This window comes from Indicator indicator, chromosome Z (assembly GCF_027791375.1).
Source record: "Indicator indicator isolate 239-I01 chromosome Z, UM_Iind_1.1, whole genome shotgun sequence".
Classification (NCBI taxonomy): Eukaryota; Metazoa; Chordata; class Aves; order Piciformes; family Indicatoridae; genus Indicator; species Indicator indicator.
The window spans coordinates 81,865,670-82,007,276 of NC_072053.1; the positions used below are offsets into that span (position 1 = coordinate 81,865,670).

The 141,607-nt window shown below is 45.6% G+C and overlaps 5 protein-coding genes across 8 annotated transcripts in view; 2 read left to right on the top strand and 3 right to left on the bottom strand.

Moving 5' to 3' along the window:
• Positions 1 to 11,011: 11,011 nt before the first annotated feature.
• Positions 11,012 to 18,482, top strand: XPA (XPA, DNA damage recognition and repair factor). Its single transcript, XM_054397646.1, has 6 exons — positions 11,012 to 11,177; positions 11,621 to 11,737; positions 14,154 to 14,259; positions 15,891 to 16,056; positions 16,711 to 16,828; positions 18,315 to 18,482. The coding sequence occupies exons 1-6, from the start codon at positions 11,012 to 11,014 to the stop codon at positions 18,461 to 18,463; spliced, it is 822 nt and encodes a 273-aa protein (XP_054253621.1). The 3' UTR covers positions 18,464 to 18,482.
• A 4,547-nt stretch (positions 18,483 to 23,029) lies between these two features.
• On the bottom strand, positions 23,030 to 56,265 carry NCBP1 (nuclear cap binding protein subunit 1). Of its 4 annotated transcripts, none has more exons than XM_054397513.1 (23): positions 56,232 to 56,265; positions 55,918 to 56,003; positions 55,023 to 55,123; positions 53,668 to 53,824; positions 51,706 to 51,813; positions 49,531 to 49,652; positions 48,986 to 49,055; positions 47,225 to 47,440; positions 46,125 to 46,222; positions 44,831 to 44,894; positions 41,035 to 41,145; positions 39,739 to 39,803; positions 38,978 to 39,040; positions 37,781 to 37,855; positions 35,833 to 35,936; positions 34,872 to 34,994; positions 33,507 to 33,609; positions 32,202 to 32,295; positions 28,258 to 28,361; positions 27,507 to 27,621; positions 24,990 to 25,133; positions 24,213 to 24,326; positions 23,030 to 23,161 (listed from the first exon to the last, which is right to left on the bottom strand). In XM_054397513.1, the coding sequence occupies exons 1-23, from the start codon at positions 56,263 to 56,265 to the stop codon at positions 23,048 to 23,050; spliced, it is 2,385 nt and encodes a 794-aa protein (XP_054253488.1). In that variant the 3' UTR covers positions 23,030 to 23,047. The 4 variants fall into 4 exon arrangements, with proteins under 4 accessions (XP_054253488.1, XP_054253487.1, XP_054253486.1 ...); XM_054397512.1 differs by having other exon boundaries at positions 55,918 to 56,006; XM_054397511.1 differs by having other exon boundaries at positions 55,918 to 56,006; positions 56,226 to 56,265.
• Positions 56,266 to 56,582: 317 nt separating this feature from the next.
• Positions 56,583 to 71,753, top strand: TSTD2 (thiosulfate sulfurtransferase like domain containing 2). Its single transcript, XM_054397927.1, has 9 exons — positions 56,583 to 56,687; positions 56,899 to 57,221; positions 60,075 to 60,183; positions 64,159 to 64,284; positions 66,081 to 66,186; positions 68,038 to 68,156; positions 68,775 to 68,933; positions 70,075 to 70,213; positions 71,494 to 71,753. The coding sequence occupies exons 1-9, from the start codon at positions 56,583 to 56,585 to the stop codon at positions 71,751 to 71,753; spliced, it is 1,446 nt and encodes a 481-aa protein (XP_054253902.1).
• A 4,888-nt stretch (positions 71,754 to 76,641) lies between these two features.
• TMOD1 (tropomodulin 1) lies at positions 76,642 to 100,462 on the bottom strand. Its single transcript, XM_054397477.1, has 9 exons — positions 100,343 to 100,462; positions 97,992 to 98,148; positions 92,212 to 92,331; positions 88,994 to 89,083; positions 88,370 to 88,500; positions 86,675 to 86,782; positions 83,901 to 84,044; positions 82,381 to 82,525; positions 76,642 to 76,706 (listed from the first exon to the last, which is right to left on the bottom strand). Exons 1-9 carry the CDS (start codon positions 100,460 to 100,462, stop codon positions 76,642 to 76,644), a joined length of 1,080 nt encoding a protein of 359 aa, XP_054253452.1.
• A 20,319-nt stretch (positions 100,463 to 120,781) lies between these two features.
• TDRD7 (tudor domain containing 7) overlaps positions 120,782 to 141,607 on the bottom strand; it is a 52,562-nt gene continuing 31,736 nt past the window's right edge. Inside the window, exons 8-17 of the mRNA XM_054398265.1 lie at positions 139,096 to 139,282; positions 135,887 to 135,998; positions 133,538 to 133,740; positions 133,266 to 133,400; positions 130,128 to 130,211; positions 129,856 to 129,990; positions 128,946 to 129,056; positions 124,071 to 124,561; positions 123,569 to 123,729; positions 120,782 to 121,155 (exon numbers count right to left, since the gene is read on the bottom strand). Coding sequence (XP_054254240.1) covers positions 120,935 to 121,155; positions 123,569 to 123,729; positions 124,071 to 124,561; positions 128,946 to 129,056; positions 129,856 to 129,990; positions 130,128 to 130,211; positions 133,266 to 133,400; positions 133,538 to 133,740; positions 135,887 to 135,998; positions 139,096 to 139,282 — 1,840 coding nt within the window. The 3' untranslated portion in view covers positions 120,782 to 120,934. The remainder of the gene's footprint in view (positions 121,156 to 123,568; positions 123,730 to 124,070; positions 124,562 to 128,945; positions 129,057 to 129,855; positions 129,991 to 130,127; positions 130,212 to 133,265; positions 133,401 to 133,537; positions 133,741 to 135,886; positions 135,999 to 139,095; positions 139,283 to 141,607) is intronic.

Genomic DNA, 141,607 nt, shown 5'->3' on the forward strand with positions numbered 1-141,607 from the left:
TGGCATTGAGGGATATGCTTTCGTGTTGACCCTCCAGTGCTGGGTGAAAGGTTGGACTGGATGACCTTGGAGGTCTCTTCTAACAGGATGCTTTCTGTGATTTCTGTGAAATTGTTATGGTCACTGCTTTCTGGACAGGCAAAGACAAATTTTCCTCTAGAAAAAAAAATACCCAACACAAAACTAAGAAAACAAAATCAACTAACTGAAGGGATTTAGGTAACAAGTGAAGACCCTGATCAGAAACTCTTTTCTAGTCATGCTGAGAGGATGCTTTCAGATCATGTTCAAGATTCCAGCATTGTGGATGGCATAGTCTCTCAGACTGGGCCTGCATTCTTAGGTGGATTAAGCCTTATGCTGGCTTCATATTTCTCTCACAGGTAGGATGGCATGAACTTAAGATGCATGGTCCAGTCATTTACATCAATTCCACATCTTCCTCCTGTGCTTCAACACACCAAAGGCATCAGGTTCCTGGTGGCCTGTGTCCTGAAGAGCAGGACAGGGACCAGGAGGTGCATGTGGCCAGCACTGTGAAACAAATTTCCCATCATGTGTTTGTGGCTAAGATTAGGAAAACAAATTCTGGGGAAAGATCTGATCAAACCTTTACAGTGAGGGTAATGAGGAACAGGTTGCCCAGGGAGGTCAAGGACATCCTCCCCCTGGAGGCCATAGAATCACAAAATTGTTAGGGCTGGAAGGGACCTCAAGGATCTTCCAGTTCCAACCCCCCTGCCATGGGCAGGGACACCTCACACTACAGCAGGTTGCTCACAGCCACCTCCAGCCTGGCTGCAAAAACCTCCAGGGATGAGGCTTCCACCACCTCCCTGGGCAACCTCTGCCAGTCTCTCACCACCCTTATGCTGAAGAACTTCCTAACATCCAACCTGAATCTCCCCATTTCTATTTTTTTTCCATTCCCCCCAGTCCTGTCACTCCCTGACACCCTAAAAAGTCCCTCCCCAGCTTTCTTGTAGCCCTTTCAGATCCTGGAAGGCCACAAGAAGGTCTCCTGGGAGTCTTCTCCTCTCCAGACTGAACAGCTCCAACTCTCTCAGTCTGTCTCCATAGGAGAGGTGTTCAAGGCCAGCTTGGATGAGGTGTTGAACAATTTGGTCTAGTAGAAGGTGTCCCATTACAGGGAGGGTTGGAACTAGATGATCTTTAAGGTCCCTTCCAGCCCAAATCATTCTATGATTCTATGAAACCTGTGGACAATGACACCAAAACTTTTGGCTGAAGAGACACATACCTTGCTCAAATCCTGGTAACTGGGGTGTGATTTTCTTGCTATGGAAGACTTTGTCAGCTATTCTATTGTGTGGGTTTTTCTGTCCCAGCTACTCTGCACATGGAAACAAGTCAGGCTGACTTGGAAGTAATCATAAAAAGAATCTCTTTATGGTATGGCTTAAAAACAAACAAACAAACAAACTGAAAAGCTGTAATGCATTGAATGACACAAACCAGAAATCTGATAAATTTCTGTTTAAGTGGTGAGGTTCCCTATCTTTTTTAAATACTTCAGGAAGAATTTCACATTCCCCTTCAGAATGCTCAGTCTTTCACCATCCATACAACCAGATGTCAAGTCTCAGAGATTAGGATAATAGATGATTGTCTCTGTTCAGCCAGTTGTTCTGTCACTCAATGACACCCCACATACTTCTCACCCTCAGGAAGCAGAATCTGGGAGGGGAAAGGAGACCCATGGGTTGAAATGGAAAAATAGAAACAGAGTTAGTATTATAATAACAATGCTAACAATAATACTAACAATACTAACAATAATACTAACAATAACAGCAATAATACTAACAATACTAGCAATAATGCTAACAATACTAACAATAATAGCAATAATACTAACAATAACAGCAATAATACTAACAATACTAGCAATAATACTAACAATATTAACAATAATACTAACAATACTAAGAATAATACTAACAATAACAGCAATAATACTAACAATAATAACAATAATACTAACACTAATAACAATAATACTGACAATACTAACAATAATAGCAATAATACTAACAATGCTAACAATAGTACTAACAACAACAACCATAATACTAACAATTACAACAATAATACTAACAATAACAATAATAGCAATAATACTAACCATACTAACAATAATACTAACAATAACAGAAATAATACTAACAATAATGGCAATAATAGTAACAATACTAATGAAACTACTAACAATAACAGCAATAATACCAACCATAACAACAATAATACTAACAATAATGACAACAGTACTAACAGTAATAGCAATAATACTAATAATACTAACAATAATGCTAACAATACTAACAATAATACAATACTAGCAATAATACTAACAACAACAATAGTAGTAATAGTAATAAAGAAGCAGCTATAGCTATAAATATACTAGTACTAATAATAATAACTTCACTAATACCAACATTAACAGAAAGTAAAGAAGGTTATACTCAGCCCAGGGAGTGGCTGTGAGCTGCACACTCCCAGCAATGAACACCAGATGTCAGGGATGCTGAGCACCACAGCACCAAGGCATTCACTGCCTTGGGAGCAGAATCGTGGGTGAGACCCTCCAGGGAAGGTGGCCTTCAGGAGAAGAGATCCACCCCAGCAAGCTTTCCAGCTTATATGTGATGGTGGCCAACTTGGATCAGCTGCCCTGGCTAACTCAAAACTCCGCAAGACCTTGATCACCTTGGAGACCCACACACCACAGCTGGCCAGAAGCAAACCCAAAGTGTTTTATCAGCCTTCTGCTCACTGAATCAACCTTCTCCTCACAGAATTTTTCTCCTTTTCTAAGGAGAAAAATGATTCTGTGATTCTATGCCAGTGAAACCAGGACAACAATGTATGGATGTTCTGTCTCAGAAATGCCTCTTAATAGAAAGAAAAAATGACTGAAGCATTAGGCAAAGCCTCTTAATGCTTCTAAGTTGCCCAAAAAAAAAGATTCTCACATGGATTTGCGGTGGGTTGAAATTACCCCCCAACTAATTTACTAATTTGGAGAAAATTACCCCCCAAAATAAAATTGCTGGACCAGCTCAGTGGGATGGAAGCAAATGAATCTTTATTTACAAGCAAAACTACAATCTAGAAATATGAGAAGCAATGAATAGACAAAATTTACATACATTTACAATTTATAAACAACACAAGAACCCCCCTGGACAAAACCAGGGGGCTACCAACAGCTTTCCCCTCTCTCCCCAGCCCTGGGATATGGGAAAGAGAAAGAGGAGAAAAGCAGAGAGTAGCTTGTTAATATTTAGCCACAACAAAGAAATGCAGTCAAGGTCAGCAAGCCAGCAGAAGCAACCAGCTAGAGTCTGCTAGAGTGAAGAAACCAAGAAAAAGTTAGTTTATACAACTAACTTTGTGTTAGTTATCAGACCAATGGCATTATTTAGACCTTACCATTATTTTCCCTTTTCCATCCAATGCTAAATTATTTACATTCTACCACTTTTCTACTCAAGATCTGTGGAAAATTTCCTAGGCATCAGCATAAAACTGCCACAGGATGGAATGCCTGGCCAGATAGGGTTATTGAGAGGGGAGAACAATCTACCAACACACACATCCTTTTTATGTGACATGTGAATGCCACTACACATGACAAGCCTTCCACGTTTGGGAACCTGAAGAGTTCAATTTCAGAACAGGTCTTCAAAACCATTTCTGCAACAACTTCCCTATCAGACATCAGTGGGGCAAGAAAAACTTCCCAATACCCTACCTTTGGAAAAAAAAAAAAATCACAGAATCACAGAATGGAAGGGACCTCCAAAGCTCATCCAGTCCAACCCCTCTGCAGTCAGCAGGGACATCCTCAGCTAGATCAGGCTGCCCAGAGCCCTGTCCAGCCTCACCTTGAATATCTCCAGGGATGGGATCCCAACCACCTCCCTGGGCAACCTGTTCCAGTGTTCCTAACATCCAATCTAAATCTGCTCTTCTCTAGTTTGAAGCCATTGTCCCTGGTCCTATCACTACAGGCCTCTGTAAACAGTCTCTCTGCAGTCTTCTTGTAGGCTCCCTTCAGGTACTGGAAGACTGCTATTAGGTTTCCTGCAATGTTTTTACTCTTTGTATTGAAAATTCCAAACAGTCAGAGAGTCTGTGTTACAGAACATGTTTGATGTTTCACCACAGTTTCCCACTCTTCATGATCATGGAAGAGAAAGATGATGTCCCTATGGTAAAGCAGTGAAAGAAGATCTTGCCTTCTGGAGTGCCAATCAACAACAAAAGTGCACAGTCAGCTTTGTGGTAAACTCTGAAACAGTAAAAAGCAGCATTTTTGTACCATGTCTTGACATCTTCCTGTTCACAGATGTGAAACCTGTGTTTTTGACTGGTTTTAAAAGCAGACATATTAAAGTCCCGTTCAGCAGCAGAAGAAATAAAATAGGAAAGCCATGTACAATGCTAGCACATAAAAGATATTTACATGGTAATTTCACATTCTGTCATCTCCTGTAATGAGAAAATAATAACAAACTTGCATTAAGATCTCCTGTCAGGGAACAATGTCAATTTTTGTCTTTAAACATTAGCACTTCATTTCTTGCCTACCTGTTCTTTTCAGACCTGTTGCTCAAGCATTCCACACTTCACGTGTTTCCTCCATTATCTCTCTGTTCAGCCCTGATTATATACATCAAGTGGGAGATGATAAATGGAGCATGAAGACAGCTCACAGGACTACCAGGTATCCCCTCCTACAGGTAGTCAGCAAATGAGAAAATCTCACTGAGAGATGGCAAAGTTGATTTCCCCTGCATGCCCCGTTCTGTCCAACAGGATGATTCATGGCGTATCTCTGGGCCATGAGCTATGGCATAGGTGAGCTCAGAAAGAGAACACACAAATCCAACAACCTCCTTTAGCTTTTGATAGACCACATGCTGCTTTTTTTTTTTTTTTCACACCAAGAAGCCAGAAATACTTGGCCACTTATTTATTTGTTTAAGGTGTCCTGGTTTGAGCTAGGACAGAAACGATTCTTTGCTCAGTGATTGCAATTTTTAGCTCTCTCTCTTCTAAGTACCTGCACTTATTGAATTTAATGTCTTTTTTTTTTTTTTTTTTTTTTTTTGCAGACAATGATGTTTAGAGTTACTGCCAAGAGTTGGGTTGCAAAAAGGCTCTTGCTTATACTTGCTCTGTGAAGACCAAGGTCACTGCTAAATCATCCTGTGTACCACACTAATTGAAAGTATTGTGAGCAAAAAAAAAAAAGAAGGTCACACTTTCAGGGAGAAGCAGACAGGACAGGTGACCCAAACCTGACCAACAGAAGATTCCATTCTATATATACCACATTCAGGATGAAGCTGGGGGATCACAAAGACCAAACCCTCTTCTTCAATGGCCAGCCTCTGTGGAAGACTGTCATTTCTTCTGCCTTCCAAACACATGAGTTCCTGAATGCAGTTCCTAAATCCAGCTCCTCAATCCAGTTCCTGTCAGCTGCTGAGCTCAGTCTGGAGAAGTTCAATCTTGGGTTTGCATGTATTTTTATGTATTTCATATGTGAAATCATTTTCCTGTTAGTGTTTTCTATATAATTATTATATTGATATATACAGAATTATTATCTACATAATAATTCTTCTGGTTTTATTACATTTTCTTCTGGTATTATTACATTTTCTTTTTACCATTGCTGTTTCATTAAAGCTGGTTTACTTCCCCCCCCCCCCCCCCCTAAATCTCTCTCCCTTAATCACTTTTTCTTCTTCTAGGAAGGGAAAGGAATTGATAGAGTCTGTCATCCATTCAGTGGTCAGCCCAGCCTTAACCTTTGACATAAGAAATGGGTGCATCAAACTAAAACCCTGATGGAAATTTAACTGTAAAAGGCATGGTGGGTGTTTTCCTTTGCTTTACATCCCTAGGAATGCAACTGAACTGCTCTCTTCCATAAACACATTTGAAATAATTGGATAAAATCCAAATACCTTAGTCATCCTAAGAGGCAGCAGCCATTAGCCTGTGTGTATTAGCTGGTCCGGCACTGGCTACAGAATTCCAGTGTGGCTAAAACTGATCCTGCCACATGAGGGAGAGGGGAGAAGGAGAGGGGAGAGGAAAGAAGGGAGAAGGGAGAGGGGGGAGGGAGAAGCAGTAAAGGGATTTTTCTCCATAGCCACTCTTTTCAAAAGACAACCCCATGGAAGAGTAAGCCTTTGTTAGATCTGTGAGGGGACTGGAGCATCTCTCTTGTGCTGAGAGGGATGGGGCTCCTTAGCCTGGAAAAGAGAAGACTGATTCGGGATCTAATCAATTCATATAAATATCTGAAGTGTGGAGGTCGATGGGGCTGAGCTTTTTTCAGTGGTGGCCATTGATAGGACAAGAGGCAACGGGTACAAACTTGAACACAGGAGGATTCATGTGACCATAAGGAAAAACTTCCTTCCTGTGAGGGGGCTGGAGCAATGGAGCAGGCTGGCCAGAGAGATTGTGGAGTTTCCTCCTCTGGAGACTTTCAAAACCCACTTGGGCGTGTTCCTGTGTAACTTGATCTAGGCATACCTGCATAAGCAGAGGGGTTGGACCGGATCTCCATATCTGGATCTCCAGAGCTCCCTTCCAACCTTAACTGTGCTGTGATTTTTTGATTCTGTTTCTCGTGGAACAAATCTCTTTACTGCAGGAGGACAAAAGATGGTTTGGTTGTAGGTGTGCAAACTACAATGCAGCTGTATACAGATTGCTGTTCAGACTTTGTAGGCACAGAGAAATGAGGGAAAACAGAAATATACAGCACAGCAACTGATCTGTAAACAAATCTTGGTGTAGATAAACACTAAATCTGGCTTGAAAGACCCCATCACGCAGGCTTACCTGTGACTCCAGGTGTTTAAGTATCATCTGCAGCATGATTCTCTGTAAACACAGAGGAAGAGGTGTACTGCCTTAGATTAAGAACTTGTTCAGCCCAATGTCCTGTTTCCACTACAGGACAGCACCAAGGGAAAAGAAAAGCAAGGTAAATAGACAATACCTCCCACAGCCTCCAACTGCTTTCAGTTCTGGGCATTTCCTGAGCCCAAAAGAGTGTTTATTCATTAACTCTCAACACAGCCCTCTTCCAAATAGTTGGCCAATCTCCCCTGCATCCCAGAGTAACACTCTGTACCCAGGGTGCCATTGAGAAAGGCACTGCAACACATCCAGCCCATGTCACTTAGGATGTGACAGGCCTTGGGTGTATCCTCCTCGAGTAACTTCTTTTTGAGTAAAAACTGCAAGCCTGCTGCATTGTTCCTTTCAGGAGACATGAAGTCAGACAGCTGAACATCCTTATTATCCTTTTCCAGTTCCAGTATTTCCTTTCTAAGAAGCAGGAAAGGAAACACAACCAGGCACAATGCTCATGGTGTGAGCTCACCACAGATCTGTGGAGAGTCATAAATATGTTCCCTGTTTTGTTCTCCATCCCTCTCTTTAAAACAAGCCTTGTTTGTCCAAACACCAAGCTGGTGTTTGTGTAAGCTACAGATATGCCAAGCCTTGCTCCTGAGGGGGAAGTGACCAATTCAGATATCACTATCATTTATGTAACATAAATTACCTTGCATGTATCTACCCTCTGTACTTTATCTACTTGTTTTTACTGCCTAATCACCCACAGTTCTTTACAGACGATCCTCACCCCTGCCAATTAGGAAAAAAAAAAAAAAGAAAAGCTTTGTACAGTCAGCAAACATTTCCCATCTTGCTGCTTACCCTTTTCTCCAAGGGAGGGATGAGTTGCCAAGCACTGCTTAGCTGCCTCCTTGCACTCAGCTGCTCTGATGCTCTTCTCCATGGCTATGAAGTACTGCGTGTCGCCACTTGCCAGTTAACCACAGCCACTTTTTAAAAACGTGGCTAACAGCAGCCAAATAATACCAAGGACTTGCTTGGCATGAAGCACCTGAAAAACAAAAGAAGCCATTAGGATTATTCACTTACGTGCACCTATCAGCCGTGTGTGTTTAATATTAATTGTGGGTATTATCACATGACCAGAGAAGAGCATATGGAGATGGTTTGTGACCCCGTGCTAATGCATAACTATTAATTTTATGGCCTCTCCAATCATCAAGAAAATCTAGGGCACTGTATTTGATTAATTCTGGTTGGAAGCAGAGCTGGGGGAGAATATTCTGCTGCTTTTGCCCAGCCAGACTGACCCTGAAAAACTGAAAAACAAACAACCAACCCTCTAGTATAAGTTTCCAGACCAGTTTCAATTATTAAAGCACCAGCTGCATTGCTGTGGATAGTTGCAGCTCAGAGCCAATTTTGCCAGAGTGCCTTGCCTCTAAATTTTCTTTTGTTTGCATCTTCTGATTTCTTTTTAATCCTGATTTGTTCGGTTGCAAAACAACAAAGTCCTGCCCTTCGAACACTTTACGCAGGATCCCAAACTTCTATTTAACATGGTTTTGGTTTTGATTTGTGAATGATACTGAAATTACCACCACCATCCTCCCCACCACCCAAAAAAAAGAAAAAAAGAAAATTTAAAAAAAAAATCAAAAGTTCACCTTTTTGTAAATTTCTAGGCCTAGAGAATCAAGGGAAAAAAGACGACAGAACAAAATAAGGAATCCAAACATAAGTGTGTGTGCTTTTCAAGCAAACAATTCCATTTCCTAATCACGTAGCAAACACTTTGCTACTTGCTTCAGACAACTTTTATTTTACTTACTTCCAAAGTATTCACCAATCCCCCTGCAACTCCAGCGCCAGTGAGCACAAAGGAGAGGGCAAGGAGGCTGGAGAAACGTGTGCTCACACAGTTCCATTCCATAAGACGCTTCCTGCAATCCAGGGTTATAATTTATGTTTTTCATCTACTAAAAGCCTTGTGTTCTAGGCTCTTCTCTGACTGTGAAAGGTGTTTGGATACGTTCACCGTGGCACTCCTCCAACTTTATGCAAACACTGAAAAGCAACCTCGCTTGAAAGTGGACAGTTTAGTACGGCTTGGGTTATTGCTTTTTAAGGAAGAGGGTTCTGCAATCTGTGACAAGTATTTTAATCGATGGGAGGAACTATCTACCGCTCACGCAAATGTTTGAACCACTTAAAACGTCTTCATCTGCGTTTAAATATACATATTTTTTAAAAAAATTCCCAGAAGCAGATTTTTTTTTTTGTAGCGTCCACAGCACACTCTGCTGGCTGTTGTTTAAAGTTAATGCCAAACGTGGTCGACAGACTAAAAAAGAAAAAGGATTTTTTTTTTTTTTGACGCAGCAGAAACCTGCAGTTGATGCAGGTAATTACTGTGGGTACTTAGGACGATAACGGAGAGGCATTAGGGATATGTTCTGATGACAGCAAAGAAGGGTTGGCAGGAAACTAATTTAATGTGAGAGACTTTTTTTTTGGGGGGGGGTGGGGGGAGGGGGGCGGGGAGGAAGATTCCTCTCTGTGCTGTGAGGTCACACTAATTCGGTATGGAGGTAGGGAGCAGGCGTCTGTACCCACGTCTTCATTTCCGTGGCTTCAAGGACAGGGCAGGCTCTGCCTAACGGAGGACAAGGAAGGATCACTTGGCTATTCGGTATTAAGCTGGCTTTATATGAAAGTGGCTTAGAGCCACATTTGCATGACAAAGCCATTTACGCAGTAGCTCATCAATAAGGAAGGCTCCAGGCTCCATTTATTTCTCTTTTGCACTTGCCCGCGTGAATCCAACACTACCATTAAGGGTAGCAATAGGGATTTTGGTTAAGAAAAGCTCTCGGTCCTCGCACCGAGCATGGTTCAGATCATCCGGGGTTGCAGAAACCCACGGTACCAGTAATAGCCACGGTCCTAAGTACAGGAGTACTCAGAGTGTACTAGGTACAGGCATGGTGCTAATACGGGCATACTACTAGCACATGGCACGGTGATAAAACAGGCATGGTACTAATGCAAGCACGATACCAGTGGAAAACTGGTGCCGGTACGGCCATGATACCACTACAGCCACGGTACCACTTCAGTTTCTTCAGGGAAGAAAACGTGGCCGAAGCGGTTTTGGCAGACCTGTGGTGGGGGACGGCGGGCTACACCCCCCCGCCCCCGGCCGCCTCTGGCGATAGCAGGCCGGCTTCCCGCAGAGCAGCACAGCCATTCTGGTTTCGGGGAGCAGCCCTGAGGCCGAACACCCCCACCTGTGGCTGCCGGTTCCCGCCCTAAGCCGGGGTTGGTGGGCATTGCCGCCATCTCCGTATTGTGAGCCCAAAGGCGGCGAGAGTTCGACAGGGCCGCGGCGGGCCCGCCGCATGCCCGCACTCGGCTAGGGCAGACCTAAGCCCGCGCTGCGTGGCGGGGACAAAAGGGGCATTGGCCGGGTGACGCTGTGAAGGAATTCCTGCCGTACCGGGTGAGGAGGGAGGTGGTGTACTGTGTAGGGCTGGGTGGCGGGGTTTTTTGTGTGTGTGTGTTGTATTTTAACGAGGGTTGCTCAACGGCGAGGCGGGAGCTCGCTGCAGAAAGCGCTCGAAACAGCACACGCGGCCCAGCGCGGAAATCGCAGGGTCATCGGCTCCCCTCCCCCCACCCCGCCTCACCGAGCCCAACGCCACAGCTCTCTGTGCCCCCCCAACCCCACCCCTTACAAACCCCGGTCCCCGTCGTGTCCCCCGCACCCCTCGACGTCTCTAGTCCCCCTATCCCATGGCCAACCGCCACGCAGGCCCCAACCCCCGCCCCACCAGACCCCCCCAGCCCCCCACGACTTCCCGGCACCCCCCACGCAGCGGCGGTGGGGCGGAGCCCGCCGTGGCGGTGCGGGGAGGCGAAGTGACACTTGTGCGCCGGCGCGGGGGGCCTCGCCCCTTTCGCCCCCTCCCCCGCTTCCCTCTCTGCGCCGGCGCAGTGCGGCGGCGGCTCGGCGAGGGGAAGGGCGAGTCGCCGCTGCTGGAGCAGGGGGGCGATCCGCGGGGCTCCGCGCGGCTCAGCCGTCGCCGCCGCTATGGCGGCTCCAGCCTTAACGGAAGAGGCAGAAGAGGCACCTCCGATCGCAAAGGGCGAGCGCCCGCCCCTCTCGACGGCGGCGCTGGCGAAGATCGAGCGGAACCGGCAGCGGGCGCTGGCACTGCGGCAGGCGCGGCTGGCGGCTCGGCCCTACCCTGCCGCAGGTCGGATGGCGGCGGCGGTGGAGGCGGCTCCCCGCGCCCTTTTTTCTTTCTTTTTCGGTGGTGGGGAGGTGGGGGGGGACACAGATGGGAAGCGGGGATGAGATGGGGGGTGATAAATTTAGCCGTCGCGCCGCCGTTGGGCGCGTAAGCGGCGGGGGCGGCGGAGAGAGGGAGCGGGAAAGGACGAAGCGGGGGGGGAAGGGAATAAGGCGGGGGGGGAGGGGGGGAGGGAGGAAAGCCGCCGCCGCGGCGCGCGAGGCCCCCCCTCCTCCTCCTCCCCACACGTGGGGGGGGGAGGGGGACCTCGTGCGCGCGCGTCGCGGCTTAGTGCCTACGCCCTCTAGCGGTGTCGGCGTTGGCGGCGGCGGCGGCAGCAGCAGCGATGGCGGCTCCTCCCGCCGCGGCCCTTTAACGGCGGCATCTGGGTTTGTCTTTAACTGCAGGCGTCGTGCGGGTGAGGGCTCCCCCCAAGGTCGTGGATACGGGAGGGGGTTTCTTCCTGGAGGAGGAAGAAGAGGAGGAGGAAGAGCTGGGTGCTGAGAAAATCGTTCATCCACCCGGTAAAAAAAAAAAAAAAAACAACCTGCAAAAACCTCCTATCGCCCCCCCCCCTCCTCCCCCCCCCCAAAAAAAAACAACCTCAAAAATGCGGCTGAAAAAAAAAAGATTCTCGAGGGATGGGTAAAGGGAAGAGGTGGTCGGGGCGGCGGGAGGAGGCGGTGCCGTGTGCGTGGAGCGGCGGGGGAGGGCAGGAAGGCGCGGGGGCGACAGTGAGCACAGCAGGGCGGGCTGGGCGCCCCTTTTTTTTTTTCCCGGGCTTTTTTTTTTTTTTTTTCTTTTTAAATTCTCCTCCCTTTCTTCCTCCATCTTTTTTTTTTTTCCCCTCCCCTCCCTCGTGGTTATTTTTTCTTTTCCTCCTTCCCTTCTCTCTCATCTTCCTCTTCACGCGTTCCTCTCTGGATGCTCCTCATTTCTATCGCGACCGATCCTTCCAGCACTTCAGCAGACAGCAAAATACCGGGTAATTAACCAAAAAAAGAGAAAAATTTAAAAAGAAAAAGGAAGAATTTTAAGCCGTGGAAGTGGGACACAGCCAGTGCCCTTGGGTATAGCAGCATGGGTTATTTTTTTTCTTTCTTCCCTTTTTTTTTTTCCCATTTATTTCTTTCTTTCTAAAAACGTTATTTTCTGCTATTTCTTTCGGGATTTAATTTTTTTCTTTTTTAAAGATGGATGTAAGATGTAAATTTAACGCGGGTTCGTTTTTCAAATGTGAATTTCGAGCTTTTTGTGCCCAAATCCGAGCGCGGCTGCGTCGTTACCAAAAAGCTTTTAAGTTGCCGATCGGGTATTTTAAAGCATTATCTGCTGGGGGATTTCGACATTTTAGCTTCGCGATATTTCTGCCTTTTCACCAGCGCCCCACACCCTCCTCCCTAAAAAAGCAAATGGAGGAGTTAAGGCTCCCAAAATAGACTCACTTTCTTCTGCGGGGTTGCCTTTGTCTTGCTTTGTTCCGCTCTGAATCAGCAAGCAGGGCAGTTGGTGCAGTGTCTCTTTGTTAGAAATCGCCAGATTTCATTAGCGTAAACGACAGGCAGCATTTTTTTTCTTGTTTTTTTTTTTTTTTTCCTTTTTTTTTCCCCCCCTTTTTTTTTTTTAATTTTGTTAAATAAGCCAAGCAGGATCGGGAATGCCTTTGCTCTGAAGGGTGTGTAGCGGGGGTTGGGGGGTTTATTTTTTGCTGTGTAATTCATAATGTCATTGTCTTAATAAAACTGCCTCTGCGTTCGGGCGTGATGCTTTAAATGATGAAACGTGATGTAAGAGCATGACTATGTGAAGTATGGAGCATCCTGCTGTCGCTAGCTGGGAAAATGTCGCCTTTTTTTTTTTTCTTCTCTTTTTTTATTTTTTTTCCCCTCCTTGATCGAGCCTGCCGTAAATGCAAACGCTATTAAAAATGTCTGGTGCTGTATGCCAAGCATTAAATCTTTCCTTTCAGGTATTGTTAATAATCTGCAGCCTTGCCTGCCTTTTTCACCTCTTGAGACTGTATGAAAAATGTTGATTTGGTTTTTTCCTTACTATTTTATTTTAATTCATTTTCTGTGCCAGTACTGCCATGTTAGGTGTTGGAGGAGCCGTTCCTCCTCGCTGCGGTTGCCTCGCTCGGTGTTTCTAGGTGGCCCACGGAGCATAAAACAGATGGCGATGTCGCCGGAGGGGATCTACCCGCCGAGGATGAGGCCAGGACTGATGGCCGGCAACTAAAATGAGTCTGGGCTTGGAGCAGTGCTGAGAGGGCTTGGGGAGAGGATTGTAGTGGAGCTCCATCCCCATTCCACTCCTAGCAGCTCTCTGGCCATCCACCTCCATGTTTGCCGGCCAGAAGAGACGAGGCCCTTGCCAGCCGCCCCAGGCCTCCATCGTGCTCGTCTAGGGAGAGGCAGGCGTGGCTTGAGCTAGCGAGAAAACTGGAGCAGTCCTGAGAAGTCTTTTCAGCTGCCAGTGCAGCTCCTGTATCACTTCCTGCTCAAGCCACCATCTTCGGACCTCATCCCCTTCTCCTCTTCCTGCCATTCCTGCCGGCAGAACCTCTGTTGAGAGGGCTGGAGTGGAGGAAGTGGGAGGAGGGGATAGGAAGCACGTTATATAGGGAAAGGAGGGAAATTTTTTTGTGCTTTTCTTTTCTTTCCTTTTTTTTTTTTTTTTTAAACTGTCTAAATGGAAACCGTGTCTGATTGTTGAAACTCAATACTTGAACAAAAAAATTTATCGTTGCATTATAAACGGGTTTGGATTTGTACTGTATCCTGGAAAACTTCATTAGAGGAGTTGAACTAGTCTGTAATGAATGCTATAATGTGAATTTTAGTAAAGTTGCCTTCAATACCAGTTCCAGATTCTTGTGTTTAACGTGGTAGTTCCTTAAAGAAAAAGAAATACATACATATATAATTTTTTTCCCACTAGCACCTGTACTAGAATTTGACTATCTCATCTGTGGAGACTGTGGCAAAGAATTCATGGACTCCTACCTAATGCAGCACTTTGATTGGGCAACATGTGATAATTGCAGGTATTGCCAATAATCAGGAGAGGGAAGCTTTCAGTAAAAGGTTGCTGATTATCATTTATTTAATTGCCATCATTCTCTTCCATTAAAAAGGCTGTCGGCAATGAGACAATTTTTCAGTAACAATATTGACTGAGAAAGTAAATTGGAAGGTGCTACTCTTGGTGATTTCCCTTACGGAATGAGAACCAGGAGCAGTGTCTCATGAACCTGTCTTGGGGTAGGGGATGGCAGTGGATCTTTACATAACATGGTGGAGACGTCATTGTCTTTGAGAGCAGTTGGTGTGTGAGCCTGGAAATGCCTGGTTGCAGAGCAGAGCTGTTGCTAAAGCGGCTAGAACACAGTATCTGCTCTTGGAGGCAGCGCGGGGATTAGCAGAGCATTTGCTGTCCCGATGGATTAACCCAAGGGAAGTTGGTACTTTGGTCGGCACTGGTGGGCCTGGTGGGGGAGGGAAGAATGGTGTGGTGTGGGGGCCAGAGGGCAGAGCCCCCCGTACCCCCATCATGGGTGGTTATTGGTTGACCTGCAAGGTAAGCAGGAGTTTGACCTTGAGCAGGAGGCAATCTCCACTCTTATCTCGAACAGAGAAAAATGCTCCAAAAGCCATCGAGATAACCAGGGCAATGGAACAGCCACGTGTGAGTGCAGGAATGAATGGGCGGATGGCGGGGGGGAAGAAAAGGCAAGCCCAGGATTGGAGCTCGGAGTTTGCTCGGAGCTTCTTCCCTTAACTGCAGGGAGCGGTCAGGGGTGAGCACATGGTGTGGGCAGTCCACAGCCGTCAAGAGACAAAAGTGCTGTCTCTGGGAGACGGGATGGGTGGAAAAGGATGTCGAGAGGGCTGGGAGTGGTTTTCCTTCGACCGAGGAGCTATTGCAGCTGAACGTTGAAGAGATGCCGTGGTGCATTAGCCTCTGCTGTGGACTTTGAGTTGTAGACAAAGCTGCGCTTGCTTGATGGCTGTTGTTAGCACTTATTGTTGGGCAGATTGTTCCGGCTCAGGCCATGCCGGTTGTACTTTGGTCAGGATTGCGTAAATGTAGGGCTGGTTTCTTTTTTCCCTTCATTAACTCGTGGTTGCGCGGTTTTTTCCCTTGTCTGCCTGGTAAAAGAGTCTTTTAAGGTCTTTATTTTACATCTGCCCTACTGCTTTGCACTGAGAAAGGAGTACTCTGTGTTGCTAATCTCGTTCGGGGATCTAGAAGCATATGGAGTGTATATTCTCAGGTGATCCGACCTGTCTCACATTACACATTCTTTCTCCCCTGGCCATGTGTGGGGCTCCTACTTTTGTCCTCTTGAATTGCGTCTGGGTTAGGTGGATGCCTAAAAAATTATTCATACTCCTTTTAAGTTTTCAGTTAACGCCCTACTGTAAGAGTAAAAGCCCTTCCAGAAAAACAGGCTCCTCAGCCTGCGTTTTGCTCAAACGGGAGAGTTTTAAAACTTAAATTCAGGAAGCCTGTCCTGGATTTTGGCTAGACTCTCTGAATCCAAAGTTGTTTGCATATGCAAAGAAAGTTAAGGGCTGCCTGAATTTCAGGAATGTTGGGGGTGATGGGGGCTTAGATGCTGTTAATGTGTGGTTTTCAGATAGAGCTTTCTCACCCTTCTTTTACATCTTTCAGAGATCCTGAAGATAAGCATAAGCTTATAACAAGGACAGAAGCAAAGGAAGAATATCTCCTTAAAGATTGTGACTTAGACAAGAGGGAGCCAGTGCTCAAATTTATCGTGAAGAAAAACCCTCACAATTCACGATGGGGTGACATGAAGCTTTATTTAAAACTGCAGGTATAGAAACCGTTGGAGTATTTAAGATTTCTTCTTACTTTTTGGTAGTCAAAATGGTGTCACTTTGGGCTCTGACTTCTGAATGGTTTTGTCAGAGCCAAGCAGATTATCCGTGGCTCCTGAAAAATTTCTTCATAGTTAATGTAAAGAGCTGAGGTCGAAATTATTAGAAATTTTTGAGAACAGTTTAAAGATCTTGGTGGACCTTAGAGGTCTGGACACTTAGAGGTCACAATGTGGCTGGTCACTCAGTGCTAGCACTGAAAAGCACAGGGCAGCTGCTGCTGTTTTATGGCCCTTTGTAGCTGCGGCCTTATGAGACACAGCCTTAGGAGCTCTGCCTCCAGAGGCAGCAGGCAAGGCAAGTCGGTTTTCCAGGCCTCTGGTCAATTTTTGCTTGCTGCTTTTAGTGGAATAGGCACAGAACTGCAGCTGGGTTTCACTTTTTTTTTTTTTTTCCCTAAGTTACATCTAGCTGATAATTAAAAATGTTACCTCTTGCTGCAGAAGGAATTCCACAGATGGGAGACAAGAGGCAAAACTGTGTTGGCTTCTGTATGTGTAGGGAAAGAAAATAAATTTGTGAGTTGGAATAGTTTACTTTTATCATTTCAGCGGGGGGAAAAACCAAACACATTTATGTCCATGCTGTAGGTAATCAAGCGTTCCCTTGAAGTCTGGGGTAGTGAGGAATCCTTGCAAGAAGCAAAGGAACTGCGTCGTGACAGCAGAGAGAAGATGAAACAGAAGAAGTTTGACAAGAAAGTTAAAGGTAAAAGGGTTAAACTTAAAATACTGAGAAGTTTGACGAGAAAGTTAAAAGGCAAAGGGTTAAACTCACATAGTGCAGTACCTACAGCAAAGTGCAGTTCTGTTTGGATTTCTTTCTGCATCTGATTAAGGCGTTTAGAAAACCTTCCATGTGGCAAAATGGAGGTTTTTCAAGGGCTGTGTGGGAAAGCTGGGAGCAGCCTGGTCTGACCTCATAACCTGAATGAGTCTCTTGTCCTATGAACATGAAGTTACAGGAATCACCTAGGATGGTTCATTTTGGTGTTTTTGACTCAAAATGTGCCATAAATTGTTCCTTGTACTGGCTTGAGGCAAACACGGATTGATGTGATTTTGAATCCTGCTATACATGTGCCTTTTCCCACTGTTCAGACTATTCCCAGCTACTCCTTTACCAGACCCTCATGGTATCCTCTGCCACTATTTTACATGATCCTGACAACTTTCATCCTGATAAATTCACATGGAGGAGAATATTCAAGGCAGCGTAGAAGGGCCTGCCTTGATCCCTGGTCCACAGAAGGGCTGGCAGCAGGCTGCAGTCCAAGGTGCCAGGGTTCAGCACGAGTACAGGCCTTAACATGACACAGTTTGCAGGCTGAATGGCCCTGGCTGCAAAAAATGTGACTCTCTTCTGGCTGTGGGGAATGCTTTGCCACCCACTTGCAACATCCGGATAATATCTTGGGCTGGGCTGCCAGCCTGGTCTCTTCTTGAAATCCCGCTGACTTCACTGCGGCTGCTGCAGAGGCAGCTCACGTTATTGGGCAAAAAAACTCGCAGAATGCCAAGTCATTTGGGAGGCTTACTGTGACCTGAATGAGAAGTACTCCTTCTTGGTCATGTGAAACAATGAGGTGGTTCACAAAAAAAAAAACCAAAAAAAAACAAAAAAAAAAACAAAAAAAACCCCCAAAACTCAAACCACCTTCTCCTCTGCCTTCTACCTGCCCTCCCCCGCCCCCCCCCCACCCTTTTTTTTTTTTTTTGATACCTTTGAATGGCTTTGAGTAACAAAAATCCCCCAACAAAACAACACACACAAAAATAAAACCCCAAACCACAAGGTGGTGGGCAATGTGCTTGGTCCAGATGGAAAATCCTCTGCTGTGAGATTCCCTGTCAGTGTGTGTAGCTCCTTACCCTTCAGAACACGCAAACAAGGTGAAGATTGCAAGGCAAGTCCAAGCTTGTTCTTGCAGCAGCAGGCTTCTCACCAAAAATTTAGGGAAGCCAGGTCGTCATCTGTAACCCTTGGGAAGGTGCTTAGCTTGAGATTTAATTTTCCCCCCTATATATCTATCTCTAATTTATATGAAAGTTATTTATAAAAATATATTAAAAATTACTTACTAAAAATTATATATGTGTGTATATATGTATATATGTGTGTGTGTGTATACTAAAAATTAAGCTTTTATTTAAGAATTACTAAAATCTCGATATTTTCTTGTATTTCTCATCAGAACTGCGGCGTGCTGTGAGGAGTAGCTTGTGGAAGAAACAAACTAATATCCATGAACATGAGTATGGACCAGAAGAAAACATTGATGAAGATACATATAAAAAGACATGTACTGTATGTGGCCATGAATTAACTTATGAGAAGATGTAATCTTTCTTTTTCATTCTCCTTTCCCCCCCACACTTTTTTTTTTTTTTTACTTTAATTATCTTAATGGTATTTTGTATTAAAGCCAAATAAATGCTAATTATGAAGAAGCAGTTGCCAGATTCTAAGAGTGATGTTCCTCAAATGTAAGAAGCTCTGCAGAGAAGAGGAAGTTTTGCTTTTAAGCAAGGTCTCAGGGCAGATAGATGGCACCCAACGGTTCAATTAACTGATAACCTGTAGGACAAAAGATAAATTGGTATCACTCTGCTTCGGCTGCTGATTAAATTAAGGTTAACTTCACACTACTTGTCTGCTAGAGGAGGAAGGCTCCTCCTTTTGTCCTCTTATCTGGTTTCCAGTTACTGTGACTGGCCAGAGGGCAGAGCTAGCTGATGTAAATCCATGTATGCAGACCCTTCCGTGAAGCAGGTTCTGCTTTACTTTGGCAATTCAATTCCATTAAAGGAAAATTCTCTCAAAAGGGAAGCCACAAGCTCTTGGGGAGGGTTTGACACATCTCCACAGGGGAGATTCCTCTGCTGCTTTTTTTTTTTTTAACCAAATTTTGGACCTGAGACCAAGCTGGCTGTGGTCTTTGTCAGAAATTTGTAAATGAAAAGCACAAAGAGCTGTCCTGAGGAGAGGGGGAGGAAGATGCATTCCAAGGGAGATAGCTCTTAAGTGCGCCCAAATGGTTCCTTTCAGCCGAGGGTGGATTTCCTTTCAAGTGTAGATTTCTCCCAATGCAAATCTTCCAGACCTTACAGCTGTTGTGGAACGCTGTTGGAAGTGGCCGAAGTGAAGGAACACCCTGGGAGAAGCACCTCTGCTTTTGTTTACCATTGCAACTAGGGGCAGATGTCCCTGCACTCTCTGGGGTCTTCACTGGGGAGCCTGGGCCATTGGCTGTGGGGGACTTGAGTGTCAGGAGAGAAGTCCTCTGGGGAGGGCATATGATTCCACTAATAGATCTGCACTTTTTCAGTGCTCTCCTGTGGTCTGCAGCCCAGGGGAACCTTCCCATCAGACTCAAGGGGCTCAGAGAACTGTGAGGCCTGTGAAAGCAGCACGCAGGGTTGGCTGCAGGGCAGGAGGCAGGTCCTGGCAGAGCTTTTAGAGGTAGTCCTCCAGGCCATGGTTCCATGACTCAGTGGTGTCTTGGGTCCCAGAACTCTCAGGGCAGCTGAGTGGTGTGCGGTGTTTGCTGAGTCACTTCCCTGTAGGCAGGCTGCAGCAATCACCCCATGGCAAGTGCCACTGGCCCGCCCTGGCCTCGCCTGCAGTGGCACCACCCAGAAGACAGGAGGTGGCAACAGAGAATTTCCACATCAGCACCCGCTTGGCTCATGGCAGGAGGCCAGCTTGCCTCACTTGGCTGCGTGGGTTGGGGAAGCTTGTTCCACCAGCCAGTAGCAGCAGGTAGCGAAGGCTCCTGTGTCAGGATACGTGCAGCAGCACAGGGTAACAGAACCACTCTAAAAACAGCTGCTTCACACCAGCAGAGCCCTACCGTGCCCACCAGAGAAGTGGGTCCACATCAGCCTCATGAGGTTCACCAAGGCCAAGTGCAAACTCCTGCACATGGGTCAGGGCAAGCCCCAGTATCAATGCAGGCTGGAAGATGAAAGGGTGGAGAGCAGCCTTCTGGAGAAGGCCTTGGGGGTGCTGGTGGGTGCAAAGCTGGAAACTAGCACTGAGTGCTGCCAGCCGAGAGCCAGCCCTGTCCTGGGCTGATCCCCAGCAGGGGCAGGGAGGGGATTCTGCCCCTCTGCTGTGCTCTGCTGAGACTTCCCCTGCAGTGCTGGGGCAGCTCTGGAGTGCTCAGCACAGTAGAGCTGGGGACCTGTTGGAAAGTAGGCAGAGCAATGCTGGGGAGGCTGAAAGGCCTCTCTTGTGAGGCCAGGCTGAGAGAGTTGGGTTTATTCAGCCTGGAGAAGGCTCCAGGGAGACGTTCTGGTGGCCTTTCAGTACTTAGAAGGGCCTCTAAAAAAGCTGGGGACAGACTTGTGACAGGACAAGGGGTGATGGTTTGCACTAAAAGGGCTAGAGAGATGGAAGAATTTTTTTACACTGGGGGTGGTGAGACCCTGGGCCCAGCTTGCCCAGAGAGGTGGTAGATACCCGATCCCTGGAACCATTTCAGGTCAGGTTGTCTTGGGGCTCTGAGGACATCTGCTCTAGTTGCAGATGTCCCTGCTGACTACAGGGGGGTTGGACTACAGGACTTTCAAAGGTCCCTTCCAACTCAAAGCATTCTATGACTGCTTTGCAACAATGTCTGCAAACACAGGTACGACAAACACTCCCAGTAGCAACCTGCTTCACCTTCATTTATTTTTGTCTTTAATTGTGCATTTTTTTTCCCAACCACACCACATTTCTACAGCATCTTTAATCTATCCAACACCTCATGCTTCAGCCATTCCAAGTTTCTCCAGCTAAAGCCACCAGGTATCGCTATGCAAGCATCTCCCTCTCCTCCCTACAGATCCAGCCAGCTTCCCAGTCAGGTCAGGTGTAACACTGCTGGACCTACAAAGAGGGGAAGGTTGTCCAACAAACTCAAGCAATGCAATCCAAAGCCCTTGCTCACCACAGAAGTCAAATTAGTTTTGAAAGACATTGCTTTTTTTGTTATTGTGTTTGGTTTTTTGTTTGTTTTTTGTTTAAAAAAGAAAATTGCAGGATTACGCTCAGGCATTTGCAGCTGGATCCCCAACACCTGTAATTTGTCAAGGCTCAGAGGAAGTTACAGGTTTGCAGGTTTTGAGCTGTGTTATCAGTTTTACAGAAGTCACATTTATAGATGAGACACACACTCCCCTCCCCCCCATCCCTACCATTAGTTAATAACCAGAACTCTGATATTGAGCTGAGACAGTGAGGAAAAAAACCCAAACTACTATTAATTAAAACCTCTAACAGTATTAAACAGTATTTCTTAGGAAAAGAAAAATATAACAAACCAACAACCAACCAACCCTAAAACACAAACACAACTATTGGATTACTCAATAACAAAGAAAGATCTGAAGCAGAAGTCTGTGCATGACTGACAAAACCCTTGCATAAAGCAAATGTACAACAATTAAAGAGTATCCCCTGGAAGAACAGAGCAAGGGGGAAGGGGTCAATCAAATCAGAAAGGGCAAGCAGGGAAAGCAGAAGGGACAGAGGTAAGTCTAGGAGGATATATGGGATTGGGACAGGGCCACACACAAACTTCGGTCTACAAAGTAGGAAGTTCTGGTTTTCACCCTCCTGGCTTGATCAGGAGGTCGATTGGTCAGCAAATGGATGAAATGCATCACCAGGCATAGTACTTGGAAAAGAGAAAAATTGGTACAAGAACAAAATTACTCAAAGCTCATCATGTTTCTAAGCGTGAACTGAATAGCAGTGGGCATGAAATCATTTGAACATTCATCTGCAGAGGTGAGGGACCACAAACAGCTGGGAAATACACCACACACTGAGGGACCTGAGCACCTAAGGCAGTGTCCTTGCCACTCATTGCTGCTCACCCTAGCACAGACCACTCTGGTTTGGCCTTTCTGTAGGTGTTAATTGCATAACTCTAAACTAAGGCTACTCTATGTTCAGGTGTTTCTCCTGGCCTGCATCTCCTGTGAGACTGAATCTAGCGTTAAAATGCTTCCTGAAGTCACCGGAGCCAAGTGCTGCTGTCACATTTTGAAAGCAAGGGAAGGGCAGCAGATGCAGCCACCACAAAGCAGTTGCTATTAAGCCAGGTGAGGTGAGGGCACTTGGTTCAATCCACTTGGTTTCAGAAGCTGTCCATGAAGTTCTTCTACTGATTGTTTATAGCTACTGTAATAAAACACTAGACAAATACATTTAAAACAAAACAAAACAAAACAACCCAATTGTGACCTTCTCCACTGTGGAAATCTAGCTGGCTTGGGTAATAAATCCAATATGCTTCTACACTGCTCTGAAAGCTTCACTCAAAGTGTTTCACATGCCCAAAATTAAAGACATTTGTCCTGTACCATACTAGAGAACTTACCACAGGGCTCACTGAGAAGGCGCATTCCCCTTCACACTCACAAAACACTGAGAACTGCTTCTCCTTTCTGCAGTTCTTAGGATTTAAGGGCCAGGCAGAGGTAACAAATTCAAATGTTTGGGGTTTTTTGTATGTTTGTTTGGGGTTTTGGGGATTTTCTTTCTTTCTATTTTTTTTTTCTTTTTTTCCTGATTTCTATTTTTATATAAACAAGAAGGGAGAAACAACAACAACAAAATATTACCATGAAGTTAAAAGTCAAACCAGATCAAAAAGACATGAAGAATAATTGTTTTTTTCTTTTTTTTTTTTTTTTTTACTTCACATCTACCCCCTATCAGTCATATCTTGTAAGGCTTATACGATGCTTACACAGTTTGCTGTGGGTTTTAGAGCACTGCATTGTTTTATAGAGGAGCACAACAAAGCCAGTTTTCTTAAGTCAAAAAACTTCTTCTATCCCCATTTAAAAAAAAAAAAATAAAGAAAAATTAATTCATTTTTCTTTCAATTCATTAAAGTCCTGCAGGCAAGACTGTGCCCATCAACAATCCTCAAGCCTGCAGAGCACAGAACTGCTGAAACACAGCCAGTATGTGGTGGTCCAGTTCAGCTGTAAACAGGAGGTTCTCCAGGGTCACCATGTACTGCTGGATTATCTGGTGATGCTGGGGGATGAAAAACAGCAACAAAACAGAAACCTTTACTGCTTTCATTCATATAAAAGGACAGAAAGACAATTCTCAAGACATAAGCATCACAGGTCAAATGTTTCCATCAAAACTGTCCCATGTGCACAGCACAGAAGCCACTGACAAGTGTAGTGCAGAGCCACTGCTGACTGCTAGGAGAAGACATGCGCTGAAACCCTGTCTTGAGAAGCACTGTGCTTCCTGTAGCTCTTCACTTCTGGGCTCTGAATTGTCCACAAGGCACCACACAACTGCAGAGATATCCCAGGAGAATCGTGGTATTTGTTTGCCTCTGAAGCCTGTTACGCCACCATGGATCACTGAAACAGGCTGCCCAGAGAGGTTTGTGAAGTCTCCTGTCTCTGGGGGCATTCAAAACCTGCCTGGAGATGTTCCTGGTGACTTACTCTAGGTGATCCTGCTTTAGCAGGGGGGGGCTGGACTAGATGGTCCTCAGAGGTGCCTTCCATGGTGTGATTCTGTGAATAGTTCTCACTCTCATTCTCACAACACATCTTCTGCCTGCACAGGTATAATTTTCTATTGTCCTTACTTTCAGCCAGCCACCTGTGCTTGTTATCTCATTTCATACAGAGCCAAGTACCCAAAAAATATGTTTAATAGATACTTATGCATCTTACTAAAAGGAATTCTGCACTGTTTTGACCCTTTTGTGGGTTAAAAAGGGTTAAAAACCCTTAGAAGCATAGAAGAGAATCACAGAATAGACATCCAATTGAGTATTTTTATTCACTCAAACCTTCTCCTTCATATAAACACAGGAGGAGCTCAGCAATATCTGTGATCACACCTCGGTGTCTTTCTGCAATGCGTTCACAGCGTGGGAGTTAATCACGGACCAGTTATTCCACCCCAGAACCAGAGCTACCACCTAGCCCCACAGCAGCCTTCAGAGAAAATGTGCTGCTGCCACCTACTGCCGTTCTGATGGAGTGTTCACTTCTCCAGCCACAAAACTCGTCTGGCCGGCACGACCCTGCCCCACAGCCCTCCCGCACCAACATACCTGCAGGAAGATCTGCTGCAACCTCTCTATGCAGCTCTTGTACCAAGGTGTGAATACATCAATCCCACTGGTCTCGCAGCGCACTAAGTGCTCAGTTAACAGCATTATGAAACGCTGCAGGAGAGGGGGAAAAAAGCCCACAACAATACTTAAGTCTCCTCAGAAAGCAGGGTCCTAACCTCAGGTAAGATCTGGGGTGGGAGACAGAAGCTTTGAATTGATTGCAGCGACAGGACACAAAGGAATGGATTGAAGCTTGAGGAGGACAGATTTGGACTGGAGATTAGGAAGAAATTCTTTACAGTGAAGGTGGTGAGACACTGTAACAGGTTGCACAGGGAGATTGCAGATGCCCCTTCCCTGAGAGGTGTTCAAGGCTAGGTTGGATGAGGCCTTGAGCAACCTGATCTAGTGGAAGGTGTCCCTGCCCATGACAGGAGTGCTGGAACTAGACGATCTTCAAGGTGCCTTCCAACCCAAACCATTCCATGAATCTATGAATTATTGTGCTTGGCAAACACTGAATTTAGTAAGCAAATAAATTCCGGTTGTTCAGGAAACTGTCTGCTACTAGCAGAACTCTGCTCTTCAGCACTTGAAACTGAGCTGGTCAAGCTCCAGAGCAATCTTTGACTCCAACTAATCTGTAGCAAATCTGCCAACCCCTTCCAATATTCTTAGCCCAAGTAGGTGCCTGAGAAACAAGTTGCACTGAAAATTCATAAATGAAGCAACTGTAAAACCTTCCAAGCGAGAAGAGACTTTGCCCATCCTTACCTGGAATATAACAAGGAAGAGATTCTTCTGCTCACTCTGGGCTGTTTCCACCTTCTCCTGCAAGCGCTCTATCTGCTCTTCCAGGGGTCCATCCTCCCTGTCACTGCTTCGGTCATCGTCATCATCATCGTCGTCACTGTCTCGCTGCAAGTGACAATGACACAGGAGTAACTAGCCAGCAACCTGGATACATGTGGATACTGGTAAAGCCCTCCAGTTCCACATGCCTGCAGAGCAACTGAAGAGCAGCAGCTGCAGCTGCTCTGGAACTCGGCAAGTACTGCATTTTGAAGGAGGTTTACTTTGATACTAAAGCAGGAAAAGAAATTTTGAAGGAAAAAAACGCCAAAATGGGAAAGCCCTGAAAAAAAGTTACAAAGATTTCAGAGCAACTTTAAAGATTTACCAGTCCTTTACCTAGTGGAAATACAGTAAAAGGTAATAGCAGTGCTGGCTTCATCACCACCAGATAATGAACGGCTTTTTTAAAAGAAAATTTTAAAAAACATAGATTCTGTAAACGGTGTCTGCTGCAGCAGGGCAGGTAATCCATTCCATGAGCAGTTCTGGAATCTCAGGGCTCCAAGAAACAAAGCACTTTGAGAACTCAGAACTCAGACGAGTCTGGCTGGTTGGCAGTAAAGGAAGACTGGAGACTGCAGTGTGTGGTGTTGAAGTGGGGACTTCCTGAACTCATGATCAAAAGGGATGCTAGAAAGGATCTGCATGGACACCAAACTGCTAACTAGGAGCATGGAATCTTCTCAGTGCCTCAAACCCAAAGCAAACCAACAACCAAACCCTCAAAATACACCAAAGTACCAGACATAGAAGCTCAGCTAACAAAGTCTGACAGAGGAATACAAGGAATATAGGAAGAAAGACAGAATCTATGGGTGGTGGTTATATTCAAAACTTCTCCAGTCTCATTGGAGTGTTTCTGTGCAAAAATACCCACAAATTAACAGCTCAAAACTTCAAGGATTTGTAAAAGGAGCACGTGCCACTTGTGACCAATACAGGTCACAACATGTGTAACACATGGCCCTGCTGCAAAGCAAATTCAGCTCACCATCAGAAACCAAAATCACTTGCCAGAGCAAGTGAGAATTTAATTTTATTCTTGCTAAGGGAATTTGCTTTTTTCTCCCATCTACAGAGCTCTTCTGGCCTCAAGACACCAAAGGACCAACAGGACCTAAGGGAAAGCAAACAAGCCTTGGACACTTCAGCAGTAAGGCAACTCACTTCATGCTGGGGTCATCAAAACTCCACATCTTATCCCCTCTAAAAGGGATGGTCATGCAGCTGAGCAACAGCTTGCAGACCTACTCACTGTTGCATACAAATGCTTCTTTCTGGCACAATACTCATTTAAAGCACTCAGTAAGGCAATGAAAACAATGGTATGTTTGTTTAGAGACTCCAGAGAAGCTCTTTGCTTCACACAAGGATCAATGACTGCATCTAGACCTTCAATAGTCACAGGAATTTCTTAACTGCTGATCAATGCAGATTGAGGATGCAAGCAACTAGGATGGGTGTTGCTGGGAGAGATGAATGGGCTGGGATGAAGCCACGCTGGCAAGCTGTGTGTTATTAGTGATCTCGCAACAGAAACTTCTGGAAAAATGACTGACTGGTGCAGGTTTCTTCAAAACAGCCTCCATGCCACGTGCCAAATTCTGATACCAACTTTGCCCAAAGCTTTGGAGCTAGCTAAAGGTTTTATGTAGGTAATCATACTCACAGACTGCACAAAGAAAAATCTCTCTTACTCTCTGAAAGTCTCAACATATTCATAAACTGACTCCTTTCTATCACAATTAAGTATTGCATTCAGCCAAGCTTCCTTGGGCCTCATCTTTTGCAGCTGCCACAGAAGACTCTCTCCTGTCTCATTTTACTGCCCCACTTGGGACCACAGAGCACAACAGCAGCTGCTTGCTCATCAGTTTGTTGTATACAGTAATCCAGATCATGCAAAGGTGTTCAGTAAAGCTGGAAGAAGGAAGTGAGAGATGCCAGTGTCAGAATCCATCAGCACCCATCAGAAGAATGGTAACAGCCAACTTTCCCATGGCACATAGCTGTTTCCATGCACTTCTGCATGGAAGCCACAAGAGTACTCATTAACAGAACTTACTATAAATGATTTGTAACTGCTCCCATTGTTATCTAATAAAGGTAATGGGAATACAGATTAGAAGGCAAGTGGAAGACATGCTTGTTTTGAAGAGAAGCTTGTGAGAGAGGGCTTGAACAGAGCAGAGGTGTTATGAATTCCCTAATCTTTTAACTGAATTCTTAGGTTCTAGCTACCAACAAAAGGGAAGATGGAGAACATGCATCCATTTTTTTGATGTCTTGGTGATGCAGATGATGACAGACATGCTTCCTCATAAACATAATTATTCAGTCTTTTCCAAAACCAACTGAATGTCACAATTTGACAGCGTGCAAGTTTTGGTATAACTTTGCTTCGAGTAATACAAAATTACCACAGAAATTACTCACCCTTTTGTGCTGCCTGGCCAGTCTTGCCTTAGTCTCCTCCAGCTCTTTATGAATCTTCAGAACATGCTTATTCATCTTACGAATTGTGGAATGTAAGATCTCCCAGATATAAAACCTAGGAAAGGCACCAAGTTCAAAACAATAGCTTACACAGCACCCCCAGATAGAAAACTAGAGGTAGTGTCTGTATCTGGGGTTAAAAATTAAAGCTTAGTATCATGTAAGACATCTACTGGAGGGAACAACACTCAGTGTGTAGGAAAGCACACCTGTAATGTAAGAAAGCTTAACTAGCATTTATTTCCTATTTTTTTTGCAATCATCTTTCAAACCAGCATTGTATTATGTACCCATACTGCAAGACTATCAACAACAGACTGAATTCTCACACTAAACACATCACCTGTTCTCAGTAAGTGATGTATCAATGGCAGTACAAGACACACACCTCAGCCAAAGTCCGAGCTCCACAAAGCCAGCAGCTTTGACTAGAAATGTTTCCAGTCTCGTTCTGCTTTGGCTGATTAGAGGTCACTTTCAAAAATGACTTGCTAGCAGCATTCTTGCACTGTCACATACACATTCATACCCCAACTCAGAAGGAAAATGCTGAAGTATGTATTTTGTACAATGAGAAAACCATCAACTGCACTACCCCCCCCCTCACTACTCAATTATCTCAGATTAGAACTATGCCACTTAAAACAGTAATTCAGAGGCAAAAAACCAACCCAAGACAAATTCTTGTTACCTAGTAAAATCGTGGGCAAGTTCGGAGGAGAAGATCCAGTTTGCTACAGCAGCGCAGTCAACGATTTGTGTCCGAATCATCTTGTCCACAAGCACAGCAATCATCTGTGTTTTGTGGGAGACATTGAACAGAGGATGTGTGAAGTATTGCAGCCTCAGATAAAAGCAGAGATGGCTGAGATGGTTTGATGCAACTCCACATTAGTGACATTACTGGGTCATCTCAAATACTTTAGGAAGCTGGACAGTTCTAGCCTAAATCTGCTCTGAATAGGGGATCTGATCAATTACATAAAGCTACTCTGATTTTGTTTCACAACTTTTTCTACTTCTTGTATCAATCTTTAGCACACACACTTCCATACAAAAGCAACAAATACAAGCACCCCAGATCAGCAATAGTGTGGCCAGCAGGAGAAGGAAAGTGATCATGCCCCTGGACTCAGCATTGGTGAGGCCACACCTCAAATACTGGCTTCACCTTTAGGTCTCTCACTACAAGGAGGACATGGAGGTGCTGAAGCAGATCAAGAGAAGGGCAACAAAGCTGGTGAAGGGTCTGGAGAACAGGTCTGGTGAGGAGCAGCTGAGGGAGCTGGGATCGACCAGTTTGGAGAAGTAAAGGCTGAGGGGAGACCTCAATGCTCTCTACAACTCCCTGACAGGAGTGAGGTGAGGGTTGGTCTCTTCTCTCTAGTATCAGATGACAGAACAAGAGAAAATGGCCTGAAACGGTGCCAGGGGAGGTGTAGGTTGGAGATTAGGAAAAAATTCTTTGCTGCAAAGGTGGTCAGGGATTGGAACAGGCTGCCCAGAGAGGTGGTGGAGTCACTGTCCTGATGGTGTTCAAGAAACTGTGGACATGGCACTTTAGGACATGGTTTGTTGGCCGTGCTGGGGCCATGGTGGTGTTGGGTTGATGGTTGAACTCAACAATCTTAGAGGTCATTTCCAACCAAAACAATTATGTGATTCTCAAAGCAAGGCCTTAGAGACAAAATTCTTGTCTTTGACATCAAAGCATGTGCCAGACAACCATAATGAAGGAGCTACTGTGAGCTGGCTCTCCTTCAGCTGCAGGTTTTCAAACATGACAGTTAGCTTCTCCCTACAGGACCTGAAAGAGGACAGAGTCAGTGCTGCACAGGCAGTGGAAGTGCTCCACTTGCTGCAGGCACTGCTGTGGTTCTAGAGGGGGCTGCAGGCAACTGCAGAGAGGAGTTACTGACTAAAGCAGTTGCAAGCTGCTCAGAAAAAAGGCTTATCTTAGTTACTCATGTGATCGAAAGCCACAGTATTTAAGAACCACAGCCTGCACTGTATTTATGCTTACAGCCACCCTTTGTCAAATAAGGAAGTGTAACAAAGCTCCTTTTAAGGAAGAAAAATTAAAATAACTGAATGAATCATATAGAAGACTCAGCAATTGACTTTCAAGTTCCAGGATAGCATCCTATGCTCTATCTGTCCTTTGGTATTCTCAGGAAGAATTTCTGATTACCTAACCTGATCTTCCAATAAACACAGACCGAGAACTTAGGGAAAACTTCTCATCTCAATGTTAAGGTTTCTCTTCCTGAAGTCACCACCACAACCTTACCTACAGGTCCAGGGATTGCTGATTGCTATTGCTAAGTCACCCTCTGCAGCACAAGTCACTCATTAGCACAATATGCCTTGTGAATACTGCTGATAGCATGAATGAAATCAAAGGATGTTCCTATAGACACAGGAGTAGGGTGAGCAGCATGAAAACAAGACCCTGGACAAGTGCTCTGCTCTCCAGGGATCATTTCTTCTGTGTGCCCAGGAGGCTGTGGACTCAGGATACAGAAAAAGTGCATGACCAGAAGCAAAAAGATTGAACTGTAATAAATGCAAGAGAGGAAAACCTAAGTTCCATGATCAAGTAGGACAGCAGACCTTCCTATCTCCTGCATGTGATATTTTTAAAAGCCACCTTGATTTATTTGTAAAAATCTGACATGATTTTTAGTCTGGGTTTGAAACCTCCATCTCGAGTTTGGTCAAGCAGCAACACAAAGGAAGAAAGAGGAAGAGGTCCCCTTCAGTATCTTTATTAATAATGTGGATGAGGGCATTGAGGGCACCCTCAGTAAGTTTCAGATGACACCAAGCTGGGTGTCTGTGTTGATCTGCTAGAGGGTAAGGAGGCCTTGCAGCAGGATCTGGACAGGTTAGACCAAAGGGCCAAGGCTAATTGTATGAAGTTCAACAAGGCCAAGTGCCAGGTCCTGCACCAGGGTCACAACAACCCCACGGGGAGCTACAGACTTGGGGAGGTGTGGTTTAGTGTTGACCCCTCAGTGCTGGGTCGAGGGCTGGACTGGATGATCTTGCTGGTGTCTTCCAATCAGATACATTCTGCAATTCTGTAATATTAGGTTGTAGCAATGCAATTTATTCTGATCCAGTTAAACAGCAGTAAGAAGTAGGTCAGGCTGTAACTGTTACATCTTCAAGGTCAGTAATTTGGAAGGGAAGTTTAATATATTTTTAAAAAAAATCTTTTTTTTTTTACGTTTTTACTGTACTTAGTGTAGAAGTCACATCTTGCAAAGGTGCCTTCTGGGTGCAGGTTTTCCCTAGAGAATGGACCACAGGTCAAAGAATGGTGAGGACTGGCTGGAAGTGACCTCTAGAGATCCCACATAAAGCAGAGTCATGCACAGCAGCTTGCCCAGGATCACAATGTCCAGGTGGGTTTGGAATCTCTCCAGGAGACTCCACAACCTCTCTGGGCAGCCTGCTCCAGGGCTCCAGCACCCTCACAGCAAAGAAGTTTTTCTTTGCGTTGAGATGGAACCTTCCAGGTTCCAGTTTGTGCCAGCTGCCCCTTGTCCTGACACTGGGCACTACTGAAAAGATTCTGGTGCCATCCTCTTGCTGCCACCCTTTAGAAATTTATAAATGATATTATAAGGAATTATAAAATTCCTTCCCAGTCTTCTCCAGGCTAAACAGCCTCAGGTCTCTCAGCCTCTTCTCACAGAGATGCTCCAGGCCCCTCAGCATCTTTGTAGCCCCTGCTGGACTCTTTCTAGTAGTTCCCTGTCTCTCTTGAGCTGGGGAGCCCCTTGGTCTCAGTGGCACCACTTCTCAAAGCTTGGCCTTTGCAGCTGTGAGGTACAGTCCCCTTTCAAGCACAACAAAGTGCAACACGACCATGCCAGTAAGTAACATGTGAAATAACTAATGCAGGCAAATCCAGGTTGAGTTCCTTATCGATTTCTATTTATAGAAGAATGACAGCTGAGGGAGAAAACAACTGCTGTGAGCAAACAGAACAGCTTAAAACAACTGAGGCATTTTACATGGGTCTTTTGGGGTGTTATTTCCTCTGGCTCAAGAATGAACGTGGCATCATCAGATTGATCAGTTTTGTTCTGAATAGCCACTAACTGCAGCTCTCCTTGCTCTGCCCACACACAACTGTGACTCCAGCATGAGCTCAGTGGAATAAATGTATGGCTTTCACTAGCCATGAAAAAAAAAAAAACAAACCAACAAAATCCCTTAAAACCACACAGATTTCTACATTGCTAAGATTGTGGCCTGCTTTTGATAGGAGATCTGCATCTATACTTCAATTTGCACACCTACAGTGCTTTGCAATTTTAAACAGAAACATCATTTTAGCCAACATTATTCTCTTCCATGGCAAACAGCATAGTATGAGTGAGTCAGAATGACAAGCTTTTGCCCTCCCACCATAAGTTCTGATGAAGACCTGGCCTCACAGATGGTATATATTTTGTGTCTAGCCTTCATTATAAGCATTAGTAAAATGTAAGTCCTTCAAATAAGATGGCAATAGACAAAATATTTTTAAAGGCTACAAAGCAAACTGCAATACTTTTTTATTATATATGGCCTCTCTATGAGTTGAAACTCACAAGGATGCTCCATGTTGCAACCTCTTACCTGTGGGTGATTCTTCCAAACCTCATACACAACCCTCAGGACATGGAGTTTCCCCTCATCACTTTCAGCAAGCGTTTTGAAGACTTCATGAAACCTTTTAACAGATGTAAGTAGTCAGTGGAGGGGATGGGATTGGGTCAAAAGAGCAACAGATACAAGGCAACTGGTTTAGATTGTCCAAAAGAAAAAATAGTGACTGTCTGCAGCAATCCTCCAATGACTATTCCCTGGAAAGTATAACCATTCTGAGCTAAAACAGGCTACAAAAGCAACTTAAATCTTAGTGGTGAACCTAGTCCCTGAAGCTGGGACTACGTTTCTCATGCTCATAAAATCCAGGGGCAACTGCATTCTTCCTATGCATATCTATACACAGCTGGAGCCTTGGACCTTCCTTTCTTATCCAATCTGCCCCTTTTTGAGGGAAATGCTGCTAAAAGCCTCAATTTCAGTAGTTATGCTGCCTGCTACACAGCACTCAAAACTCAGCTTGTTGTAATTTAACTATAAAGCATGGCTGCCATACCTGGTGTGCAGCAGTGAAAATGCCACAGCTCTAAGTATTCATGTCACCCTGCCTCTTGTACTACTGATGGCAGGTTACTACCTACAGCTTCTTATCAACATTGCCTCTGTCAGGCTCTCAGGGACATGTTTTTCTAACAGCTTTGTATGTCTCGAAGGACAGACAGAAAAACAGCTCATTAAGATGCACTTAAGAGGAACTCCAAAACATACAGGATTTAAACATTAGTTATTTTATCTCATTTTGCTTAAAAAAAAAAAGTGCAGTAAATTCATTAGAAGTTAAAGCACATCTTTAAGGGATGTACTCTAAAATATTTTAGAATGGATGTTATTCTGCTTTGGTAGATAGAAGTTTACAGAAGACTGCTTTGAAGTTTCTTTTTTTCCCCCCTTTATTTATTTTTTTACACAAACGTAGGTGTCCTAAAATTATGCTCACAGTACAGGATATTGGTGGGAGGAGCTACCCAGTCAGCCAAACATAAGGAGAAACTCTTATTCCTCACCATAATCAGCAAATTAGTAACTATAAAATGGAATAATGTTCCTGTCTCGTGTTTGGACCTACATCACATGGCTGAAATGTACACTCTTAATTCCACTCACACATATAATCCAGGATTTACACACTATCAGCGTGGTTGTTCTCCCAATCATACTGCATTTTGGAGCACCTAAGACATTGCTGAAGCTTGCAGTCCAGTCATTGTATCATGCATTTCACTGCCAGAAGTAAACAGTTCTGTAAGCCCCAAAATAATGCACATATACACTTACTTTGCCAGGGCACTGAAGGAGTGGCTGAAAGACTTGGCAGCTAGATGGAGCAGAGTCTGAACAAAGACTTCTATTTTCAGAGGGTTGAAGGTAAATCCTTCATCTGCAAGTTATTTAAAGTTGAAGCTGTAAGTACTTCAAGTGAAGCACGTAAGCTATGCACAGAACTGCAGAGATAACTTACGGGTTTAACTCGTTTCACAAAAAAAAGGTTCATCAACGGGGTTTTTAAAGGATCAGCAGGGACCTAGTATAGAATCTCCAAAATATGCAGGTCTTCAGGACCCAAGTTTGCCACAGAGAAAATGTGCAGAAAGAATTCCAGGTCAGTGAAGAAGCTATCAGAGAGACAGACAGCCTATCAACACGAAACAGCACTGACGGACAGCAGCAGAGAAAGGGCCAAAGGAAACACGCAGTTAAGCATCAAGCTGAAGGCCTGGCAGGCCATAAAGAGAGTGGATGAGGTGAGGGGAAGGTAAGGATGATTAAGATACAGAGGTTGGCTATTTATGACACAAGAGAAGGGTCCAGCAAGCATGCATAGCAAAAATAGATTCTAGGGGTGAATGGTGCCATGTCCCCTCCTCTAGTTGCAGTTACCTGCAGCTGAGACAGGCGGGGAGGAGGGCACTCATTAGTGGGTGATGCCTAAAGCAGACTAAGAAACATGACAGTGGATAACAACAACAAAATAATTTAAAAGACATCCCAGAGCGTTGCTGCTCTCTGCTTGCATAACAGAACACCTGCAAGTGTTACAGAAATACTCAACCCACTTCTCAATCCACTGTATCCCACTGTGTCTCACTCCCTAAATGACACAGGCTTTAGGAATCAATGCTGTCTGTGGCTGCAAAGCTGAAAAGAACATGAATGGAGTCCCATCACTGAGTTTGCATCTAGAAGATACAAACTAGATGATCTTGGAGGCCTTTTCCAACCTTAGTGACGTTATGAAGACTACATCCAGCAGGCTTGGCTATCTTATCTGCCACGGGACTGCACCAAGGGGAGGGAAGCACTCAAGGCAAGGCACAAGCACTGAATCTCGGGGGTGAGTATTAACAGCAGGAACTGCCTTCTCTTGCTGAAGGCGAAAGAAATGTTGAATTCTTTTATTCTACTTGTATCAACAACCACAAAACACAACTCAAGCACCAGGTTACTTCTGTTAAGAAGAACAGGCCTGCTTCTACATGCAAGACATTTACAAAAAAACCCAGCCTAACAATGGCGTATTATTTCCATTTAGTGGTAAACGTTGAAACCAGCTTTTACAACAAAAAGCATACATTTCTGTTAACCACCACACTCATCCAAAGGATGGCAGATTGGGGTACACACAGAAGAAACATGTCTTACCATCATCATCATCCTGGTTTGGATTAGGCACGTCTTTTAAAATGCTGAAGATTTCATCATTACTGGCCTTATTTTTAATTGCAATTGTTAAACAGAGTGCCACAGTATATCCAGGAAGAGACCCTAAACAAAAGCAGAGAGGTAAAAAATACACAAGCAAGTAAGCACTTCTAATACCAGTTTGCCTCTTAAGACAAATAAGTACACTTCCCAGCTACTCCTAAAACTAGCTGTTTCCAGTATCACTGTTCCATAAATCTGCTCAGGCTGTTCCCTGGTCTTCACCTTAAATTCAAAACTTTCAAGCAGAACCTTGAGAGCTGAGGACAGGTAATCACTTTCCTGTCTAAAGTTCTGCTTAAGCTTCCAACAGTTTCCTACAAATACAATACTTCCTTGTTTTTCCTCACTGTGTCTTTGATGATGGCACTTTTATGCTTAAGATTGCCTTTACACTGAGTAGTAAAAGGAACAACAAGGTATCCCTCCACCTCAGTCTCTACATCATCTGCTGCCTCTGTATGCTTCATTAAACCATTTTTACTGGTAAACTCTTCTACTGTTTCACAAAGTTCAAAAAATAAACTCACATTATCACTTCATATGCTGACTTGTGTATAATATTGTGCCCAAACAGGGGAAAGAGATGAATTTTCCAATTTTAGGCTTCTGGGAAACAATGCTGCACAACACCATAACCACCTCAGCATGAGTAACTTCGTGTATCTGGATTTTCTTATCTTCATAAAGTAACAAAAAGGATTATGCTACAGAGATCCAGGCTTAAGTATATTAATCGCTCCTGTGAAGCATGTTTACCCAAAATGAAGAAAATCATATGTATTTATTTCAGCTGTGTTCTCCTTTATGAAGACAACTCATATTACAGTCAATCTAGAATGTTCCCTTGCTCTAAAATACTATTTTCTTCACTTGGGCCTTCAGTAACTGCAATACTTACTGTTACTTTCATCTCCATACTTGTAAATGCACACTGGATTAGCAGGACTGAGGACAGAAAAACTTGCAGGAACAATGTCTATTATCCGTTGATGGTAGGAGAGTCTGGAAATAAGAAGCAGTAGAATTAAAATGGGAATAACACTATAACATAACAGTTTTCCTGTATTTTGACTTTCATAGAATGGCTTAGGTTGATTATCTACTTTATTACATTAGAGATCATCTACTGCAACCTCCCTGCTATGGGTAGGGATGCCTCTAAACTAGACTCAGCTTCTCAAGGCCTCATCCAACCTGGCCTTGAACACCCCCAGAGCATCCACAACCTCCCTGGGCAGCCTATTCCAGAGTCTCACCACCCTTGTACTGAAGAACTTCTTCCTAAAATCCGGTCTTAGCTTACTCTCCCTCAGCTTAAAACCATTCCACATTGTCCTATCTCTAGACACCCTCATGAAAAGTTCCTCTGTAGCCTTCCAGTAGGATTCTTTCAGGTATTGGAAGGCAGCTCTAAGGTTTCCCTGGAGTCTTCTCTTCTCTAGGCTGAACAATCCCAGTTCCCTCAGCCTGTTCTCATAGCAGAAGTGCTCCAGCCCTTGGATCATCTTTGTGGCCCTTTTCTGGGCTTGCTCCAACAGCTCTGTGTCCTTCTTATGCTGGGGACACCAGAAATGGACACTGTAGTTGAGGTGGGGTCTCACAGAAGCAGAGTAAAGGGGTAGAATGACCTGCTTTGACCTGCAGGCCACACTCCTCTTGATGCAGCCCAGCACATGATTTGCCTTCTAGGCTGCATGAGGGCACTGCTGGCTCATGGCAAACTTCTCATTAATCAATAGACCTGAGTCTTTTTTCAGAGCTACTCTGAACCCCTTCTGCACCCAGACTTTCACAGAACAAAAATCATGACATTTATACAAACAGAAAGGTACCGAGTAGTGAGAGCTAAGTAAACCAAACCTGCTAGTAGATGATTTCTATTTGAAGTTCATGATGCTAGAGTTTCATTTTCACACAATTAATTTACCTTGTGGACAGATTCAGAAGCTGCCTGTTAGGATGTCTTATGCAAAAGCCTAAGATGGGCTACAGGAAACCAGTAAGATGTTGGCATTCAAAGCAGGGAAAAACCCATTAAACTGGACATTTTCATTTTACTTTCCAGTTTATTTCACTCCCACATAGGCTTAATTTTGCTAGGAGTTTTCAGTGAAACGGAAGAGTGCCACAGAAAAATTCCATTTGTTTTGTTGCACAATACTTTCACACTTCCTATATGGAATTAACACAAAACCAGATGGAAGTGTTAAGGTAGGATGCTGAATATCAAAGGCTCACTCTTGGAGCATTTTGCTTTTTCACTTTCCTATATTTTCTCTCTCTCAATTGTACTGATTGTGTTGTGTACTCTTTTTTTTTTCCTTTGCTTTTTTGGAGAGCTGCTTGCTTGCTTTCAGGTCAATGAACATCAGAGGCACCTAGAATAATCAAGGTGAGGTGCTTAGTTTTCAGTATACCTAATGATCAGTTCCCTCCATTTCTCTGCTGAATGCTTCCCAGGAATACTGCCTGAACTCTGTTTCTCTCCATGCCTGTGGTGAAGCATGTCTTTTTATAACTAAAGGTGTGCACACCCAAGGTAGTCAGCTCACCAACACCTGCTCCACTTGTTTCTAACTACAGGTGTGCATACCCGGGGTAGTTAGCTCACCATCTGCTCCACTTTTTATTCCCTCTCTCTAAAGTAGTGTCTTAAGTGTCCTACAGCATGTAAACAGACTAAAATACCAACATACAGACTCATCATCTCTCAACTGAAGCTGACTTGTGAGAACAGATGTGCCTAAGACAAGAGTCGAGATAAAAGAAATCTGATGGGATCCAGCAGATCCAGAGGCAAAGATCAAACTTCACCTGGCACGAAGCTAACAAAAGACCTTACTTACCGCATGCACTTCTCCAGAACTTCTCTCACAAATTTGGGTTTGGGCTTTTCAAGGTCCTGAGTAAGACAATCTGACCTATGGAAAGGACAGAATGCAATAGCTTTCAGCAGAAGAATTTATGCTTTATAGTCTCCTTTTGGCTTGGTCTAAATAGGTACAAAACAATCACAGCCCAAGGACAGCTGGAGTGCCTGACACTTAGTTTTACAGTGTAAGCAATTTTAAGACAATGAGGTAAGTTTATCGCCATTTCCTTACTGGCCCATCAGTATTCTTGGAATCTGTGTCTGACAAATTTTCAAGTAGCTTCCCTTCCCCCATCAGATTAAAAATAATTTGTGCTTAGAGTTAGCTAGTTGTCCCTTTCCTTAGGAAAGGAGCCTTGTGTGATTTCATAGACTGTTTCCCATCACAGGAATTTTTGAGCTTTTGGATGATTTTAAGTGCATTTCACATAAAGAAGAGGCTCATATACAGTCATATGTGAGAGCTGTGAAAAAAGGCATCTTCTGAGAGAGACACAGAGAAGCATTTGCCATCAAGCAACATCCAGGAAAAGAGAATCATCTCTTTGAAGATTGCTGCCTGGTCAGTCAACTTGGATCTATACTAGGATAGCCATCAAGCACTTAACTCCGTATGAGGACAACACAAGAAACTTAAGTAAAGCCCCAAGAATACAATTCAAAAAGGTTTGTACCCCTCTCCACAAAGACACTTGAGAAGATCAGCAGATACGGCAGCAGGCTGTGGAAGTTACTGTAGGGGGGCATTTAACCCCAACATGATCCTCCTTGCTATAATAAAGCATTTAGGGTAGGGCAGACAGCAAGATCACAGACTAAATACAGGATACAAAGAGTCAGGGCAAACCATCAAAAGTAAAGAAGGGAGTCATTTTGGAAAACTTGCCAGCAACTGACTGAGGACACAAAGAAATCATGTTTCTCCTCCTGTTTAGGGAATGCTGACACTGTCTTGAGAGATTTATCACAAAGTTCACCAAGGACAATACAGTGACTAAAGAGATTACCAAAATAATCCACCACTGGGTGGTGGTGAACAGATTAAGAAATATCTCAGAAGGGCTGGTGGAAAGCAATTAACAGGGACACTGTGTTGTCACGTTTCCTGGATTAGTTCGGGATCTTAAGGTTTTTGCAACATCAGGTTCAAATCAAAAGAAGAGAAACTTACCAATCTTCCCAGCTCCAACGGAACTGGAAGTTGCTCAAGTGGTGAGAAAACCAGTTAATAAATCTTTATTAGAAGGAAAAAGAGAGTTCCATTAAGTATCAGAATTGCAGGAAAATGAGATTCTCTCAAAAATTCATTCTACTTTTCCAAAGAAAGCCTAAACTCCAAAGCTGTTACAGCATTAAATAGGCATTTATACTGAGAGATTCAAAAGACTGACTTCAGAGTCATAAAAAAGCTTTTACAGACAAATAGTCTGCCATGTTCTGCTGTTTCATAGAAAAAGATGAGCCATTAAACTAACAATGAAAATTTAAACTTACTGTGCATATGCAACTTCCACATTTTTGATGAGCAATTTCAGCTCTCCTACACAATGCTGACTTTACTCAAAGGGCGAAAGCACTACCACTTTCCTCCTGTGTGGCACTCATGCCATTAACCACCTCCAGCCAGGTCCAGACCACCAGGGAGCAGGTGCAGTACTAGAAAAAAGTACCATGCAACTACCAACAGCTTTGAACACGGAATATCTGCCACCAGTATTAACTCTCCTATATAGAGAAGCAGACTTGTGACCTCTGAGAAAGTGTCTCTGAAGGAAAGGCAAGCAGTCCTCCACCTTCTCGGACTGCTCAAAGCCAGAGCCCAGAAAACAATTTGAATAGCACTATGATGTTCCAACAAGGATTTCTGACTGCTCTTTTGACAGCCTCTTTAAAACTTAGTGGTGGTTTCCATCGTCCCCAAAGCAGATTTACCTGTCCACACATGTTGTATTCATTGTATCCAAACGCATGTAGAGCATTTCTGTGGCTTGTGCAAGCTGGAAGTTTCTTATTAAGGCTTACAGAAAATCACTAGGCAAGTCAGATGTTATTCCGTTCAGGTTTTTTAATAGAATGTCATCGACCTTTTGTACTGAAAGCTCCCTGGATCTACTCCAAAATCAGATAAATCACAGTAAATCTATAGGGGGAAAAAAATGAAGCATATTGTGAGTTCTGTCCTCTAATCCCAGCCTGATTTTCTTCCATTATTGCAATGAGATTGCTGGCTTCTTCCATGAAAAGCCATTATTTGCATCATGTGACAAGACTGATTTAAGCAGACACCAAGCTCCTCATGGAGTACTGCTGTAATCTCACCAGTCTGGCTTCATGGGGTGCTGTTGATGCTTATCCATAAACAATCTCTGATCCTCAATGAGAAACTATGTGTACATTGATTTTACCCCACAAAGCCTTCACTCTTCTTACTCTGTCCCTATTAACTCTGACAAATTCCTGCATTGACATCCACTGAATTTGAGAGATAGAGTTGGCTCTGATCATTGAGATGATCTGATTTGCAAACAGTTTTTGGTGTGATGAAGTAGAGTGAAAGCTTGGGCACGAAATTACCAGTGGATTTGTTAACCACCCTCCATTCTGTCTTGTAGACTGATCTAAAACAATAACCTAACATGATCTAAAATGGCAGCAAATTAGGGGCAATGAAACAGCTAGCATTAGCTGGGAGTCAGGCCTCCTTCCTGAACATTTAACCATTTTGTCAAACTTTTTGAATGCTCCTAGTGGGAGCATTCTGTGGGAAATCAGGAACTCCCAACTCTCTTGAATCATCTGCTACACTTCCTACTGAAGGGAAGAAGAAAAAAAAAAGTTCAGGCACTCACACAATTGTTAGAACAAAAAAATCAAGTCTGTCACTTCCTCTCCTTCTCAGCCTTTAACATGTCTGTGACCATGCCACACATTGTCTAGAGCTAAACAGGCTGCACTGAGTGTTTTATTTTATCCCCTCACCAAGGCAGCACTTCTTGGGAAGCTTAGAGAAAGTACCAGAACATTCTCCAGAAAGCTGAAGAGCCTTGTCTACTTGGTATATCTAGACCTGTGCTAAGTGGTCTCTTCTACTCTTTCCTGTGAGTCTTACAGGCAATGTTTCATGCAGCTGCTGTAGAATATTGTACCTACTGCTATCCCATCATTTACAGAACAAACAAAAGGAGGACTCCATTGTATGAATGCTGTCCAGCAGCACAGAAAGGATACAACTTGTGGTAATGAGCCAGGCTGAAGTTTGCACAGTTCAATCAGCAGTGTTGTGTACATGACTTCAATGTGTGGAGGAGATGGAAGCTGAAACAGTTCTGCAAATATCACCTGCAGGAGAGGAAGGCACAGAATCAGAGCAGAGTCCACTGTGGCCTGCACAACCCTCAGTATCAGAATAGTGGTCATCCATCTCAAACAATTACATATCCAAAACCCCCCATATTAATCTGTCAAATGCATGCTCCAGAAAAATAAAATCCTATAAAGGTAGTGGTAACCCTACACTGTATTAACACAGGGCTCTCTAATTTCCCTCACCACTTCATACTGCCAGTGCTATACATCTACTATATCTAACAAAGACACCACATAACTGTCCATCTCTTCTTTTCTCCTATGCAAAAACTTCACATAAACAAAGCCACAGGTTCCAACTGAAAATAACAACAACCCAAAAAGAGTACTGTTTGGCACAGGATCCTTCTAAGAAAACTCAAAACCAGCCCTGCAGCTGAGATTTTATTTTCAGGTTTGCCTATCATAACAGCATGTCAGCCTCTGAGAGCTACAAAAACATCATCACTCTACAACATCAATCTCTCGAGTTTATGTTTAGTTCACGTGCCATTCTCAACTAGATTTAAATCACATCAAAGGCAGCTTAGGTTCATTATGGCTGGTCAATTTCCTCTTGAAATTTCTGAATGAACAAGGAAGAATTGAAGCTTAACTGAGTAAGCTTTAGAAAAATCTTACAAGTATAAGAAATCAACATCCATTTATAGACTCCACAAAGAGCACATGAAAACACATTGTCTAGAATTTGTTATTTTAAGGAAGGACTTAAAAGCATGAAGTGGCTATAAGGAGATGGAGAACCTTTCTGTGACAGAATAATTTGGACATACTGTTAAGGCAAATACGGCAAAAAGGTCAAGGAAATCCTCTCAAGTAGAAAACTGCTGCTCTACTTGACACAGAAAATCACAATGGGATGATCAGTCATTATCTGAGATACTGCATAAAAATGCATTTGTGATATCCACCACACATTCATTATCAAATGCTCAGATTAAGTGTTTCAAACTGACAAACCATGTTTTGTGAAAATAACCAGGCCACATGAAAGATTAGGACACTGATGATCTGAATGCTTAAACTCTGTCAAGCCCAGGCTGTGCCAAAAGGAACACAAGTGGGTACAGCAATCTGACAAACAAATGACGCTCCACAGACATTATCTGACCACAGCCACCAGAGACATCCACACAGACATCTTTGAGAAGCTACTGAGAGAAAGGCACCACATTTCAGTGTTTCACACAAGATACCAGGTAGGAAGGAACATTTTGTTCTTGGCGTGACAGCCTGTGACGTGGAGCCTCCAGGGTCCCAGAAGCAGGCATACTTAACAGAATAACAGAATCATTTCGGTTGGAAAAAACCTTTAAGATCATTGACTCCAACCATTATCTAACTCTGCCAAGTCTGGTGCTAAACCATGTCCCTGAGCACAATGCCCCTACCCCTCTGAAACACCTCCAGGGATGGGGATTCAACTACCTCCTTGGGGAGCCTGTTCCAGTGTTTTGAGAACCCTTTCATTGAAGACGTTTCTCCTCATGTCCAAGGTAAACCTCCCCTGGTGCAACTTGTAACCATTTCCTCTCATGGTGGGAAAAGAGACCAACCCTCATCTTGCTACAACTCCCCTTCAGGCAGCTGTCAAGAGTGAGAGGATCTCTCCTCTGCCTCCTTTTCTCCAGACTAAACAATCACAGTTCCCTCACCTGCTCCTTGTAAGACCTGTTCTTCAGCCCCTTCACCAGCTTCACTGCCCTCCTCTGGACATGCTCCAGCACGTCAATGTTTATCTTGCACTTAGGGCCCATAAAGGGAACACAGTACTCAAGAGGTGGCCTCACCACTGCTGAGTACTGGGGGAACGTTGTTTTCCTGGTCCTGCTTGTCACACTATTGCTGATCCAGGTTACCAGGAGGCTGGTGACCTTCTTGGCCACCCGGGTACACTGCAGGGTCACGTTCAGCCAGCTGCCAAACAACACCCCCAGATCTTTTTCTACTGGGCAGCTTTCCAACCACAAAGGAAGCCTACTTGGGAAGGTTACATTAAACTGTTTGACTGTTATGTTCTCACTTAAATAACACTTTTATTTGTTAGACAGTATTACTTCTTAAATTCAGTGACTTACTGAAATAGTGAAATTTCACTATTAAAACCATGTATGTTACCAACTTGACTGTTAAGAGAGATCCTAGAAGAGAGGATCATCAAGCGGAATGAACAGAAGCCTGGAAAAAAAAGCATTCTAAGCCTTAACAGCTCTGGTGGTTCACTGAAAGTAAGCAGTCATAAACAAGCAATTAAGTTAATATTCTAAAATAACTCATAATTGCAAGAAAAAGGAAATTATTACATTAATAGTTAAGGAATTTGTACACCAGTCTTGCACTTTTCTTTCCAGTAATTCCATCTATTTCACATCCTACAAGCTTCTGAATCAAACACTGTCCAGGGCCTTTAGGTAACTTATTTCATCAGGAATTGCAGTAACTCTTTGTTGGCATTAATGTACAGCTGAGCACAAAGCACACAACCAAGCACAGGACCTGAAGATACTGAAGATAAGGCTACTGAAAGGTACTTCGATATCAAAGGCAGAAAGTTGTTAATTTTAATATTCTTCTCTTCTAAATTCAGAGTACAAAAAGAACAAGCTGACCAAAACCAATGTAAACTTTCAAGCATTCAGAATATTTGGCATTTTGGTGTCAAGAGAAATTCTCAGTCCCACTTTCATTAAGATAAATCTTCTACATAAGATTACTTCTTGTTGTAATTAACCTAGAAATTGCTACTTACAGCTACTTCTTCATAAAGCCTTTATATGACAACTTGCTATTATTACTGAAATCTCTTAATCCACTTCAACTTTTGATGGAAAATAATGAAGTTTTATACAGCTCTGCATCTTGAAAACAGACCTTAGAAAGAAGGCATTAAAAGAAAACCCACATTCTTCATTTGATATATTTACTTGAAAATCTCTAATACGGAGGATGCTCTGGAGAAAACACAGTTATTCCATTTTAAGTTCTCTTCGGGGCCAGTTGAACAAAATAATTTAGAAGATACAAATATAAATCATACAGAATGGCTGAATCTGATTTGAGATAACCCAGAAAAAAGCCCCTTGCATAAAGCAGTCTCACCTAGACCAGGTTACTCAGGTGTCCTGTTAAGTTTTGAACTTCCTCAAAGACAGAGAATCCACTTCTCTTGGCAAACACTTCCAGTATTTGATAACCCTCACAGTTAAAAAAAACCAACAAACCAAAAGCATGCAACCAAACAAAACAATCCAAAAGATATTTTTTATGCTTAAATGGAGTTTCTTGCATTCCAGTTTGTGTCTATTTCCTTTTGTATTTCAAACTTTTATTCTAAACTAAAAGTGACTCAAGTGTAGCCATCAGAAGTATCATATGTAAGACTTCAAGAGTCTGAGAAATTCCACAACCTGGTTTACCAGTGCACTAAGAAATGTCAACAGTTGACCAAAGCTCCCCTGCACCAAGTCCAAATGACAACAAAAAAACATAAAACTAACACTCAGATATATACAACCTGCTCATTTAAAACCCATGGGCTGAATTCAACAATGTTTTGGCTGACTCTCATACCAAACTGTAATTTAAGGGACCTATCCTGGAACTAACTGGGACATGTTACTCATGAAGCTACAAAAGATGTTATCTATAAATTCCATACCTCTACTATGTGGTAGTTCAAAGGGATCTTGTTATTTCCTGGATAGCTCAACAGCTGTGCAGCACTGCAAAACCACAGATTTAATTAATAAGATAAAGCAGCAAATGTGATGTAAAGATCAAATAAAGTTACAGAAAAAATTCTGGACAAGAGTTCACACAAAAGCAGCACAAACAAGTTAACAATCCTTTTCCAAAATCTGTTCTTCAATCTACAGAATGCTTAAAACAGAAACAGCACAGCAACACACCAGCATTTTCCAAACCGTGACTGTAATGATGTATTTCATCTCAACGTAGTTGCATCACTTGAACACTAATGCTACACAAAGTAGTTTTGCATAAATAGTCACAGTGATTTGCAATTCTGGTGTGCATATATATTTGAAAAGAAAAAACAAAAACAAACAACAGATGTTCAGAATGACTTGAAAGCACAATTAAGCTAATGGATTATGTAAGAAATTCTCAGGCTTCATCTTTTAATCAGCTTATTACCACCTATCATTATTACAGGGCAAACGACTGCTATTTCCTTATTTTACTTCTACCTCTCTGGCAAATTTGCATCTCCCTCTAGTCTTTTACTTTCCTCTGAGTACTAACAAAGACTACCCCAGTAACCTCAACAACCCTTAATTTCTAGTTTCTGATGATTCAAAGAGCTGTAGCAAAAAATATCTTTACCACATGCCATTACTAAAAACATTGTTTCTGCCCATTCCTTCCCTAGTATACGAAGTGTGGTGATTTTCATTCGACACAACACAGCCAACCACCTGTTGTGAACCATCTGAGTTATCGACTACCCACACCAGATATTGCTGTGGCAGAAATGAAGTGCCCTGTTTACTGGCACAGATGAATTCAAATTAATGAAACCTGCTGGCCCTGAAAGGACTCCCCAAAGCGAGCTCAATTATCTCTGTCATGTAATCCCAAAGAGAAGAATGCAACAAGGAGTAGGAAGCTGAAGTGTGGCTCATGAATACCAGCGTGCAGTCAGATGCAGATGAACCAACTCAAGGTTCACCATATCCCAAAAACAACTGCCTCAAAATTCCAGGACTCTCCAGAGTGTGTCTGCCTGTACTCTCAAGGAACTCCCACTGTCCCTCTGGATCATGCACACTCTCCGTTATCTGCGTATCAGAGACTCGCAGTGTTCCAGGCAACAGCTCTAAGTTTTGCCAAATGCACTAGGAAATGTTTAATCTTGAGTTCTTGTCTAACCAGAGTAGGACTCTGAACATCCCTGACGGCACCAAAGCCCCATAGTGCTAAGATCTTCCTACCAAGTCTTTCTCTCTTTCCAGTGGGATTTGATGATGCAGTGAAGGTTCTCTTCTATCACAAATCTTTCAACAGAGTGGCTGCCAGGCATGACAGGTCCCTGGGAAGAAAGAATGGAGACTCATGAAAGATGACTACTCGTGCAGCGGTACTACAGGTAGTAAGATACTCTACACAGATTTACAGCTGGAAAAAAAACAGTCCTAATTCCACATCAAAGGTTTCAGCTGCTCCTTATCCTTCAGAACTGAGAAGCTGCTGAGGCACAGTTCCACATAAACCTCAGACTGATGTTTAACATAAAATGAATACCAGACTCCTTAAAAAAAGGAATGGGAACAAAACCAGAGAATGTGGTTATACATCTGCTTCCTTTTTCACTTTGTGGAGCCATCATGCAGGCCATCAGCATGTGGCCTGGAAGAAAAAACAAAACCACAGTTGAGATGGAACATGGTAAAGAAATAAATCCAGGGATGGCCAGGATAGTGTGGAGAGAACATACAGTCATGGTCTTGTCTGTTGCAAAACTCGGAGGCCAATAAGTGAAGAGAAAGCAGCAGATTTAAAGGAAAGTGAGGTTAAAAAGCATTCAGGGAATGCAGTACACATTCTTTTCCTCCTCCTCCACTTCTGTCTGTACATCTGCTGGTGGCCACTGCTGGCGGTAGATTCTTGAGATAGATGGGTCTTTGACAGACACCAATTAAGCATTCATTTGTTTCACAACAAGCATCAGTAAAATGTAACAGATGAGTAAGCAACAGTATTTAAACATCACAATAAATAAATCACAATCTAGTCCAGAAAAAGACTTAACTTCATGGCAGGAAAGCCCAAGCCTATGAATGCAGTTTTACTAGAAACACTAGAGAATTCAGTCAACACTGTCCTTACAAATGGAAGCATCACAACATCTCACTAACAGATTTCCTTTGTACAGTGATGTGGTCACTTAATTTCTGCAGAAGTTCTAACGCAGAACTGCTGCTGTTCTCCAAACCACTTGCTATCCTGGGAGAGGGGAGATCACATTTTAACCAATATTGCCCAGGAACCTAGATGTGAAATCTGCTCACCATCCACTGCAGCAATCACATACCTCAGGGTCATCTGTGTAGTCAAACATCCTAAAAATAACCCTTGGCATTGGATACACAGAATCTTCAGTATGAGGTGGTGGAGTGAAGGGAGGCAGATTGTGTTGCAGGGCTTCACAAAGAATGCTGTCAAAAGCCAGGTAGGGCCTCAAGATGTGTCGCTCTTGCCAACGGTCTTTCTTCAGCTTCTGAATCTGAGACCAAAGGCAGTCTAAATACTGAAGGAAAAAGGTGAGAAACAGATGGGCTAAATCTTGTAGCAAAGCTGGCAGCTCCCTGAACTATCAGAAAAGCATTTCTTAAATTTGGGATTCCTTTCAGAAAAAAAAAACACAGTTTCTCAAACTGCTGATTCACTAAACCAAGACATAATTGAAGAACTCTAAATGCCAGATATAGTCCTAATTCCACACAACATTGTGTCACGAATTTCACTGCTGGCAGATGTTTAGCCACCAACAGGCAGCTCAGGAGTTCAAGTATGATGGCCATCCTTTGCATCTCCCAGTGAATCAACAGCAGTGAACTTTATTTCGGCGACTGGTCATTGGTGGTGACATAGTATTAACCTTAAAACTGAAAGGATGCTCCTCAGAACTGCCATGCTGTGCCCAGAGCAATCAAAAAAACTACTGCATTTTCAAAACAAATACAACGGTATCAGATATTAAATACCCTTTCTGTTGTTTTCAACAGCTTTGTGAGTCCCAGCATTCTCCCAGAGATGACACAGACACATATGCAACTGGCAGTAGCCTTGCTCTTTTTAATCACTCTCTTGCTAAAAGCAGCCCAACAACTCTGAAGGCCTATGGTCTTACTGAATGCAGTTACAAGTTCTAATGGCTGCAGGAAATGTCTTTACATGGAAGTATTTGTATGTACTGAAATGATCACACTACAAAATGGGAACAGAAATAGCAACAGCCAGCACCTGAAATGAACTTTGGTGATAGTCTGGGCAACACATGGCCTGAAATGCACTCTGCTAATCTCTTCTCTACTGAACTAAATAAGGTAATTCAGGCAATGAGCAGACAGAATACCCACACTGGCAAACCAGTCATAATCAGAGAGCCTATCTCTCCAAATTATGTTAAACAAGTCAATTGTTAGGATTGTGATTTAATTAGAACAGTGAATAAAATGTAAGAGTGCCCTGTTCCAAAACTTCCAGAAAATTAATTTAGATCACAATTTCCAACTAAATTTGTCTTCAAACTTGTGGGAAAGAAAAAAATCCAGGGGCACCTGAAAAGGCAAATTCTACTCCAAATTTACCAGATGCCACCTTTCCCCTCCAGTATTTTTTGGCTTAATTGTAAAAGACATCAGAGTAACTGCTGCACACAGTTTCTACATATGTTTAGAACCCAGACTGCAAAGCCACTACAAAGGTTTCTTTCTTCACAAGAAAAATATTAAGGTGTAACGTTACGTTCTGCTTCTCACCAATGTCCCTTTATCAAGAAGCCCAAAACTACTCCAAAACAAATACTACAATTTACAATAATTTCTCACTTCACAGCATTTCCTTAGGAGCTTGTCAGTAAAAAACAAAACACTGTCCTGCTCACCCCATAAAATCTTATATTTATGTCCAGGACTTATGGGAGAATTCCTCAATAAGAACTTGCTAGATTGATTCATAAGCGGGGGACAACTCAAAGCATGGATACTTTTAAAGGTGCCTCTTCATTTTATGATAAAAGAACGCCTTGATAAAAACTGCATTGAAAGAATGCAGTGTAAAGTCCACTCACCTCTTCTTGTGGATGTGGTTTATCAGCAGTCCAGACTTGTAGCATGGGGACATGAATCTTCTGGCGGCGCCTGTTTGCACAAGGAAAAAAAAAAAAAAAAACAAAAACAGCCTATAAAAGACTACTTTAGGGCAGTAATTTTTCTTATTTTGAGCGTACTATTTGGTCTCTTCAGCTGATGAAGTCCACGGTACAGAAAAAAACAGGTTAGTGACTACTTAAAATACCTCTACTATCTTATCTTGACAGTAACATTAACTTGAAGCACCTAGACAGAAAGCAGTCACACCACAGAGCACCACTGTAACATCCCATCAGCGCTTAACAACTGCAGCTGCTCCAGCCTGAGCAGAACAAGACGTTCAACATATCTTAGAACTGGGCAACAGAACTTTTCAAACTCAAAAATTTCCCCATCTATTCTATTTTCATTTTTTTACCCCCAAAGAATGGTTCAGATCTGACTTTAGAAGTGAGCGATAATTAGTGCTAATGATCCACACCTAAACAGATGCCAACAGCAGTACTGTTAATGGATTACTTACTTCAAATAACTTTCTGTCTGTGACAACAGACGATCCATTTCAGCATCCTTCTTCTCATATAGCTCCTTTCCAACCCAAGGCAAAGATGACAGAAATGCAAAGACATACCAGTCACATCGTACCTGCAGGAAAAAACATACTGAAACCTAAGCATACAAGGAAATTCCGAAATATCTTGCACACACATCCATTTTAATTTAAATGAAAACACTAGCAAAACTAGCATTTTGGAAGGATGTAAAGACAGCAGTTGAAGACAGGATTAGCAAGCAATGAAAAATCCCCAAACATTCTTGCCTGAAATGTATCAGTTTTCACTAGGGTCAATGTGTCTTCACTGGGTTAAGAACTGGCTGGATGGCCAAGCCCAAGGAGTGGTGGGGTGAATGGAATTAAATCCAGCTGGCAGGTGGTCACAAGCAGTGTTCCCCAGGGCTCAGTACTGCAGATAGTTCTATTTAATGTCTTTATCAATGATTTGGAAAAGGGGATTGTGAGGCACCTTTACTAAGACTGCAGATGGCACCAAGTTGGGTAGAGTGTTCACAGAATCACAGGATGTTAGTTTGGAAGGGACCTCAAGAGATCGAGCCCAACCCCCTTGCCAAAGCAGGATCACCCAGGGGAGTCTGCACAGGAATGCATCCAGATGGGTTTGGAAAGTCTCTAGAGAAGGAGACTCCACAACCTCCCTGAGCAGCCTGTTCCAGGGCTCCGTCACCCTCACTGTAAACAAGTTTTTCCTCATGTTGAGGTGAAACCTTCTATGTTCAACTTTGTATCCATTGGTCCTTGTCTTATTACTGTGCACCACTGAAAAGAGATTGGCCCCCTCCACTTGACACCCACCCCTCAGATATTTATAGACATTGATCAGATCCCCTCTCAGTCTTCTCAAAATTAAACAGCCCCAGGGCTCTCAGTCTCTCTTCACAGGGGAGATGCTCAAGTCCCCTAATCATCCTTGTGGCTCTCTGTTGGACTCTCTCCTCTGCTTGAGGGCTAGAAGGCTCTACAGAAGGATCTGGACAGCTGGATTGATGGGCCAAGACTAATGGGATGAGGTTCAAGCAGGTCAAATGACTGGGTCCTGCACTTTGGTCACAACAACCTCATGCAACACTACATGCTTGGGGCAGAGTGACTGGAAAGCTTCCTGACAGAAAAGGACCTGGGGCCATTGGTCAACAGCAGCTGAATATAAGCCAGCAATGTGCCTATGCGGCCAAGAAGACCAACAGCATCCTGTCCTGTATCAGGAATAGTGTGACCAGCAGGACCAGAGAGGTGTTTGTACCCCTGTACTCAGCACTGATGAGGCCACAGCTCAAATACTGGGTTCAGTTTTGGGCCCTTCACTACAATGACATTGCAGTGCTGGAGCAGGTCCAGAGAAAGGCAATGAAGCTGGTGAAGCTTATGAAGCACAGGTCTTGTGAGAAGCAGCTGAAAAAACTGGGGTTGCACGGTCTGGAGTAAAAAGAGGCCAAGGAAAGACCTTCTCACTATTTACAACTGCCTGAAAGTTGGTTGTAGCAACGTGGGGCTCAGTTTCTTCTCCCAAGAGTGACAGGACAAGAGGAAATGGCCTGAAGTTGCACCAGAGGAGATTTAGGTTGGATCTTAGGAAAAATTCCTTCACTAAAAGGCTTGCCAAGGCGAGGAGCAGGCTGTCTGGGGAAGCGGTGGAGTCACCATCCCAGGAAGGATTTAAAGGCTGTGTAGATACGGTGCTGACAGACATGGTCTGGTGGTGACCTGGCAGTGCTAGGTTAATGGTTGGAACTTGACAACCTTGAAGTTCTTTTTCAGCGCAAACAATTCTTCGATTTTTTAATGTGAATCCTGAGAAGCAGACTTTAAAAATTATATAATTCTCAGAGTCTTTCTGCAGATTATCAATACAGCAAAACAAGCCAGGCACTATGCATTTGCCAAAGTAAAATAAAATGAATTAGCTTTAGATATTTCACTATAAAGTGGAATTATATTTCTGCTGTGTGCATGTATTTTCTAATTGCAACAGGCTCCTTTCACTCATGCTGAGGAAACTGCACACAGCAGTCCTTTTAGTTTGCTCTCTCTAAAACTTCTTGGGTTCTACGTATAACTATCAAAATAATGGTACAGAAAAATGGTGAAAACAGCAGAGGTGCCCACAGATCTTTTGCTTACTTGGGGTACATCTTCCTCCTGTGTCACACTCACAAAGTTCTCAAACATAGCTACCATTGAAGGTGCAGCTATCACATGACAATTCACAAGGTCGGACAGAAAACGAACCTAAAAGAGACCAAAAAAAATATCATGTTAAGTGAATGCTTTTTCAACTGACCACACAAGAAAGAAAAAGCTTCACTTAATTAAAGAAACCATCAATGAAAGTCAAATTTTCATTCAGTAGCACAAAAGGAGAAATACTGCTCACTGTACAGAAACATATTTCAACCCTGGAAAACAAGTACTGCGCTAATATATCTCTCATCATCTTGCCTGCAGTCTGCTTCACTGCAATAACACTGCAAGGAAGGGTGGGAAACACCAGTATGCATCCAAAGACACACAAACTGGAGTTACAGGAAAAAAAAAAGAAACAGCTGGTGCTTCTATCTAGTCTGAATGGTATCAGACCACTAAAATATAAAAATGGAACAATATAAAAATGGAAAAAAACCTTCAGAAAAGCTGGAGTGTATTGCTTCTGAGTTCAGAAATACATCAGGAAACAGCAGTGCTGAATCAGTAGGCCATTATACATGATTAATTCTATAATTATTTACACATAAATACAGAAAATTACACAGAGAGAGCTATGGAAAAACTGCTGCCACTTTCAGGCTTCAGAACTCTGACAGATTGATGGCATGCTGGGAATCAAATGGCCCTGTTTGCCTGGGAAACAAAAAAAAAAATCTCCATGGCAGGAATAGATCCCTGATTTGGCTGCACTCCAGTAAGAAATCCAGACTGACAGAAATCGGAATTTTAGCAGAAAACACCTCAGGCAGAGCATTGCTCCTTTTTTTTTCCCCCAGAAAAGTCCTTCAGACTTAAGGCGTTAGTAGGAGCTGATCTTTCCGAGTATCAACACAATCGTAACAGACAATATAGTCCAAAATCTAGCAACAAAAATCTCACCTATTTTTGCTTAAGGGCTCATTTATTAATTAAGGGAACAGTCAGAGAAAGTAGTAAAAAAAAAAAAAATCAACACAGGTATTCTGATTAGTACACAGAACAACTGGAAACAAGTACCACACTCCTACTTCCCACTCACTGCTCTGAAGAGTCTTTCATAAAGCTGAGGGAGGATTTCCTCTGCCTCTCCCTTCAGTGTTAATCTCCCAAGTCATCTGTGTATGAGTGTGATCAGGAAAGGTGAAGATCAAGCCAAGGGACAGCACATTCACAGTAGTAACGGGGATTTTATTAAGAAGTGTCCCACAGCTGAACAGCAGTCTCTTAACACAGATACACTGTAGCATTACAATCTTAATTTCTTCCAGGCGGGTTCAAAAGAAGTTGAGGAGATTGGCTTTTAAATGAGACACTGCTTAAAATCTCTAACTGCAAGAAGAGCTAAGCAAGTGGTTTCAAAGGCAGACAGCACTTAAAACTGCCTGTTTGATCTCAGCAGAATGAAAGCACAGACCTGATAACAGCCATCAAATACAGCTTTTGAGAACCAGACTGTTCATTTTCTTTTCATTTTTCACCATGACAGCTACAAGATCACACACCTCTGAACACCAAGGAAACGCATGACTTTTCTTCTAGGGTTTTTTTAATAACAATAATTTCTAAAATTTATGTTTAGTATTTATTTTTAATTTTTTTTTTGTCTGTAGACTGGGTGGTGGGGAACACCACTCTTCACTGCAAATTAATTTGTCACTGGCAAAATAGACAGCTGGAAGCCAATTTTGCAACTGTAATATGTTTTTTCACCCCAAGGAGGGAAACCCTTCTTACAGAAGAGGCATTTCCTCTTGGTATATCTACAGTGCATTGAACATTGAGGCCAGAGAGACTGTAATACACACTGAAAGGACCAGTTCTTCTAGAACAAAAAGGTGAAAGGAAGAGGAGAGAAAAAGGAGGAGGAATAATGCAAAAATCAAACAAAACCACACTTACTAAATGCACGGCCTCGTTATACATATTGACTTTCAGACATTCTTTAAGCTGGCGAATCATGGCTTCTACAAACTCCCCACCAAAATTGTAGTTCCTGGCATTCAGCAGCCCAACCAGTGTGGTATAAACAGTAAGCTTTTCTGGTAACAGACGTGCACTGAGACACAGAAAAAGAAGCACCATGTTAATTGTTTATTCATCATCTGCCAACTGGAAACTGCACAGCATCTTAGAATCTGCTTATTGTAAGTTAAACTTGGTCACAAGGAAATGAAAAAAAAAGTGTTAGTGTGATCTTGCAGCTCTACCCCCTGGTTAATGTTTTACAGACAATTTGGTTTTTTTTTTTTTTTAACTACAGATGTTCAGAAAGGTAAGTGCTGCTTCCAGGTATGTTTAAGGTATATGCTTGTTATTTATTTCTAAATGAGTATTCCAGAAGGTGGACCAACTACTAAGCGCTAGAACTTACACAAGGACATAAGACATTGGATTAAGTGCTTAATTTAGAAATACTCATACAGCACCAGCAAGATTGCTCAAGAGATATACACTTTTTACACTATTAATTTTGATTCAAAGTTTCTGAAGTCAAGGTGACTGATTTTAAGCACAGCTCCTACGACCCATTTCTAATGGGCATAAACTAACCCTATGCTTGCAGAAGCGTCTTACTACAGAAAGTAACGAGTATCATTTGCTTTACATAGTAACAAACACTGCAACAATAGATACAAAGCAGCCATGAGCCTGGTGCATAGGCTGCAAATTAACACTCCTTCCATGCCTGTCTTACAGGCTCCTGCAGACTCTGCACAACCCCTCCCTCAGACACCACTCAGCAGCCCTAAACACAGGGCACCTCTGCTCCTGCTCTTTTACTAGCGAGAGGAAGGAGAGCTGCCAGCCGCCACAGAGTCTGCTTTCAGCTCTGTTCCCACCTTCTCTCCTCCAGAGAAGAGGCTCATGAAGACACAGATATCTCATTGCCAGAGAAGAGGACAAGCAATGAGAAAGCAGTAGTAATAGTATGTAAAATAGTAAGAACAGATAAATAGCTTTGGTGCTCCTCAGCATTTCATTGGGAAACAGGATATTGCTCAGCATGTGTTCTCACTGCCACTGTAAGGTACCTGCTCTGAGCATCTGCACACATTTCAAGTTAAAGAGGCATTTTCTTTGATTTACACCTACCAGAAAATAAGGTTATCCCTTTATTTTTTTCTTGCAGTAAAACAACCTCTACAAAAAGAGCACTCAGGAACTAAAACCATTCTTGGCATTTAAATTACCTTAAAGACTTATGCACAGAGAAGACAGCACCTCCCAGATTCCCAGACCTCCCGCATACGTACACAGTACATAGTATTCTTAGTATCTTGCTTTTGTAATTTGGCAGATCAGCTTCCAAAACACCAGCTAGGCCCTCCAAGTTGCTCTCCAAAGATGAATTGCTCTAAAATAAAACATATTAAACAGAAAGTTTTGTCATCAGGCAACACAAACCATCTCCTGATTTTCACATGGAAAGCAAGGAAGTTGGGTGAGAGCATCCCTTTTATGTCACCTCTTTTTTTGGAGCAACGTTTCAGTTCCCTTAGCAGTAAAGAAGTGCTCTCGCTTGCCTGAAAGAAGGAGCAGTTACTCCTCAGAAGCGCTGGACCTGATCATCCACCTCTCCCACCAACAACTCCAGTGCTCCCTTGGGATGCAAGATCTCACACTGCCTCAGGGGCATCCTGGTAAGCTGACTGAGCCTTGATTACTGATACAGCATAAACCACAACATCTTCATGCCCTGTTTTCTACCATATTGTTTTTGTCCTTGTCCTTTTATATCCCACTCCCTCATTCCCTAGCTCTTCTGTCAGTCTCAGAACCTGCCAGCAATTGGAACTTGTGCCTCAGGTGGAGCAGGTTAGCTCCTCTGCATCCCCAGTAGACTGGAACCACCAACAACATCCACAGGCACACGGTGATAACCAGACGCTGGCTGTTTATCATCGCTTGAAAGAAACAATACCAATGTTTAAGCGAATGCTCATGTAAGTACCTGGCTTTGTGAAATTGACAACTTTCCAACTATCTTATTTAAAAAACTTTTTAAAAATCGGGGGGTGGCTACTACAGACGAACCCCTAACAGCTAACACACAGAAAAAGGTGGGGTGGGGAAAATGAACGAATCAACAACGCACTTTTAACTTCCCGAGCTGCTGCTCGGGCCTCGGCCTGGCAGCGGCCCACCTACCTTCTCTCCCACCCTGCAGATCAGCGACTCGAGCCTCTCCTCGATCTCCGACGGCTCGGACGTCCTTCGTCTCTTGTGGGGCTGCCCTGCTCCAACACACCGACCACACCGTTACCTCCAGAGTCACCCACACAGAGGTTCCCCCTTGCCCCCGCCGCCAACCAAGCCGGCCCTCCACCCGCGCCCCAAACCTCCTTCCCGCCGCGCCGCGCTCCGGCCCAGCCTGCAGATCACGACTATGTGTATGTGTGTGTATGTGTGTGTCTGTGCGTGTGAGGCGGGCGTGCGGCGGGAGGGCCGTGGCGGGCACTCACCATCGCTGTCGTCGCTGTGTCGCCGCCGCGACATGGCGGGAGGCGCTGAGGGAAGCAGGGACGCCTCGCGCGGGACAGACAGCCGGGCTGAGCGGCCGCGCGCTCCTCTTCACCCCCCGCCCCACACCTGCTTCCGGCCACGCCGGGCTTCTGCTTCCGGGTGCGAGCCGCGCGCGGCACGGTGCCGCTCTGTTCGTCCCCACTATGGTTCGCCCGGGACGTTCTGCCAGGCCGTGAGGCACCGGCGGGAAGAGGAAATTGGGCGTTTCCCGGCTGTTCTCCAGGTGTTTGCTGGGTGTTTCCGGACGTTCTCGGGGCTATGGGGCCCTGCCTAGCCGCCTGAGGCGGAAGATGGTGCCGGGCGAGGCTCCACCGCCCTCCCCGGAGTCGCCGCGGAGCAGCGTCGCCGCCGAGGCCGTCGCCGCCAGGAAGCAGCGCGCCTTCGCCCGGAGGAAGGTAGGTCGGTGCCGGGCGCCCAGGTCTGAGGCGCGACCGAGTCTGCGGCCTGGGGCTGGTGTTACTGGGCAGGAGCAGCCGCCCATGAGTCGAGGGGAGGAGGCAGTCGATGTATCCCCGAGTGGGTTCGCGTGGGAGCTCGGGGAGGGTGAGAGGAGGGGACCGTACGCAGCGGCGGGAGCGCTGTTAACGAGTGGTGCTTGTGTTTCAGGCCTTTTCCCTGTTTGTCAAGGCGAAAGAGGTGCCGGCCGCTACCCGGTGTCCCGCCGGAGGAGAGGGCGTGCGGTGGCGGTGCTGCCGGCAAGCCTTCGAAGAGCTCTCTGGCATTCACAGACATGTGGCCTTGCAGCACGCCGCAGACATCGGGCAGCAGGCAGGAATAGCTGCACCGCAGACTGCTGCTGAAGAGAGCTCCTCCAGCAACCCGGCCCCTGCAGGCAAGGCAGGTGGGCTTAATGGGCACTTCTGCAGCAGTCCTGAGATCTCCTGTACGCTCCCAGACACAAGCCACATTAGCTATGATGATCTCACAAGGTAAGAAAGTCCCTCGGTGGTACTGGCCAGGAGTGGGATGTTGGTCTGCTTACACTGCCTACACTTTATAGAATCATAGAATGGTTTGGTTTGGAAGGCACTTTTAAAGGTCGTCTAGTCCAAAGTCCCTGCAGTGAGCAGGGACGTGTGCAGCTAGAATAGGTTGCTCAGAGCCCCAAACAACCTGACCTGTAATGTTTCCAGGGATGAGGTATCTGCCACCTGGGCCAGTGTTTCACCTCCCTCGGTGTAAGAGATGCCTGTCTAACACCTAGTCTGAATCTCCCCTCTTGTCATTTGAAACCATCACCCCTTGTCCTGTCAAAGCAGGCCCTGCTAAAAAGATTGTTCCTGTCTTTCTCAGTCTTTCTCATAGGCCCCCCGTAAATATGGAAAGGCCACCAGAAGGCCTCCCTGGAGCCTTCACTTCTCCAGGCTGAACAATCCCCAACTCTCTCAGCCTGGCTTCACTGCAGGCCTCACTTCAGTCCTCCCAGCATTGCTGTGGCCTCCTGTGGCCCTGCTCTAACAGATCCCTGCCTCTGCTGTGCTGAGGACTCTAGAGCTGGCCCCAGCACTGCAGGGGGGTTCTCAGCAGAGGGGCAGAATCCCCTCCCTGCCCTTGCGGCCCACACTGCTGGGCATCAGCCCAAGACAGGGCTGGGAGCACATGGTGCTGGATTGTGTTCAGCTTTTCACCCACCAACATGATCTTCTGCCAGTACTTTTCCTTTTTATGAACTGACATTCTAAGGTATAGAAAGAATCTTTCATGCTATTCATTTAGATGCTTTGGATACCTTCCTGAAGTACTTCTTTAGATCAGCAAGCATAGGCACCCTCCAGGAGTCACATTAGTTATTTGAATTCCTTTCACAGCTACTCACGTCTGTACAAAACATGCAGGTTACCACTGTGCTGATAAAGGAGTAGACACACTCCAATTTTTTTGATGGTGGAGGTGGGAACGTTGGAGGACTGAACTCTCAGAACTCTTTCTGCCTGTGTTGTTAAAGCAGACCTGTAATGGGTCAGATTTTAAGGAAGAAGCATAACAGGGAAGAGGAGCAGGGTATGCTCTGCAGGTCCTTTCTTTCTGCTCATTCAGTACCTTAAGGCTTGTTAGTAGGTTGTCTTATTTAAACACTTCCAGGGACTGTAACTCCACCACCTTCCTGGGCAGCCCATTCCAATGGCAAATTACTCTTTCTGCAAAGAATTTCTGCCTAATATCAGCCTAAACCTCCCTTGGCACAGCTTGAGACTGTGTCATCTCATTCTGTCACTGATTACCTGGGAGAAGAGACCAACCCCCACCTGACTACATCTTCCCTTCAGGTAGTTGTAGACAGCAATGAGGTCTCCCCTGAGCCTCCTCTTCTCCAGGCTGAACACCCCCAGCTCCCTCAGCCTCTCCTCACAGGGCTGTGCTCCAGACCCCTCCCCAGCAGCACCTCCTGAATCCATGCTGGCTGGGCCTGATCCCTTGACCATCCTGTAGATTCTTTGTGATTGCACTCAAGGTGACCTGTTCCATAATCTTGCCTAGCACTGAGGTCAGGCTGACAGGCCTGTAATTCCCTGGCTCCTCCTTCTGGCCCTTCTTGTGGATGGGCATCACACTGGCCAGCTTCCAGCCATCTGGACTTCACCAGTGAGCCAGGACTGTTGAAAAATGGAGAGCAGTTTAGTGAGCTCATCTGCCAGCTCTCTCAGCACCCTTGGATGGATCCCATCCAGGCCCATAGATTTTTGGGGGTCCAAGTGGCTCAGCAGGCCTCTAACTTCTTTCTCCTGGATTACAGGGGCCCTATACTGCTCCCTGTTTCCATCTGTCAGCTCAGGAGGCCAGTTGTCTGGAAGAGAACCTATCCTACTATTGAAAATTGAGGCAAAGAAGGCATTAAGTACCTCTGCCTTTTCCTCATCTTTTGTTACTATATCCCTTCCATGTCCACTAAGGAGTGGAGGTTGTCCTTGCCCCTCCTTTTGCCATTAATATATTTAATCATAGAATCAGTCAGGGTTGGAAGGGACCACAAAGATCATCCAGTTCCAACCCCCCTGCCATGGGCAGGGACACCTCACACTGGATCAGGCTGGCCTCATCCAGCCTGGCCTTAAACACCTCCAGGGATGGAGCCTCAACCACCTCCCTGGACAACCCATTCCAGGCTCTCACCACCCTCATGGGGAAGAACTTCCTCCTCACAACCAGCCTGAATCTCCCCACTTCCATCTTTATTCCATTCCCCCTAGTCCTATCACTACCTGATATCCTAAAAACATTTATAAAAACATTTTTATTGTCCTTCACCGCAGTGGCCAGTCTAAGTTCTAAACAGGCTTTTGCCTCTCTGATTTTTTTCCTACACGACCTAGCAACATCCTTAAACATTTCATGTGTTTCTGTCTGTGAGAGAGGTTAGGTTGTGCTGCTCAGAACGCGAGCACACACGATCTCGCTGAAAATTGTGGCTTTTTGAATTCAGATGGCTTAAGCAGTTGAATTTCCAAGTGCAAGTTTGCCAAATTAAGCACTTGATGGGAACACTTGTGTGCACTGAAAACAGCAGTGATGTTGGCAGTGATGGTTCATGCTGCACAGATGAGTTTTGTAATCAGTCCCGAGAAGCAGGCATGTGGGAGGTTTTCCTCAGTTCATATTCTTCCACTGTGAAATATATCAAAACCATAGTGCTAATTCCTCCAGAGTTTGTTGTTTTGCTCTCCTCCCTGCACCAGCCAGAAGAAAATAGTCTGGTTTTCGAATGGTTACTGCCAACAGCACGTTTTTGTGTTTAACTCTTAATGTCTTTCCCTCTTTATCCATCTTTGCCATGCTATGGGCAGCAAGGTGGGAGAAGTACTTCTGTATTACTGTTACTGCGAGGTGAAGGACCCAGAGGAACTCTGTGCTTGGCAAAAGGCTCTGTGCCAGCATCTACATCTCACTGGCAAGGTAAGGTTTTTAGCAATGATTGTATTAACCCAAGACCACCTTTGCTTAGTGCAGGGTTATGGGGCGTGTGGAGAACCAAGTGTTTTGCACCAGAAGGTGCTAGTCTGTTATGACCCCATTAAGAAAGGCACTCAGACTCTGTAAAGTATCATTTAAAATGCTATTTAAGAGTTAACATGATAAAAATAAAATGATGCAGATAATCCTACATCCCCTTTGATGCTAAAAACCTTGAGCTGTGCAGCACAGAGCAAGCCTCTGATCCGTTGTGCACTGTGCAGACCCTGTCCATGCAAGGGTTACCTCATTTTCATCATTCAAACTGTTACAGATTTTTTTTTTTTTTTTTAGGAAAATAAGATTTTTTTATCACTCTAGTGTCAGACAGAAAGGTTGTTCACAGTGACAACTTCTTGATGCACTTTAAAGTAAAGGCAAGGACACACAGATGGCATAATCATTGGTATCAACAGGGAGCTGCATGCAAGTGTCTCTGTTAGGATTATCAGATTGGATTTGTCCTGTGGCTGGAGAAAGTGTGCAGCGCAGCACAGCTTAAAGGCCAAGCTGGAGGAGCAGCACTGTGTAGCTGAGCCTGAACTTGCTCTGGTTAACTGTGATGTGCATCACTGTCTCCTCAAAGCAGTCAGAATTGCTACACAGAATCACAGAATGTTACGGGTTGGAAGAGACCTCAAAAGCTCATCCAGTCCAACCCCCCTGCCAGAGCAGGATCACCTAGAGCAGGTCACACAGGAACACATCCAGGCAAGTTTTGAATATCTCCAGAGAAGAAGAGTCCACAACCCCCTTGGGCAGCCTGTTCCAGTGTTCTGTCATCCTCACAAAATTTTTTTCCTGATATTTCTATAGAACTTCCTATGCCTCAGCTTCCACCATTGCCCCTTGTGCTGGCATTGGGCATCACCCAGCACAGCCTGGCTCCATCCTCTGGGCACTCACACTTTACATATTTATAAACATGAATGAGGTCACCCCTCAGGCTCCTCCTCTCCAAGCTAAAGAGCCTCAGCTCCCTCAGGCTCTCCTCCTGAGGAAAATGTTCCGTTCCCTTCATCATTTTTGTGGCCCTGCACCAGACTCAAGCAGTTCCCTGAGGTCCTTCCTGAACTGAGGGGCCCAGAACTGGACACAATATTCCAGATGTGGCCTCACCAGGGCAGAGTAGAGGGGAGAGGAGAACTTTTCTTGGCCTACTAACCACAGCCCTTCTAATCCACCCCAAAATGGCATTGTCCTTCTTGGCCACAAGAGCACATTGCTGACACCAAGCTGTCAGGAATTGGACAAGAGCAGCTGACACCTTAGACCATACCACAGGGTAGCAGTGCTCATTCCTGCACAGATCCTTTGTTCCTTTCATTCCTGTTAGACTGGCCCAGTGTGACGGTTTGAAACTGTCTTTTTAATTTTTCCTTGCAAAGTTCAGAAGAGATAAAGTGAAAGAATGTAAATAAGTCACTATTGGGTGTAAGAAAGCAAAATGACAATTGTTCTAAACACTTCCATTGGATAGATAGAAATGTTTAAGAACTATTACCCAAAACAAAGTAGGCATTCGGCACATTCTGCGTTCGGCAGTGGGGGCAGTTGCTGGGCTGTCTGGCTGCTGTTTCTGCTTCTCTTCTGGCTGAAGATAACACGTACTGACCTTGGCAGCTAAGTTAACAACTTTCTGCTTAACTAACTCTGCTTCTCTGTCCAGGGGAGTCTGGGGGAAGCTCCTGGGAGAGAGAGAGGCCCCTTTGGGAGGGTCCCCTTGGGGGGGAAGCAAAGGGAGATCGGTTGTGCTTTTCTGTTGATTGTATATATTTGTAAGTGTTGTGAATTTTGTATATTTGTACATATTCATTGCATTTCATCGTAGATTTTAGACTCTGCTTGTAAATACAGCTTTGCATTTGCTTCCAGACTGGGCTAGCCTGGTTATTGTCGGTGGGGGCAGAATTTCAGCTCACACTGACACACGCAGGGAGGTGAGTTTGCTCAGCTAGCTGGTCTTGAGGCTGTGAGCAAAGGTGAAGTTTAATTTCACAAAGCTAATGTTCCTAGGCTGGCTGTGGGGGCAAAGATTTTTTTTTTTTTTTCAAGAGGGCAGCTCTAAGCAGGAAAATTCTTTTATCTTTATCTTGTCATCTGAGTAACTTCTTTTTCTGTGCCAGTGGTAGGCACCTTCCCTGCTCTACATCAGCACAAATCTGGGAGTGAAATGTCCTCACTCATTCACTCTTTTTGCTCATTGTCTGATGGTTGATATTATTTTTCTGTTTTTTTTAATAACTATTTCTTTTTTTTTCATCTCCAAGACAGGTACAGCACTTCTCAACCAGTGTCTATCCTTGCCTCTTATATTCAATGTTATTTTTGGGGGTTATTTTCACCATTTCAGAGTTTTTGTTAGTTTGTCAGTGCTGGAGATAAAAAGACTCACACTGCAATTGCACTATTATGCAAACTCACATTTTGCTTTTAGCTTCTGTGAGTCATTGGGCACAATCCCATTGTTCTTACTCAGGCAGACTTCCAGTGGGAATTTTAATGCTGACTGTAGGATTTGCTTGTTCACTAGTTACCATTTCTCTGTTCCTTGCACAACTTTTTTGACTGCCTTAATGTACTTTCTTTTGAAATGGCTGAAAAGTGATTACTGGTGTTTTATTCCTCTTGTATTTACTGTCTTCTTTGTGTTCAACTTCAGTTTAACCCCTTTCCTCCCTTCTTTTCCCCCTTTCCTCCCTTCTTTTCCCCCCCTTTCCTCCCTTCTTTTCCCCCTTTCCTCCCTTCTTTTCCCCCTTTCCTCCCTTCTTTTCCCCCCTTTCCTCCCTTCTTTTCCCCCCTTTCCTCCCTTCTTTTCCCCCCTTTCCTCCCTTCTTTTCCCCCCTTTCCTCCCTTCTTTTCCCCCCTTTCCTCCCTTCTTTTCCCCCCCTTTCCTCCCTTCTTTCCCCCCTTTCCTCCCTTCTTTTCCCCCCCTTTCCTCCCTTCTTTTCCCCCCTTTCCTCCCTTCTTTTCCCCGCTTTCCTCCCTTCTTTTCCCCCCTTTCCTCCCTTCTTTTCCCCCCTTTCCTCCCTTCTTTTCCCCCCTTTCCTCCCTTCTTTTCCCCCCTTTCCTCCCTTCTTTTCCCCCCTTTCCTCCCTTCTTTTCCCCCCTTTCCTCCCTTCTTTTCCCCCCTTTCCTCCCTTCTTTTCCCCCCTTTCCTCCCTTCTTTTCCCCCCTTTCCTCCCTTCTTTTCCCCCCTTTCCTCCCTTCTTTTCCCCCCTTTCCTCCCTTCTTTTCCCCCCTTTCCTCCCTTCTTTTCCCCCCTTTCCTCCCTTCTTTTCCCCCCTTTCCTCCCTTCTTTTCCCCCCTTTCCTCCCTTCTTTTCCCCCCTTTCCTCCCTTCTTTTCCCCCCTTTCCTCCCTTCTTTTCCCCCCTTTCCTCCCTTCTTTTCCCCCCTTTCCTCCCTTCTTTTCCCCCCTTTCCTCCCTTCTTTTCCCCCCTTTCCTCCCTTCTTTTCCCCCCTTTCCTCCCTTCTTTTCCCCCCTTTCCTCCCTTCTTTTCCCCCCTTTCCTCCCTTCTTTTCCCCCCTTTCCTCCCTTCTTTTCCCCCCTTTCCTCCCTTCTTTTCCCCCCTTTCCTCCCTTCTTTTCCCCCCTTTCCTCCCTTCTTTTCCCCCCTTTCCTCCCTTCTTTTCCCCCCTTTCCTCCCTTCTTTTCCCCCCTTTCCTCCCTTCTTTTCCCCCCTTTCCTCCCTTCTTTTCCCCCCTTTCCTCCCTTCTTTTCCCCCCTTTCCTCCCTTCTTTTCCCCCCTTTCCTCCCTTCTTTTCCCCCCTTTCCTCCCTTCTTTTCCCCCCTTTCCTCCCTTCTTTTCCCCCCTGCTTGCTTGCCTTTCATCACCCAATCTTATTTTGCTGATTCCACTGTGCTGTTGTTTTTCCTGCTACCAGGCCTTAGCCCCAGCTTCTCCTCTTGCCTCCTAGGTACGAGTTGCCTCAGAAGGAATTAATGGGACAGTTGGTGGAAGCAAAGTAGCTACCAAACTCTACATTGAAGTTATGCTTTCCCAGCCTCTATTCAAAGACATTTTGTGTCAAGATGATTTTAAGGTATGAAAAAATATGACAATGCCTATGTAGAAATTTATGCAGGACATTTAAATTTAGAGAAATAAGCATGTTGCTTCTTGATAGTATTAATTTTGCTCTCTCATCACTGATCTTAGCCAAGGGTTCCTCACTTCTGCTTTCTTTAGATACCTCTGCTGCTTTTCACCAACCATTCCAGTGATGATGAGCAATTGCAGCAGCTGCAACAAGCTTTGACAGCGCTGGGTGCAGGTGCATAGCCACCCATACAGGGGACTGATAAAGTGTACTTCATCCCCACCATTATTCAACAAGCATTTGCTCCCGACTTAACTCCCAAGCAAACTATTCCCACGCTCTGCTCTTTACCCTGATGTGACATCCTTGCCTAGAAGCCTGTTGGTTGAGGTTCATGCAAGCTTTGGTAGCCATATAGGTGCACTGACACTGTCTTCTAGAGAAAATACACAGACAGTTAAGAGGATTTTCCCTGCTAGTGGCTGGGAAGGATAGTGAGGTGCTAACTTCTGCTTGAGCCCGAGCCTGTGAGCTGATGGTTGTCTTTCAGGTGGTGTTGGCAGCTGTAGCTGGCACCATATGGCATTCTGGTAGGCTTTGGCTGCCCCAGCACTGTAGTTACTGGCTTCTCTGTGAGGAAGGAAAGATGCTGCTCCTACAGCATTTTAATTTTCCACATGGTTTTATTTCCAGAGAGTACTATTGTTTTTTTTAGTCCCCATAAATAACTAGACCACGGGAGTTGTGAAATTCAGACCTCATGCAGAGTTGCGGTGCTGATTCAGCCTTAGCTTTGAAACTGTCTGTTGTGCTTGGCTGAATTTCCAGAGTGGATGTGACTTGTTAGTTACAGCCATGTGTAGATGCAAAAACAGAAGAGGGGTGGAATTTTACCTGAACTTTTGGCAAAAACCTGAAACCCTCCATGATCTCTCTGGGCATCAACACCCGTGTGTTAGTACTTGATGGTGTTTTCTGTCTCACAGAAAAGGCCCTGTGCCATAAAGACAGGGGCATAAAGGAGTGAAAACTGTGTTTGGGGCTATCAAAACATTCAGTGGCCAGTGTAGCTGCTGCAGACTGATATCTGTGGTAGCTGCAGAACACTTCTCTTTTGTTTGTCTATATTTCTTGATAGTACCTCAGCCATATTTGAGGCTCAGCCCTGCAGAAATCCTTGCTTCCTGTCTTTGCAGAAAGGCTACCTATAAGAAAGAGCTGGGTGAGACCTCCAAGAGGGAAATCCTGTGCTTGAGTTTTGGGGGCAAGGGGTGTCAGACTCAATTGTTAACAGGTCTTGAGCCTGGCCAACCTCCTCTGTTGTCTCTGTCAAGCCTGTGAACCACTGCAGTTTGCATTGTGTCTGGAGTCGTGACTGGAGGGGGTGAAGAGAACTGCAAGGCTCAGATGAGTCAGTGTGATCTAGTGATTTGATATCTCTGTCAGGGTCAGTGTGCTCTATGAAAGGGTCATAATTTTCTCATGCTAGGTGCTAGTGGCAGTGTTTCTAAGATCTTTTCTCCTTCCCACTCCTCATTGGCTGCACCTCATGCTGAATGGTGCCTGCTCACCTGCTGGGCATAAGACACTTGTCTACCAGGTCCACTACCTAAATTTCATCATTTAGAGTGTAGATTTCAGTAGAAGAGACATTTATTTCCCTCAGCCACTGAGATACTTCCATATTGTAGTGAGCTGTAGAAATTGAGTGGGTAATTTTGATCTTGACACCTGACAAGTTTTGATGGATTGTTTTGTGGGGTTTTTGTGTGTGTGTGTGTGTGTGTTTAATTTCCTAGAGCAGTGCAGGAGGATCTCACTGCTTCCCAGACCTTCGAGTTGGAGTATTCAAAGAAATTGTACCTATGGGCATTGATCCAAAGATAGTGTCTTACAAAGAAACTGGTAAGTTGGTTTAATGCAAAATAAAATGGCTCACCCAAGTGAGAACCAAGTGAGGAATTAATTATCTCCATTACAAATATTTCTGGAGAAGAGAAGGCTCTAGGGAGACCTAATATTAACCTTCCAGTACCTGAAGGGAGCCTACAAGAAGGCTGCAGAGAGACTGTTTACAAAGACCTGTTGTGATAGGACGAGGGAAAATGGTTTCAAACTAGAGAAGAGTAGACGTAGATTGGATGTTAGGAACAAGTTCTGCACCATGAAGGTACTGGAAGAGGTTGCCCAGGCTGATGGTTGGGGTCCAATTCCTGGAGACATTCAAGGTGAGGCTCGACAGGGCTCTGGGCAATCTGATCTAGCTGAGGATGTCCCTGCTGACTGCAGAGGGGGTTGGACTGAATGACCTTTGGAGGTCCCTTCCAAGCCAAACCAAAACCATTCTATGATTTCCTTCTGCACAGGGGCCAAGAGACAGGATAAGTAAATACAGAAATGTATTTCTTACTGGTGTTATAAAGGTACTGGGGCAAGGAATTTGCTGGCCCACAATTTGAGTCTGTAAGTGTTTAGCTCCTTCAAAAAAAAAAGTCATCAGAATGGACTTTGCTTCTTGGGGAACAGTAATAATTCCAGTGACACGAAGCAGTTGTTTCATTTTGCAGTAGGGATGAATTTTGTGCTTTAGTCAGGGAGTAAAGTCCTGGACAGCTGCTAAAGGTGAAGCTGTGTACGATGGTTAGGAAAGACAATGCATGAATGTCTTCATCCTTGTTTTAAACCTCCTGTAGGTGCTTGAGACTGCTCAGAAACGATGCTCCCATGGTGCCTGTAAAGCAGAGCCAAGTTCTGCAGTCAGGTTCATGCCACTACCCTGACACAGGCTGTGTTTGTTTCTGCTACCTGTAGCTGTTTAATGTGGATTAAGTCCATCAGATATTACTGATGCTACATATCTGCTGTGAGGACACTTACCTAGGTGGTGAGCAGAAGCAAACAGCAATTTACAGAGCAGTTGGAGCCTTTCTTTTTTTTTTTTTTTTTTGTTTCCACCAAGAGTTTTTTGTGGGTGGTAAGTTTCTAAAACGTATTTTTGTGATTTTGGCAGGGGGTTATTATTTCCCCCCCCCCAGATTTTTTTTTGGCAATTTATGTAGCTTCCCCCAATGCTTTTTTTCAGGATGTGTGGTGGAGTATTTCTTTCCTCATTTTTCCCTTCTTTTTGCTCCTATTTTACAGCTTTGTATGGAGGTGGTTGCCATTACTCTGCCAGGTTGCTTGTAAGGTTATTCTTTAATAAGGCATTTTGGTGGGAAAGTTTTTTTTTTTTCAGTAGGTTGAATCCTAAGTCCTGAACAACCTGAAAGCTGTGAACCTTCATGTGAGTGATAGTTGTGCTGAAAATAATATATTCTTACAGGAATTTTCCATTTTTATCAATAGAGAAGAGTTTCATTGAAGAAAAAAATGGCACTTCTGTACATTCCTGTGCCTCCAAATGTAATGAAAGATGAGCAGAGGGAAGGGAAACCTTTTTTTTGTTTTCACTTTCTTCTTCAACTGAAGAGTTGCCCGGGACACATAACAAAGATCACAGATCCAGGTGCCTATCCACTGCTGCTTCTGTCACATGGAACAATGTTTTCTTTCCTTTGTCAATGGGAAGCCAAACATGGATAAACTTGGCAGGCATGGGTTGTGGTGAAAAGTCTGTGAACCATCACAGAAAATTTTTGGGTGGAAATCTGAGGAGAGTCTGGATCAGCAGGGTCATAAGTAGCATTGTTTTGTAGTTCTGCTGCTCACTTTTTTTTTTCCCATTTTTTTTTTCTTTCTGTCTTTTTTGTGTTAAAGGAATCCATTTATCCCCTCAGGAATTTCATAGAGAAGTAGAGCAGTACTTGTCTCAGGCCAGTCAAGGACAAAGTGATACCATCTTGCTGGACTGTAGGAACTTCTATGAAAGTAAAATAGTGAGTGTTCTTTGTGTGCTTCTTGCAGTGTGACAGGTGCTGGGGGGGAGGCATCTGACATTGTGAGGGTTATAACACTGCTGGAGGAACAGATTCCATCTTCCAAGACTGCTAAATGTGCAAAATCCAGGTTGGACACAAAGGACCTGCCCAGCATGGAGCCTGCCTGGCTAAATGCTTCTACAGTTTGGGGCAGGAAGAGGACAAAGTGGTCCTATATAACATTAGTGTATACCATATAGTTTGAAGTAAAAGTTCCATGGTTTGTAAGGATGTTTTCCAGCATTTTTGCCATGTCCCATGTGACAAAAAAAACAGGAGCATCCTGCTGCCACACCCATCAATCCTTCTGCCCTGCTGAGGAATGGCCTTCTCCCTGACAGTTCTTTTCTGTTTAGCTCCCTCTCCTGTCTTGGGATGAGGCATGCTGTGTCCAGAATCCTATCATAAATTTTAACAGGTGTTTTGATCCATAAATGCAGCTGAGGAACTGCTTAAAGCAGCTGCAGTGAGCTGAGTGTTCTGGCCCAAAGGTTTGTCACCTCCTCTGGTTTGAGGCATAGGCTCTTGTCACATAAGGCTGCTGATAACCAGTTGCATGGCCACCTGTTATTGCAGGGCCATTTCCAGGGTTGCCTGGCTCCAGATATCAGGAAGTTCAGCTATTTTCCCAGCTATGTGGATGAAAACCTGGAGCTTTTTAAAGACAAGCGTGTCCTCATGTACTGCACAGGAGGGATTCGCTGCGAGAGAGGCTCCGCTTACCTGCGGAGCAAGGTGAGATTGCACCCTGAGGGCACACATGCTGGGGGCTTGAGACTGCTCTGAGGGCAGCTGTCTTTTGCTGGTAAGCTCTTACTGAGCACAAATTGCTCAATGAGCAGGTGGGGAGAGATCTGCCTCTGACACACGCTTGCCTCATGCTGCCTGCATTGGGCAGTTCAGTGCAGGTCAGGACGATCCTCATAGGGATGCAGCACTGATTGCTCTGCACAAATAATTATGTGACCCATTTGGTGACAAAAGGTATTTTTAAGTCTGCCCTGCCCATTGTAGTGGTGGTTTAGGAGGGCTTGAGAGCATTCTGCAATGTTTTCACAAGTTCTGTCTGGACTGGGGGTGGGACAAGATGACTTTTCAGAGTCCATTCCAACCCGCTATATTCTGTGATTAGCCAGGATGGATGGGGCCTGGAGCAACCTAGTCTAGTAAGAGGTGTCCCTGCCCATAGCAGGAGGGTTGGAACTAGATGATCTTTAAGGTCTCTTCCAACCCATTCTATTACTATGATTATGCTCTGAGGTCTTTACTGCATCTCAGAGTGGTGAAAAACAGCCAGTCAGTGCTTTCCCAGTGTTGTGGCATTAAATCCACCACACTGCATTGTTCTAGTTGTGCTTTCTGTCCCTCAGGGAGCATCCTCAAGGAGCAAGGGAACAGTATACATGTGCTCTCCAGAGATTTAAACCTTCATTTTTATTCTGTCTGCTGTACCATAGTGAACCCTGAGAAGTTCTGCTCCTGCTCATGGCTCAGTGCATAAAGGGAGACTAAGCAGCACTTCACAGAGGTTCCAAAGCTCAGTGCATAAAGGGAGACTAAGCAGCACTTCACAGAGGTTCCAAAGCATTTGATCCTCCCTCAGCTGTGGAGGTTACCAATTTCTTTTTTTTTTGTCTTCTTTTGTTGACTGTAGCATTAAATGGGTTCATGTCAACAAGCCAGCACTGTGGAGCTGCCCCTTAGTCCTTGATGGCAGTGTCTGGACACAATTGTAGGTGCGTGTGGTGCCATCTGATGGTCACCAAGAAGCTGCTGCTTTTCATTGAGCCCTGGTGTTGACATTTGCTCTGGGAACTCTAGCACACCACTGCTGCTGCTGTCTCCTTCAGCTTTTCTGCTAATATGCTTTAAACAGGCAGTGTGCAGAGAGGTTTACCAGCTAAAAGGTGGAATTCACAAGTACCTGGAAGAGTTTCCAGATGGATTCTACAGGGGGAAGCTGTTTGTATTTGATGATCGTTACACCATTTGTTCCAATGAAGATATCATCTCAGGTAGGACTAGATAATGTAAGTGCAGAAGGCTGGGAAGCTGTTGGCAATCATTTCCACAGAGGTGTGCAGGACAGGGGCAACCAAACTGGTCTGTGTAGTTTTTCCTCAGACTCACTCTGATGTTCAGTCACTTTTCATGATGATTGTCAACGCTATGGCTTGAGCACATAAAATAGAAATGAGGGAAAGGTGGGTCACTAAACAGAGTTCCCTAAAACTGGAGCAGTAGAAGGAAGCATTCCCTGTGGAACAGCTGCTGTTAGGAGCCATCTGCAGCTACAGAGATGAATGTCAGGCACTACTGCTGATGTTACCAACTTGTTGGCCACAGTGCTGATCGGTCTCTGGTTGGTCAAGTGACCAAAGCATTTAAGAGTTCTCCTGCTGTCAGCTGTTCTCTGCTCCACTGATCTCACAGAGGCATCAGTGCAGACTGCCAGACACTGGGAGAGTGGTGGCACTAAGCTCTACGGCACTTTGCTCTTTTCACACTTTAAAATCTTCTGTGGCCTGCAGAATTTCAGTGAATTCTGAAGCTGACGTTCTTAAGAACGTTGCCTGGTCTCCTGGCTGGGGTCTCTCTTTAGATAATGCAAATGAAATACCTGCTTTCTTCTTCTCAGCTGCCTGGTACAGATAGATGGAATTTGCCTCTAGCCTTTTTTTTTTTTTTTTTTTTAAGAAAGCTGTGCTGGTTTTTCTCTGAGTGGGAAACTTTTGGAGTATAACTTCCTCCTCTGCACTTACTGTTACATGCCATCAAGGTGCCTGGCTTGGTGTAGAAACAGAGCATGCTCTGAATACCTCACAGCCATCCCTACAGAAGTTCCAGAGGGAAGTGTTGGGGTAGGCAGCTCTTGGTAACAGCTAACCCTTTTCAGTTAAAGGGTCAAAAACCTGTCTGATATCTTGGCATCCCACCTGCACAAGCTATTGCTTCCAGGTGGAAGTGAGTCCCATGGCACACCCTTCCCCAGCAGGACACATTCCTGCCTGCTGGCTTAGATTACCCACCAGCACATCTTTCTTCTTCTCTTTGAATCTGTCTAATTGGAACTAGAGGAAGCACTCAGGAGGGCCTTTTCTCTTTTCCTGAGAGACAGCTGTCCTAATTTTTTTCCCACACCAAAATTCAGGCACTTAAAAATTTAGCTAGATTCTAGAAATCTTGTAAGGTGATAGCCACTTAAATGAGCCCTTTGGTGCCACAAAGAAGCTCCTGCAAGGGGGACAGATGGGGCAGTGTGGGTGCTGACTTTTTCTTCTCCTCCTCCCTCCAGCATGCAGGTACTGTGGGACGCTGTGGGACCAATACAAACTCTGTTCCAGCCAGCACTGCCGGCAGCTCGTTCTGACGTGTCCAAGCTGTCGCAGCAAAGGTCTCACAGCTTGTTGTCCTGTTTGTCAAGAGAAGGAGCTCCAGGTGACTTCAAAGGCTTCAGGGCAGACACTGAAGGAGGAATGTGAGTGTACCAGGAGGCGGTCAAGGGTACCCATTGAAGATGTCTCACGAAGGACGCTGGATGCAGGGAAGGATTAAGCTGCTTGATTAGCTAATCTGGCACCTGCTGATGTCAGAGGCTTCTCTCACCTGTTTCTTACTCAGTTAGGTTTGGAAACCATGGAACTGTCTTGGCTTGGAAAGACCTGTTCATATGCTGCCTTTAAGTCTGGAGTATGCCCTGAAAACCATCCTTTACTTGATGTTAAATTACCAGAGTGCCCAACTCGTCACCAGCACTAGAGAGTTCCTTTCCTTGGGCACAGTTTTGTAGTGTGGTGGCCTCTACCATGGGGATTTTTTGAGCAGACTGTGTGCAATGGGACACAGCTGCTCACAACTGAAAAGACATGAGAACAATTACATTATTTTCCTCCTGCATGGAGGTAGATCTGTCTGACCTGTCCACTGATCATGCATTTGCCTCAGTAGATAGTGCTAGGATGTCAAAACAGCAGATGGATCAACTGGGTGTGGGTACATGATCAGATTAGAGCTGAAGGTGTTTTCATGTACACACCATCTGCCTGTATCTCTTGCTTTATACCAGTGAGAAGCAAGAGGTGGTGACCCAAAGTCAGCGACTTGACTCCTCTGTAAAACTGTCTGAGGGCACCAGAAGGATTCCTCTTGTAACTGGAGCAAAGGCCCATAGATACTGTCTGCCCAGCTCCCCTCTAGGATGAATATTTCTGACTCTGGAACAGGTTTCCCAGGGAGGTGATAGGTGTCCCATCCCTGGAAACATTCCATGTCAGGTTGGACAGGGCTTTGAGCAACCTGCTGTAGCTGAAGATCTCTCTTCTTACTGTAGGGATGTTGGACCAGGTGACCTTTAAAGAAAGTCCTTTACAACCCAAACCCTTCTGTGATTCTATGATTAACAGCCAAAGTAATCCTCATTTCAGTCATAGAATGCTAGGGATTGGAAGGGACCTCCAGAGATTATAAAGTCCAATCCCAGTGCTCCATTAACTCTGTCTCTGTAGGAGCCATTGTTTCCCCCAACTTGTCCATGAAGTAAACAGGGCTCAGCTCTGCTTGCCCTAGAAGAAACCAAGAGCTTGAAGCATGTGGAAGCCAAGATACACAGAGTGGGGAGCATAGGGGGCAGTCAAAATAGCAGCCTGATGGCACTGGGAGTGACATGTGTACATAAATGGCAGCAGCAGCAGCAGCTATAAAGAGATTGCAGGATCCTTTATCCAAATTAAATAATTCAAGATTTGGGAAGCATTTGTGCTTGGGTTGAGCTTTCCAAAAGGTGTGAGATGTTTGTGTGGTTTCCCAGCTCCTGTTAGAGAAGAAATTGTCTTTTCATTTGAAGGGATCCACAGCCTATGAGCTCGGAATACTTCTCTTCCTGCTGCTTTTGTGTGCCTGAGGCTGCAGAATGCACAGAAAGGTTTTATTAATAGCATAGGAGATGTGTCTTGACTGAAAAATGTCTTTGGAACTCACTGTCATTCTTGGTACTAAGAAGTAGTTAGCCACTCAGAATCACTTACTGGTTTGTTGTATTTGTTTTTGGTTTTTTTTACTGGCAACTGCTTTTAAAAGCAAGAAAACAGTTTACTCAGGTTTCTGCAGTTGCTTTGTGACAGTTAGGGCCATGTTATCTTCATGCAGATTGTACCTTTTCTCCTCACAGTGCTATTAATTCAGCCAGACCTCATTGTTGGCTTGACTAGCAACTTGAAAGACATGGGCATTGGTTCCATCAAAGCCATGGCAAGCTTCTTGCTTCCAGAAATCAACAGTTCAGCAGCTGTCTTTGTGACCTTTGTGACCATTCCTTTCATGAAGCAAAGCTTTGAAGCTTAGGAAATCTTCATGGGATGGTATTTAGCAGTAAGTGTGTGCACAACACCTACTGGGGAAGAAATTGGAAAAATTCCCATCAGTAGACACCTTCAGCAGAAGTCTACCTGTGGTTCCCTGCCATCTTACCTCCCAAGCTCTGCTGGCTGCATAACCTCTGTGCTTTTGAGGACTGGAATGTTTGTGGAAAAACATGGAAGCTCTACTCACAGGCTTGGTCAAGAGCAGTGATGGGAGTGCACCAATTTGCATATGATACTTTTTTTTTCCCCATGTATTATTAGACTGAAGCAACCCACAGTTTTATCATTCAGTCTAGATCACTGTAATCTCTTTGGAAGGGAATTTCTGTATCACTTAGCAGTACAGAGTGGCAACAACTATATTTTGTATGTAAACTTCTGAAACTCCTGTGGTGATAAATAACTTTTTAGTGCTTCCACTGTAATTCTTGAAGTACTGCTCAAATATACTTCACCTGTTTTGTTGGAGGTGCTTGAGTCTACAGAGGTGAAGGCTGAAACTTAGCTAAGCTGTCTGCCATGTGGCAGGCCTGGCTACAAGGCACAATTCTCAGAGCTGCTAGCTGGAGGTTCTGCCTCAGAGCCAGAGGGGAGCCATGGGGCTTCTTCTAGTCCTTGCTGCACTAAGGAAAGGGAAGGGTTTGAGATGTGCAGGTGGAGGCCCATAAAACCAGGTTCCCTCTGCTGCAGAGGAGGGAAGAGACATCCTTAGCCTCTGTCTTGTGAGTTAGTCCACAAGCTGCTTCTGTATCCTGGCTTCTGGATTAGTTTTGTCAGACTAACACAAATGAGGGCTTGCCACTGTGAAATGCTGTGTGGTGGGGTCCAGGCACCTCAGTGGTAATGCCTGAGAGAGAAGGCAGGATAGCTCCAAGAGAGTTAAGAGTTAAGCAGGATTGGCTGTGACTGCCAGATGCTGCACTCAACAGATGGCTTTTTTCCTGCTTTTCCTGGGGAGCTGCTGGGACAAACAGCACTCCATTTGCTCTTGAATGCCACCATTTTGGAGCTCCATCACTGCACAGCGTGTCTCTGCTGCACAGCTCTCAGCTCTCACAGGCATCTTTCAGCAAAACAGCTCTGTGAGGGTCAGCTGAGGAATCTGGAGTGATCCTGCCAGCTCCATGTGGGCTGCACAGTTAAATTGGATGCTGCTACAGTGGCATGTCAGACAAGATCCCTGCTGTTGTGGTATCCTTGCTCTGCAGATGAACCTCCTTGCCTGCCTGGGTTTCTCAGCACCATCAGGATTTCCCAGGATGAGACTGATTTGTGTTCTTCTGAGGCCAGTGGAAGAGGTGAGCCCATACCATGCAAACCTAAGCCCAGCTGAGGAAACTCCGTGGCTCTGGTTTGATGATTTAGTTGACTGTTTTGAAGTCTTCATAGTGCATGTGGAAGAAAAAGGCTGTCTGACAGTTTTCTGTGGGGGATTGGTTTTTGTTTGTTTTTTTTTTTTTAATATATTTTCAACTGTTTTTCTCCAGTATTCCTTGTTTTTGTTTGTTTGTTTGAACAGGGAATTTGCCGGGTGTGGGGAAGGATGAAGCATTTTTTTTGACACCACTGGCTCATTTATTAAGATTTGAAGAGCAACAAATATGTTTCACACATGACTGAAAGTAATGTTTCTCTGCTTTCCTTGGTCTTGAGATAATTCATGGGTGGCTTCAATGCACAAGCTCTAAGAAATCTGTGGGACTTTTGCTGGGATAGGTATAAAAAGCCTGCAAAACTTCACTCTCAGCAGCATTTTTAGCAAGTCAGAACATTTTCTAGGGCATGTTGTCATCAGACCAAGAATATGGCTTCAGCACAGGAGTGCTCCTGCTTAGGAGAGTCTTCCTACACCAGCTAGGTGTTCATACTGGGAGTTCTGGATGGGATGATGCTGGGTCCAATCCACTACATGTCTGGGAGCTAAACCAGCCTGTGGGGAGTTCCTCCCAGAAGGCTGTCTGTCAAAAACCTGTCAGGCTGTGCCAGTTCAGGCTATTTCCCTTCACAGCTTTTTCTAGGGCACAGCATTTATTGTTGGATTTTATGCAGACCTTAGGGACAGGCAGTGAAAAGAACAATCTCCAGCAGACAGAATTTAATTAATGAGCTTGGTTATCTAGACAGAACAGTGAAGAGTGAGGATTTGACTTGCTTCCAGTGAATATCTGGACACAAATGCTTTCAACATCAGGAAACTGAAGGGAGTGGGGGTTAGAGGTGAGGTCTCTTGTTTTGCTGATGAGTTTGGCTATCTCTGTGGAGTTAGGTTTTGCATCACATCTCCTAAAGTCACTATTTTTCCTCTGGCTTGCCTCAGACAGAGGGGATATTAACCCATCCTAAACCTCTCAACTTTTTCAGACTCTGCTTTATAAGTGGTGGCCTTAAGTCCCATGTAGTCAGGGGGTGGAGATGAAGGGTTTTTGTTTTTTTTCTAACAGACACAAGGATGCTTTTGAAACAGTATCCCCAACTAAGTGACTCAGCAATTACTGGTTCAAAAAACAAAGAAATAATAATAATAATTGTAATTCACAGTTACTGAAATCAGCCATGTTTCCAGGTAGTAGAAGTACTTGTTGAATTAGTTGTTCCTCTTAGGTCAGTTGAGATCAATTGGGAGGAAAAAAAAAACAACAAAACCAACAACAACAACAAAAAAAAAAAAAGAAAAATAAAAGTAGGGGTTTTTGGTTGATGTTAATACTTCTCTAATTCACGTGGAGCAGTTGTTATCTTTCACTCACTCGTGCATACCACATCTTAACTGTGCAGGAAATTTATAGAAAAAAATATGAATAATAATAAATCAGGTCCCAGGTTCCTCAGAGTCACTTTTAACACTGGGATGTACTCTTAACATTGGCAGGTAGTTACTGGCTTGAATAGTTTCCAACTCTACAGGTTCTACTGGATAAAAATCCTCAGCTACAGCCACTAGTTAATTTAAACAACCCTTAGTGCATCAAACAGAACAGAGGCACCACAAATACTCTTGTCAAGGCACTTTTTGCCTCTGGATTTCCACAGCGCAGCACACAGATCACAGGGAATGGCTTCCCCCCCTTGCCACAGCCCAGCAGCTACACTCCAGTTCTGCACTTGGGGAAGATAGGCCCGTTCAGCTCTGCAAGCCTCCTCTTCCTCACTGAAAAAGAAAACCAAGAGGGGTCAGTGGCAGCGATGGGGAGGTGTGGGAGGCAAAGCTGGGCTGAGCCGCTGCGGGAAGGAGCTGAGAGATGAGCTTGCTGCCAGGGGAGAAAGAGGACAGCATTCACTTCTGGATCCCTGCTGCAAGCAGCAGGCACAGCTTCAGGCAGGTTAAGACCAAAGGAAATAAAGATTTAAGTTTCTATCCCTACGTTTAAGGCCAGAAGCTATGTTCATTCAGCCTTACCTCCCTTATCCTGCAAACAATTATATCTCACATTTTTTTTTGTGATTCTGTAAGAAGAGCCTGGATGAGGCACTTAATGCCATGGTCTGGTTGATTAGTTAGGGTTGGGTGAATGGTTGGACTTGATGATCTTGGAGGTCTCTTCCAACCTGGTTAATCCTGTGATTCAGTTTGTCAGATCTGATGTTGGTGCTGAGCGACGTTGTGACAGCAGGAGACGGACACGACAGGTTTTCCTTTGCTAGCTTTTTCTGAAGTGCCATTTCAAATAAATAAAAAAGAAAAAAGAAAGTGCCACTTCTAATAATAACTTTCAAAAAGTTGCAGTTTCAAATAACAATTAAAAAAAGGTGGCATTTCAAATAGCAACTAAAAAAGGTGGCGTTTCAAATAGCAACTAAAAAAGGTGCAATTTCAAATAATAGAAAGGTGCAATTTCAAATAATAATTTAAAAAGGTGGCATTTCAAATAACAATTTTAAAAGGTGGCATATCAAATAACAATTAAAAAATGCAATTTCAAATAACAATTATAAAAGGTGGCATTTCAGATAACAATTTACAAAGGTGCAATTTCAAATAAGAATTACAAAAGGTGGCATTTCAAATAACAGTTTAAAAAGGTGGCATATCAAATAACAATTATGAAAGGTGGCATTTCAAATAACAATGTAAAAAGGTGCAATTTCAAATAAGAATTATAAAAGGTGGCATTTCAAATAACAATTTAAAAATGTGCAATTTCAAATAACAATTTAAAAAGGTGGCATTTCAAATAATTAAAAAGGTGGCATTCCAAATAACAATTTTAAAAGGTGCACTTTCAAATAAGAATTACAAAAGGTGGCATTTCAAATAACAATTTAAAAAGGTGGCATATCAAATAACAATTATAAAAGGTGGCATTTCAAATGACAATTTAAAAAAGGGGCAATTTAAAATAACAATTATAAAAGGTGGCATTTCAAATGACAATTTTAAAAAGGGGCAATTTCAAATAACAATTATAAAAGGTGGCATTTCAAATAGCAATTAAAAACCATGCCATTTCAAATAACAATTTAAAAAGGGGGTATTTCAAGTAATAATTAAAAAAATTAGGTGCAATTTCAAAGAATAGTTTTTTTTAAAGTGTCATTTCAAACAGTAATTAAAGATGCAATTTGAAATTATTAAAAACATCAAGTGCTATTTCAAATAATAAAAAATTAAGTGCCATGTCAAATACTAATTTAAAAAGGTGCAATTTTAAATAACAACTTTTAAAGTGCCATTTCAAAATAATAATTCAAATGAAGTTCCATTGCAAACAATAATTTTAAAAAGGTGCAATTTCATATAATAATTGAAAGATTAAGTGCCATTTAAAAAAGTGCCATTTAAATAATAATTTAAAAAAAAGTGCCATTTCAAATAATAATTAAGGAAAAGGTGCAGTTACAAATAATAATTGAAAAAGTAAAGTGACATTTCAATCAATAATTTTTAAAAGTGTCCTTTCAAATAATAACTAAAAACCAAAATGCCATTTCAAATAATGAAAAGGTGTACCATTTGAAATTATAATCCAAAAAAATGAAGTGCCATTTCAATCAGTAATTAAAGAATAAGGTACAGTTTCATGTAATTTAAAAAAAATAAAGTGACATTTCATACAATAATTAAAGAAAAGGTGCAGTTTCATATAATTCAAAAAAATAAAGTGACATTTCAAAAAATAATTTTTAGAAGTGTCTTTTCAAATAATAATTAAAAAGCAAAGCATCATTTCAAATATTAATGAGTTCCATGTCAATCAGAAAGAAAAGGTGCAGTTTCAAGTAATCATTAAAGTGCCATTTCAAATAATACTTTTTTTTTAAGTTGCCTTGAAACAAGCATTTTAAAAACACCCAGTGTCGTTTCAAATAATAATTGAAAAAAGTGCCATATCAAACAATAATTAAAGGTGCAATTTTAAATGATTTTAAAAGTGCCATTTCAAATAATAAATTTAAAAAATGAAGTGCCCTTTTAAACAGTTACTTAAAAAAATAATAAAGTGCCATTTCAAACAGTTATTTAAAAAAATAATAAAGTGTCATTTAAAGTAATAATCAAGAAAGTGCCATTTCAGGGTTTTTTTTTCAAGTGCAATTTCAAATATTTTTTTTGAGAAGTGCCACTTCAAAGAATATTTTATAGTTGCATTTCGAATAATAGTGTAAGAAAAAATTAAATATAAAAATCCCAACAATTTAAGAAGTGCCATTTCAAGTAATAATTTAAAGGAACACAAAGTGATATTTCAAATAATAATTTAAAGGAACATAAAGTGCCATTTCAAGTAATAATTTAAAAGTTTAAAAAAAAATAAAAAGTGCCATTTCAATCTATAAAGATATAAAAAAAAAAAAATCCATGTCATTTCTTATCTTTATTCTCCAGCCCTCTGCTCACAGATAACATGGGAAAATTGGTCTCATTCTAGTCTGGAAGATGATTTACAGCTGCATTCATGAGGATGAATGGGGGGGGGGGAAAAAAAAAAACACTACACTCATGAAGTTAGGGGGGGGGGGAAAAAAGTGTAGAGAAGGTGCCAGAAGTTAGCTCCTGAGGATGAATGTGGAGGCCTTCATAGCTGCTTCATACAAAGCATCTCAAAGAAAAGAAGCTATAGGACCCAAACCCAAGTTGTGGTAGCATCAGGTGATGGTAGGCAAGAGCACTGGAGTGGAGCAGAAGCAGAGAGCTGTTGCTGACAGGGAGGGCAATATAAGGGTTTGGGGTTTTTTCTATACTTATGCATTGTCCAGTTGGGAAGCTGAGGTGCTGTTGCCAGAGACCATCAGACCGATGAATATGTGCTGCAAACAAGAACCAGATCAGACCAAAAGGAAGGGTAAGCAAGGAAAAAGCCACAACCATCACCATCACCCCATGGTAGACAAGCTGTGAGCTCCTCCCTTTACCACAGCAACAATTAACCCCCTAGATCCAACTCTTCCAGGTGATTACTTTGTGTGCCAGGTGATGCCCAATGACAGCACAAGGGGCAGTGGTGGAAGTGGAGGCATAGGAAGTTCCATAGAAACAGGAGGAAGAATTATTTCCCTGTGAGGGTGACAGAACACTGGAGCAGGCTGCCCAGGGAGGTTGTGGAGTCTCCCTCCCTGGAGATATTCAAGACCTGCCTGGATGTGTTCCTGTGTGATCTGCTCTATGTGATCCTGCTCTGGCAGAGGGTGGGTCTCTTGAGATCCCATCCAGCCCCTAACATTTTGTGATACTGTGAAAAACCCTTGCAGAGGGCACAAAAGCATCTAAGCCTTTCCTGGTGCAGCTCTCTGGCAACCACAGCAGGCAGAATAAATACTCAGTGACCCGTGCTGCTGGATGTTCTGTGGGTCACTGGAGAGCTGGCACAGACCTCCCTGCTTGGCTCTGCTTCCTGGGAGCGTGGCACTGGCTGAAGCAAGGTTGATTTACTTCTTGTTAAAACACAAGGTAGTTGTAATCTCTCTAAATGCTGGTGTCTCTCTGCATGTGTCTTCTCTCAAGGAGCAAGTGATGGCATGAGAGGAAATGGCCTCAAGTGGCACCAGAGGAGGTTTGGGTTGGGTAGTAGAAGAAACCGCTGCCCAGAAAGGATTCTTGAACACAGGAACAGGCTCCCTAGGAAGGTGGTTGAAGACTCATTCCTGGAGGTGTTTCAAAGAGGCAGAGTGCTGAGGAACATGGTTTAGCACCAGCCTTGGTAGGGTTAGAGAATGGCTGGACTTGATGGTCCTAAAGGTCTTTTCCAACAAAACTGCTGCTGTGATTAAACAGCCAGTTAAGCTTTGGCTTTTAAACATGAAGCTGATTCCTGAAGGGAGAGAAGATCCTGTCTGTGGTGAACCCTATGCAGATTAGAATACCTGGTTCCAGTGTTCCACCATTTCTTCATGGCTGGCATTTGCATGTTAGAGTTTTTCTCAGATCTTGCCAGCTAGCCCTTGCTATCTAGACCTGTCTGAACCCAGCAGTGATTGTGGTGAGCCCCCAGCCCATCCTCTTGCTCACAGCAGGGTTCTGCCTGCCATCAGGTCAGGGCAGACACTGGTTCTGCCCCTCCGAGCTTGCAGATCCTCACCCTCCCAGAGAAGAATTTCTTCCTGAAGTGAAAAAAAAAAAAAAAGCAAACCAGACAATCTGCAAACTTTAGCTTATTCCTCCCACATATGTTATCTGCTGCTGCTGGGAAGGAGCTTCTGGCTGTCATGTTTGTGACCATCCTCAACTATGCAGTTAAGAGCATGGCTGCTGCACAGGCTGAGTTCAATGTGGCTCTGCTGGACTCATTTCCAGTGCTCTACAGCAGCTTGCAGTCAAGCATTGGAAAGCCTCTGCCACTGGCATCAGCTGAAGGGGCAGTTTACAGACCTGCCCACATTTTGCTTCACTGTGAACCTGCTCTGGCAGGAGGGTTGGGCTAGATGATCACCCATCATCCGAACTCTATCGTTCTGTGATTCATTGAGAGTAGAAAGAGAACTCCCAGCTATGTGTCTTCCCATTCTGAAGGGGATGGGCCAAGTCCCTCTGCCATCAAAGGTCAACTCTACTACTTTTCATCTCCTTGTTAAAGTGGGTGTGAAGCTGGAGGAAGACAAGGAGCTGGCAGGAATCCCCAGTGCCAGCAGCTCACAGCCATATGTCGTGTCACGCGCTGTGCCGAAGCACGTTGGCAGCTCTCGCTCCCTGCCAGCAGCACCCCCTGGCACTGCCAAACAAACTGCCTCTTCTGGGAGGCTGAGCTGCCCATTGTCTCCAGGGCTGGGGCACAACTCATTGCCTTCCTGACAGCAGCTGCACTGGGGTAACAGTCAGTGTTTTCCTTTAAACTAGAGCAGGGTGGATTTAGGTTGGACGTCAGGAGGAAGTTCCTTACAAGGAGGGTAGTGGAATGCAGGAATGGGTTGCCCAGGGAAGTGGTGGAGGCCCCATCCCTGGAGACCTTCAAGGTCAAACTTGATGGGGCTCTTTGCAACCTGATCTAGTTAAAGATGTCCCTGTTCACTGCAGGGGGAGAGTTTGGACAAGATGACTTTTGATGTCATCTTCCAATCCAACACATTCTATGATGTCATCTTCCAATCCTACACATTCCATGATTCTATAATTCCTCCTTGAGGCTCAAAGCATCACCAGGCCCTCCAAAAGGTGGTTTCTAACTCCAGCACACCCACCAGAGCCTTCAAGCAAGTAGTGTCATATCTCAATACAACAAAGTCTGTAATTCCTTGAGGCTCAAAGCATCACCAGGCCCTCCAAGAGGTGGTTTCTAACACCCACCAGAGCCTTCAAGTGAGCAGTTCTGTCCTTCTACCACCAGGAATTGCCCACAGGCTGAGGGAAGGACCTTCCTGTGGTGCCCAGCTTGCAGCCAGCCCCAACTCACCTAGGTCATTGTTATTCATCATGGCATTGGAGGCACGGAGCCGGGGCCCTTGCTGAGTGAAATGGTAGCCAAACTTCAGCAGGGTGGTGTTCTTCTCTAGCATGTTTGCAATCTCCATTTCCACTTGGTTGCCCAAGGGCTGGCTCTTTTGAAAACAGAAAACCAAGCTGGTCAGGTCAGAGGAGGATTCAGAGTGAGCACTTAGATCTGCCATCTCCACCCCTTCCCTCCTTTCTTTGGACCCCTTGGTGCATTTGATGTGTCTGACTTGGTGCTGGTGCAACAAACCACTGTTCCTGGCCTGTTCCTGGCACAACAAGGTGGCTCCAGCTCCTCCAGCAGACATTCAGCAGTTCATTAGACAAGTCCTCTTACCTAAAGATTTTGTTTCTTGGGTACATGTGCAGCTGAGAGATGTCTGGAGAAATGACAAGTTTGAATGAAGTCACAGGGCAACAGAGCTGGTGAAGGGTCTAGGGAAGAGGTATTATGGGGAGTGGCTGAGGGACCTGGGGTTGTTTAGTCTGGAGAAAAGGAGGCTGAGAGGAGACCTTCTCATGCTCTACAACTCCCTGAAAGGAGGCTGGAGTCAGGTAGGGGTTGGTCTCTTGGTCCCCCAGCAAGTGATGGGATAAGAGGAAATGAGCTCAGGTTGCACCAGGGTAGGTTTAGGTTGGATATTAGGAAAAGTCTCTTCCCTGAAAGAGTGGCCAAGCCCTGGAAAAGGCTGCCCTGGGAGCTGGTGGGTCCCCATCCCTTGAGGATCCTCTCTCATTTCAAGAAAGGAGTAGACATGGCACTTCAGGGCACGGTTTAGTGGCCATGGTGGTGTTGGGTTGATATTTGTACCTGATGGTCTTAGAGGTCTTTTCCAGCCTTAATGATTCTATGAACTCTCAGTCACTTGTCCTTGAGCTCCTCACAGCTCAACTGCTTCACTACTTCCCCCTGGGCTTTTTGGGATGCTAAACTTGCCATGGCAATCTTTACCACTGCACACTCTGCAGCTCTCCTTCTCTTTCCATTGTGTTGTAGCAAAAAAAAAACCCAAACAACCAAACCCCAAACAACCAAACAAAAGAACCAAAAAAAAAAAAAAAATCCAAAACCCAAAGGCCAACAACAACAAAACAAACAAAATGCACAACAAAAAAACTAAACCACAAACAACAGGGGAAAAAAAACAAAGAAAAAAAACCCCAAACAAACAAAAAAACCAACCCAAAAAGTTCTATTTAGTAGACATTTAGTCCTTGCAAGTCTTAGAGCAAGGCATGATACTGGAGAGCTCCATCACCACTCCTCCAGAGCACCACCAGGAACATAGAAGGCTGCTTGTATGCCACAGCAGCTGTAGGTCTTAGCAGATACTGACCAAGAACTGCAGCAGAAATAAGTGGCTGAAGCCTGTCCAAATCAACCTGGCAGTGGTAGGAGGGTGCCACCTCTCCACCTGGAGCACCTTTCTCAATTTCCCACCACCAGGGCATGTTGACCTGATGAGAGCTCCCAGGCTTTACCTGGTTGTCGATGCGCAGCTCTACAAGCGAGGTGTTGCCCTGGAGAGCTTCAACCAGAGCCAGGATCCCCGACCCAGAAATGAAGTTGGACTCCACATTCAGGCTCTTCAGTGTGTTATTGACCTTCAGCATTTCTGCCAGTGCCTGTGGGTAGAGGGAGGCAGCAAGAAATGGCAGTCAGACAGCTAGGAGCAGAGCAACCCAGAGCAGCTGGGGACCAAGTCCCTTCATCTTCAGAAGGCTCTGGGAGGACCTTGTGCACCAGGTGGTTTCACTGCCACCAGATGGGAGAGCTCTGCGCAGAGTGAAGGGGGCTCCCCCATGTTGTAGAGGGATTCTAGAACATGATCATGCTGGAGGCCACAGCAAAACCCCATGTGGAGAAACCCTTAGGACCACCCCGTAATGTGAGAGTCCACAGCTGCTTTGTGACAGCCTCATCTGTCCCTCTTCTAAAGCCAGCAGGGTGATGGCAGGGATGCTGGCCAGCATTGGTTCAGTCCAGGCTCCCTGCCTGCACTGTTCCTTCTGCACAGATCTTGAGATGCTTCCCACCACAGCAGACAGAGAGGAGCATCTATCTTCTCTAGCTCTCTTTCCATATCTGAGATACTGTGGACTTTTTACATCCAATGTGTTTTGGCTGAGGTCTCTCTAGCTTGGAGAAGAGGAGCCTGAGGTGTGCCCTCATTCATGTTGATAAAGATGTGCAGGGCAGTGTTGGGAGGATGGAACCAGGGATGTCCAGTGACAGGACAAGGGGTGCAAGCTGGAGCAGAGGAGCTTCCTCTGAACATGAGGTAAAACTGTTTCACTGTGAGTGTGCCACAGTCCTAGAGCAGGCTGCCCTAGAGAGGTTGTGGAGTCTCCCTCTCTGGTGACATTCAAAATCCACCTGGATGTGTTTCTGTCTGACCTGCTCTAGGTGGCCCTGCTCTGGCAGTGGGGGTTGGACTGGAAGACCTTTTGAGGTCCCTTCCAACTCCTAACATTCTATGATTCCCAGGTGGCATCAGAACCACATTAATCACTTTTGTTTCCCTTGGTGGTAAGACCAGAAGTGGGCTGGCACACTCCCAGCCTCCCTGACCTGATCTGATGATTTAATTTCTTAAGTGGCATGGGAGAACTGATCTCCATCATGAAATAGACAGACCAGGAGGTGATGCCCAACTGTCAGGGCTGGCCTGCACCTCACTTGGCTCCACAGCTCCCCTAACCCTGCACAGTGCCCCACAGACCCTCAAACAGTGCCAGCACTGCCTTCACAAGTTTCTTGCCCAGTCCAGAGTGCTTGAAATCGTCTGAGGGATCTACTCAGTGCCCCACAGAGAAGGGTTTTTAGCAGTAAACCAGAGACAGGTGTGTGTGAAGGTAGGTAGGGGTGGCTGAGATGAAGAAGAGACAAAACTGGATGCAGTGGTGATAGAGGAGTGTGCAAGGATTCAGGCAGACCACTCAGTGACCCTCTGCAACCCCACTGAGATCCTTGAGGCCAAATGTGATTACAGGCTTGTGTCCTGTCCAGGCTTGTCTCCACAGCTGAGAAAGGAAGTGAAGGAACCAAAGCCTGTTGCTGGCTTTCACTAGCACTCCTGAAACTCAAGCACACAGAATCACAGAATGTATCTGGTTGGAAGAGACCTCAAAGATCAACCAGTCCAACCCTTGATCCAGGTATCAGGTCCCCAGGCATCAGGTCTGTAAGCTGATTGAAGACCCCCAGGGATGGTGACCCCAGCACTGCCCTGGGCAGACCATTCCATTGAGAACCTTCTCTATGCAGAAATGTTTCCTAACATGCTCTCCTGCTGCAGCTTGAAACCATTTCCTCTGGTCCTGTTGCTTGCCACCCAGGAGCAGAGGCTGCCCCCTCCTCACTCCAACCTCCCTTCAGGGAGCTGTAGAGCCATGAGGTCTCCCCTCAGCCTCCTCTTCTCCAGTCTGAACAACCTCACTTCCCTCAGATGCTCCTCACAGGCCAGGTGCTCCAGGCCCTTCTCCAGCCTTGTTGCCCTTCTCTGGACACACTCCAGCCCCTCAATGTCCTTCCTGTAGTGGGGCCCCAGAACTGAACACAGCCCTTGAGGTGTGACAGTGCTGAGCACAGGAGGATGATCACCTCCCTGTCCCTGCTGGCCACAGTGTTTCTAGCCCAAGCCAGGATGCCATTGGCTTTCTTGGCCACCTGGGCACTGCTGGCTCATGGTCAGCTGAATGTCAACCAACACCCCCAGGGCCCTCTCCAAGCTGCAGCTTTCCAACCACACCTCCCCAAGTCTGTAGCTCCCCATGGGGTTGTTGTGACCCAGGTGCAGGACCTGGCACTTGGCCTTGTTGAACTTCACACAATTAGCCTTGGCCCTTTGGTCTAACCTGTCCAGGTCCTGCTGCAAGGCCTCCTTACCCTCTAGCAGATCAACACAGACACCAGCTTGGTGTCACCTGCAGACTTACTGAGGTGTCCTCAATGCCCTCATCCAGATCATTGCTAAAGCTATTAAAGAGGAGAGACCCCAGCACTGGACCCTGGAGAACACCACTGGCAGCAGCCAGGTTTACCTCCATTCACCACCACTCTCTAGTCCCAGCCAGCCAGCTTGGTGCCACCTGCAGACTTACTGAGGGTGCCCTCAATGCCCTCCCCTACACCAAATTCCAGAGGTGCAGAGCACCTCAAATGCACCATAAGCCATTGGTCAGTAGCTCCAAAAACAGCTCACCCAGGCAGGTCTCCTGTCACAGCTTCATGAGGGTGAGCTGGCAGTACTTACAAAAGCAACAGGGTCATTGCTCCGTGTCCCAACTATACTGAACTTCTTCACATAGGTGTTGGTTTTCAATGCTTCTGCAAAAGCTTTCAAGGTTGGTATGGGAATATTCTGTGGGAAGAAATGCAGAGGGCCTGTGTGAGGCCATCACCCATAAGAAGGAATAGGCAGTGTGTCTAAAGGATGCTGCTTATCTGAGTTCCTACAACATGAGTGTTACCAAGCACTGAGCACTTCAGATGCCCTCTTCACAGAATCATGGAAGTGTTCACCTTGGAAGAGACCTTTGAGATCATCAAGTCCAGCTGCTTACTCTGAGCTCACAACCCCACCACTGCTGCTAAGCTGCTACAACCAAACCATGTCCCTCAGCACCACATCCATGCATCCTGTAAACACCTTCAGGGACAGAGGCTCCAACACCTCCCTGGGCAGCCTGTTCAAATGCCTGAGAACCCTTTCTGTGAAGAAATTTTCCCTAGTGTCCCACTTGAACCTCCCTTGGCACAGCTTGAGCCTCTTTCCTCTTGTCCTGTCACTTGTTGGATGTGAGACCCCCACTTAGCTCCAACCTCTTTTGAGGCAGTTGGAGAGGGATGCACAAATTCCCACCTGTCTAAAACCCTAAGTGGTAGCCTCAGCTTGGACTTCTTCCCACATCTTTTGGGTCCTACCATGTGGCATTATCAATAGTCAGAGCCATCTGCAGAGCCACAACACAGAGCCCAACAGCTTGCCACCTCCACTACCACTCCGCAGTTCTCCAAACCATGTCCCAAAGTCATGAGTCCAACACACACACACACACACACACACACACACACACACACACACACACACACACGAGTTCTTGCTTGTCATATCCCCAGCCTGGGGCTTTCAGGGTCAGTATCCAGAATATTAAAGTAGAAATCTTTTCTTACAGAAAGGTGCAGATGGCATGGCTGAAGTGTCTTCTATGTGTATGTGGAGTCAACCACATCCTAGCTCTGTGAATAGGTCATCCTTCAACAGACCTCATGGGGTGGGGGGTCCTGGAGGATGGGTGGAAGCTGTATTTTTCTGTGTGTCTTATGTGTCTCAGAGGTAACATAAGTGGTGCTGTGACCTGGTTTGATTTGCAGAGTCACACAGAAGGGATGGGCAGGAGGTGGACAGGGCTACCTGCAAGAAGGGAGGTTTCTTCATATTTTCATGACAAGTCTCATGGTTAATGAAGCCTTAGGATGAGAGAAGATGGCCTCAAGTTGCACCAGGGCAGGTTTAGGTTGGATATTAGGAAAAATTTCTCTGCTGCAAGAGTGGTCAGGGATTGGAACAGGCTGCCCAGGGAGGTGGTGGAGTCACCATCCCTGCAGGTGTTTAAAAATTGTGTGGACACAGCCCTTTGGGACATGACTTAATGGCCATGATGGTGTTGGGCTGACAGCTGGATTTGATGACCTTAGAGGTCTTTTTCTTAGTGGATTCTATGAATCCATCATTTTATCTTACACATAGAGCCCCTCCACCAAATGTGCCACCACTAAAGCAGCTTAGAACACCTTTAACCAGACAGGCTGGAGAAAGGTCTCCCAAGCTACACAGCTCCACTCTTCCAGGCATCTACAGGAGTCCTATTGCTACCAACCTGACACTGCTGTCCCACAGCAGGCAACAAGCCCTGTTGCTCAAAACAGAGTAGAAAGGAGCAGATACCATGATATTATTAAGGTTGACTTCCTCAAGGTCAGGATCATTGCTCTGTATTAGCTTCAGAGTTTCCTCCACATCAGTTGAGTTTGGCTCCTCATCTGGAACTGGTTTGTACTGTGTGGGTTTAATCACACCTGCAAGGGGAAAGCAAGACCTGTGAGCCTGGAAGCACCCTCAGCAGCAGCACTTTCTCTTTGGGTGTGCTCTTTCTCTTCCAGAAGCAGGTTTAGGAGAGGGAAGCATGACTTGACAAGCAGAGACAAGCTGGGGGACTGAAAAAGCACTGGTCAGTTCCACCTATGCTCGTGTGCATCCAGAAATGCTGCCCAGCACCTTGGCCAGCCAGCACAGGACAGCTGGTGCCTGCTGCTACATGCTCTCAAGGTCCAAAACTGGGTGATGGAGAGCAAGCTGCCTGTGTGGGGCTGCTCCATGGGCTGTGCTAGCTCCCAGAAGGTGGAAGGGCAGTGCCTGACACCTCACAGGGCAAGGGTGCACCAGAGACAGCCCCAGCAATCACAGGCTGCTCTTGACACCCGTGGCTCCAACCTTCAGCCTAGACATAATTCCCACCTTCCCCCTGCTGCCAGCTTCAAAGCCAAGCTGCCAATGCTCTAAACCACTTACTGTTGAGCCCTTCTTTGTTGACAATGGTGCTGCTCCCCAGTGCCTCATAGTACTGCTGGTTACTCATCAGGGTGTGCATACCAAGGATGGCTACAGAAGCAGAAAAGGAGAACATGACTTGGGTTACTGCAGGCTCCAAACCCAGGGTAACACACATAAATGCTGTGCTGCCTTGGGTTGAGGGTCTGTAGCACACTGTCCTGCCCTTGGACAAGCACAGCAAGGTGGGGCCAAGCCCCTCAGCTTGGAGGTGCTCCCTTGTTTATTCCAATGCAGGTTCTTCACAGGAGAAGAGGAACATCATCTCCTGGGTGACAGTCAAACAGCCAAGGCTTCCCACTAGCTGACTTGACTCAGCATCATGCAAAAATAGCAAGGGGAAGAAAATAACAGATTAAAAAAAAATAAAACACAAAACAATACATCAGTAGGACTTAAGCAAGGGGTCCAGTCCAGCAGGAGCCTGCACCTCCCAGGGATGTGCAGGGAGGTAACTGAGGTCCCATCCCTGGAAATATTCAAGGTGAGGCTAAACAGGGCTCTGGGCAACCTGATCTGGCTGAGGATGTCCCTGCTGACAGGACCACAGAATCTAGGGCAGGTCACACAGGAACACACCCAGACAGGGCTTGCAAGTCTCCAGAGAAGGAGACTCCACAACGTCTCTGGGCAGCCTGTTCCAGTGTTCTGTGACCCTCACAGTGAAGAAGTTCCTCCTCATGCTGAGGTGGAACCTCCTGTGCTGTAGTTTCCATCCATTGCTCCTTGTCCTATCACAGGGTGCAACTGAGCAGAGGCTGTCCCTTCCTCCCTGACACCCTGCCCTCAGATATTGATAGACATTGATCAGATCCCTTCTCAGACTAAACAGCCCTCTCCAGACTAAACACCCCCAGGGGTCTCAGCCTCTCCTCACAGGGCAGTGCTCCAGTCCCTTCATCATGCTTGTAGCCCTCCCTTGGACTCTCTCCAACAGATCCCTGTCCCTCCTGAACTGGGGAGCCCAGAACTGGATGCAATATTCCAGGTATGGCCTCACCAGGGCAGAGTAGAGGGAGAGGAGAACCTCCCTCGAGCTGCTGGCCACAGTCCTCTGAATGCAGCCCAGGATCCCATTGGCCTTCTGGCCACAAGGGCACATTGCTGACCCATGGAGAACTTGCTGCCCACAGTTGTGTACCTCAGGCTCACGACTGCAAAACCAAGATGCCAATGCACATTGAGGCACGCCCAGGGGGGGACCTGCTGACTTTCTAGCCAGCTGCAAATAAGTGGTGGGAAACCAGTGGCTTGGAAACACTTAGGGCAAGATTCTGTGTTTAAGAACAATCCTGCTACTCATGGAAAGTTCATGTTTGAAGGTAAACTGCTACTTCCCTCAGCTTTTCTTGTTTTTAAAGTAACTGCATGGCTTTCTAAAGAAAAGTGCAGCCATGTGTATACTTGTTACAAACAGACACAGCTGAACAAATCTTGACCTCTGGGTGGGCAGAGTGGTTAAAATAAATAAAAGACAAATCTCCCCCTAAAATTCAAGCATACTGCCACAAAGGTAATTTTCTTTCCCATGAGCTGCTCTTCTTATATTTAGTTGGCAGCAGCCCATTTGCTTGGTATTTTGGCCAAAAAGGTCTGGGACTTGCAGGAGAAGGTTATCATTGAGCTCCATCATGTGAATGGCACCTGTTGGAGTGGCAGCTTGCTGTGACCCCAGGTCTGGGTTGCTTGGTCAGGACAGCATGCAGCAAAGGGTGTCAGCAAACACCAAAGTCCACTTCCCTCCACCCCTACCCAGCACATCCCTGGTTGGGTTGCACAAAGCCAAGCAGTCTCCATCTGAAAGCCTGAGTGATGTTGGGCTCTTCTGAGTTGGTTTGTTTGTACTTTAGGTGACCCTTTTCTCTGCCATGTGCTCACAGATGACATTTTCAGGAGCACAACACAGTTCTAGAAAGTCATTTGCAGTCCCAGCGTTGTGGGGACACGCCTCCACCCCAAACATGGCTTATTCTGACAACAAAATTATAGCATCATAGAATTGTTAGGGTTGGAAGACACCTCAAGGATCATCCAGGTCCAACCCAGGGACACCTCACACTAGAGCAGGTTGCTCACAGCCACATCCAGCCTGGCCTTAAAAATCTCCAGGGATGAGGCTTCCACCACCTCCCTGGGCAACCTCTTCCAGTGTCTCACCACCCTCATTGGGAAAAACTTCTTCCTAACACCCAATCTGAATCTCTCCACCAGCCTCCCTTCTCAGCTTTGATCCTGATTACATCACATGGCTGATAGTAAGTTTAAATAGACACTTATATTGGTTTTCATAACCAAAGAAATAAATCCTGTCAAAACTGACAGCATTCAGATGAACAGCAAAAAAAAAAGCTTAACAGAGCTCATTTCCCACAAAGAAAAAGAAAAAGAGAAAGAAAAGGAGAAAGAAAAGGAAAAAGAGAAAGAAAAGGAGAAAGAAAAAGAAAAAGAAAAGGAGAAAGAAAAAGAAAAAGGAAAAAGAAAAGGAGAAAGAAAAAGAAAAAGGAAAAAGAAAAGGAGAAAGAAAAAGAAAAAGGAAAAAGAAAAGGAGAAAGAAAAATAAAAAGAGAAAAAAGAAAAATGAAAATGAAAAGGAAAAGGAAAAGGAAAAGGAAAAGGAAAAGGAAAAGGAAAAGGAAAAGGAAAAGGAAAAGGAAAAGGAAAAGGAAAAGGAAAAGGAAAAGGAAAAGGAAAAGGAAAAGGAAAAGGAAAAGGAAAAGAAAAGAAAAGAAAAGGAAAAAGAAAAAAAGAAAAAGAAAAAGAAAAAGAAAAAGAAAAAGAAAAAGAAAAAGAAAAAGAAAAAGAAAAAGAAAAAGAAAAAGAAAAAGAAAAAGAAAAAGAAAAAGAAAAAGAAAAAAAAGAAAAATAAAAAGAAGAAAAAAATTAAAAAAATAGAAAAAGAAAAAGTAAAGGAAAAAAGAAAAAAGAAAAAAGAAAAAAGGAAAGGGAGAAGAAGAAGAAGAAGAAGACAAAGGAAAAGGAAAAGGAAGAGGAAGAGGAAGAGGAAGAGGAAGAGGAAGAGGAAGAGGAAGAGGAAGAGGAAGAGGAAGAGGAAGAGGAAGAGGAAGAGGAAGAGGAAGAGGAAGAGGAAGAGGAAGAGGAAGAGGAAGAGGAAGAGGAAGCAAACCAAAGGAAATTAGCAGTCACACCTGCAGCCCCAGTTTCATGTGAAACTCTTGTACCTGCAATGTCACAGAGCTCTGCATCAGAGGCATTCGCAAGGGCTTCCTCCAGCTCCGGCTCCAGAGTCACACTTTCCAAAACAGGATCCATTGGCTTCTGCTTGGGGATCCAAACTTTTCCTGCAACAGCAAAGTGAGGTTCACTCCCAGCAGGGCCACAGCACCTGTTTCACAAGGAGCCCTGCAGACGCGTTTCTGTAGGGTGAGGTTTGCACAGCAGAAAGGACAGAGGAGCACAAGGACCTAGAGAAAATTCAGGAGACACCAACCCCTTTCCCTTTAGCTTAGCCTGGATCCTGATGAGATGCAAGCCAGCAGACCTTTGCCATCTGTTGGAGAGGGTTCAGAGAAGGGCCACAAAGATGATCAGAAGAATGGAGCACCTCTCCTGCAAGGACAGGATGAGGGAGTTGGAGCTGTTCAGCCTGAAGAAGAGAAGGCTCCAGGGAGACCCTATAGTAGCCTTCCAGCACCTGAAGGGGCTACAGGAGAGCTGGGAAAGGACTTTTCTAAGAGCTTGTAGTGATGGACAAGGGGCAACGCCTGTAAACTAGAGCAGGGTGGATTTAGATAGGGCATTAGGAAGTTCTTCACTCTGAGGCTGCTGAGACACTGGAACAGGTTGCCCAGAGAAGTTGTGGATGCCTCATGCCTGGAGGTGTTTAAGACCATGCTGGATGAGGCTCTGAGCATCCTGGGCTGGTGGGGATGTGTAACCAGATGATCTTTAAGGTCCAGTGCAACTCAAGCCGTTCTATGAGTCTATGTGACACCTCCAGCTCTGGAGCTGGACTCTTCCACCAGTGCGGAGGGCTACATCTGCAAAAACTCAGCAGCACATTTGCACAGGATGGTGATTGTTCCAGTGCACAGCACTCAGAAAGCTATGCACAGCATCACCCTGCAGGACTTCACTGCTCTGCAGGCTACATAAAAGGGATGAAGATTTGCCAGCACTCACATGGACCAACAAAGACCAGTGGCCTAGATCCAGCACTGTTCAGGACCACTCCTGCCACTGAGACACCTCCTGCTGCTAACTCCACATGCATGGTGGCAGAGCAGATGGCACATTAATCAAAAGAAGGGAGAAAGGAGGTGGTGGAGGAGGTCTTGCAGCAGGTAAGGGATAGCAGTCAGTTGTCTAGCAAGCACACAGGGTGCAAGGAGGAGCAGGCTTGGGGCACTGGGTCTCCCTCAGTGTGGCTGCAGAGGACAGTAGGGTAGTGTGGAATGACACTGTGGACGTGCCAGAAGCAGACCTCCATGCTCTGTCTCCTGGCACAGCAGCAGGACAAGGAGCAGACCTCTTCCCTGCAAGTCAGAGGTGCCAAGCAAAAGGCACAGCTGGTAATTCAAGGCTGACATCTTGTCTGCTCACTTGTGACCTTCTCCTAGTAGGGGTTGCCCACATGGACAAGGTGTTCATGCAGTGATGCAGCTCCAAGCCCAGCCATGGATGCCACAGGCTCCTGGCACTCATAGGATCATTAAGGTTGAAGAAGACCTCTAAGATCATCCAGTCCAACCATCAACATCACCATGACCATAAAATCCATGCCCTGGAGCGCCATGTCTACACGTTTTTTAACACCTCCAACAGCAACTCCACCACCTCCCTGGGCAGCCTGTTCCAGTGCCTGACCACTCTTTCTGTGAAGAAATCTTTCCCAATATCCAACCTAAACTTCTCCTGGAGCAACTTGAGGCCATTCCCTCTAGTTGTTACTTGGGAGAAGAAGCCAAGTCCCACCTGGATCCAACCTCCTTTCAGGGAGTTGTAGAGAGCAATGAGGTCTCCCCTCAGCCTCTTCTCCTCCAGACTAAGCAACCCTCAGCAGCTCCTCACCAGACCTGTGCTCCAGACCCTTCACCAAATTTGTTGCCCTTCTCTGGACATACTCCAGCTCCAAAGTGTCCTTTTTCAAGTGAGGGCCTCAAAACTGAACCCAGAATTCCAGGTGAGGCCTCACCAATGCCCAGTACAGGGCTGTCACAGTGTTGCTGAGCCAGCCCAGGATGCTGTTGGTCTTCTTGGCCACCTGGACACACTGATGGCTCATGTTGAGCTGGCTGTCAACTAGCACCCCCAGGTCCTCTTCTGCTGGGCAGCTTTCCAGCCACTCTGCCCCAAGTCTGGAGCATTGCAGGGGCTTGTTGTGACCTCTCCATCCCATTGACCAGGATGGTCACTGGGCAGGCTAGGACCCTTTCCTTGTTGGAGCCAGCTGTGTCCCAGAAAGACATGGGGCAGTGGATGTGGCTCCTGGCACTGCATGGCTGCTCCCAGCTGCTCTCACCAGCAACGGGTGGGCAGATCTCTTTGTGGAGGCTGAACAGGTCAGGTCTGAGATTTCACAGGACCAACACCAAAGAGAGAGGTCTGTGGTGTTCTAACACCCCATGGCAGGGGGCAGTTGGTTGGGCAAACCCAGCTCTGCTGAAGGATGGGAGAGGGAGAGACCCCCTGAGCATTTTGGAGCAGTCCCCTCCCCTGAAATAGTCCAGGATGACTGCAGAGAGATAGAGATTGCAAAGCTCTCAGCGTGGCATGCCAGCCAGGACTATTTTTATCCCTGCTCTGAAACCAGAGTCAGCAGCACTTAGGGGAGAAACAAAGAACCTGCTGCTTAAAGATGTGCAGAAACAGAAGGGGCTAAATTTAGCCACAAGGAAGAAGCAACTGTGCTGCAGACTCCCCCCCTACCCTGGTAAGAAATGGTGGCTGCCATGAGCAGCCTTTGGCAAAGTGGCCCAACTCCTGCCTGTGTGCTGCTGCCCTGGCCAAGGGGGCAAGAATCTGCCTCCTGGGACACAGCTGCTCTCACAAAAATAGGCAGGCTGTCATGTGTGCACCAGGCACCCTAAATGTCTAGGGGGGGCTACCCCCTTCTGCCCTGGCTTGGTGGGATGACCCAGAACCATTGTCCCACCAGACACAAGGCTCAACAGACCCTCAGACTGGCTCATCAGGGAACAGTGAATTTAATTCTGCCATCACACAGCAACTCCTTTTTGACATCTGTGGTAGTCTTAGGCTGTACCTTTAAAATTCTCCACAGATCTTGAACAGAAAGTGGTAGAATGTAAATAAATCACCATTGAGTGTAAAAAGGAAGATAATGATAAGTTCTGAACAACCCATTGGACAGATAATAAACATAAGGGGGCTATTGTAAGCTATCCTTCTCTCTCTTTTTGGTTTCCTCACTCTGGGAGACCCTAACCAGCTTCTGCCTGACCTTGGCTGTGTTCTTTGTTTTGGCTGAGTATCCTAACAAAATAACTCTTTGCTCTTTCCTCTTGTCCCTTTGTGTCCAGAGGAGTAATGAGAGGGACAGGGAGTGGGAAACTATTAGCAGGTTTTTGGCCAGGGGGGGTTTCTTGTGCTGTTTGTAATTGTAAATACTGTAAATATTGTACATTTTGTACATATTCATTGCACTCCATTGTAGGTTGCAGTTTTACTTGTAAATACAGCTTTCATTTGCTTCCAACTGGGCTGGGCTGGCAATTGGGTGTTGGGGGGAATTTTCAACCCACCACAACATCTGAGTGTCCAAACTGTGTTTTGACAAACAGTGTCAGAACTTCTGTGGTTTAGTCTTAGAAGGTTTCACATCTCAGCCAGGCTTTGCTCCAGTTTGAACTTCCAGTGGTGCCTGCAAACACAGCACTTCAAATCAAACTAGAGCCTGTAAGCTGCTCCTACCAACTCCTGCTGCCAACTCCTACCAACAGCTGCATGCCAAGTCCTACCCTGCCCAGCAGCACAGCCAGAGAGAGCTGGCCCGTGGCAGAGCAGTAAATCACCCTCAAAACTGCAGACATGGGGATTTATTTCCAGCTCTGCAACAACTGTGAGTAGGTAATTTACTATCTCTGGCTCACAGTCAGGGTAGCAGTGTCTTCACTCAACAGCATGTTGTGAGTGAAAATATGTTTAATGTCCTGGAAACCACACCAGGTTGAAATGTGAGTAGCTCAGGCCAGAAGATGAAGACTCAAGATGCCCAAAATCTCCTGTGTAGCACTGGGTACCTCTTGGGCTAGCCAGGGAAGCAGCCAGTGCTGGGCAAGGCTGTGCTGGAAATTGACAAATCACTCTTCCTGGGAGTACTCCAATTACTCTTTTCATAGAATCACAGAATGGTTTGGGTTTGCAGATCATCCAGTTCCATCCCCCCTGCCATGGGCAGGGTCACCTTCTACTACACCAGGCTGCTCAAGGTCCTGTCTAACCTTGGCTTGGGCACCTCCATGGAAGGGACATCCATGACCTCCCTGGATGTTCCTCCCAGTGTCTCACCAACCTCACTGTGAAGAATTTCTTCCTAATCTCCAGTCTAAATCTGCCCTCTTCAAGCTTCAATCCATTCCCTGTCACCACATAACTACAAGCTCCTGCAAAAACTGCCTCCCCAGCTCTCCTGTAGGGCCCCTTCAGGTACTGGAAGGGTCTCTCTAAGGTCTCTCCAAAGCCTTCTCTTCTCCAGGCTGAACAACCCCAACTCTCTCAGCCTGTCCCCATAGGGAAGGTGCTCCAGCCCTCTTTGTGGCCCTCCTCTGGACCCTTTCCAGCAGTTCCATGTCCTTTTGTTGGAGCCCCAGAACTGGATGCAGTGCTCCAGGTGGTGTCTCACCAGAGCAGAGGGTAGAATCACCTCCTTCATCCTGCTGGTCACACTTCATTTACTTCTTTTAAAGAACTCTCTTTTTTTTTTTTTCTTTTTTTGTTTGACAAAAAGGTAGCATCTCAACTTTTATTAAATGGATAGATTTAACAGACACTCAGACCTCCATACATTTTCCTGCACTTCTCTTTTTTTCTTTTTCTTTTTTCTTTTTTTTATTTTTCTTTTTTCTCTCTTTTTTCCTTTCTTTTTTCTTGTTTCTTTTCCTTTTTCTTTTTTTTTTCCTTTTCTTTTCCTTTTCCTTTTTCTTTTTTTCTTTCTCTTTCTCTTTTTTTGACATGGGGCAACCAGCAGTACAAACAGCATACAGACAGATCTCATGCTGCAGGGTGGCCATGATACAGAGGGAGGAAAAAAAGCTGCTGAGAAGCTCCTGGAACCCAGAGGCAAGAATATCATCTACGTCATGGGGACCATGTCCCATGTCAGATGATATTCAGAGTGTTAATGGGAGCATAAAAGTTCTTTGGATAATAGGACATGTCCCTGAAGAACAGGAGAAGATGCCAGAAGGAGAAGCAGGGCATATCTCCCACCTGCAGGCTCTAGGGACACCTGGAGCAGGGGTACAGTGCAGGAAGACAGAAACATGCAAGCTGCAGGAGACTGAGAAATAAGTCTGGGGTTATCAAGAGGTGTTGAAGACGAGACAGGCATTGTCTGAGGGGAGCTGTGGAGTTTCTCTATACCAACAATAAGTTCAGAGTGCAGGGGTGGAGCGTGAATGGCAGTGGTGGAAGGCAGAGAACACCCTGCAGAGCTCAGAGGACAGCAGGGCAGAGGAAGAAAGAGAGAGGAAAGAAGATGAAATCTTCCCCAGAGCTTGATACAGCTGCTGTGGGATGGTGATGGAAAGAGGCTTTGCAGTAGTACAGCCTCTGTCCATCACTTGACATATCAAGTGGTGACCAGATCAGCAAGCTCATGGACCCCTTGGGCACAGCCTAGAGTATTAGCCAGCCTTGGCTGAGGGTAGAGAGCAGGTCGAGCAGATCCATCACCACAGTGGTGTTGAAGTGAACTCATGCTTAGCACCAGGGGTCAGACACAGCCCTTCACCATGATGAGCTCAAAGGATGACCATACCTCTCTTTTCACCCGTGAAAGGAACCAAGTCTTCTCTGTCTTTAATGTCCTTTGCCTGCTTTTCTAGGTGGGCCATGAGTTCCTCCCTCTTGAACGGGCCTGTGGGTGGCTTTTGGGTCTGATCCCGCTGCCTGAGGCCAGCCGGCAGCAACGCGTTCTAGGCAGGGAGAGGAGAAACAGAGGTCATCTCTGCAGGCCTCCACACCCACCCATCAAATGCTGACCCCTCTCCTCTTCCCTCACTGCTCTCTCCTTCCTCCACACTGCTGGGCAACCTGCTCCTCCTTGTGCCAAAGGTTGTCTCCAGCCCCGCTGACTCTAAGACAAATGGTGCTCCTTTCCCCTCCATTTTCAGCTGCTGGCTCCACTACAAGGTCTCCATGCTGCCAAGTGGATGTTTCTCTATAACAGCAGCTCCAGCCCTTTCTGTGGGGCTTCTCACCCATCACCCCCTGCTCCTCCTTGCCTCCTCCCACACCCTCACCATTTCTGCTGCCTCTTCACAGCAGTCAAAGCACCAGAACCAAGCTGCTAATCTCAGTCCATCTTCTCCTCCTCATATGTGTCTGTTTGAGTTCCTGCAAGCCCCATATGTCCCAGCAAGGATCAGTTCAGGGAAATCACAGAATCACAGAAGGGTAGGGGCTGGAAGGGACCTCTGGGGATCACCTAGTCCAATCTCTCTGCTACAGCAGGGTCACCTAGGTCAGGTTGCACAAGAACACGTCCAGGTGGGTTTTGAAATATCTACAGAGAAGGAGACTCTACAACCTCTCTGGGCAGCCTGCTCCAGCACCTTCAAAGAAGTTCTTCCTTAAGTTGAAGTGAAAGCTCCTGAGTTCTGGTTTGTACCAGGTGCCCCTTGTCCTATCACTGCCCACCACTGCCCAGCCCTAAATCCAGACCAGGGAGCTGCAGTGGTGTCTTCTGCCTTTCATGATCCACTACAAAACTAGCAGCAGGGTCTGGCAGAGGTCACACTGCTATGGAACAAGACCCCTGAGAACCTCAGCACCTTCTCAAACTGCCTCCTTGTTCTTCAGTGCCTTTAGCCACCATGGGAAGTTGCTGTGTGCCTGACACATATGGCACATAAGCAGCTGCTTATACTTAAATATAGAACAGCCTTAATGCAGTTAAGGCTATTCCCAGATTTGGCACTAAGCATGTTCTTTAAAGCTTTGCTGGATAGAAGTCAACATTTGCTTTTTAAGACATCTGAGGTGATTTTGAACAACATGCTGATGTTTATTTGTTTATTTTTTTTTTATTTTTAGCCCCATGTCCACTTAACAAAAGTAATTAATTATAGTTTAAATTTAAATTCGTTGTCATTTAAAGTCCTGCACTCAGGCTACACCTGTACTGACAGATGTTCACCACTGCTTCAACCTTCCTACCTCTTTCACAGAATGCTGCCCTACTCTGTGCCTTCTGAGGCAGCTGTAACCAGCCCATGTGCTCAGTCCCAGGAACTATCCTGACACCTCTTCATTATTTTCCTGTGTTGCAATTAAAAATACTGATGATGCAATCTACACCACCCATCACACCCTCTGCCCCCCACTAGAAACACTAACTGTGTGTTGCAGGAACAGTTTCTCACTTGGCAGTGCCCAGCCTCATCATCTAAGGTTGCCATAATCCAGAGGCCTGCCAGTTGGCTCTGCACACCCCCTGCTAGAGCCATGGGACAATGTTGCCTCCAGGAACTTTCCACTGCTTGGCACTAGCAGACCCAGTGCTTGCATATGCACAGCTCTTGGTGATGCTGGGAGGTTGATAAGAAGAAATTCTCCTATGGTGGAAAACTTTGGGGTTTGGATTTTCTGCCAAACTGGAGGGAAATACAGACCCTAGCAAAAAAACCCAAACCAACAAACAAACAAAAAACCAAACCAAAATCAAAACCAAACAACATAAAAACACCCAAAACTTGTCCCCAGGGTGACCTGACCAGAAGCAGAGATCCAGTTCCTGTTAGTTCCAGTTTCTGCCTCACACTGGTGCTGCAAATGCCAGTGGTTATCACACCAGGGCACACACTCCAGGGCAAGGGCAAGGGAATATCACAGGAAGAGGGTCATGGAATCATAGAATGCACTGGGTGGGAAGGGACCTCTAGAGGTCATCTAGTCCTCCCTCCTGCAGTAAGGAGGAACATCCTTTAAGCAGCTAATGCTTGCAATGGCAAAACTGCTTCTGGTCCTCTGTGGGCAGTCTCCTCCATCCTCACACTGAGTGCAGGCTCTGCAAAGGATCCCCCTGAAGTACAAGTTGCTAATGCAGGCCATTCCCCCACAGCTAAAGAGATTAAGCACCTAGGAAAGCTGGTGTTAAACACAACTCACATCAGGATCCAGCTCTTCCAGCTCATTCTCTAACTTGGTGAGCTCCTCCTCTGTCAGAGCTGCCAGGATCGCCTCTTCATCCAGATCTCGGTATTTTTCCAGCTCCTTTCTGTAAGACATCTTAGAGGAGTCTGGAGAACCTCACTCTTATGCCAAACCAGGACCTGAAATGATCACAAGAGGTGTTAACACCAAACACATGAGAAGTGACACTGCAGTCAGGCTGCTGCGGGGAGGGATGCTGAGTACCACAGAGCTGCAGGAGGTGTATGCTTAAAGCATGGTTGACTTCAAAGCCACCCCAGACTGCTCAGGGTCCCCCATGTCCATATCCTACATGCAAGTAATCCTACATGGAGGTGGAACAACTTCAGCAGCACATTGCCCCATCATGGACTTACAGGCAGGACTTTGCAGAGGTGCCTGGTTAGAGATGCCTTTCTCTGAGCAATGCTAGATGTGTGCTGGGTTGAGCCCAGCCCAGGAGGGAAAAAAACTAGCCTCAGGTGGGCAAAGAAATCTGATCCAGGTGGGCAGAGAGACCTGGCCCCCTCCCAGGGGGAAGGGTTCCAGGGTCAAATCCTATTCCACTCCCACTTCCTGTCCACAACCCTATTCAAGGGGGGGAATTTCCTGCCTTGTTTTCTCTCTCCTTCCCTCTGCTTTCCAACACCCTGCTGCTCTTAGCTGTTAGCCATGTGGTGGGGCCTGCTCCATGCTGTCCCAGACCTCTGAGGGACTGCATCCAAAGAGAATCCATCTTGCATCCAAAGAGAATCCATCTTACATCCAGAGAATCCTTTGCCAGCTGTGCCTGGTTTGTATGTATTTTTATTTATCCCTTTTCCTTACACCTTTGTAACCTTCTTTCTACTCAAATGCCTTTTTGTTTTGTTTTGTTAAACTTTTCTTTTTACTTCCAAATCGATTCAAGACTCTTTCTTTCACATAGTTTTACCTCTCTCTCTCCTCCTGCTGCTTTCCCTACCAGGAAAAGGGCAGAGGGGAGGCAACATAAATCTGTTCCATTGGGCTTTTGAGCTCTGGGGAAAGCTTAAACCACAACAAGATGTTAATGAAGTGCCCTATGCTTTTATTTCCTTGAAGGACAATCAACCACAAATCATAAAACTCTGCAGCTCTCCTGCCCTTACAAGCTGGCTAGAGATGTCTTTCTCCAAGCAATGCTAGATGTTAATGAGGTGCCCTATGCATCTATTTCCTTGAAGGACAGGTAATCAACCACAAATCACAGAAGTCTGCAGCTCTCCTGCCCTTACAAGCCCCCAGGGAACACCTCCCCACACATGGCACTCCCAATGACCTCACTACCAGGAGGGAAAAGAGGTTTGTAGCATCACTGAGCACCCTGAGCCCTGAAAGCCTCCACAAAGCACAGCACCCTAAAGCCACAAGGAGATCAGGAAGTATTATCCTCTGGTCTTCAGGAGGCTGTTTGGTGACCCACCTTCCCCTAGGCAACACGTGTTTGCACTGCTGCAAGCTGAGCAGCTGACCTGCACGTCGAAACCAGCCCTGCAGCAAGAGGGAGCAGCACAGCAAGTGACCCCTCTGGATAATCCCCGATGACCCAGGGGCTTGGCCCATGTCTCCTAATAGAAAATGCCACACACACCCTCACTGGCACGTAACTGGAGCTCTGCCAGGCCTAAGAGGCTGTGGTAGACCTTCTATGAGGTCAACTTGTGCAAGATAGGGAGGTGGGTTAGAAATAACACTCACTACAATGTGTAAGAGAGCTTCCAACTCTGTTTTATTATTATTATGATTGCTGTAATAATAATAAAAATATTTTAATAGGTAATTATTAATAATAATTCATTAGAATTATTTATCAATTAATATTCATAAGAATCAATATTAATAATAAAAACAAAATACTAATTAATATTTATTATTATAAATATAATAATATTATTATATTTATATTATATAAATATATTATTATATGTTATATATGATTATATTATAAATATATTCTATTATATAAATAGAAATATAATACTATTGTAAACATTATTCTAAAAATTATTATTATAAAATATAATAATAAATTATTATAAATGATTCTAAGGTAATTATTAACAATTATCAAATCAATAATTAATAAATATTAATTATTAATGAATAATAATTATATAATTAATTTAATAATAATAATTATTTTACTTGAAGTTTCATTTTGTTTTGTATCTTTGCAATTCTTGGCTCAATTTTTGTGGAGAAGGTTGAACTCCAGATAATGTCCAGCGACTTCTCCTACATTTTGAGGGGAAAACAATCCACCCACACACACAGAGAAAAACCCAAACCCAAAAGTGTCTCAAGTGGCATCTCGGCCTGTGCATTATTTCAAGGAGAGAAATATCCTTTCTAGTTTCTGTAAAGGACCTCTTCTCAGCTTCTGCAGAGCATCAGAGCCCCACCCTGGGTCACATCTCCCCAGCTTTGCTCATCCTCTCAGGGCAGATGATGCTCTTATGGTGGCTCTTCACTAGCAAAGAAGTCCCTTTATACCTCCTACAACTGCAGCTGCTGCTCCAGATAGGAACATTATCTTTAGCTTGGCCACAGAAGGGCACATGAACACACAGACATGGCTGGACAGCAAGCCCTTAAATTTAGAGCTGTCATCTGGCCAGACCTTTGGTTTCCCACTAGAGGGATGGCAATTCCTACAGCACTCACATTCCTGCCACTCAACACTTCGGAGGTGGAGCACCAGGAGATGGTCCCTCCATGGTGGAAGTAGGAACAGCCACCCAGGCTCCCACAGCCAAGACCTGAGAGGCTGAAAAACAGCTTTGGGTGAGGCTGGTTTGCTCTGTGCAGCAACAGCAGCCTGTGGGCACCAGGGCTGAGGGCAGTGAGGGCAGTGAGAGAAGGAGGAACAACAAGCTATGAGGCTCAATGGGTTTGGTCAAACCAGGTGGTGGGGACCCCAGCACTCCTGTGCTTGATCATTCCACTGAAAGGCACCTTGAGAGGCAAGGCTGATGTGCTTCAGCTATGCAACCATGCACCAGTCAGGCAACGAGCCATGTCCAGTAGCTCAGCACCATCAAGGTTGTCCCTTAGGTCAGCATAGAGGGAAGCAGAACCTTTACCACCATTACTCACAAACACACAACTTCTGGTTACAGCAATTGTTACTTCTCTGATGTGGGAAGTCCTAGAAGAGCTGCCTGGAACTGGAGATGTGCTGCACCCACTGTGACCTTAGATGGATGAACCACAACTGCTCCGTGTTTCACATTAAATGTTTAGTTTTAATTACTTCTGTCCCAGGATCACAGAATCAGAGAATTGCTTCAGTTGGAAAAGACCTCTAAGATCATCAGATCCAACATTCAATTTGGAAAAGACCTCAAAGATCATCAGATCCAACAGTCCACTTGGAAAAGACCTCTAAGATCATCAGGTCCAACACTCAACTTGGAAAAGACCTCTAAGATCGTCAGGTCCAGCAGCCAACCCAACACCACCATGGCCATTAAACCATGTCCTGAAGTGCCATGTCCACACATTTTTTGGACACCTCCAGGGATGGTGACTCCACCACCTCCCTGGGCAGCCTGTTCCAACTCCCGACCACTCTTGCAGCAAAGAATTTTTATCTAATATCCAGTCTAAACCTCCCCTGCTACAACTTGAGGCCATTTCCTCTCATCCTGTATCACTTGATACTAGGGAGAAGAGACCATCCCCCACCTGACTTACATGTAAGAAGCTAAGAGCAGGCAGGAAGGCAGCAGATGACCCACCCAAGGCTGCTACATTCCCTGCAATGCCTTCAAATGCCCACCCTGCCACGCACAAGGCAATCTCTGTCGTGGCTGTGTGAGGGCAGCTACTCCCAGAGGCAACTACTGCCCCTTCCCAGCAACCAGGGAGCTTGGGTTGAGCAGCAGCTTGGCTGGCCCCAAAGCAGAGCCTCTGCAGGGCTGACCTTGTCCCCTGCTGCTAGAAGGACAGAGACTGTCAGCACTACGAGGCGTAATGGCAGGACAGACGTCGGATGTCAGCCCGCACAGGCAGCCCTGCTGGGCAGCGCTTCAGGTTTCAAAGCTTCTTGCAGAGATATGAAGCTGGGGCTGCACATGGCAAAAGGCAGGCCCTGAGGGCTGAGGACAGGTGCAGAGCCTGATGAAATGCAGCTGAAATCCCCACGGGGGGAGCTTGGTTTGCCACGTGCCCCAGGCAGAGCTGCGTGGTGCGGACAGAGTGCTCACAGCTTCACCGGTGGAGCTGGATGGTGCCCATGACTCATGAAGCCCGCAGGGAGAGGATGTTGGGGGCATCCATGATGATGGGACAGTTTGTACTGATCCCCTGCTCACCCAACATGCTGTGTGAGTCCTCCAGCACAGCCTCCAGGGCCAGTACTCTCACTTGCTCTCCTTTATCTCTATGTTCCAGGGCCCTTCTCCCCTATCTTACTAACGAGTGCTGGGAGAAAAAGCAAACAGACCAACCCATAAATGGGCAAGAGGGGTCTGCACTGCAGGTAAATCCTGCCTAAGCATATTTGTTTTCACTTACACAACATGCTGAGGTGCCCCCCACCACAAATAGTCCCCCCTGACCTGTGACAGGGTTCAAGCAGGGGTTGAACACAGGTCCCCTCCATACCTTCGCTCCCCAAAACCAACCAGATCCTCCAGCACAATGGTAAGATGGTGTTCAGATTTGAAATCCAGACACTTCTGGATGTTCAGGGAAGGGTTAATCCTCCTTCACCACAAATCTGCTCCATCAAATCTGTTCTCAAAGTCTTCCTGAGGCAGCAGCTTTGATTTCTTGCTATTTCCCAATAAATTTCCCCATGCATTTTTTCATTCCATCCATGAAGGAAGAATCACAGCAAAATATATACTTAATGTATGGAAGGTGCACAGGACTGACACTATTAGGTGGAGATATTAGGTCCAAAGTAGTCATCAGAAAGCAGCCCAGATGCTTCTTGCACTTGGTAAGTCCTAAGAGCAATACAAAGACCAATGCAAAGTTTCAAGGAGGAAAATGAGATTGGATGGGAGATAAACATACACCAAAAGTCATCTGCAGGGAAGACTTTTTCTGTCATGAATATAGGAAACCAAACCAAACCAAACTAAGGTTAAATTTGTGATTATGAAGGGACTAGTACCCCTTCCAAAGGGTCCAAGCCCACTGAACAAATGTACAAATGGATGTTATACAGCAAGTGAACACAAAAAACATTCTGTACAACACTGGAAACACACCAGTACAGCTCTCCTGCAACACTGTGCCCTGTCTGGGGCACCCAAACCCAAGAGCAACACCAACATTGGCACAGGGAACGAGTGGACACATGGGAAGGTCCACACAGGGCAGGTGTGTCCTGTCCATGGTGGGGAGCAAGCATGAGGACATAGCTTTGAGCTTCAGATGGGTGAGCAGAGAGGGCAGGAGCAGGACAGCAATGGTCAGGCTGCAACAGGCTGCTTGGGGAGGCTGCAAGGCACCACAGGTACCACCAAGGTGGTGGATCTGAGTGATCAACCCCCAATGCTCTGACAACCCCAAGAAGAAGAACAAACAAGAAAGCAGAACTGAGTGAAGCAACAGAAACAGCAGCCAGCAAGACAAATTCCATGAAAACACAAGAATGACACAGAGGAAGAAGAAAAGGATGATTTCCTCTGGGGGCTGTGCAATGCAGAGTGACCTCCTGGTGGTGGGAAGTCCAGCCTCTAACTGTAAAACTTCCCATGAATATGTCCAGAAGCTATGGGAAGCCTTTTTTCTTTTCATACATGGATGGGGAGAAAGAGGAACTCACCCGCAGAATCCCAGCACAGTGAGGGCTGGAAGGGACCTCTGGAGACCATCCAGTCCAACCCCACTGCTAAAGCAGGGGCACCCACAGCAGCTTGCCCAACATCACAGTGGCCAGCGGGGTTTGGAAGCTCTTAGAGAAGAGGACTCCCCAACCTTTCCAGGGCTCCAGCACCCTCACAGCACATTATTTTTTATTCCTATTCAGATGGAACTTCCTGGGTTCCAGTTTGTACCCATAGCCACTTGTGTTGTCCCTGGGCACCACTGAACAGGTCAGGCCTATGCTCTTGCCCCCTAGCCTTTAGCTGTTGACCAGCACTGAGAAGATCTTCTCTGGGGCTGCTTTTCTCCAGGCTAAACAGCCCCAGCTCTCCCAGCCTTTCCTCCTCACAGAGATGCTCCAGGCCCTTCAGCATCCCTGTAGCCTCCACTGGAATCTCTCCACTATTTCCTTGTCCCTCTTGAAATGAGGAGCCCATCACAGGACTCAGTACTCCAGAGGTGGTGCACTCCAGGGCAGAGTAGAGGGGGAGGAGAACCTCCCTTGACCTGCTGGCCACACTCTTCTTAATATACCCCAGGAGACCATTGGCCTTCTTGGCCACAAGGACACACTGCTAGCTGACGGTGAAGTTGTTGTCCACCAGCACTCCCAAGTCTTTCTCTGTGGAGCTGCTTTCCACCAGGACAGCCCTTCACCTCTCCCTGGTGCAGGGGGTTATTTGTCCCCAGGTGCAGGACCCTGCATTTGCCCTTGTTGAGCTTCATGAGGCTTTCCTTGGCACCATGCTGATTTCAGCGTTTCACAGCACTTGCTTTTCACTTCCATGGCCTCAGGGACTGCAGCAGGGAGAGACCAGCACACTGAGTCACCAGCAAAAGGCAGAGGAGGGGAACTCTGTGCACTCTGACCCTTGATGAGAGCCATGGGTGAAGGAATGAACATCCAGACAGCCCTCAGATCTACTGGGAAGCTTATTTTGTGCTTTGAAGTTGGCCAAGGTCTTGGTTTCTGAGGCAAGGAGGTGGCCAACAAGCCTCAGCAGCATGGACAATGATTATCCATGGGAAAAACTACCAAGTCTGAGGGCAGAATCCAGGGTGAAAGCTGCTTTTGAACAGCAACAGAGGCAGGAGCTAACCCCATAGTGGGTAGGCTGGCCTGAGAAGAGTTCCCCTTTGGCTCAGGTAGGGTTTTGATTGATATTTTCATAGCTTAAGCATAAACCTGAGTCAAAGTTCAGAGATACTCTTTGTACAGTGTGAAAACAGCAAACCAACGCCAGCCAGCACCGCTGGAGTGGCCACAGCTTCTTTTTTTTTTCTTTCCTTGGGCTTTCAGTGATCAACATCAAGGGTGCATTTTTCAGGAACTCTATGTCCCTCAAGGGAGCAGCTCCTGCAAACTCAAGGGAAGCTCTTTCTGCCCATACACTTAGACCTCAGTGAGTCACCCAGCTGTGAATCCAAGGGTCATGCTGTGCAGGTGGAAGGAACATTTGCTCCAGCTTCTCTGGAGGTCTCTGGAGCTTCTCAAGCTTTTGGCTTGAGAGCAGACCTGAAGAAAAGGACCTGGGGGTGCCGGTGGATGAGAAGCTCAAGAGGAGCCAGCAGTCTGCACTTGCAGCCCAGGAAGCCAACCGGAGCCTGGGCTGCATCAAGGGAAGCAGAGCCAGAAGGGTGAGGGAGGTAATTCTCCCCCTCTGCTCCACTCTGGTGAGATCCCACCTGGAGTACTGTGTCCAGTTTGGAGACCCTACAAGAAGGATGTGGAGGTGCTGGAATGTGTCCAGAGAAGGGCCACCAGGATGATCAGAGGACTGGAGCTCCTCTACTGTGAGGACAGACTGAGAGAGTTGGGGTTGTTCAGTTTGGAGAGGAGAAGACTCCCAGGAGACCTTCTTGTGGCCTTCCAGGATCTGAAGGGGGCTACAAGAAAGCTGGGAAGGGACTTTTTAGGGTGTCAGGGAGTTATAGGACGGGGGGGATGGAACAAAAGTAGAAATGGGAAGATTCAGATTGGATGTTAGGAAGAAATTCTTCCCATGAGGGTGGTGAGACACTGGAAGAGGTTGCCCAGGGAGGTGGTGGAAGCCTCATCCCTGGAGGTTTTTGCAGCCAGGCTGGATGTGGCTGTGAGCAACCTGCTGTGGTGTGAGGTGTCCCTGCCCATGGCAGGGGGGTTGGAGCTGGATGATCCTTGAGGTCCCTTCCAAACCTAACAATTCTCTGATTCTATGATTCTCCAGTCGTCTCTTGAGACTTGCAAAAATCTGGAGAGAATGTAGTTTAGCCAATTTATTTATTAAAAAAAAATTAAAATGAAAATGACCTAACTGTAGAAAAGGCTCCAGTTGTCAAAAACACCTCTATTCAACAGGGCAGGTGTTAAAAACATGTGCTGGTATACTGTGCCAGACTTCACAAACATGAGCTAGCAGAGGAAATCAGGGAAACTTCTTTGCTGCTTCCCTTTCCTCAGTAGTTTTGGTGAGTGGTCAGACACAAAGTAGTTGATGTCCCCAGCCCCTGCTCAGCAAGCAGTGCCCATCACAGGTATCTTCACCCCTTAGCTTTTCCACAGCAGAGCTGGGCAATGCCAGAACATTCATGCCCTGTATGAGAAGAGTGGAGTCCAACAAGATGGCATTTAACAAGTCCAAGTGCTGGGTGCTGCACTTTGGCCACAACAACCCCATGCAGAGCTACAGGATGGGGACAGAGTGGCTGGAGAGCAGCCAGGCAGAAAGGGACCTGGGGGTGCTGGGTGACAGCAGCTGAGCAGGAGCCAGCAGTGTGCCCAGGTGGCCAAGAAAGCCAATGGCATCCTGGCCTGCATCAGGAAGAGTGTGGCCAGCAGGAGCAGGGAAGTCATTCTGCCCTGTGCTCAGCACTGGTCAGGCCACACCTTGAGTCCTGTGTCCAGTTCTGGGCTCCTCAATTTAAGAAGAACATTGAGATACTTGAACTGTCCAGAGAAGGGCAACAAGACTGGGGAGGGGTCTGGAGCACAGCCCTGTGAGGAGAGGCTGAGGGAGCTGGGGGTGTTTAGCCTGGAGGAGGCTCAGGGGAGACCTCATTGCTGTCTACAACTACCTGAAGGGAGGTTGTAGACAGGAGGGGGTTGGTCTCTTCTCCCAGGCAAGCAGCAGCAGAACAAGAGGACACAGTCTCAAGCTGTGCCAGGGGAGGTTTAGGCTGGAGGTGAGGAGAAAGTTCTTCACAGAGAGTGTGGTTGGCCATTGGAGTGTGCTGCCTGGGGAGTTGGTGGAGTCACCATCCCTGGAGGTGTTCAAATAAAGATTGGCTGTGGCACTTGGAGCCATGGTTTAGTTGTCAGGAGGTGTTAGGTAATAGGTTGGACTTGATCTCTGAGGTCTTTTCCAGCCTGGGTGATTCTGTGAGTGGACAAAGACAGGAGATGCTCCAGACAGTGAGAAGCTCTGTCGTGTCAGAGCAGAAAGCAGAGCTCAGCACCCATCTCTATCACTCCAGCCAAGCCAGCCATCAATTAGAACAGCTGAAGAAGCCCTCTCAGCTGCCCTGAAAGAGGGTCATGCCTAATGAAATCCAACTGGGAATCTGCTGTCCCTTCAGGAAAGTCAGATTCCTGCAGGGAGGATCTAGATTTCCTTCGTCTCGATAAAAGCCTCTCAACCTAAGACACACTGCGAGTTGCCTCTGAAAAGAAACCTCTGGAAGGAGGTATTTTGGGCCTGTCAAAGCACACTGTGACTCCTGCCTGTCTCAATGACATGCTGGCCATGCACAACACGTGGTGCTGTCTGGAGTTACCGACACCATCTAGAACCCTACAGCAGTGAAGTTCAATACGCCACAGACAACACCTAGTGACGACGATGCTCCATTCCCATGGGGATCCTCATGCTGGAGCTGACATTCCCGTCCTTGCCCTTGACAGCTCCATGGCAAACAGCTTATTGTTTGAAGTCATGCACGCACTATGGAAAGCTCCCTGTGCTCATCCAAAGTGACCTCTCCTTTCTTCCACTGTTGCTGAGGGGAATCTCGCACTGGCTGCGCTCTCCCAGGTCTTCATTTCTCTCTTACATGCCTGGAGGCACAGCTCACCCAGTTCCCGACTGAACACTCAGAAGCTGCCTGTGCTTCCTGGCCCTCCTCTTCTCCACACTCCTGCAGCTTGCAAGCCACACAACTCAACACTGCCTCTTACCAAGCCAAACCTTCTTATCAGGCCACCCAGCAAACAGCCTGGATGTTTGGTGACCAGGCAAGACGTCATGGGGGCAAACTCTTCCAGAGCCCAAAGGCAGGCCATCCCAGCTGTATCCCTGCATATTTTTTTCAGGCACACACTTGTAAACACAATTATGTGTCCTCCTGTATTTGGAGAGAGGTTCTGTCATGCACCTGGCCTGCCCTTAATTGCTTAATTACTAATCCCTACGAATAGTGCATGGGCACACTTGAGTCATCAGTGTCACTGTGCTCTCAGTTCCTGCTCTGCAACCTGAGCCCTTCCACTTGGAAACTTCACAGTCAGCCCAACCTCCTCTAAAAAGGGACCCTGGGTTTCTTGCCTGAGCTTCTGTCAGTCCTTGGACTCCTGCTTCTCTGGCATGCTCTGGCTGGCAGGGAGCAGCTGAACCTGATGGCAGCCATGTGAGCACAGGAGCAGAAAGGCTTGCACTGAGCAGTGCCTCAGACCCTTCAGCAGGTGATGTCCTTGCCAGACTGCCTAGAGCAAGGCACACCTACACCTGCATGTTCCTGAGCCCACCCCCCTGCTGGTGCAGCTGAAGCAGAGGAAGGTGACAGTGAAATGCTCCAACAAGCTGCATCTGATCAGCCCGAGAGATGTGGATGATTAATCAAAATCAGAGTCAAATGAGTTTTCCAGCAGCAATGAGCATGTGGTGTAGGCTGTGCACCAAGTGTGAATCAGACCTTTAACTGAGTGGGGCCCTCACACAATCCTCCAAGGCCTGAAGAAATAAAGATACCACCTCCACCTGGGAGAGACAACGAGCTGCACAGTGCTGGAGCAGGGCAGAGCACCGGAGAAGCACTGCTGTAGCCTTGTTCCCATCTTCTCCTGGGGCATCTGCTGCTGGCTGCTGACAGCCAGGGTATCCTGGGCTGGACAGACTTTGGTCTGAGCCAGAACAGCCTCTGATGTGGATTGATCTGATTCACCATGAACAAGTACAAAGAACTCATCCCAGGAGGGTGATGCAACTCCCAGATAGGCACCAGGGGTGTGGGTTCTGCATCTTGTGAGGGTTTCTAGGCATAAGTCATATAAACTCACAACCTCTCCATCTCAGGAGAGATCTGATGGGAGGTAGGGATGGACTAGAGTACTGAGAAGCCACCAGTGTTAGGTCTTGTAGCAAAAAAAAAAACCCCACATGGCTGTTGAGGAGCAGCATGGAGCCGTGGCACACAACTTTCATGTCCTGCTTCATTCAACAGTCTGGTAATTTTACAAAGTAAACACATTTTGACTGCAAGCCCTGGCCTGGAATAGAGAAGTGAAGACCAGAGTCTCTCCTAGCTCATGATTTGCTAATGGGGGGCTGTCAGTTACAGAGGGAAAGAATCAGAAAGCAGATCCCAGCCTGCTCCCCTTGTGCTGAGCTGGGCTACCACAAAAGCTCCACCTGCCTGGAAAACAGCAAAACAGGCACCAAAAAAGACCCAACCAACCCCAAACAGTTCATCTGCAAACGTGTGGAGTTGCACATGCCCTACAACATTCAGCATCACTTCAAATGACACATCAGACTGTCCTTTGGGGGAGTGAAAGAAAAAACATGGGAAAGGAGGTCAGTGATGAGCCAGACTCCAGCTGCCCCCATGCCTGTGTGACTTTCCCCAATGCACCAAGCAGGAGGGGAGGCAGCAACCTATCCCCCAGATTATGCAAACCCCCATAGTATCTGGAGAAAAGCAGCAAGCAGAACATCACAGCTGAGAAAAATGTGTGGAAAAAGAACGAGTAAGGCTGCAGAACAAAAGCAGTGATGAAGGGGGAAGGGGGAGAGAGAAAAAAAAAAATATCTCTGACCAGAGTAAAGCAATGTGGTAGTTTTAAACTATGCCTTTAGAAATGTTTCACAGATCTCTAACAGAAAGAGGTAAAATGTAAATAAATCACTATTGGGTGTAAAAAGGAAAATAATGACAAATTCTAAACAATCCCATTGGAAAGGTAATGGACTTAAGCTAGTAATGCAAACAATATCTCTCTCTTCTCACTTCCTCAGGCTGGAAGATGCTAACTTCTTTCTGCTTGACCTTGGCTGCATTGTTTTGGCTAAGTCTAACATCTCTCTGATCCTTTCTCTTGTCCCTTTTGGCCAGGGGGGTAGAGGAGGAGCAGGGAGAGAGAGGCTATTAGCTTCCCCTGGTCTTTGGCCAGGGGGGTCCTTGTGCTGTTTATCAATTGTAAATACCTGTAAATATTGTAAAGAGTGCATATCTTGTACATATTCATTGCATTCCATTGTAGATTGTAGTTGTGATTGTAAATACAGCTTCATTTGCTTCCAGCTGAGCTGGTCTGGCAAATTTAATGTTGGGGGGGGGGAGGGGGGTGGGTGGCAGAATTTTCAACCCCCCACAAGCAGAAACCTGGAAGAGAGCAGCTGTGAGCACAGCATGCAGAGAGAGTGCTTGCTGGAGTATCCAAATGCATGTAGATCAGGGCAACAGGTACAGAGGCTGTCAGAAGGTAACTGTGCAGACTCTCTCACACCACAGCAAAAGGCATTTGGCTCTGGGCATGGTGGGGCCAGAAAAATGCCAGTGGAATGAATGTTGTAGCCCAGCTCCTCCTTCCAAGGAGAAAAGATGAAGGGCTCACCCAAAGCAAGGCTTGCATGCTCAGAGGCTTGCCCACTGTCTGCTCTGCCAGCTGGAGGTGCCACCTCCTGGCACACACTTTGTCTCTCTGGTGAGAAGTGAGGAATTCTTCCTGTGCCGCTGCCTGAGCTGGCAGGTCACGCAGGAGGAAGGGATTTTAGAGGCACTTAAAAATAACCTCAGCTGTGTGGCCCAGCACCTTTTCTGACTCAAGGCCCAACAGCCAAGAAAAGATGCAAAGCAACTAGAGAGAGGACCTCTGCCTAAGCCGCTCCCGAATAGGGGCAGGGGGAGAGGGGGCAGTGGGCAACAAGCTCTGCCCAGCAAACCACCTAGGACCGTTTCAAAAGCAGAAGCAGACAAATCGGGGGCCACATGAGTGGGGGCAGGAGCTGCGCCCAGCTTGAGTGAAGGAAAAGTTATCTTTGAGATAGGAGGTGCCTCTCGAGGCAGGCAGTGACTAATTCAAGCCAGAAAAAGTATGGCCATGGAAAAGACACCACAAGGACTCAAGGGATCTCGCCCCCCTCCCTTCCCCGGTTAATTTCTACTTTTCCCATCGCGAGCAGCGGAGGTTTGTCGTGATCCACCCCCCGCAGAACATCTCCTAGCAGAGCTACTAGGATCACCAACGCAACAGCAGCAAAAAAAAAAAAAAAAAAAAAAAAAAAAAAAAAAAAAAAAAAAGAAAAAGAACTACCATCTCCCTTCTCTACCCGCAGCGCCCCTTCCCACCCACCTCCTCCAGCACCTCCCGGCTTTCCCTGCGGGCTCCCGGTTGCCTGCGGCGGGGGGCACAGCCCCGGGGGATAGCGACTGCCACCGCGCTCCCACCCTCCTGGAAGTACGGGTGCGGGATGCATGCGGGGATGCACGGGTGGAGGGATGGAGGCAGGGATGCAGGCAGGGTACCCCAGCGCCCAGCCCGTCCCCCCAGCTCTCTGCCGGGCGCAGGCAGCACGGGGGCGGCCGCTATTTATGTCGAGCCAGTGCCACCCGGTGCCAGCCAAATATTTTGGCCACATAAGGACTGTGCCGTGCAGTGCCGTGCCGTGCCGTGTCGTGACCGCCACCCCACCGCCCGCTTACCGTACCCGTGAGCCAAGCCGTGCCGAGCCGAGCCGAGCCGAGCCGTGCCAAGCCCGGGCGGCGCGTTCTGCCCGCGCCGGCTCCGCCGATGCGGGGGGCGGAGGGTCCGGTCCCAGCTCCGGTCCCGATCCCAGCCTGGCCGTCACTCAGCTTGGGGACGGCCCCGTGGCTCCTCCCGGCTTGGAACAGCTGTGCCCCGGTCCCGGGTTTGGGCTGTCCCTGCCCGGAGTTACCCAAACTGGTACCCGTCACGGCGAGGGGGATGCGGAGGGTGGCAGGGGGCTGAGTTTGCTTCCAAAAGGATTTTTCCTGCTTTCAACAGTTCGCGCTGACTCTAGAGTCTGCCTTTTGTCCCGTGGCAACTTCTTCAGAGCGCCGAGGCAGCTCGCCATGGAAAACGCAGCGAGATGTGCACGCCTCGGGTCGTGGGGACACAGCCCACCTCCGGGCTGCAGCTGAATGAAGCCCTTCCCCTGGGAGGAGTGGTGCAGCCCTGGAACTGGGGGGCACAGGGAGGGTTTCAAGGCTCAAACAGACCCAGCCACGGCCACCTTGGCCTCACAGCCCCACTGCCAGCACTGCTGGAAGCTGCAGCTGCCAAGTGTCAGTGCTTCATGAAAGCTGCTTCCCCACAAGTGCCATCTGTGCCTGTGCAGCTACCAAATTCATGTCTCAATTTTACTGTCACTTTGGTCCACACATCTAAGGGGTGACAGCCACCTTAGAATCATAGAATTATAGGATTGTTAGGGCTGGAAGTGACCTCAAGGATCATCTACTTCCAACCCCCCTGCCATGGGCAGGGACACCTCACACTACAGCAGGTTGCCCAGAGCCACATCCAGCCTGGCCTTAAAAACCTGCAGGGATGAGGCTTCCACCACCTCCCTGGGCAACCTGTGCCAGTGTCTTACCACCCTCATGGGGAAGAATTCCTTCCTAACACCCAATCTGAATCTACCCATTTCCAGTTTTGCTCCATTCCCTCCAGGACCCATCACTACCTGAACACCCTAAGAAGTCCCTCCCCAGCTTTCTTGTAGCCCCCTTTAGATACTGGAAGGCCACAAGGTCTCCTGGGAGCCTTCTCTTCTTCAGACTGAACAACCCCAACTCTCTCAGGTTGTCTCCATAGCAGAGCAGCTCCAGCCCTCTGCTCATCCTCGTGGCCCTTCTCTGGACACATCCAGATGTTTCAGATCATAGAGGCTCCAGAACTGGATGCAGTACTCCAGGTAGGGTCTCACCAGAGTGGAGCAGAGGGGGAGAATCACCTCCCTTCACCTGCTGGCCACGTTCCTCTTGATGCAGCCCAGGATGCCAGTATCTGTGCTCCATGCTCACCAACTCTCAAGGGTGTGCAAGCTGCACATAGATCAAGAATGGATCCACCAGCACCACATTGGCTTTTCACTCTGAGGTGCACATGAGACAATTTTTATGCCATCTGGCTGCTGTCACATGTAGCTTTGTGGGCACCAGAAGCTTGTTCAAAGGTGAGTGCTTGCTGTAGAGTGCCTAGAATGCACTCAGCCTGTCTCCATCAAGCAAGACCCTAACCAGCTTCTCAGCACATTTGTTTTCAGGGCATGTAGCAGTGACGCTTGGCTTTTACTGCCTACCATGACATACTGCCCTAGGTGTGTCATGGTGGAGGTGGTGGAGTCATTGTCCCCAAGGGTGCTCAGAAAACATGCAGACAGGGCACTTTGGGAGGTGGTTTAATGGCTGTAGTGGTGTTAGGTCAATCAATGGTTGGGACCGGATGATCTTAGAGGTCTTTTCCCACCAAAATAATTCTGTGACAGCTGCAAGTTACACCTTGCAGCACTGTCCACAAGACACTGAGGGTTGCTAACTCCAAGGACACCTAAGCCCTTCCTCAAAACAGTTCTCAAGGTGATGGCTCAGCACAGTTGAAGCACATCCCCTCAGGTTGTCATGTTATGGGTAACAGCCCAACATCTGCCCGCCCTCAGAGCCCCAGGACTCTTACTGGAACTTTTTGACATCATCAAGTCCCAGTAAGGACTCCCACTGAGACAGGTTCATAAACTTAAAATAATTAATAGGTTTAATTTGCTGAAAGTGACAGACCCAACAGACTGGGGATTGCTGGTGGCAAGAGCACTAACTGTGAGGTGATGGAGCTGGGCTTGGTAAACCCTGGGTACCATCCAACACAGCTGGAGATGCAAACCTCTGCAGTAACTCTAATGGGTAACAGAAATGCAGTGGAAGTTCAGCTGTGTGGTGAATGCATGATTTGTACCAGAAGGTGTCTCTGGCTTTGGGTGGAGAAAGAGCACAGCCCAACTCTCCCTGTCTCTGCCAAACCCACAGTACTATGTTGTATGAAGTATGTTCCTCTCATGGTTCTTTACACCCTAACCCCAGCTGTCCCTACCTTCTAGGTGACATTGAGTGTGCTTTGGCTGGTGAGCTGAGTATCAGTCATACCTCTTTAGGATGAACCTCATTTGGCTCATTACCATACTGAGTGGTGTCACCTTACACTATTAAAGAGCACTCAGTTAGGCAAAGGTCCTTGCTCTGGCACCATAGCCTTCAAAACTCTGTTTTGAAGCTGCATGTTTTGTAGTTTTAGTCTTGCCTCATCAGTTCCAGCCAAGGGTCATCTTACCTTCACAAGACTCCCTCCTTCAGCTGTGTGGCAGGCCAGCTCTGCAGACCTCCAGTTCCAGAGGTAACACAAACATCTCTTGGTTACAACCCTCTCAACCTTCCTCCTGGAGGTTAACCTGCATTCCTGTCACACAGTAAGCTAGGCAGTTATCCCCCAAAGGACACCATGTCCTCTTGTCCCTCAAAGTTCTGATCTCAGAGAGCAGGACAATTCTCAGGGCTACCAGGATGTAGCACTGCCCTCTGAGGAGAGGCTGAGAGCCCTAGGGCTGGTAAGTCTGGAGAAGACTGAGAGGGGATTTAATAAATGTTTATAAATATCTGAGGGCTGGGGGTCAGGAGAGAGGGGACAGGCTCTGCTCAGGTGCACCCTGGATAGGACAGGGGGCAATGGATAGAAACTACAGCACAGGAGGTTCCACCTCAGCATGAGGAGGAACTTCTTCAGTGTGAGGGTCACACAGCACTGGAACAGGCTGCCCAGAGAGGCAGGAGATTGTGGAGTCTCCTTCTCTGGAGACTTTCAAGACCCATCTGGACGTGTTCCTGTGCTGGTTGGACTGGAAGATCTCCAGAGGTCCCTTCCAACCCCTAACATGCTGTGATCCTGTTCCAAGACTTCCAGTCTGAAAACATCAGCAATGAGCATAGGAACACAAAAGGAAGCTTTCAGGCATTGTGAAGGTTTAAAGTGAGGGCTTTTTCACCCCATGATTCTTCTCCACCTTTCTTGTCTAACACAACCAGCACACGAGAATCTAAGCCTTACAAGGCTTAGATGCACAGCAACTGTGAAAGCAAAACAATCAGTGTGGTGAAACACAAAGAGGGTTTGCAGCAAAAGTCTCCCCCACATGGCCAAAGAGTTGTCCAGGGGTGGAAGCCTTGGAGACAGGAAATAATTCTGGGATGGAAAAGAGGGTTCTCATGTTCTTCATTGTGACTTGGGGTGAACACACTTGGAGATGAAAAGAGGTGAACTTTGTAAGCTTAACACAACACAGCTGAGGTGGAATAAAGAAGAAAGTGGTGGTTTGAGAGTGCTTATGGTTCACAGCCTTGGAAAAGTAGGAGATCTGCTTTGGTGTTTTTAATTAATTAATTAATTGTTATCTGTTTTCTCTGGGTAATGACTGTTAATTTTCCAGCCTACAAAATTCACAGTGATCTGTTGAGCATGTTTAGCTATGCTGCATTTCCCTTTTTTTCTGGTTGGAAAGTTAGCTTGGGTGGGATCCCACTTCTCCAGCTCCACATCCCAAGGTAGGATAAGCTGGGCTTCTGCAGACCTGGTTCTGGCATCTGTCATGAAATCGGAACTCCACTGAATTTCCAGGCTTCCCCCTTCTCTTCAGAAAGATCACCTAACACCTAACCTGAACTTACCCAGCTGCAAATTGTGGGGCCAATTTTTCCTACATGTAAAACCATATTGGTGAAAACTTTCTGAGTGTTCCCCTTCTTAGCCCTCTCCTCTCCAGACTAACTTGAAATCCTTCTGCTTAAAGGCAGGTTTCCTAGACTTGTTTTTTGCTCTGCCTGGATTCTCTGTAATTAATCCACATCTTTCTTACAGGACAGTGCCCAGGCCTGTGTGTAGCATTTCTGTGGAGGGCACAGGAATGGAAAGATGACCTGAAACAGTAATCCCACCATCTGCTTGACCCCTGGTGAGGCATCCTGCGTTCATGGAAGCAGAGAAACCACTCACACAAACCTCAGGCACAGACTGAAGCTAAATCCCAGGCAGCACTCTGTGTGAATTAACAAACCACACTGAGCAGGCAGCTCTCAAGCCTCCTAGGGACGGCCAACTAATTACAGGAACTACTTCATGGATCAAGAACTTGGACAAACTCAAAGTGTTCAATACTGTGCACCAGCCAACACCTTCTGCATGTTTTTTTTTTTTTCCTAAGCCAGAGCACAAAATGTACTCAAATAGCACCATGGGATCAGTTAGTAAATGCATCAGAGAACCTTACAGGCTGGTAAAAAAGTGACATTAAAAGGAGATGTAAAAATGCAGCTCTGCAGCTGGCATCACAGGCAGTGTAAGAAGGCAGTAGGTAAGGAGCTAAATTACTGCAGAGAACCTGCAGCATAATGGGCTACTAGTAATGGAGCTACTCAGGACTGGGTAGGAGGCATGAATCATAGACTCACAGAATCATTTGGGTTGGAAAAGACCTTTAAGATCATCAAGTCCAACCACTAACCTAACCCTGCCAAGTCTGGTCCTAAACCATGTCCCTCAGCACCACATCTCTGTGTCTTCTGAACAACTCAAGGACAGGGATTCAACCACCTCCCAGGGACCTATTTCAGGGTTTGAGAACCTGTTCAGTGTAGAAGTTTCCTGGCACAACTTGAGGCCACTTCCTCTTGTCCTATATCACTTGTTACTAAAGAGAAGAGACTGAGCCCTAACTGGGTCCAGCCTCTTTTCAGGTAGTTGTATAAAGCCAGAAGGTTTCTCCTCAAACTGCTTTTCTCTAGGCTAAAAAAAAAAAAAAAATCTCACTTCCATCAGCTGCTCCTCACCACTTTTCTCCAGACCCTTCACCAGCTTCATTGCCCTTCTCTGGTTCAATTAAAGCACCTCAGTGTCCTTGTAGTGAGGGGCCCAAAACTGATGTGGCGTCACCACTGCCAAGTACAGGAGGACAGTCACCTCCCTGGTCCTGCTGAGGACACTAGTGCTGATACAGGCCAGGATGGCACAAGGTGACTTGTCTCTCAAGTAATACACTTAACAGGCTCACTTCACCATGTTAAATATGACCAAGCCCATGTTAACTATCAGTTTGGATCAGAGCAGCAGTTTATGGCTTACTGCTCAGTCCACAGAGGCTCTCCTACACCCTCTGTACAGTGTAGGCAGAGACAGACACCCACCAGACTTCCAAGAAGTCTCCTCCTGCCTAGCTCAGACCTTCTCCAGAACTACACCAGGATTAGATTAGGAAGGTGCCACAATGTTAAGTCTCACATGCTTAAACAGTTTGCTTACTTAGATGATGTCCATGCATGTTCTTTCTCCCATCCTCATATTACACATGCACTGCACCTCTCAAGTCATGGTCCCTTTTCTGTTCAGTTTCCTCCATCCATGCAGACAGCAGGCTGGCAGAATTTCTTAGATAAGCTTGTGTATAACTGGAAAGATTAGATAGCTATTTACAGCAAAAGAAAATTCCTGCTGCTGGCATTCACAGTGTAAAGCTTGAGTGCTGTGTTTAACAACCTATGGCAGCAAGCAAACTCAAATCTAGGCAGCAGACTGTGAAATATAATCATGTCTACATCTCCTCTAAATATTTCTAAGGCCAAAAATAAAGTAGGCCAAAAATATTGTGTTCAGAGGACTTTAAGCACCAATCCACAATGGTCACAGGACATTGCTTGCTCCTGTCTCCAGGGAGCAGCAGCCCTTGAATGTGTCTCAGAATCAGACATGAAAAGGAGCTATCAAAAGAGAGGGGGAAAGGAATGCCTCATATTTAGCAACAGGTCAGGGAGGTGGGGTGAAGAGGGGGTGTGGAGACTTTGGAGAAGTGGTATCACTGCTGAAGAACAGCAGGCAGATTAGTAAGCATACGAAGTGCAAACCCTCCTGTGAAAGTGAAATCCTACAAATGCAGTCTTCTCTCAGACCAGGTCCTTTCAATTATTCTGTTCTTACCATGCTAAAGGAAGGGAGGGAAAACTCACCAATAATGCATGTCTGACACTAAATTCAGGAATATTGAGGGCTGCTTCCATGTTTCCCAAAAAGATAAGGAAAAAAGGGAAGAGTACCCAGTAAGAGCTATGAGTGATAGCTATGAGACAAAAATCCCACCAACCACCACCAAAAAGGAGGGAAAGATCACAGGAGCAAAACCCAACACTCTTTTACTGATAAATAACTTTCTTTTTGTCGTCTGTTGGTTTTAATTTTCCCAACCAAACATTCTAGCAACACAATAGTTGAACAAAGTGCAAATCTTAGAAAGTCAACAGAACTCAAAACTTGTTAAACAAACTCTTTTTCACAGAATAGAGGATTTTTTTTCTCCTCTATATAATATCACCATTTGTCTCCAAGGCCATGTAGTAGTGGTTATATTTATCTCCAAAGCTCGTGACTCGTTTTATATTGCTAAGGGATCTGAGCTGCTACGTTTCAGAAGCGGGAGATTAATCATCCTTTGAAAACTCCACCAGACTCTGAGACACAAAATCATGAATCCAGATATCTGTTTCTGGCAGAGAGGTGTCCACAAGGAAAGTGACTATTTTTCGATCCCAGGAGTTAGTGCTCTCATTAACTGCCTCTATCTGTGCCACCAAGGGCTTCTTCTCTACAAGATTCCGAAACACTATGGATGCCTCTTCTGACCACTGCTGGCTTTTCACTCCTAGGACAAAATGCAAAGCAAAACAGAGAGTCATTTATAGACTACACCAACCTGAATGATGAACTTTTGTAGAAGCAGGGAAAAGGGTGGGTGGGTGGGAAACAGTTGAGAAAATAGATGTTCCAGTGCTACTGAATGCAGCTTAACTCTAGAAGTGAAACACAAACTCACTCATCTCCGACACAAACAAGCCTAATTATTACAGACACTAGGATATTTGCTTTTTCTTATCTAAAGATATGGACAAGTTTGCAGAAGTGAAAGGCAAATGCATTGACTCACTGAGCAATTCAAAGTGTATCAGCTGCCATGCATGATAAAAGCATATTAGGAAACACAACAAAAAGGAAACTGAAGATCCTTTCAAAACAAGCTATTTCTTTGGTTTCTGCCTGAGGGTGCTAGAATGATTTTTCCTCTTGGCCTTGCTTTAGGTAAAATTTTCTTTATCTCAAAGCAGCATCCGCTACTAAAACGTCTGCCAAACCTCCAAATTCCAAACTAGGTCTGCAGGGAGCAGAAACAAGAAGAAATACTTAAATGCCTCACACCTGCTGCTGTTTTTTTTTTTTTTTTTTTTTTTTGAGAGCAGCATCCCACAAAGCCAAGGGGTATGCTCAAGGGATGTAATGCTCAGGGGATGTAATGCTAGAACCCAAACAGATTTTTGAATGTGCCTGTGATCTACCAAAGAGAGAAGTGGCTCCTACAGACTTGGAATTCAGTCTCCTCAGACCACTACATCCAGACACAAAGAGCTCAAACATCATGCATGAATACCCAAACAACAACTTATAGATAAAAGAAGCAAGGCAGCAAAGAGACAGCACTTTGCTTTTACTATTAGCAGCAACTTGCTGTTGGCAGGACAGGACAACACAGGAACACAGCTCCTGGCAGGTTACAGTAGGAATGAGAAGTCAATAGTTCATCAACAGTTAAGGTAGGTTAATTAATGCTAGGAAAGGCTGGTAGGGAAGCAAATGGGATTTTACAAGGAAATAGATCAGAGACTGAGAGACAGCAGGCATGGAAAAAAACCCAGCAAACAACGAGAGAAAACAGTGGAAGAATAGCAAGACAATAGTTACCAGTCTTCTGGGCTCAGCTGGCCTGCTGTGACAATATGAAGCAGCTCAGAGGCCAGCTTAACTATCTACTTGGGTTTCTGTGAAGCAGGAAAATTGGATGACTTGTAGGCTTGCTCAGTTGGATCCTGTACTACTCCAGCAGACAGAAACAGCTAGGGATCAGCTTCATTTCAGCACTGCCATTCTAGGACCCCAAAGCCTGTCGGTAACACATCCATCATCACTGGTTTAAGTAACCCCTAAGGTCACACTCAGGCTATGAGGAGCAGAAGATCCACAGAGTGCAACCTGGGATACCAGAGCAGCAACTCTGTGGCCTGTAACTTTAGACAAGCACATTCTGTAACTAGGTTAGTGCTGACCAAACAGTGGCAGAAAGCAGCAACTGAACAGGATGAGATGCATACGTCTGAAAGCAAGGCAGAAATGAAAAGAAACATTTGGGAAAGGAAAGAAAAGACAGCAAGAAGAGATCAAGGTTTTTTTAGTTCTTGTTTAATTCTATCAGATGCCACATATGCACACAGAAATTAATTTCACTGAAGTCTGTGGAAAGCTCCCACCCCCCTTGTAGACTTTGCTTGAGAACATCAGTGTATCTCAAGCAACCTTGGGTTCCAAACACACACTGAAAAACAGTAAATTATAAATAGAGGCAAGAAATGCAAGAAAAACTTCTCCAGAAACTCACCATCTAGTTCCTAACTTTATGCAGCTTAGGATAATCAGAACATAAGTTCTCAATCAACAGATGAGGTAAGCTCTTATCAACAGACACATCAAAACTCTCACAACTTTGCAATGGGTTAGATTTAAGGACCCCAAATTTCCTTCAGATTTCATTTCACTGTGTCCTTTGCATATTCAACATGAAACACATTTAAGTGATAAATATCAATGACAGTGCAAAGCAGGTGCTGGGAAAATGTAATCAACCTTCAGTTTTACAGGTGGCAACTGAAAGTGTGGCATTAAAATGAATAAATAATGAAAATGAAGAAGGGCAAGAAAAAAAACAGAGCTTTGATGACCTCCCTGCCCATGGTAGGGGGGTTGGAGTAGATGATGCCTGAGGTCTCTATTTAAGCCATTTTATGATTCTGTGACATAAACATGCATGAATGAAGCAGTTTTTTGCAAGAAGGTGCATGATTTCTTCAGCAGAAAAGGATGATACCACTAACCTTTGGCTTTGTCCACTTTCTGTATGTTTGGTACCCCTGCTGACACAAGACTTTAACAACAGAAAGAAACCCAACAGTAACAATAATAATAAAAAAAAAGAAAAAAAAAATAAAGAAAGTTAAATGCTTACTACCTACCTGCAAGCTGAGCTGTTATAGCTTGGAAAGGAAGTTTTCTGAATGTGTCCATAAGTGGCTGGACTTTCTCCACGCTGATAAACTCATGTTTGCCATAGTCCACCTCATACACTGACAAAAACCCATTTCTAAGAATTCCTTTTATTATGACCCTGTACCACCTAGAAAGGGGGAGGAAAGGGAAAAACAAAACAAAACAAAAAAAAATAAACAACGTGAATTTGAATTCACACACTTGTCTCCCAAGAAAAGTGATATGCAAACGAAAGGTCTTAACCAAGAGGCTTCCAGGATCTGGTATTGTGTGAACACAAGTCAACTCTTCCAAGTACAATCCTGAAACATGAAAGAGACTGCAACCTCATTTACTCCCTTAATCTCTCAGATGCTGCTGGACATCTGCCACCTTGTTAACAATGCAGACGAAGCAGAGCAAGGCTTGCCTAGCTTAGCAGAGCTAAGCTTGCCTTCAAAAGACTTTGTTTTTAATTTATCTACTTACTGACTTCCAATTTTAGCTGCGTACAGCTTGTTTTTTTCAATGTTCACAGGTTTCTCTTCTGCCCTGCTGTAGTACAAGATCATTTCTTCCATTAGGGCTTCCAGATTATGTAGCTCTTTCCAAGGCTGGACAATGAAGTGACCTGGATGGCAGGCTACTGAGACATAGACATCCATGAGCTCACCAGTCTTTGACAAGGGCAGAGGTGGAGGCATATCAAGGGTAGCTGCCACACTGCTGGGTTCTCTAACTGAATCAGAGAGGCTCTTTTCTGATTTTCCACTGGCAAACTGCAGAGCTGAGACAGTGTCACTCGTCACTTTTGTGGAGCTAGTCCCACTGGGGGTAACACTCAAGAAAACATCCTTCTGGTGCTTCCACAAGTCTGCATTTTTGATCTGTTGGTTGATGCTGTGATCCGCGTCTGAGAAATTCCCCGGAGGGAACAGGTAGATGTGAGCGATCCCCTTCGACCCGTCCTGTTTGACCAGCTGGGGGAACAAAACACACTCTGACCCACACTTAACCACTCTGAAAGGCACAGATGATTTTGCACACAAGTCTAAAGCCTCTAACAGTTCACAGAATCACAGAATTAACCAGGGTGAAAAAAACCTCCGAGATCGTCAAGTCCAACCTATCACCCAAATCCACCTAATCAACTAAACCATGGCACCAAGGGCCTCATCCAGGCTTATTTTAAACACTTCCAGGGATGGTGACCCCACCACCTCCCTGGGCAGCACATTCCAATGGCAAATTTCTCTTTCTGTGAAGAGACGAACGCAGCCTAGACCTCCCCTGGTGCAGCTTGAGACTGTGTCTTGTCCTTCTGTCACTGACAGACCAACCCCCACCTGGCTGCAACCTCCTTTCAGGTAGTTACAGAGAGCAATATGGTCTCCCCTGAGCCTCCTCATCTTCAGGCTAAACAATCTCAGCTCTCTCAGAATACAGGAGGGGAAAAACCAGAATGAAAGGGGGGAGGAGCGAACCAGAATGAAAAGGGCAGGGGGAACCAGAATGAAAAGTGGGGGAAAAGCAGAATGAAAAGGCAGGGGGAACCAGAATGAAAAGTGGGGGAAAAGCAGAATGAAAGGGCAGGGGGAACCAGAATGAAAAAGTGGGGGAAAAGCAGAATGAAAGGGCAGGGGGAACCAGAATGAAAAAGTGGGGGAAAAGCAGAATGAAAAAGTGGGGGAAAAGCAGAATGAAAGGGGCAGGGGGAACCAGAATGAAAAGTGGGGGGAGAAACCAGAATGAAAAGTGGGGGGAGAAACCAGAATGAAAAGTGGGGGGAGAGACCAGAATGAAAAGTGGGGGGAGAGACCAGAATGAAAAGTGGGGGGAGAGACCAGAATGAAAAGTGGGGGGAGAGACCAGAATGAAAAGTGGGGGGAGAGACCAGAATGAAAAGTGGGGGGAGAGACCAGAATGAAAAGTGGGGGGAGAGACCAGAATGAAAAGTGGGGGGAGAGACCAGAATGAAAAGGGGACAGACCAGAATGAAAGGGGGGGAGAGGGGAAACCAGAATGAAAGGGGGAGGGGCAGGAAAACCAGAATGAAAGGAGGAAGGAGGGACCAGAATGAAAACAGGGAGGGGAACACACACACCAGGATGAAAGATGGGGGTGGGGGGGCACACCAGAATGAAATGGGGGGACAGAGGGAACCAGAATGAAAGGCAGGGGGGGCAGGGAAACCATAATGAAAGGAGGGAGAGGGGACCAGAATGAAAACAGGGGCACACACACACACCAGAATGAAAAGTGGGAGGGGGAGCCAGAATGAAGTAGGGGGGGGGGAGAACCCAGAATGAAGTAGGGGGGGGGGAGAACCCAGAATGAAAGGGGGGGGGGGGAGAACCCAGAATGAAAGGGGGGGGGGAGAGAACCCAGAATGAAAGGGGGGGGGGGAGAGAACCCAGAATGAAAGGGGGGGGGGGAGAGAACCCAGAATGAAAGGGGGGGGGGGGAGAGAACCCAGAATGAAAGGGGGGGGGGGAGAGAACCCAGAATGAAAGGGGGGGGGGGAGAGAACCCAGAATGAAAGGGGGGGGGGGAGAGAACCCAGAATGAAAGGGGGGGGGGAGAGAACCCAGAATGAAAGGGGGGGGGGGAGAGAACCCAGAATGAAAGGGGGGGGGGGAGAGAACCCAGAATGAAAGGGGGGGGGGGAGAGAACCCAGAATGAAAGGGGGGGGGGGGAGAGAACCCAGAATGAAAGGGGGGGGGGGAGAGAACCCAGAATGAAAGGGGGGGGGGGAGAGAACCCAGAATGAAAGGGGGGGGGGGAGAGAACCCAGAATGAAAGGGGGGGGGGGAGAGAACCCAGAATGAAAGGGGGGGGGGGAGAGAACCCAGAATGAAAGGGGGGGGGGGAGAGAACCCAGAATGAAAGGGGGGGGGGGAGAGAACCCAGAATGAAAGGGGGGGGGGGAGAGAACCCAGAATGAAAGGGGGGGGGGGAGAGAACCCAGAATGAAAGGGGGGGGGGGAGAGAACCCAGAATGAAAGGGGGGGGGGGAGAGAACCCAGAATGAAAGGGGGGGGGGGAGAGAACCCAGAATGAAAGGGGGGGGGGGAGAGAACCCAGAATGAAAGGGGGGGGGGGAGAAAACCCAGAATGAAAGGGGGGGGGGGAGAAAACCCAGAATGAAAGGGGGGGGGGGAGAAAACCCAGAATGAAAGGGGGGGGGGGAGAAAACCCAGAATGAAAGGGGGGGGGGGAGAAAACCAGAATGAAAGGGGGGGGGGGAGAAACCAGAATGAAAGGGGGGGGGGAGAAACCAGAATGAAAGGGGGGGGGGAGGAACCAGAATGAAAGGGGGGGGGAAGGAACCAGAATGAAAGGGGGGGGGGAGGAACCAGAATGAAAGGGGGGGGGGAGAACCCGAATGAAAGGGGGGGGGGAGAACCCAGAATGAAAGGGGGGGGGGGAGAACCAGAATGAAAGGGGGGGGGAGAACCCAGAATGAAAGGAGGAGGAGAACCAGAATGAAAGGGGGGGGGGGAGAACCAGAATGAAAGGGGGGGGAGAACCCAGAATGAAAGGAGGAGGAGAACCAGAATGAAAGGAGGAGGAGAACCAGAATGAAAGGAGGAGGAGAACCAGAATGAAAGGAGGAGGAGAACCAGAATGAAAGGAGGAGGAGAACCAGAATGAAAGGAGGAGGAGAACCAGAATGAAAGGAGGAGGAGAACCAGAATGAAAGGAGGAGGAGAACCAGAATGAAAGGAGGAGGAGAACCAGAATGAAAGGAGGAGGAGAACCAGAATGAAAGGAGGAGGAGAACCAGAATGAAAGGGGGGGGGAGAACCCAGAATGAAAGGAGGAGGAGAACCAGAATGAAAGGAGGAGGAGAACCAGAATGAAAGGAGGAGGAGAACCAGAATGAAAGGAGGAGGAGAACCAGAATGAAAGGAGGAGGAGAACCAGAATGAAAGGAGGAGGAGAACCAGAATGAAAGGAGGAGGAGAACCAGAATGAAAGGAGGAGGAGAACCAGAATGAAAGGAGGAGGAGAACCAGAATAAAGTATACATCTGTTATCTATTATTTAGTCAAGCTAAAAAACCAGCACTAAACAGACTATCCTGGAAGAGGATGTTTAGAAAAGCTAAATGCAACAGCCATAAGCCACAGCCTAGAGGAGCTGTGCTTTTAATTACATTGTCTCCAGTGTTATAAAGCAAATAAAAAGGTAGAGGGAAGCTACACAACACTTCTTCAGAGTGCTGTGACAGCATCTGGAATCAGATATTAAAGAAGAAATTAGCTTTTATTCTGTAGCTAGTCAGACGTTTCATTTAGAGGGGTGTTTTCAGCTCTGTAGCTAGTAAGAGGTTTCATTTAGAGGGGTGTTTTCAGTTTAATTAAACTGGATGCATTTCAAACAGGAATAATTTGATCTGAAAGGTAACAGTAATTCTAAGAGCACAAGAGAATATTTCTGGATTAGAAGGGGAAGAAAGAAATAAAAAGGCAAACAAAAAATTAAAGCTGCTGCCCAAGAAGAAAAGAAGAAAAGTCTATGTGCAACAAGAGGCATAAAAATAACTTAATCTTAACTCAGTGGCTGCATTTTTTTTGTGGTGAATCATTAACAGCTGTATTTCTGACCATCTGGACTGGGACAGCACAATGTGAGAGGCCAATGTGAACGTTGCTGAATTCTTCAGGGGAAGAGAGAAGCTTTTAACAGGCTTAAGCAAGTAAGTTTTATACCAAGTGTCCTAAGGAAAGGACTTTGTGTAGAATTTATGCCTGAGAGCCGGCTACAAACTTCTAAAGTTCTGTAACAAAAATAGATTTCACAGAATTATAGAATGCTTTAAGTTGGAAGAAGCCCTTAAAAGTCACCAAGTCTCACAGCCCCTCACAGTGAGCAGGGACATCTGCTTGATCAGGTTGCTTAGAGACCCATCCAACCTAACCTGGAATGTTTCCAAGGGGCATCTTCCATCTCTCTGGGCAATTAGCACCAGTGTTTCACCACCCTCAATGCCAAACATTTCATCCTTCTCTCTAGTCTGAATCTCCCTCTTTTAGTTTAAAACAGTCACTCCCTGTCCTGTCACAACAGGCTCTGAGGACAAGTCTTTCTTATCAGCTGCCTTGAAGAAACAGAAGGCCACCAGAAGGTCTCCTTGGAGCCTTCTCTTCTCCAGGCTGAACAACTTCAACTCTCTTAGCCTGGCCCCACAGCAGAGGGCTCCCAGCCCTCATATCACTGCTGTAGCCTCCTCTGGCTACTACTCCAACAAGCTAATATTCTTCTTGTGCAAATCTGATGAATGGATAAATTTCTAGGGTTACTCTTTCAATGCTCTTCCCACACCCTTCTGGATTTCAAGTTGCATTTTGACTGTTTACCTTCATGCTAAACTCAGGACAATTCATTACAGTGTCTCTCAGGCACAGCACAGCATCTGGAGTCCACATGCCAGTGTTAGGTGGTAAATCTGCTAGGCAGCATTTTACAGCCTAAGAACAGAATTAAATATATGAGGTATAACTTAGTGATATGGAAACCAGTCCACGAGCTCCTACTCACACAAACTCCATTCATGCTGACAGATTCAGTCATGTCTGATACACATAAAAAAGACAGAAATGTGCAAACCCAGCAGCTGCACATAGTAACAGTAGCATCATGTCAACACACAGGACCACATTATTATTTATTTCAGGCAAAGATCCACAATTAAATACACTCCAATGCTGAATGCTATTGAACAAAATTTCAAGCAGCAACGCTACAAACACTGCCAAGAGATCACAGAATCACAGAACTGTTTTGGTTGGAAAAGACCTCTAAGATCACTGAGTCCAAGCATTGACCTAACACCACCACGGCCATTAAACCATGTCCCAAAGTGCCACCAATCACAGGTTTCTTGAACATCTCCAGGGATGGTGACTAAACCACCTCCCTGTGCAGCCTGTTCCAATCCCTGTTGCAGGAAAGAAATATTTCCTAATGTCCAACATAAACCTCCCTTGGTGCAACTTGAGGGTATTTCCTCTCATTCTCTTACTTGGAAGAAAAGACCAACCCCCACCTCACTGCAACCTCTTTTGAGGGAGTTGTAGAGAGCAATGAGGTCTCCCCTCAGCTTCCTCTTCTCCAGACTAAACAATCCCAGTTATCTCAGCTGTTCTTTACCTGTCTTCCAGACCCTTCACCAGCCCTTCTCTGGTCACTCTCCAGCAACTCAACTGTGTCTTGATGGGTTAAAAGCTGACCTTGCTAGAAGAGATTAGCTTTAACAAATCTTTATACCTGAGGAGGTATTGCAATTACTTCTCTGAGGAACTGTGGTGGGATTTCTCTAAGTTCTGACACTTTTACAGTTGCAACTGTTCCAGTATCCATGAACTGCACATCAAGTGCTCGTCTAGTGTGTATTATTCTTATCTGAAAGAACAAAGAAAGAAAGAGTACCACTTTGAGGTTAAAAACCTAACAATGAGGCAATACACTATATCACAGGTTCCACAGAAACTATGGGTTTGGGTTTAGATGACTGTGGCTGCTCTTTGCACACTTCTTACCTCCACACGTGCCAACTTCCCTTTGGAAGAAAACAAGCAGATTTTGCCACAGAAAGGCAGTGATACATTAAATTCAGATGTCTGCTGCAAATATAAAAAGGAAAAAAAAAGTTAAAAGCATAGAGCTGTTACTATCTGACACTCACTCACTTCAAAAGCTACACACGAGAGGTAAAATAAATAAATAAATCTCTTTCTAGCCTCAGGAGCATTTCTTACCATGCTGGTTTAAGCTTTCCCAACTGGTAAAGCTTTTATTCCAAGCTGTGTAACTTACAGGGAAGCAAAGAACATGAAATGCTAGAGAAAAAAGAAAAAGGCACATTTGGCATCACAGAATCTGAAAGCACTGACCATGTACTTCACTGTTCTGGAAAGCAAAAGCAGATTAGAGCTGTTACAAGCAAACAAGCTCCTACCTTATATACTGGAACACAATTTGTTGAGGTATTTTAACCCAAATTTACTACTGACTCAAATGAAAGTGTCATAGAATGGCTTAGATTGGAAGGAACCTCAGAGATCATCTACCCCAACCTGTTCACCATGGGCAGGGACACCTCTCAACTAGACTCAGCTGCTCAAGGCCTCATCCAGTCTGGCCTTCAATACCCCGAGGGAGGAGGCTCAACCTCTCTGGGCAACCCATTCCAGAGTCTCACTGCCCTTGCACTGAAGAACTTCTCCCTAAGATCCAGTCTAAATCTACTCTTTCTCAGCTTCAAACCATTCCCCCTTGTCCTACTGCTAGAGACCCTCAGCAAAGTCCCTCTGCAGCCTTCCTGTAGGATCTTTTCAGGTATTAGAAAGCAGCTCTAAGGTCTCCCTGGAGTCTTCTCTTCTCTAGGCTGAAGAACTCCAGCTTCCTCAGCCTATTCTCATAGCAGAGGTGCTTCAGCCATCCAGTCTGGATCATCTTTGTGGCCTCCTCTGGACTCACTCCAACAGCTCTGTGTCCTTCTTATGATGGGGACACCAGACCTGGAGGCAATATTCAAGGTGGGGTCTCACAAGAGCAGAGTTAAGGGGAAGAATCACCTCTCCTGACCTACTGGCCAGTGTCATGGGAGTGACATTCACCACAATGATCCTAAATAACAAGAGAAGACAATGGTTGCACTATAAAAAGCATGAAGAAACTCCATTTCAAGACCCATCAAGACCTTGGTTTGTTTAAACCCTCAGGAAAACAAAACAGCCTCAAGCTGCAAAGACAAGATATTAAAGATTCTTTGATAACAACAAAACCTCTGTCCAGAAAATATGAATTTTTCAAACACCTGTCTGGCTGCTTGCTACAGAGCTGCCTGCTCTGTATTGCCAAATATTTCAGGGTTCTATATACTTTCCTTCAGTATTTGACTCCCTTGAAACTGAATCTTAGTAACTCAGACATGTTCAATATGAAGTATTTGCAGATGGTCTGTGTTCTACAACCAGTGTAAAGCTTAACTTCCACACCTAAAAACATTCTGACAGAGTAGTTGCACAAGCAGCACTCTAACAGGACCTCCAAGAACCTGCATTTCATGGTTTGGTTCTCTAAGGCTCAGCTGAATGTTGAACAAATTAGATTCTCTTAAGAATTCTTCTCTTTTGTATAACTTGAGTCTAGCAAGGTTGCTGCACTGTTTGCACTTGGCTGGTGGAATATCAGACTTCTCTGCCACATGACTATTTTAAAGCAGCTTAGGACTTCTGAAAACACCTCCTATGCATCAATTCAAGTTGAAATGAGCCATGACATTCAAAAGCTTTTCTAGCTAAACACACGGAAAAACTTCTTTGCTGTGAGAGTGATGGAAACCTGGAGCAGGCTGCCAAGAGAGGTTGTGAAATCTCCTTCTCTGGTGAGATTCCAAACACACCTGAACTCTGTGATCCTGGGCCAGCTGCTCTGGGAGACCCTGCTTTAGCAGGGGGGTTGGAGTGGATGATCTCCAGAGGTCCCTTCCAAGCTCTACCACTCTGTGATTCTCCAATTCTAAGGGTACAAGGACAATCTATGCTGCAGATCAGATCAAAGCCACCAAATCTCCAAGGAGGATAGGCTGAAAAGAGCAGAATTTGCTTACAGTGTTTCATTGTCAACTTGCACAGTGTGCTATGAGCCAGGCTGTTTTCATACCTCAACTCCATCATGCAAGTAAAACTTCCATTAAAAAAAAAAAAAAACAACAAAGACAAACCAGGCTTTAAATCCATCTGATGCAGTTTGCTCTGGAAGCTTCCCATTACAAGCCACACTTACAATTCTAACTATTGAAGGAAAGCTGTAAGCAATTACAGAAGCCTTAGAGACAGTTTGTAAGCAAGAAGGAACCAAAGACATTTTCATGTTGAAGGATGCCCTCCATAAATCTGGGAAGAGAAATTATAACCTGTTTTGAATAGTTTATGGCTGCCTCATACTTGAGATTTTCACAGTGTCACAGTACATTAGAGGTTGGAAGGGACCTCCAGAGATCATCCAGTCCAACCCCCTGCCAAAAGCAGGATCACCCAGGGTAGTACACACAGGAATGCATCCAGGTGGGTCTGGAAAGTCTCCACACAAGGAGACTCCACAACCTCTCTGGGCAGCCTGCTCCAGTGCTCCGTCACCCTCACTGTAAAGAAGTTTCTCCTCATGTTGAGGTGCAATCTTCTATGTTCAATCTTGTACCTGTTATTTCTTGTCTTATTAGTGCACACCACCAAAAAGAGCCTGGCCCCCTCCCCTTAACACCCACCCCTCAGATATTGATAGACATTGATCGGATCCCCTCTCAGCCTTCTCTTCTCCAGACTAAACAGCCCCAGGGCTCTCAGTCTCTCTTCATAGGGGAGATGCTCAAGTCCCCTAAGCATCCTCCTGGCTCTCTGTTGGATTCTCTCCAGCAGGTCTCTGTCTCTCTTGAACTGGGGACCCCAAAACTGGACACAGTATTGCAGGTGTGGTCTCAGCAGGGCAGAGTAGTGAGGGAGAGGAACCTCCCTAGCCCTGCTGGACACACTTTTCTTGATGCACCCCAGGATCCCATTGGCTCTCTTGGCCACAAGGGAACATTGTTGTCCCGTAGAGAACTCACTGTACGTGACTGGTATGCTCTGAAGAAAGCTAAATGACTTTACCTCTTCTCTCATCACAGAACCTACCTTGTAATGGAAGAAGTCTTCTAGTTTCTGCAAGACTTCAGAGAGTCTGGACAAGCCTTTAGAGGGAACTTGGCAATACAGGCTTCCATCAGAGAAAACACTGGTGACTCTGACGTTTGTGTAGAGTGTGTCTACCTGCAATGGTTAAGATTTTGTCAAGGGGGAAGTGAACCACACACACAAACTTAGCACACTGCAGAGTACTGGGGTTTGTCAGCCTAAGACCTTAGCAGTCAGTGATTTTAACTAAGAAGCAAACAGGGAAATGGTACCTTTAAGTGCAGTTCAAGGGACTTGTCATACAATGCCTTCAGACAAGTAGCGTTGATGTTGATATCATCTTCTCCTGACGTGTCATAGAGCACAAGAAGAGGAATATCACCCCTCTCCAGTATTTCCACAGCAAATATATTGGAGCATGTCTGTGATTCCACAGCCTTTACCAGGACAGGATCATCACAGAAAACTTCCAGTCCTGTAAGACAAGTCATACTTTTTATGTGTCACTGTATTCGAAACAAAAAAGTAACAACCAAGTCTGTGTCCTAATGGGAACCTTCCCAAGAATCAGGAGGTAGCAGGAAGGCTGTACTGCAACCTTGTTGTACTACAACCTTTCTTGCACTGATAGACTTGTTCCTTTTTAACAGAGAAAGTTGTCAAGAAAAACAACCGGGAGGAAAAAGCCAGGCAAGGGAGGAAAAAGCCAGGCAAGGGAGGAAAAAGCCAGGCAAGGGAGGAAAAAGCCAGGCAAGGGAGGAAAAAGCCAGGCAAGGGAGGAAAAAGCCAGGCAAGGGAGGAAAAAGCCAGGCAAGGGAGGAAAAAGCCAGGCAAGGGAGGAAAAAGCCAGGCAAGGGAGGAAAAAGCCAGGCAAGGGAGGAAAAAGCCAGGCAAGGGAGGAAAAAGCCAGGCAAGGGAGGAAAAAGCCAGGCAAGGGAGGAAAAAGCCAGGCAAGGGAGGAAAAAGCCAGGCAAGGGAGGAAAAAGCCAGGCAAGGGAGGAAAAAGCCAGGCAAGGGAGGAAAAAGCCAGGCAAGGGAGGAAAAAGCCAGGCAAGGGAGGAAAAAGCCAGGCAAGGGAGGAAAAAGCCAGGCAAGGGAGGAAAAAGCCAGGCAAGGGAGGAAAAAGCCAGGCAAGGGAGGAAAAAGCCAGGCAAGGGAGGAAAAAGCCAGGCAAGGGAGGAAAAAGCCAGGCAAGGGAGGAAAAAGCCAGGCAAGGGAGGAAAAAGCCAGGCAAGGGAGGAAAAAGCCAGGCAAGGGAGGAAAAAGCCAGGCAAGGGAGGAAAAAGCCAGGCAAGGGAGGAAAAAGCCAGGCAAGGGAGGAAAAAGCCAGGCAAGGGAGGAAAAAGCCAGGCAAGGGAGGAAAAAGCCAGGCAAGGGAGGAAAAAGCCAGGCAAGGGAGGAAAAAGCCAGGCAAGGGAGGAAAAAGCCAGGCAAGGGAGGAAAAAGCCAGGCAAGGGAGGAAAAAGCCAGGCAAGGGAGGAAAAAGCCAGGCAAGGGAGGAAAAAGCCAGGCAAGGGAGGAAAAAGCCAGGCAAGGGAGGAAAAAGCCAGGCAAGGGAGGAAAAAGCCAGGCAAGGGAGGAAAAAGCCAGGCAAGGGAGGAAAAAGCCAGGCAAGGGAGGAAAAAGCCAGGCAAGGGAGGAAAAAGCCAGGCAAGGGAGGAAAAAGCCAGGCAAGGGAGGAAAAAGCCAGGCAAGGGAGGAAAAAGCCAGGCAAGGGAGGAAAAAGCCAGGCAAGGGAGGAAAAAGCCAGGCAAGGGAGGAAAAAGCCAGGCAAGGGAGGCAAGGGAGGCAAGGGAGGCAAGGGAGGCAAGGGAGGCAAGGGAGGCAAGGGAGGCAAGGGAGGCAAGGGAGGCAAGGGAGGCAAGGGAGGCAAGGGAGGCAAGGGAGGCAAGGGAGGCAAGGGAGGCAAGGGAGGCAAGGGAGGCAAGGGAGGCAAGGGAGGCAAGGGAGGCAAGGGAGGCAAGGGAGGCAAGGGAGGCAAGGGAGGCAAGGGAGGCAAGGGAGGCAAGGGAGGCAAAAAAAAGAAAAAAAACAGACCCCCTTAAACAAACAGCAGAAAGATCCTCTTCAGAAAGAGTCCAAGAAAATGTATAGAGAAAAAAGGGAACATTAAAAAAAACCCAACCAAACAAAAGCTCATCCATGGAAATTTTACATCCTTAAAATGTAACTAACTTTTAAATGTTATAAATGCCTGTTAGATTTAGGAAAGTAAATACTTTCTAGCAGAGTCAAGGAATTCTGTATTACTGAAAGGGGAAGAGTCACTTTGAAATAACTAAATAGGATCCTGTTTAGAGCTATTGCCTGCCCTGGCCACAACAGGTGTATCTCTTTTCTGGTACAAGCAGCTGTGCCTGTACATAGCTTCACACATCAGCAAAGGTTTCCTTTGAGTTCTTAAAGCTTGCATAAATCAAAGGGACAAAGGCATCCCAGCTAAGTACAGAAACAGCTAAGCTCCATTACAGACACAGACAGCAAGGTCCTCTAATATCAAAGTTTCTTTACAGAACTCTCCTACACATCCTTCCTTTATTCCTCTTCCTTCTTTCCATGAAGACCTGTGTCTGCTGAGACTAGTTGTCTTGGACAGAAACTAACATCTGGTTTTCTCTTACCTGCCAGTTTACATTTTGCAGCTTGAAATGGAAGAGTAGTGAACTGTTTCTGTAGTTTGTACACACTGTTGCTTTCAACAAGCTCACTGAAGCCATGATCAACATAGCACACCTGGTAATGGGAAAGGGAATAAAAGTGGCAGGTCGTAATTGTAATTGTAAATGTGTTTTCTTGAGTCAGGGAAAAATGTACTGAGTTGCCACATTCTCTTTGCAGCCACAGAAATGTCACTTTTCACTGATTTAGTACGATGTCATTAATCTCATCTTTGTTTCACTGCTTCAGAGTTTTCAGGGAAAGCCTCCTTCTCAAGACCTCTGGAAAAACCATACTGTGTCCAGTTTTGGGCTCCCCCAACTCAAAACAGACAAGGATCTGCTGGAGAGAGTCAAACAGAGAGCTACAAAGATGATTGGGGGGACTTAAACTTATCTCTCCTGTGAAGAAAGACTGAGAGACGTGGGGCTCCTTAGTCTGGAGACGAGAAGGCTGAGAGGGGATCTGATCAGCGTCTATAAACATCTGAGGGGTAGGTGTTAGGATGAAGGTGCCAGGCTCTTTTTGGTGGTGCCAAGGACAAGGAACAACAGGTACAACATGGACACAGGAGGCTCTACCTCAACATGAAAAGAGACTTCTTTATGGTAAGGGTGACAGCACTGGAACAGTCTGCCCAGAGAGGTTGTGGAGTGTCTTTCTCTGGAGACTTTCAAAACCCCCCTGCATGCATAGTTGTTTGGCCTGCCCTAGGTGATCCTGAGAGGGGATTTAACAAATGTTTATAAACATCTGAGGGCTGGGGGTCAAGAGGGAGGGGACAGGCTCTGCTCAGTTGCACCCTGTGATAGGACAAGGGGCAATGGATATAAACTCCAGCACAGGAGGTTCCACCACAACGTGAGGAGACTTTTTCACTGTGAGGGTCACAGAGCACTGGACTGGGGTTGTGGAGTTTTCTTCTCTGGAGACTTTCAAGACCCACCTGGATGTGTTCCTCTGTGACCTGTGCTGCATTCTATGGTCCTGCTCTGGCAGGGGGGTTGGACTTGATCTCCAGCGACCCCTTCCAACCCCCAACATCCTGTGAACTGTGATCCTTCTTTGGCAGGGGGACTGGACTCTATGATCTCTGGAGGGCCCTTTCAACCCCTAACATGCTGCAATTCTGTGATCCTCTGCAAGTGTTCCACAGACTCTTAATGGAAGCAGTGCTTGGAAGGACTCAGCACATATTACCTCAAACCATGTAAGAAAGGTTTTGAAAGTGCTGAAAAGTCAAACACCACTGAGGTGCCATTGTATGTTTTGCCTTTTGTTTTAATAGCATTAAGAGAATGATTTGGATTTATGCTTACAGTAACTTTGAGACAAATACCACAATCTATGTGGGATACCAGTAAGGAAACTGCTGACTTGCAGCAAATAAGTGGAGCTAAAGTGAGATAAAGAAGGCTTTGACAGGGATTTGACAACTTTTCCTCTAAACTCTTTCATGCAAAATGTCTGCATACCAAACACTGAAAAGAGAATCTGAGCACTGTTTCAGAGGATAAACAGCAAATGCTGCAGTAAAGCAGTACCCTTCTTTTGGCTGATAGCTCTAGCTATAGAGAAGTTAGAGGTGAGGTTGCTACCAGTGTTCTTCCCACTTCTCTAAACCAAACAATCTCTCAAAAAACCAAGTTCTGACACACCCCTCCAAGTTCCAGCTGGAAAGAGTAGCACTAACTTTCAGAAAAAAACAAACAATTCTAATACATATTCTATTTAAGTATTTGTGAAATTATCAACTTTAGAACTATGTTAAGCAGATCTGGCTAAAATGCTACCCAACTGAGGAAAACAAACAAACAAACAAAAAGTTATTATTAATGTTTGACATTAGACAAGAAATAATTGAAAAACTTTTTTAAGTTCTGCCATATCACAGACTCACAGAATGGTAGGGGTTACAATATCTAGCCCAACTGCTGCCAAGGCAGCTTCACCTGTCACACAGGAACATATGCAGGTGAGTTTTGAGTATCTCCAGAGATGGAGACTCCACCACCAATCTGGGCAGCCAGTTGCAGTGCTCCAGCACCTCTAAATTAAAGAAGTTCCTCATGTTTAGATGCAACTTCTTATGTTCAGGTTTGTGCCCACTACCCCTGGGCACCACTGTATGAACACTGGTCCCATCCTCCTGACACCCACCCTGTAAGTATTTATTGGTGATATTCCCCCCCTCAGTCTTCTCTTTTCCAGACTAAAATGACCCAGTCATAAGAGATGTTTTAGCTCCTTAATCATCTTTGTAGACCTTTGCTGTACCCTCTCCAACAAGTCCATGTCCTTCTTGAACTGGGAAGCTCAGAACTAGACACAGTATTGCAGATGTTAACAGGCTCGTCACAGATGACAAGAAGAGCCATCTGGCATGGCAAACATTTAACAGGGGAGTTAAATCATCTCAAAAGGGTTTAACTAAAATGCTGCCTATAACTTCCAGGACACCAGATCTACTTGGAAGGGAACACAATTACACTCTCATTGTCTTGCTATTTAGTGCATGTAAGAGATACTTCAGTACAGGACTTAAACAAGGTCTATCAGCAAGTGAATTTTGTTCTTTCTTTGTTCCGCTCCAAATAGCCTTAGTGAGTGTGACAGCACCAATCACAGATTCATAGAATGGTTTAGGTCAGAAGGGACTTTGAACAGCATCTAGTTCCAACTCCCTACCATGGGCAGGGATACCTTTCACTAGACCAGGTTGCTCAAGGCCTCATCCAACCTGGTCTTGAACACCTCCACAGAGGAACACCCACAAACTCTCTGGGCAGCCTGCTCCAGAGTCTCACCACCCTCACTGTAAAGAATTTCTTTCTAATATCTAGTCCAAATCTGCCCTCCTCAAGCTTAAAGCCATTCCTTTTCATCCTATCACTACAAGCCCTTGTAAAAAGTCACTTCCTATCACTAGGAAAGGTCCATTTTCAGTATTAAATTGCCATAGGGCCCAGCCTCACATAAACCCCAAAACTATTTATGGAGAGAAAATTGAAAGACCATTTAATTTCGTCAGCTGCCTAACTTCCACAAAGCCTTAACTTTTGATAAAAGTGAAAACAGAAGTACTTCAGAGCAGGAAAGGAGAGAATGCTAGTGTAGTGTACTCAAGACTGTGCATCTGGAGAGAAAGTGCCCCCCAAAAATAATTGCTTGCCTTTATTTTGTTGTCTTCTAGAGATATTATCCGAGCACGCAACCAAGCGTCTTCTTCAGCGTGTACTGCAACCAGTTGCCCAACACTCAGGGAATGAGCTACTGACACTGTGCTATTCTGACTATAGTAAGCTTTCATGTCATCTTCCATTTGTTCCTGGGCTGAAGAATAATCTTTGCCCACATACCTAAAAGGATTTTACAAAACAAACAAACAAACCAACCGACCACAAGAGTTAGGATGCAGCTTCGAAAAAGCTGAATAAAAACCTGAGAACATTTAAGTGCACATACGAACAAATATTTTCTAAGCACATTGGTATCCAAACCCTGTTTCCATCAGCAGGGATATAGAAAAGCAACTGACATGAAATTTGGTATTTCTATTGACAGCTAAATGTGCTCCAGCAGTGCAGAATCTAACATGCTCAACTAGATTTTTAGTAAGAGCTCTTGGTTACTACAGGCATGTAAAGCAACTTGACCACATGAGCAGAGTACTCTCTGGGACCAAGTAAGAAAGAAGTAATAAATAGATCACCTCTGAAGTTACTCAGTCATTAACAAAATACCATCTTAATCAGGTTTTCAGTAAGGCTGATTAAAAGAAGGTGTTTACAACAGCTTCTCAAATCAGCTGTCAAACCATGTGCTGTTTATGCTCAGCCTTCAGAACAACTCTGGTATTAGGCTGCTGACCTAATGGTTCATATGGAAGCAGCTGGTGTGGCACAGATCTTCTTTAATACAACTGAAAACTCCAAATGGGAAGTCCTGAGTGCTGCAGAAACAAGTCAGATTTGAGCAGATAAAAGGAAAACTTATTCCCAAATACTTATTAGTAACTTCTATTTAAATTTTGCTCAGTACTGCTCATTTTGATCACACAATTTGGATTATCATCCCATAAAAAATCCAGGTTTATTCTGGAGGCCTGCCATATGCCTGGGGTTACTGCACTATCATATATTATGCTAATTTTGTTACACAGATAGGGTTAAACCAGATCACACTCCAGGGAACCCTCCTTTTCCTAACCTTCAGCACCTAACTGCTATTGCTTTTCAGAATGACAGCCCTTTTGTTTCATTGTAAGCACCCATCTGCTTGATAATGGACAAGGAACAGGGGTGACAGTCACATATGTGCCACTTTAAAGTTTATTTCTTAGCATTTGTTTCATAAAGATACTCAACAGTACCTTAACAGAATGTAGAAGAACCAGAATTTCCTGCCTCACTCACTCTTTTCTAGCAACAGGTGAGAATCCTAATGAAGAAATGTTTTTGGCTACTCAAAGACAACTGAAAAACAATTTTTCAGATTCTTTGGCAATGAATCATGGAAAAAACAACCCCAAAAAAGGTGTGTGAGACTAATCTCTATATGCAGGTGGCCCAAGACTGCAAGTGTGCTTTCAGCACCATTTTTCACTTATCAGCTGGAACCAATTCACATGTCAAGGATTGCTGCTGGACTGTGAAAGCAACAAACACATAAAGTTCAAGACTGAGCATTCTAATACATTGCTAGAGAGAAAATTTCAGCTTTAAGGCCACTGTGTTGAATACTGCTGACCACCAAAGAGGAAGGGGATATTTGTTTTGACAGTGAAAGATCTGTAAGTAACCTGCACATAGACTTATTTCAGTCCTAATCAGTACCTCTGAGAATGATTGAAACTATCTAATGAAAGCTGAAACTGCAGAAACTAGTGGTGAAAAACCCCAGGTCAATCAATATAGTTTATGACCACACAGTGGCTTAGTTGTTCATTTGAAGCGATGTCTAAAACTTTAACATTAGCTTTGATTTGAAGCAATTTTCAAAATGATATATCCTCCTTAAAAAAAAAAAGTGTTTGGGGTTTTTAGTTAAAGAAAAAAAAAAAAAAAGAACCAGCCAAACTAAGATTTGTGCAATTTATCTCAACAGTGAAGCACAGAAAGCTTATCATGGTATTTTCTGGAACACCACAATGACATAGGTGTAAGATTCATAGAATGGCTAAGGTTGGAAGGGAACTTAAAAGATACAACCCACTTCTTCCTTGTGCTCTAAACACTGATCAGCAACCAAACCAACCAGCATTAGCAGGTTGCTGTAGGAGGGAAGGAAGCTCATCTGCCCTCAAAAGTGGTAACTGCAGTGTAATGTGAACACAATCAAGTCGACCTTGTTAGTAGAAAGTCATTTAGGAAGGCAAGCAGCACTTAGCATGGAACACTACTATGTGTTATAGTAGAGCTATTTTAAATAGCTTTCAAAAGCCCAGTCAAATCTGCTTGATTCTCAGACAACTGATCACCTCAGCACAGAAAAAGTTCCAGAAAATTTCCATTTATGCACAGAAGAAGGTTTGTTTTTTTTTAAAAATTTATTTATTTATTTTGTTGTTTTTTTTTTTTCCAGTTTCACTTTCAAAGTAAGTCAGTAACATGGATGGAATCAAAATCAGTGTTGCCTGAGAAATCACAAGTATTTGGATATGTTTCTGGGATGCTTTACAAAGC

Bases quoted from the DNA above. Each gene is read 5' to 3' on its own strand.
- TSTD2 (XM_054397927.1), top strand. From the start codon at position 56,583: ATGGTGCCGGGCGAGGCTCCACCGCCCTCCCCGGAGTCGCCGCGGAGC. The intron at 57,222-60,074 runs GTAAGAAAGTCC...TGCTATGGGCAG, and splicing joins AGCTATGATGATCTCACAAG to CAAGGTGGGAGAAGTACTTC. The intron at 66,187-68,037 runs GTAAGTTGGTTT...TTTGTGTTAAAG, and splicing joins AGTGTCTTACAAAGAAACTG to GAATCCATTTATCCCCTCAG.
- TMOD1 (XM_054397477.1), bottom strand. From the start codon at position 100,462: ATGTCTTACAGAAAGGAGCTGGAAAAATACCGAGATCTGGATGAAGAG. The intron at 92,332-97,991 runs GTATGGTCATCC...TTGCTGTTGCAG, and splicing joins TTTCACGGGTGAAAAGAGAG to GAAAAGTTTGGATCCCCAAG. The intron at 88,501-88,993 runs GTAAGTGGTTTA...TTCCCCTTGCAG, and splicing joins CAACAAAGAAGGGCTCAACA to GTGTGATTAAACCCACACAG.
- XPA (XM_054397646.1), top strand. From the start codon at position 11,012: ATGGCGGCTCCAGCCTTAACGGAAGAGGCAGAAGAGGCACCTCCGATC. The intron at 11,178-11,620 runs GTCGGATGGCGG...CTTTAACTGCAG, and splicing joins TCGGCCCTACCCTGCCGCAG to GCGTCGTGCGGGTGAGGGCT. The intron at 14,260-15,890 runs GTATTGCCAATA...TACATCTTTCAG, and splicing joins GCAACATGTGATAATTGCAG to AGATCCTGAAGATAAGCATA.
- NCBP1 (XM_054397511.1), bottom strand. From the start codon at position 56,265: ATGTCGCGGCGGCGACACAGCGACGACAGCGATGGTGAGT. The intron at 55,124-55,917 runs GTAGGTGGGCCG...GTTTTATTTTAG, and splicing joins TCTGCAGGGTGGGAGAGAAG to AGCAATTCATCTTTGGAGAG. The intron at 28,362-32,201 runs GTAAGAGGTTGC...CACAAAACACAG, and splicing joins TTTGGAAGAATCACCCACAG to ATGATTGCTGTGCTTGTGGA.